This window comes from Pygocentrus nattereri, chromosome 18 (genome assembly GCF_015220715.1).
Source record: "Pygocentrus nattereri isolate fPygNat1 chromosome 18, fPygNat1.pri, whole genome shotgun sequence".
Taxonomy (NCBI): Eukaryota; Metazoa; Chordata; class Actinopteri; order Characiformes; family Serrasalmidae; genus Pygocentrus; species Pygocentrus nattereri.
Genome location: NC_051228.1, coordinates 16,721,366 through 16,865,544, shown reverse-complemented (window position 1 = coordinate 16,865,544; position 144,179 = coordinate 16,721,366). Strand labels below are relative to the sequence as shown.

The 144,179-nt window shown below is 39.8% G+C and overlaps 3 protein-coding genes and 2 long non-coding RNA genes across 9 annotated transcripts in view; 2 read left to right on the top strand and 3 right to left on the bottom strand.

The window, feature by feature from the left end:
• The window catches only part of ggt5b (gamma-glutamyltransferase 5b), a 45,852-nt gene extending 4,997 nt beyond the window's left edge, over positions 1-40,855 (top strand). Inside the window, exons 2-12 of one of the 2 annotated variants that reach the window (XM_017693612.1) lie at positions 16,372-16,499; positions 21,324-21,419; positions 26,777-26,969; positions 27,682-27,842; positions 28,213-28,359; positions 29,470-29,600; positions 30,929-31,110; positions 32,232-32,323; positions 34,195-34,307; positions 37,622-37,732; positions 40,451-40,855. In XM_017693612.1, coding sequence (XP_017549101.1) covers positions 16,372-16,499; positions 21,324-21,419; positions 26,777-26,969; positions 27,682-27,842; positions 28,213-28,359; positions 29,470-29,600; positions 30,929-31,110; positions 32,232-32,323; positions 34,195-34,307; positions 37,622-37,732; positions 40,451-40,597 — 1,501 coding nt within the window. In that variant the 3' untranslated portion in view covers positions 40,598-40,855. Of the gene's footprint in view, positions 1-16,371; positions 16,566-21,323; positions 21,420-26,776; positions 26,970-27,681; positions 27,843-28,212; positions 28,360-29,469; positions 29,601-30,928; positions 31,111-32,231; positions 32,324-34,194; positions 34,308-37,621; positions 37,733-40,450 lie in introns of both variants that reach the window. The other variant, XM_017693611.1, reaches the window with a different exon arrangement.
• Positions 31,889-34,265, bottom strand: LOC108425163. The gene is made up of 3 exons (XR_001857685.2): positions 34,180-34,265; positions 32,738-32,834; positions 31,889-32,429 (listed from the first exon to the last, which is right to left on the bottom strand). It is a non-coding gene; the product is annotated as an uncharacterized LOC108425163 (long non-coding RNA).
• A 1,645-nt stretch (positions 40,856-42,500) lies between the features above and the next one.
• LOC108425132 lies at positions 42,501-51,601 on the bottom strand. The gene is made up of 3 exons (XR_001857684.2): positions 51,474-51,601; positions 44,625-44,756; positions 42,501-44,403 (listed from the first exon to the last, which is right to left on the bottom strand). It is a non-coding gene; the product is annotated as an uncharacterized LOC108425132 (long non-coding RNA).
• Positions 51,602-61,435: 9,834 nt separating this feature from the next.
• ggt1b (gamma-glutamyltransferase 1b) lies at positions 61,436-92,781 on the bottom strand. Of its 4 annotated transcripts, none has more exons than XM_017693613.2 (14): positions 92,643-92,745; positions 91,524-91,569; positions 83,390-83,563; positions 82,353-82,483; positions 80,841-80,930; positions 78,767-78,959; positions 76,487-76,647; positions 76,076-76,225; positions 68,116-68,252; positions 67,350-67,537; positions 66,186-66,313; positions 65,214-65,326; positions 64,359-64,472; positions 61,436-62,289 (listed from the first exon to the last, which is right to left on the bottom strand). In XM_017693613.2, exons 3-14 carry the CDS (start codon positions 83,560-83,562, stop codon positions 62,143-62,145), a joined length of 1,725 nt encoding a protein of 574 aa, XP_017549102.1. In that variant the 5' UTR covers position 83,563; positions 91,524-91,569; positions 92,643-92,745; the 3' UTR covers positions 61,436-62,142. The 4 variants fall into 4 exon arrangements, with proteins under 4 accessions (XP_017549102.1, XP_037403447.1, XP_017549103.1 ...); XM_037547550.1 differs by having other exon boundaries at positions 91,524-91,587; positions 92,643-92,706; XM_017693614.2 differs by lacking the exon at positions 91,524-91,569 and having other exon boundaries at positions 92,643-92,781.
• A 4,793-nt stretch (positions 92,782-97,574) lies between these two features.
• On the top strand, positions 97,575-143,903 carry lrrc75bb (leucine rich repeat containing 75Bb). Its single transcript, XM_017693616.2, has 4 exons — positions 97,575-98,272; positions 118,401-118,529; positions 121,226-121,338; positions 141,060-143,903. Exons 1-4 carry the CDS (start codon positions 97,946-97,948, stop codon positions 141,592-141,594), a joined length of 1,104 nt encoding a protein of 367 aa, XP_017549105.1. The 5' UTR covers positions 97,575-97,945; the 3' UTR covers positions 141,595-143,903.
• Positions 143,904-144,179: the final 276 nt, after the last annotated feature.

Below are 144,179 nucleotides of genomic sequence, written 5' to 3'. Positions count from 1 at the left end.
CAGCATTTCCTTGTCCCATCAGGTGTCTCTAGGCTCCACTTTGCACCTTTCAGAGCCCTTTGCATTGAAAAATAAACATAAGGAGGCAGCAAGGATGCTGCTATGTAGTCTCTGACTGAATAAATCAGCCTGAATGCAACGTTACTGCACACAGCTGCTCACTGCAGGAAAAGAAATGTTATTCCAGCTTTAAAAAGAAGCAAACAGTCAACATTCTGTGTTTGAACATATTGTGGAATAACTGGTGGTGTCTTAACTTGATGTAAACATGCTGAAATTAAACTCATTGAGCTCATTGAAAAAATAAATAAACAATACATGACAGATTTTTGTTTTGTTAAGTTCCTAATACAAGATCAGTGAACTTAACACAAGAGTGCATTCAAGTGAACAAAAGCTTTATATTGGACCCTCCACAAATATTGGCACCCCTGGTAAACATGAGCAAAACAGGCTGTGCAAAAAACATTCTTTGTTACATTTTTTATATTAACAGAAATCTAACCTAGAAACCTTTTTTGAAGCATAACAATTTAAGAAAATGTAAACTGTATCAGGAAATTATCAGGAAAATATTTTTCTCAAATCTATGTGTGCCACAATTGTTACTGCTTCATTTAATCCCTTCTGAGTTTCTCTAATAAAACTTGGGGTGTCCATGGAAAAAGCTTGATTCTGTGGTCAGTGAACCATTTTTGTGTTGATTTTGAGGGGTGTTTTGGATCATTGTCCTGCTGGAAGATCCACACTATGACCCAGTTTGAGCTTCCCGGCTGAGACAATCAGGTTTACATTTACTATTTGCTGGTACTTCATGGAGTCTGTGACACCATGTATCTGAATAAACCATCCATTGGAAGCAAAACAGCCTTCACAGTATCACGGATCCACCACCATACTTCACAGTGGGGATGAGGTACTTTCCTGCATGGCTGTCTTCGTGTCCATGATAAACTCTGGTACTCCTCGCCAAAAACCTCTATTTTGATCTCATTTTTCCATAGAACATGATCTTACAGAACGTTCTAGTAACATAACTGTAGGAGCTTGAGTTTGTCGAATGTAAGAACACACAGTGATTTTGTACAGAAGGAACGAGTGTTTGCAATGCGGTCGGGTATTTGCCTTGAGTTTGTTTCTGGCCTAAAATATGCTACATCAACACAATTTCGGTTCACTTTCAGCAGTAGTTGTACTGATGTCATATTTTATTCATGTGGAAATCATGCACAGATTAAGTTATGTACAGAGAAAAACCATGCCATTTCAATGCACTAAACCACAGGATTAATTATAATAACAAGAAGCCTTTTAGTCTAAGCTGAAACATTTTAACCACATAGCACTGTGTCTGTTAGTTTAAGACACAGCAGGTCATTGACAATTAAAGTTTACCACACTTCAGTGGTTTCATGTTAGAAATTCTACTGTTCAGCCAACATTGGCAACCATGCTGTCTCAGCAACCAGAAACAAACCTGGAGGGAGTGTTTGTCCCCTGTTTTGTCTTGTGTGGAGCTGCATGTCCAAAATCAGCTCAGACTGAGTATTGGAAACCAGAGCTGTGAGTGAAAGAGTTCATTCAGTTCCAGCTCTCCTACAGCTTTTACAGAATGTAGAGACATAACATCACTGTCTACCTATTTCAGCAGGATTTGTTTTTGCACCTGAACAGTTTAAGACAGACGGTTCATTTGTTCATGGTGCAGTGTGAATTTGAAATAAAGACTCATTCAGAGCGGTTTGATGTGAAATGCTCTGTTCTAGAGAAACTTACAGAGTCAGAATTGTTCACAGCGGTGATGTCCACCCCTAAAAGCTCCCTCACAGAAAGTTATTACATGAAATGGTTATGTATTTTACTGCCTGATGACTGAGACACTGTTTTATGACAGTTTTGTTTTAGCCTCAAAATCCACTCATGGTGGAGAGATACATAATGTGCAGGGTGTGGTGAGGTAAAATAATCCCCAAAGAAAACGTTTCCATCAACAACATTCCATATGAAACTCAGAAGACTTGCGTAGGTTCACTGGTGGTTTTGGATGGTAAATGTCTATATTTGTATTGTAGTCATGACAACCCCTGGTTCCCATCACCACCACTGTGAAGAAATCTGAACCATTTCATACCAAACTACTCTGAATCACTCTGTTTATACCTCGCATGCTCAATCACACAGGACATTTTGGGTGGAATTCCTCTTCTTCTAATAGGCTAAAGGTAATATAAGCTAATGTTCAGGAATCTAACAGGCAGCAGGACTTTCACTAACGACATTATTAATTATGTAATCCAGCTGTCATTTTGACTCAAATAATAAACTTTGCAGAGTCTTTCATGGATTTCAAACTTTAAAATTGGAAACAGAAACTAGGAAGTCTTTTAGACTCATCTAACCATGAAATACATGTTAATTACTGTAAACATTGTTCTTTATACAGCACACAAAGAGTGGAAATGTGTGCGAGTGGACTGTATACTGTGATCACTCTGGTCTTTCTTTCTCTTTCTGGCCTTTTTTTCCTTCTCTGTTTTTCTTTGCGGTCTTTTTTATTTTTCTTTCTGTGTTTTAAAATTTCTTTCCGGTCTTTTTTCTTTCTGGTCTTCTTTTCCTTCTCTGTGTAAAGCATCCTTTGGTTTGTGAAAACTGAAGTCAGTACTTTCAAGTGTGATAGCAGATATATGAAAAAGAAACTTGATAACTCCATTAAGTTTTCGATTATCTACTTGTTAAATCCTAATGTATACATACAGTGTATACTCCTGATCAATGCACAACCCTGAGTTTGTGACTAGTGGCCTCAGCTCATTTTTGTGCATCCATATGGTTAGTTGTAACTCATAGTGACTCATAGGACTCTCAGAAGGACGGAGGGCATCTGGCTAAGTTCATGGCTTTGGTATTGAGGTCTAACCATAGAACCTAAAACCATCATCAAATGGTTCTAACACTACTTACTTTTACTTGTACTCATTAAAGTAACAGTACTTTTACTTAAATAGGAATAATCAGAGCTTTTCACTTCTGACACCACTGTTACCATCATCTCTACACTCCATCAATTTACACCAAACCACTCTGAATCACTCTGTTTACATCTCACACACTCAATTCTGCACATAAGTGTATGTTACATAGACAGACTGCAGCATTAGATTATAGCCTTTATTTTGGGCTCCTATCAGACAGACAGTGAGATTAAAGCAGAGACACTAGTAACTCTCTGTTTACTTTTTTAGATTATGAGGATAGTTTTCATTTAAGAGAATTCTGTATTTGATCCTCAGGTGTTACTGTGTTTTCTTGCAAAACAAGATGAGACACAACAATAACATATCATCAAATTTTAATTGTAATATATGCTAACAAACAATTGTGTGGATTTAAAGTTCAAAATCTTAATACTGAGTGTGTTCTTAATAATCTGATTAATAATTTAATTGATTCAATGTGTTTGCACTTAATAATCTAAGAACTGCAGAAAATCAGATTGTGTCAGTAACTGATTCAGAGCGTTTTTTGTGATGTGCGACCAGAAAGCAGACACTCGTGGTTAAAACACAAAAGTAAAGTTTTACTTGGGAAGAGGTAGAGAGGAGTCAGAAAACAGGCATGGGTCAAGGCCAGTACAATCAGGGCAGGGCAAAATCCACAAAAACAGGACAGAACCAAAACAGCAAACCAACCAGGCAACGGTACAAAAGAGAGAGTCCAAAAACGGTCGTGAGAATAAACAGGCAGGAAGTCATACCTGATCAAAATCAGTACAGGAAGGAAAGCTCAGTAAGTCTCACAGGGAAAACAATACTTCGCAAAGAGCTAAACTAAAGCCCGGGCTTATATATATCCTGTGGTCAGGTGATCTTGCAAAGGATTTTGGGGAATGGAGTCTGAAAACAAGAGAGAAGGGAACAGCTCCTCCTCATGAGTCCACAACGGATTCTGGGAATTGTAGTTCTGGTCCATATGCGGACTGGTTGCAGGTGTGACAGTTTTCATGATCTTGGGTGAACAGATAAATTCCAGGTCTACATGCGTCAGGCAGAAATTGGATTTCTGCTTTACAACCAGCCAATAAACTCACAGAATAAGACGTAATGTGAACATAACGAAAACTCCAATATATTTTTAACATCAACTTACTTTAGCGAAAAATATGCAAACATCCTCTAGTTCCCATAGTTCAAACACGAGGACCAGCACAGTCCTAGAAATTATCCTACTATTTATTTTCTGTTAACCCTGTGGGGTCCACAAGCTCACAGATTCAGACTGCTGCTAACTGAATAAAGGGTTTTGATCATGTGAACTAATCATTGGCAGATCCATGTAAGTTTATGATGGGAATGTATCACAAAACTATCAAAGAAAGATGTTGATTTGTTGAAATATTTGGGTCACACATTTTGTGTAAATAATGGAAAGCAGATTCCTAAAGGAGTGCACTGAGTGTTTAGTTCTCATTAAAGTCTTCATGGGAGTCAGAAAAAGTTGTTAATTCAGAGCCCCCCCCCAAAATCAAACCCCCTTAGCCAGTTCCCTGCACACTATAAGCATTCAGTCATTCCCAGCAAATATAAAAAATAACTGGAGCTCCACCAAGTTAAACATCTGCTCCATCTAGAACAGGCCTGGAGTCGAACAGGAGTAATGACAAAGAAGAATGCATTCAGTGCCAAACACTGAAGCAGTGTAATATTCCTGCCTTCAGGTTCTCGCTGAAGAAACGTGACACGACACATTACTTGCTGTTGTTCTGAAGTCATGGCTGTTAACCAATTACTTCATAAAGTGAGGAACCAAAAATCACAAGTAGGAACACATCAACACCACAGAAAAGCTCACATCAGCCAGCTTAAAGGAAAGCATCAACACTCTGTGTCTGTATATAGAATTTGTGTCTTTAGTATTTATAGCGCTTATAGTGTTTATAGCATCAATGGCATTTATAGAAATGATGATGTCTATAGTATCTATAGTGTTTATAGTGGTTCCACTGCAGCAGAATCACAGCTAATGTGTTTGCTGAGGTGATCGATGTGATAGAATTGTGGTGTAACTGCTGTGCCATAGACTGCTGTTGAGGGATGGGGAACAGGGGAGGGGGGAACAGGCAGCTGTAGGGGCATGGTGGGAGTCATTATACATTGCAATGCATGCTCATGATTGTAGTGCAGCGCATTGTGAAGCATTAACTGGCAACTAGTGAACCTGTGTCTCCTACCACAAATTATTTGTTCTCTACTGTCTCTACTGTCTCTTTACTGTTGCAGCTTAGCAAATATCTGAGTTTTTGCATAGTTTTTTGCAGCCTGTCATCCTGTCTGTGAGAATGACATAAGAATTTGCCTTCATATCCTCATCATACCCTACCAAACCCCAAAGCCACTTCAGCTTAGAACACCCAGAGTTCTCTGGCCTTTAGGACTGTTAGTTAACTGTTCTATGTCAAAATAGTCCTTGTGGAGAAGCTATAGGAACAGTTACTCTTTGTGCTCAGACCTTCAACACAAAGGTCCCATTTCCATTGTAAGTGAAATAGTTCTCAGGGCCATACTGCTGCTCTGGTTTGGACTCATGAGAGTGAGGCACAGTTATAAGTAATCATGGCATTAACTTTCATTGTTACGCAGACGATACGCAACTGTACATATCAGCCAAGCCTCATGACAAATACAGATTAAAGAAAATAGAGTCCAGTTCTATCATAACTTCATTGGCCTGTTAAATTCCATATTGATTATAAAATTCTTTTATTGACGTATAAAGTCCTACATGGGCTCGTTCCTGAGTACTTACAAGACCTTATTTCCTATTATGAGCAATCACAACTACTCAGATCACAGAGTTCTGGCTTATTAATAGTTCCCAGAATTCATAAGGCTACAGCTGGGGGAAGAGCTTTTTCTTATAAAGCCCCCAAACTCTGGAATGATCTTCCAGAAAATCTTTAAAACTAGGCTGAAAACTCACTTGTTCAGTTTAGCTTTTGGTAGGTAATGTTCCCCCTTAGATAAAGGCAGCAGATCCAGGGGTCCATGGACACAGGGAATTAGAGTAAACTGAGACGCTGGTGCTGTCACCCCGCTGCTCGCATGCGGTCATTCAGGTTTGTGGACGGTGGAGTGGAGGGATGCCAAACTGTTTCAGAGTGCTGCCGTGTCTGTGTGTCCTTCTGGTTCTCTGGAGTCAATAGCCACACTCTGGAAATGTTTACATCCCCTGTTTTACGTACAAACAGACAGAATAAAACTAATTTCCTCTCCCTGCCGTTTTTCCGAGTATACAACCACCCACATGTCCGGCTGGACACTAAAGGACGACTGACTGTCGAGCCCTCCTGCTAGCCACTTCAGACCAGCTGCCCACACCCAAGCTACCACCACTTCCCTTGGACTAGCTGCCCACCCTACACTGATGTTTTCATACACTCCTAGCTATTACTACTACTAACACTACTGCTATTAATATTAGTAGTATAATCACTTGTAGGTAGTTTGACCAGAGGAGGATGGCCCCCCCCCTGCTGACCCAAGGTTTCTTCCTCAGTTCTGAGGGAGTTTTTCCTGGGCACTGTTGCCCCAGGCTTGCCCACCGGGGGGTTTTTACATTCTTGTTAAAACTTTGTCTTTTATGGAATTCTGTGAAACTTCTTTGTGACAACATCTATTGTAAAAAGCGCTATACAAATAAATTTGATTTGATTTAATTTGATAACAATTTTTTTTTTCCATCTGCTGAGCTGCTAAATCAGACCCAGAAATTTAAGAAAACTACACAAAACAGTGGATTCTGCAGCAGAATCGCAGCTAATGTGTTTGCTGAGGTGATCAGTGTGATAGAATTGTGGTGTAACTGCTGTGCCATAGACTGCTGTTCGGGGATGGGGAACAGGGGAGGGGGGGAACAGGCAGGGGCAGGGGCAGGGGCAGGGGCACGGTGGGAGTCCATATTACATTGCAATGCATGCTCATGATTGTAGTGCAGCGCATTGTGAAGCATTAACTGGCAACTAGTGAACCTGTGTCTCCTACCACAAATTATTTGTTCTCTACTATTTGAATGCAGCTTAGCAAATATCTGAGTTTTTGCATAGTTTTTACAGCCTGTCATCCTGTCTGTGAGAATGACATACACATTTGCCTTCATATCCTCATCATACCCTACCAAATCCCAAAGCCACTTCAGCTTAGAACACCCAGAGTTCTCTGGCCTTTAGGACTGTTAGTTAACTGTTCTATGTCAAAATAGTCCTTGTGGAGAAGCTATAGGAACAGTTACTCTTTGTGCTCAGACCTTCAACACAAAGGTCCCATTTCCATTGTAAGTGAAATAGTTCTCAGGGCCATACTGCTGCTCTGGTTTGGACTCATGAGAGTGAGGCACAGTTATAAGTAATCATGGCATTAACTTTCATTGTTACGCAGACGATACGCAACTGTACATATCAGCCAAGCCTCATGACAAATACAGATTAAAGAAAATAGAGGACTGTGTAAAAGACGTGAAATGCTGGATGTTACGGAACTTTCTTCTACTAAACAGTAACAAAACAGAGGTTCTCCTTCTGGGTCCTAAATTGGCAAGAAATAAACTACCAGATTTAATTTTAAATCTCGCCGACTTTCCAGTCACACCTGGCTCAGCAGCAAAAAATCTTGGCGTCATAATTGATTCAGATTTATCATTCAATCAACACGTTTCTGCAGTATGCGGAACCTTTGTTCCAATGTTACACTAGTAACAGTACCTACTGTACCAAACAGCATTGATATCTACATTTATAACAGCCAAGCAGGTGGAACCAAACCTGTACTGCTGTATTTGAATGTGTAGGCCACTTTATAAGATAACTAGGATTAGGATTACAGGATTAATTTTACCAGCCGCTCAACTCTGCTTTCTCAGATATGAGTCTTTATAATCAAACTGGCTCCAGCAGCTTCTGTTGGTCAGAACTGAACCTGTTCTGTGGTGAGAACAGCTGGTAGCACATAGCTGACTTTTAGTACCGTTTAACATTTAGCAGTTTTTTGCTAGATTGATGGTTTGACATTAATTGAGTAGTGGGTTTAAAATCACTCACTGCTTATATATATTTGGCAACTGTGTGAGCAAAACTGAACACATTTAATTATTTTTTGGTTTTGGGCAAGAATAAATGTATGACCAATCAGCAAATTGTTATATCACCCCGAATAAACAGTTCTGCAGCCTTGAGTGCAGTTAGGCCCCATTTCTATTGTGAAGCCAAATGGTTTTCAGGACCTTACTGCACAGTTCCATGCTGGTGCAGACTAGCGAGACCAGTTGCATGTGTATTTGTCCATATGCAGTGCCACTAAATCAGAACCAGGAAATTCTGAAAAAACTGCAGAAAAACTGGCTAACTGCTAACAGGCTAATAGTTACACACCCATTACCCACCACAACCCACATTCGATTCCACCTGTCATTCCCTGCTCCAGTCTCTCAGGGTGCTCTCAAATTCTTTATTGTCTAAACTGGTGGTATTTGAGCACGAGTTACTGAAACAGCCTGTACAGCCTGTGGGTTGCATCTGTTTTCTACTAGCTACATGAGCATTTGCATTGCCCAGCAGGCCAGCTACAGCTCAAAGCACTAAAGAACAATAGCTATTTTTTTATTGTCTTGTCACTTAAACACCAGATATTTTTATTTTCAGATGATTTCAGTGATTTTAGGCATCACTTAGCTGAGTCCAAGCCTGTACTGCAGTAGGAGGCACCGTACTTTCGCGTTAGTTCAGACTATACAGCTTAAAGCTCTACAGAACAGGTTTCAGCTTTCTGTTTCTTCATAGTCAGTTGACTTCACTCTCTGCTATAAGTTTTTATCATCCATGCTTGTGATAGCAGAGCAGGTACTCAAATTGAATACACCAGACAGCAGGTTTAATTTCAGATTTCTGTCCCTCTAACACCAGCCACTCGTCAATAAACATCGTTTGATGTTTATTGAATTGTGGGTTTAAAATGCATTGCTTTTATTTAACTGGCACCTGTGAGAGTGAACTGAACTTATTTCATTGTTTTTGGGTGTGAAATAATGCAGCAGAATGCTGTAGCAGAATACCGATATAAACAGAGAACCAATCAGCGAATCACTATGTTCTGTGGCCCTGAGCATGGTTAGATATTTTAAGGCAGAATTTGTGAATACTTCTCTCAAACTCAACCTGCAGTAAACTTAACTATTTGTAAATCTGAAATAAAATTAACCTTGACATCAATTTGATATAATTAAACGGTTATATCGTATAGGAATATGTATCCTTTTCGGAAGTAGTCTGCAGTTTATTTCCATTTTTTGCTGAACACCTTTGCAAGGGTTTTGTTATCTAGTTCATTAGCGTCTATTACAAAAAATCTAATCAGAGTATCTCTGAAATACTTTTTAGGTAAATAAGCTCCAGTAATCAAGTCAAGAGGCTTTTATTGTCATTCCATCTATGTACAAGTACACAGTGGAGTGAAATTATGTTCCTCCAGGAACAACACGGTGCAACAAGGAACAAAAAGTATAAAGTGCGAACGTGCAGACACAGTGTACAAACAAAAATTAAGCTAGAAACAATATAATAAATATGATACATTTTTATGGATAGAATTTCTAGGCACAGTCAGGGGATGGAGGGTGTCTGGTTTGGTGACCTCAGGGTCACATCGCTGCTGTTTGCAGATGATGTGGTCCTATTGGGGACATCAGGCCGCGAACTTCAGCTTTCGCTGGATCGATTTGCAGCCGAGTGTGAAGCGGCCGGGATGAGAATCAGTACCTCCAAATCCGAGACCATGGTTCTCAGGCGGAAAAGGGTGGAGAGCCCTCTCTGGGTCGGGGATAAGCTGTTGCCTCAAGTGGAGGAGTTCAAGTATCTCGGGGTCTTGTTCACGAGTGATGGTACAAGGGAGCGGGAGATTGACAGGCGGATTGGTGCTGGGTCAGCAGTGATGCGGGCTCTTTACCGGTCTGTTGTGGTAAAGAAAGAGCTGAGCCATAAGGCAAGGCTCTCGATTTACTGGTCGATCTACGTTCCCACCCTCACCTATCGTCATGAGCTTTGGGTAATGACTGAAAGAATAAGATCGCGAATACAAGCGGCCGAAATGAGTTTCCTCCGCAGGGTGTCTGGACTCTCCCTTAGAGATAGGGTGAGAAGTTTGGTCATCCGGGAGTAGAGCCGCTGCTTCTTCACATCGAGAGGAGTCAGCTGATGTGGTTCGGGCATCTGCTTAGGATGCCTCCTGGACGCCTCCCTCGGGAGGTGTCACAGGCAAGTCCACCTGGGAGGAGACCCCGGGGAAGACCCAGGAAACGCTGGCGTGACTATATCGCCCAGCTGGCCTGGGAGCGCCTCGGAATCCCCCTTGGAGAGCTAGTGGAAGTGGCTGGGGAAAGGGAGGTCTGGGCCTCATTGCTTAGGATGCTGCCCCCGCGACCCGAACCCCGGAGAAGTGGAAGATAATGGATAGATGGATAAACAGACATTAGACACAGTAAACAGACAGGACAGCGCAGCACTGACACAGCACTTATTTCTGGACATGAGGTAGTGAGAATAAGGTGCAGAGATATTTAACATGCTGTGATCTGTGTGTCACACAGTCAGATGACATACATAAACACAGCAGTTACTTAGGTAGTAAAACCTGAGTAAAACAGTGTAAACACAGTGTTAACAGTAGACACAGAGAAGTGGATGAAATAGGCTAGGAAGGAGAGATTAGGAATACCTAAACAGTGTTGCATACAAAATGTAATATATTCTAAGTATAATCAGTGTTGTGTAGGTTGCTGAAAATAATTATACTTAGTACATACTTCTTTTAAAAGTAACTGAATTACTTTACCAATTACTCCATATAAACATAATTAGTCACTAGGGAAACTTTCTAAATGTCGAAATTCTAACTGTTGATATATGCTGCATGTCTTCAATAACATCTCTAGCAAACATTCTGTTTAGTTCTGCCTGGCCTACAGACGGCAGACAGATTCCTGGGTTTGAAGTCGAGTCATAGCTGTTTGGATGGCTGGCTTGTTGGTCAGCATCACTAGCACTGGGGGTTTTCCTGTTTAGTGTTTTAGCCAGCTGCTTCAGAAGATAACAATTACTATTCTTTGATGTGTATAAAGGCACTAAATTTACAGCTCAGCAGAGCATTCCTGTCCTTGATCTTGAGGTTGGGAGGATAACGCCCAACTTTCCAGGACCGTGAGATCACACTGCCCAAACTGTTGGACAGTATGTGGGCTAACAATGATTGATTTATTCATTTATTTGGCAGCCATGAGGTCTTGTAACATTAGATCATAAATAGAAGCTGGGGAAACAGGCAGTGTTAGTCTACTAGAGTCTGCAGGTCATTAATATTTTCAAGCAAAACAAAAGTAACGAATAACAAGACAATTAAAATTTCAGTGATTGCAGTTGAAAAGGTAATTAGATATGTTACCTGCTACTATTAAAAGTAGCACAATTACAGTAACACAAATGTATAAATATTGCAATGTATTCCATTTTACTCTGAAGTTGAAGAGAGCTGTCGTCTCAGAGATTTGGAAGGTGAAATGTGAAAACGTTAGTAATTGTGTGGTACAATGGGACACATTCACAGAGTAGTTTACAGCACACTGTGGAATGGGGTCACTTTTCCTACATCCTTTTCAGTGCCTGAGGTTAGAGTTTCTCAGCCTCTGTGTTGTAAAGGACAGAGCGCTGCTATTGAGAGAGAACTGTGGATAACTGAAACTGATATTACATGTACTATTATTATGCTTGATGCAATAATACATGGAACATGCAATGCTTACTAGATAGGACACAACAAAGCATGCAATTGCTGATTGTCAAGTCTTTTTTGCATAAGTACAACACATATCATATGAAGTACTGAAGCCTAAATATAGTATTAATTATGATGGTGAGGTTATTCTCATCTCTCTTTTCTAAAAATTATTTAGAACTATCATCTAAAGCCAACTGAATATAAACCAGACCTCACACATATCGTTTTATTATTAATTATACAACAGTTAGTTCCGGCCATGCAAGCTGATTGGTTAACTGTGCTGATAGTTCACCATAAGGTCATGGGTTTTTCACAAACACTGTATCACTCCGATAAGACGGTGTAGCGAGTAAACGAAGCTGGTTACTGTGACATAGCAACGAGCTGCGTGCTAAGAAACTGTAGTTTGGTGGAAGGAATTGCTGACATTAAAACATAAGAAAAGACCCATATGAACATGAAGACATGTTCACAGCCCAATTTATTACTTTCTTATTTTATTTTTTTAACTGTATAAAAGCAATAGAACACTCGAAGATCACGGCAGTGATGTGATTTTGCATTTATACTCTCCCTCTCATGTTCTATTGCTGAAATGAAGACTTAATAATAACAATCTGATCTGCCCTCAGAGGATGACTGAACTTTGGAACCAATGAAGTGAACTTTTTTTAAACGTGTAGAAAATGGACTCTTTAATTTTGTTTGAAGGTTTTGTTCATATTCAATGATGAAAGAAAGAAAAACGTTAAGTATCGTGACCGAAACCAAATGATGTTGAGACCGAGACTAAATAATCAAATCAAATCAAATTTATTTGTATAGCGCTTTTTACAACGGATGTTGTCACAAAGCAGCTTTACAGAATTTCAGAAAAGACAAAGTTTCAACAGGACTGTAAGAATGTACAGAATGTACAGAAACCCCCCAGTGGGCAAGCCGGGGGCAACAGTGGCAAGGAAAAACTCCCTCAGAACTGAGGAAGAAACCTTGGGAGGAACCAGGCTCACCAGGGGGGACCCATCCTCCTCTGGTCAAACTACATACAAGTGATTATATTATTAATATTAATAGCAGTAATATTGATATTAGGAATATCTAGGAGTCTATGAGAACATCAGTGTAGGGTGGGCAGCTCATCCAAGGTAGTTGGTGGTAGCTGGGGCGTGGGCAGCTGGTCTGAAGTGGGTAGCAGGGGGGCTCGGCAGTCAGTCGTCCTTCAGTGTCCAGCCGGACATGTGGGCGGTTGTATACTCGGAAAAAAAGGAGGTAAATGGAATTAGTTTTGTTCTATCCGTTTGTACATAAACAGGGAATGTAAACATTTACAGAGTGTGGCTAACGACTCCGGCAGATCTGACCATGACAGCTTAACTAAAAGGAGAGAACCAGAAGGACACACAGACACGGCAGCACTCTGAAACAGTTCGGCATCCCTCCACTCCACCGTCCAAACTTGAGTGACCACGTGCGAGCAGCGGGACGACAGCACCAGCGTCTCAGTTTACTATAATTCCCTGTGTCCATGGACCCCTGGATCTGCTGCCTTTATCTAAGGGGGAACATTACCTACCAAAAGCTAAACTGAACAAGTGTGTTTTCAGCCTAGTCTTAAAGATTGAGACAGTGTCTGAGTCCCGAACAGTTTCTGGAAGATCATTCCAGAGTTTGGGGGCTTTATAAGAAAAAGCTCTTCCCCCAGCTGAAACCTTCTGAATTCTGGGGACTATTAATAAGCCAGCACTCTGTGATCTGAGTAGTCGTGATGGCTCATAATGAGAAATAAGGTCTTGCAGGTATTCAGGAGCAAGACCATGTAGGGCTTTAATGCATATGTGCATTAATAATAAATAATACGCAATAATGCAGAGACCAAGACAAGACAGAGTCTAAATTATGAAATGAAGATGAGACAGAGTCCAAATAATGTAGAGACTGAGATGGGACCAAGTACAAATGATGTTGAGACTGAGATGAGACCAAGTCTAAATCATATCGAGATTTAGATGGGACCAAGTACAAATGATTTTGAGACTGAGATGAGAACAAGTCTAAATGATGTTGAGACTGAGATGAGACAGAGTCCAAATAATGTCTAGGCCGAGATGAGACACAGTCTAAATTATGTCAAGACTGAGAGGAGAACGAGTCCAAATGTTGCGACCCAGATGAGACCAAGTCTAAATAAAGTCGAGACCGAGATGAGACCAAGTTCAATTAATGTTGAGGCTGGGCCGAGACCAAGTCCAAAAGATGTCAAGACTGAGTCAAGACCAAGTCCAAATTATGTCAAGATGAGTCCAAATGATGTGTAAACTGAGATGAGGCAGAATCCAAATAATGACAAGGCCGAGATGAGACCTAGTCTAAATGATGATGAGACAAATTCATATGATGCTTGAATTTTCCTCACTATTTTAAAAGTAGTGTTATGTGTTTTGAATTTTGTGACATCATAAAAAACAACACATTCACATATAAACTCACCAGCTACTTTATTAGGTAAACCTGTTAGAATGCAAACAGCTAATCAGCCAATCACATGGCCGCAACTCAATGCATTTAAACATGTAGAGGTGGTCAAGACAACTTGCTGAAGTGCAGGCCGAGCATCAGAATGGGGAAGAAAGGGGATTTAAGTGACTTTGAACGTGGCGTGGTTGTTGGTACCAGACGGGCTGGTCTGAGTATTTCAGAAACTGCTGATCTACTGGGATTTTCACGCACCAACATCTCTATGGTTTACAGAGAATGGTCAGAAAGAGAGAAAATATCCAGTGAGCGGCAGTTGTGTGGAAGAAAATGCCTTGTTGTTGTGAGAGTTTAGAGGAGAATGGGCAGACTGGTTTAAGATGATAGAAAGGCAACAGTAACTCAAATAACGACCAAAATCTCTGAGGAATGTTTCCAACACCTTGTTGTAGTTATGCCACAAAGAATTAAGGCAGTTCTGAAGGCAAAAGGGTGTCCAACCTTTTACTAGCAAGATGTACCTAATAAAGTGGCCAGTGAGTGAATATACACTTAATGATAGTTTCGAAAACTGTCAATCATTATTTAGACAAAACTCTTCATACCAAGGAAGATACTGGGATGAACATAAAGATGAGAAGGTAAAGATAGTAATCAGAATCTAACCTTACTCAGTCTTAGTAGACGAGGTCTTGATGGTGAGTGTGTCTAAAGCTTTTGTTCAAAACAAGAAAGAACAGCACAGAGATTCTTCAACTCTGTGAGGGTGAGCGATGGCAGGTGAACGGTGTCGGTGTTCCTCTGGATCTCACCTGTCCTCAAACTCATTCATCAGACTGGCATTCCTGCGTAACAGAAATGTGATATTCTGGCAGGAACTGATTCACAGTACACACTGCATGTATGTGAGGTTTGTTTTCATGAACCGATGAACAGTGAAGGTTTCTTCAGTATTGAAGGCCGTTGACTCTGTAGGCAAATGCCCCAGTTTTCTCACCATAAATCTCTGTCGTAGAGGTCTGCACCCCTGCAGCTGACCAGCTAAACTCCAAAAATATCCATTCTGTGGTTTAATTACTGCTTTGTGTTTACTGGGAATGAATGGTGTTTGGTGAAGTTACTCACAGTGATGACCATGTTTCTGTTATTTTAGTGGAAATAATGAGTTTGAGATCATAAGTCTTTGCTACTACTTACTTAAGGTGTGGGAATGAGATAATCAAAATATAAAAGTTAAATCATGAACATGACCTAAGGTGAAAGGAGTGGGAATAAAATAAGTAAATTGTGGCTAAGACTTACTAAGCTGTGATAACAAGATAATTAAGTTGTAAAATTGTGGCCACAACTTAGAAAGCTACTGTGTTTTATAACATAGTATTTGGTTGCTGGTTTATTAAAGCAGTACTCCATGGTTGTTCAGGTGCTCCAGTGATTTTAGCACCATTAAGGAGTGTTATTAGATACAGAATTGAAATACAAGTTTTGGTGGTTTTCCAGGTCTTCAAGGTGGTTGTTAGGAGTCTTATTTTCTTTGTAGTTTTTCAGTTTTTGAATTCAATCACTTATTTTTCTTTGACTTTCTCCTTCCTTATACAAACGGACAGATCTCATATCTGATCTCCTCACAAATATTTCCTGAAAAATGAGTAACTTGTACTTAATGGCTGTTTATACTACAAATAAAAGTAATAAATAGTGGACTTTGACTTTTGTACAGTACTGTGGGTGGGCAAAACATAATATTATTATTATTATTGTTGTTTTCTGCAGCCTGCTGGTGCTGGCCTTTAAGTTCTTTCTTAAAACCATTATAAAACTATCATAAAACAGTGTCACAGACATCAGGCAGTGAATTCATAACCATTTCATGTAATAACTTTCTGTGAGGGAGCTTTTAGAGGTGGACGTCTGGTTCCTATCACCACCACTGTGAATAATTCTAGAGAACGGAATGTTTCACATCAAACCACCCTGAATTACTCTGTTTACATCTCAACCATTTAATTCTGGAGAAGTTTTCAAATATGAATGGAATTCCCCTTTAATGCTGTTCTAACAAAATCTTGTTGAATGTATTCAGAGACATACTGCTGGAAGGAGGTTCTGCGGTAGACGCTGCGATCTCTGCACTTCTGTGCACAGCGCTGGTGAACCCTCAGAGCATGGGCCTGGGGGGCGGAGCCATCTTCACCATCATGGACAAGAGTGGTATGTCCAGGGAAACGAGGTGGAAAGGAAACGGGAAGCGACCTACAGCTCTGAGCACTTGCCCTAGTTAGCAAGTTTCCTTTCCACTAAATTCACAACAACCGGAATGTCAGGAAAAAATTATGAACTGAGATGAGTTACAGTAAAGAAGAAAATGTTTTTAATGGGGTGACTCGGTTGGACCAGGTATTTTTGGTGGAGGGGGAAATTACTCAGAGAAAACTAAATGAAACAGTATTTAATAGCATTAATTTGTGCTCTTATTGACTGAATCTCTTTAGTTTCCTACACCAAACCTGCAGCAAGTAACCTGAAGGCAATCTTAGACTCTGAGCTCTGTTTAATCCTGCATGAAAACACAGTCATGAAAGCAGCTTTTTGTCATGTGAGAAATATCAAGTTCAGCATTTTCTGTCTCAGAGCGGCACAGAGAAACTTGTTACTGTGTTTGTTGAGCAGAGTTGATCACTGTAATGATCTTCTTACTGGAGAAAACAGTCTATTCTCTACAACTTGAACAGAACGCAGCAGCATAGATCCACCCAACACAAACACACAAAGCTCATATCACTCTCATTTACACACTGCACTGACCGCCTGGATATTTTAGAGAGATTTTAAAGCTCTGCTACTGGTTTTTAAAGTTCTAAATGACCTTAAAGCTCCTGAGTGTCTGTCTGTTTATGACCTTTGATCTGCAGATACTGACCTTCTGCAAACACCGTCAGTAAAATGCAGAAAATGTGGAGAGACTCTTTCTGCTATTCTGCTTCTAAACTGTGGAGCTCAGTTCACCTTTTATTAGACAGTCAAGCTCGGAGCTCATTTTAATAAACATCTAAAAATGCAGCTCTTTAACTCAGTGCTTTATCAAAACTCTACATCTCTTTGATCTTTATCTCTTTAATTTGACTCTGAACTGTCACTGCTGTGAAAAGCACTCTATAAACAAAATTATTATTATAATATTTTATTATTATTATTAACTGGTTATCACCAGCTGAAACGAAGTGTTCTATGTAGCAGCAATAAGGGTTCTGCTATTGTTATGATGTTAAGCTTGTAACCAAAGAAGAACCCTTTTTGGATGCTATATAGAACCATCTACAGCACATTCTTCATCAATCTGAAGAACCATTTCACCATGCAAAGAACACATTTATCATGCAGAGAGCTCCTTGAGCGTTCATGTTTCTGTATAGAACTATTATCTTTGGAAAAGAACCCAGGACCCAGAAAAGATAAACATGATTCACAGAGTTTAATGAAATGCAAAGTTATAGAGATACATTTTTTAGATGCTTCTTGAAAGTGAGCTGTGAGCTTGACTGTCTAATAAAAGGTGAACTGAGTTTTGAAGCAGAATCACAGAGTCTCTTTGCATTTTCTGTATTTTACACAACGTGATTGCAGAAGGTCAGTATCTGCAGATCTAAGATCACCTGTAGGTACATAAACAGATAGACACTGTGTTGTATGCGGTGCTTTAAGGTCATTTATAGCTTTAAAAAATAGTAGCAGAAATTTAAAGTCTATTCTGAGCAATACAGGTAGCCAGTGCAGTTATTTTAAAATGGGTGATATGAGTGATATGATACTTTTGTCTTTATTAGGATGTGTGCTGCAAAATTTTTAACAAGATTTCTTAGAAAGTCCTGTAAGAAGATCACTACAGTGACCAACTCTGCTTAGAACAAATGCATGAACAAGCTTCTCTGCATCGCTCTGAGACACAAAAGGCTGAATTTTGAAATTTCTCGCATGATAAAAAGTTGCTTCACTCACTGTGTTGACTCAGATAAAACAGAGCTCAGAGTCTAAGATCAGACCCAGATTTCCTATTTCAGGTTTGCTATAAGAAGCTAAAGTTTCTCATTAAGCAGCTTTCTCTTAACCAACAATGTATGTCTGTTTTTTTGTGATATAATTGTAAAAAAAAATGTGACATCCACTGACAAATATCTGACACACAGATTGTTAGTCTGTCTACAGAGGCTTCATCATCAGAAAGAATGGAAATGTATAAATGGGTCATCGGCATAGCTATGAAAATGTAAATTATGTTTCCTACTGACATAACCTAGAGGTAGCATGTACAAAGAGAAAAGCAAAGGCTCTAAGACTGAACCTTGAGGAGCTCCACAAGAAATGTCAAATCTTTTCTGATTAATGATTTTCCATTGATACCATGAACTGCCTATTACCTAAATATTTAAACCATTCTAAAATGTGCCTGAGAGACCAACCCAGCATTCAAGATGCTGGATTAAAACCTTGTGGTCAATTGTGTCAAAAGCTGCACTAAGATTTAATAGAGAATGGAAAACTGAATGAAGCATCTGGATAAGAAACCAGCGAGTAAAAAGCCCATTTCAGCCTAATCAATCACATAAGCCCATTATTTATTCATTTAGTGTTCTGCAGATGTGTTCCCATTATAATTCACCACATTTTTTATCTGCCAAACATTTTACCACCCACAATGAGTGCACAAAATGTATGTGATTTTCTATTCTTTTTTATGACTTGCAGATGGAAGCTCCACTACAGTAGATGTGAAATGTAATAAAGATCAGCCATAACATATGACACCTGTGCAAGTTACTGGAAAGTATATTGAAAGTATAAACAGGTACTCTGGCCAACAAAAGCAAAGAGTCACAACTACTGCAGCAGTAAATCTGAGGAAGAACTGCTGAGGAAGGTGAATGGCTCTGTGGTCAAACAGGCCATTTCAGTCACTGACCTGGACTCTGTGTGACCATTTCCTGTGTCAGTGACCTTTAGCTGGAAATCTTTTGAGCAGGAGCTTTTTTATGTCTCTACATGACACCCCACCCCCCACCCCCCACCCCCCCCCGCCCACTCTAAAAATACTCACAGCTCACGTACTATAATAACCTGACATGTTTTTACAGCACTGAAAAATAGCCACACACATAAAGAGCTGCTGATGTTGATGCAAAAACCAAACATACCCCTTCAACACAAACTTTAATATTCAGTTATTAATTTTCACATGTATTATTCAGTAATGAATTCACATGAATTATTCAATATCTACTATGAATTCTTTAGTACTTACTATGAATTATTCAGTATCTACTATGAATTATTTAGTATCAATTATGAATTATTCCCTATCTAAAAATAATTATTCAGAAACTACTAGAAATGGTTCAGTGTATCCAGACAGTATGTATATTCAGTATATACAGAGTTTAAGCGGTTCAGTTTGACTGACTTACACGTTCAGCTAACAAAATCCTCACTTTCTGTCATTTATTTGTTCAAACAAATCTGAAATCAGACCTGTGTTTGCCTGGAAGTGAACAGGTTTTGTGTCCACTGTGGTATCAGTTGGAGTTTGTCAGGTGAATCTGAGCTCCAGTTTCTGTAATATTAGGACTGCAGTGCTATTTATTCAGCATCTGTGTCATTGTTGTAATAACTTAATACACACTCTCAGGTTTTACAGCAGCACCCAGAGGATACAAATATTCATAATCTGAGACACATACTCAGAGCTCCAGGCCAGTAACCTGCACTCGTATCAGGCCTGGGCACAGACTTATTAATCTCTGATCACATTTCTGAGGAGTTATTGCTGTTTTCATGTAGTTACATGTAAAAAACACTGAGGCTGTTATGGAAGCAAAGTTGGCCCAGTTTATCATTTTAAACACTTTTTTCTTTCAGGGTAGAAAGATTTAAGGATGTTAGATGAAACCTGAGCCTCTCCTTTTTCTAAAAAAAATGCACAATATGTAAGGAAATAGTAAATAAAATGTCTATATCTGTGTCATAGTCATGGCGACCTCTGATTCCTATCACCAGCACTGTAAAGAAATCTGAACCATTTCACACCAAACCAGTCTGAATGATTCTGTTTACATCATAAACACTGAATTATGCAGAAATATTAATGTGGGTGAAATAGGGGTTTAACCAGTATCAGTCATACTGCTCTGCTGCACAATCACTCTCAGCTCAAATTCAAAATTCATTGGAAACATATTGGCTCAGTGCAAGCTGGAGGTAACGCATAGCTGAAAAGTGCTTTCCTGAGAAAAAATGGTCCAGTTCTCATTAGTTCTGATCAACACAAGCGAAAGGTATTAACAGATGTATATATGCCATTTTAAGTTTGAAATTTAAATTCTTATTCCTTTATTGTGACAGCACAATATCTCTTGGCGTGGGACTTATTTTCAGTGCTGTCTTGCTTAATTGAAATGTTTACACTCCTGCACAAAAGATGTTCTAAGACCAAAATATAATGATTGTTACTGATGGTTCTGGCCAGTCAGAGTCCAGATTTAAACCCTATAAAGAACATCATGTTAAACACAAACTTTCTTCATTCTGTTACAGGGACAGAGATGCGTTTGTGTTGTTACAGCTGTATGCTTAAGTACGTTAAGACTTTTGGCCCGTGTTATTGTTTTGGATTGATGCAAGATAACATGGAGCTTAGTTTATAGTCAGGACTGTGTTTCCTGGGAAACAACAGCACCTAACAAGAATCTAGTGTAACCGCTGGAGCTTGCTAATTTATTTTTGATTGAGTCATTTGCATTGCTGTATTTAACAGCACACAGTGTATTTACTGTTAGTAATAACTTTTTTTGACACATCATTAACATACATGTCCTATTTGGGATGCATCTGTACATGCAATTAAATAAGTATTTCAGAGTGATTAAAGTATTGCATACTATTTGCTTTACATTTCTACTTGGCATGTACGGATTGTGAGTTCAGCTTTTCTGTGGAATTCCACACTGACCAGTCTGTCTCAGATCTGCTGCGTATCTTTTTCAGGAAAGGTGAAAGTAATCAGCTCCAGAGAGACGGTTCCAAAGAACTTCACGCAGGACCTCCTGAAGCGCTGTCCCAAAACCTTCCAACTTGCCGCAGGTTGGTCTCTAAACTCCTGGGCAAAAAAATTAGGTAGAGCTCAAAATGGCAAAATATTCATCTTTTAATTGTCTTAAAAATGCATCATTAAACAAACAACTGCAGTAAGTCATTGTGGAGAGATTTTCACATTTCTCTATAGACTCTTACTAGCCAAAACCATCAGTAACAATTATTATATTTTGGGCTTGGCCTATTTCTTTGCCCCGAAATGTAAACTCTTTAAGTGGGAGGGACACTTCATTGTATTAGTCCTATATAGCTGATCTCAAAATGCTCAAATGTTGATAAAATATTTGGTAAAGCATTTGACTCAGTAGCATTAGCATCAGGGTTATGCTGCTCAGGGCTGGAGTGGAACTTGTTTTCCAACCAGGAGGTTCACGATGCAGCCCAGCCCACCAACTCTACACACACACTCACCATTGTGTAAAGAGTCCACCTGTGCTGCCAGTCGCCAGCATGGGGTCGAGGCGGAGCAGTAGAAGAGCTAGTGGTTCTCGATCAAAGAACTCCAATTCCCAGAATCCCCAGTGTTAATTAGCACAGAGCAGACAGACTTGCAGGGCTTAAGCTAAAAGCCCACCTCAATAATAATTCTCTGTTGCACCTTTGTAGAAGGACAAATGATATAGTAGACAGAGGTTTGTATAGGAGAAAAAGACAGAAAAAGAGATGTCAAAAGAAAGGAAGAAAAAAAGAGAAGAGAAATCCAGTTAGAAGCAAAAGAGACCTGAAAGAAAAAGAGAAGAATGCTGAGCTGAATAGTTAGGAGCTTAGCTTTGTGCTGTGGTGAACTCTCAGGAACAAGAAGAAAGCTTTTCCCTTTGTGAACGAGGGAAGATTTTGTGCTTGTAATTTTGCATGTTGTTTCTTGGCTTCTTTTTTGTTTGCCCTTTCCTGCCATTGTTTTCATCCCACCACTTCTTGAAGTGCTTTCTCCACCTCTTCTTATACCTCACTGGTGGCACAGTGGTAAAATGCCGATACACAGAGCAGCGACTCGAATACGGGACAGGCTGATGCTTCAGAGTGTCAGAATAGCACTATCACTTGTCTCACACACACACCCTGTACCCTTATTAGGGCAAAATCCCTGGCTCCAAAGTAAACAAATTAATAAATAAAATAAATCACAACTCTGCACATCTCTGTCCATCACTGACATCATGTAACATATTCCATTTGTAATTATTTCTAAAATTGGTGTATTTTTATTTTAATTACTTATTCTTATCTACGCAGCCCTGCTGTTGACATCCTGTATAATTTAAAAGAAAGTGTGGCCACGACTTAGTAAAATATGAAAACAAGAACCTAATGTGTGGCCACCACTGACTTAGTAAGCATGATGTCATTCCCATGCCTTACTAAGTATATCTAATTAAGCGTACTTAACTTAACACTTAACTTACTAAGTGTACCTTACTAAACTTATCTATTATTTAGTATTTATGTGCTATACTGAGATAACCAAGGAATCCAATAGAGGCCGCTACTCCTGCTGTACCCACCCCAATATCCAATTTACAGTGCTGTGTAACCATCCCACGGCATGCAGGTGTGGGATGAAGCATGCATGAAGAGAAATCCCACAAATGAATGAACAGTAGATCAATCTCTAAATCGTATATAAAATGATAACATTAAAACAGTTTTAAAAAAGTAAATCTAAAGAGCTGTGAAGCTGTCGATCGTGTGAACAACACACAGATTCTCGTATCTTACAGAGACAGCAGAGCTTTCAGTCCATCAGCCACAGCTGCCCTGTAAAACACCCAGAATAACTGCTCGGTGGTTTAATTCCTGCTCGGTCTTTACTGGGAATAAATGGTGTTTGATGAAGTTACTCACAGTGAGCCTGATGACCATGACTGCCATGTTTTTGTAATGTATAATAATGTATTAGTAAAGAGACACATTATTGTCAGATACTGGAGGTCAGTTCACCTTGACGGAACTGTGTGGGCAGCAGCAGTACTGAAAGCATTTCTGTGCAGATCTCTAGTATCTGGCTAGTCATAAAATAAAAACTGATGAACACTTTTCTCTTAAATGTGACACGATTCTGACTTAAAATATGCTACAAATGAATGCTAGCTAAGTAAATTGAGATCCTGACCAGATGTCTCACTGCCCACCTGCTCGGTTGTGTCCTCATCCTCCTGAGGTCTTCTCTGTGCTTTTTTTTTTTTTTTTTTTGCTGCTGTCCATGATTCCCATATGAAATCTATGAAAAAAACCATTGAAAGCTGTAGATGAATTTTCTTTCATTTAGAAGCTGAATGTCAGCACCAGAGCGGAACTACTGTACACTTTAAGGTGGAACGGGAAAATTCGAACAACAAGTTGGTGAATCATAAGCTGTGAAAAAAACTGTGAAAAACTCTAAAAAAAAAAAAAAAAAAAAACTAATGAAAGCTGCTGATTAATTTTCGAATTTCTGGTCCACCTTAAATGGTGCAGCAGTTACATGCAAGCATTCACACAGGTGAAACGGGGAATGATAATGTGAAATTAACTTAAGCTCCAACGACAAGTTGAGCAATCACAGTATGTTCTCAAAAAATGTTATCAAGTCACGTTATCACTTCAGTCAGAGTGTCCCGAGTGCAGCGAGCCATGGTTTCTGGCCGATGTTGTTCTTCTGCAGTGTAATGTGAGTCTTTTCTGTGTAGGATGACAGATATCTGTAAGATAAACAGAAATTTATCACCGTGGAAAGCCTGTTTTACTCGTTCTTTGTTGTTCTGAGAGATGATTCTGACACCTGAGACCTGCAGCCGGTGTGTAAACGTGACATTCTGTTCAAAACCAAAAGGCGGAAATAAAACAAAGAAACACACATGCTTTTCTAAACTATGTGTGGGAGTTGCTTTGTAAACGATATGATTGTGAAACCAGACCACTGGCACTGCTCCAAAAAAAGCCATTAAAGCTATAACAGCGGTTATGCTGAAACGAAGAACAGCACATGTTTATTTATTTTTTTCCGGTCATGAGCACAAAGGCGTTTGTTGTAAAAATGAAAGAACGTCTACAGTTAAATTAAAAACGAATGTGGACTGATTTAAGACCAAACAAATAAATAAAGTCACTTTCTGATGCCAGCATATCAAGCACCCCGGGATAGTGGGATTTTCCCCCACTTTAAAGGTGCGGTGCGTGCGATTTCAGGGGATCTATTGGAAGAGATGGAATACGGTGTACATAACTACGATTTCATTAGTGTATAATCACCTGTAACTGAGTCGTTGGAATGAGCCCTTCAAATCTACATATGAGCAGCTTCTCATCCAACAGAGGCCTCCAGGCATGTTCCTACAGTAGCCCAGACAAGAGAATCCTTGTCGAAATGTTTGACTGCAGCACTTATTTATTGGTAGATCTGCAGAAAAAATCCAGGTGGGATGTTTTAGTTTAAACCCCCTTATCAAAAAGCATTTAAAAAAGGAGTCAGCTTCTTTTTTGTATTTTCCCATTCCACCTTAAATGGTACAGTACTTGTCAAGTACCAGAATATAACTGCAGAACAGTTTAAGGTGGAACGGGAAAATTCTAACAAGAAGCTGAAAATGTCCTTATCAGAAAATGTTACCATCATTAAAAGAATAATTAGGATATTCTGAGGGCCTAAATCAGCTCATCAGAGGAAAGTAGTGATATTAAGCTAAGTCTGAACTGAATTAACATTAATAACACATTAAAAAGTATGTGTTTCTCGTATCTTACAGGGACACTGATGCTTGGTAGGATAAATTATTAGAACCCAGTGTGGGCTAAATTTTTGTGTTGTGAGTAGTTTGAGAATCCAAATTTTGACAAATGGAGTATCAAACTTTATTTCACACAAGAAAAAAATGAAAGGAGGGTGAAGTCTCGCCATCAAAGAAGCAACATGTAGAAGTGATACGATATTGAGGCAACAGCAGAGAAAAGTACGGCCACCCTAGGCTTTTGGAAAGGGGGGGTAACATCTGCTCACTGTTAGAAGTTACACACAGCTCCTTTAAAGCAGCACTGTGTAATATGTTTTCTTAAAACCAAAAGAAGAATCATTACTGAGTGAGGAGAATAAACAACACATTGAAATACAGTGAGCGTCTGCTGCGGCGAGTCACCCTCTAAAGCCTGAAATAATCATTAAAAAGTCAGAGGCATCGAGTTCTTGACTCCACATTCTACGTCTTTATGCATTAACATCACACAAGTCAAAAAGAAGGTCCAGCATGATGTTTAGGTTTCAAATGATCTCAAAGTCAACATTATACCGGTGAAGATATGAAGACAATCGTAGATAATTCACTTACATCCTCAGAAGATGCATCCTTCAAAAAGTTTAGAGTTGTCTTTGACTTCTCTTTTAAGACACTCTTGAAAGATAGATTCATCCACTTGTGGGGGTCCAAAACACAACCAACTATAAAAGAAATTTATAGTTGCGTGCAATTCCATATGTCCACCAGAGAGGGCGCCAGGTCCCAAAAACTTACATGGTGCTACTTTAATTCACAGCTGGCTGCAGAGGACAAGATTAGACAGAAGTCATTAGAATTTTCACTGTGAACACAAAAAATGCTGCATCTTTGTAGATGTGCAGCCAAGAAATGGCACAAAACAAAGAGACATGAAAGAAAAGAGATGGATCAGCTCAAGTGGATGAATAATATATTTTATTTATTTCAGTTCTACCTGCCTGCAACTGAAATAAAGAAAATACATTCTTCATCCACTTAAGCTGATCCCTCTCTTTTCTTTCATGTCTCTTTGTTTTGTACCATTTCTTGGCTGCAAATCTGCAAAAGTGTGTTTTTTTGTGTGTTCTCAAGCTGAGTGCCATTAAGACAATGAGTCTGGAGCATTCTGGTAGTTGGAGTTTCTAGCTGCTCTGGACGAGCGCTGCTCTTGCTCTCTGCTGATAGTAGGTGGTGCGGAACAACTCCTTATAATTGCTGCATTAAATTTAGCCCAGAGAGAAACAACAGACATCAGTAGTAGGTAACATAGGTAACAACACAAAGACCAGTGTAAAGTCTTTATAATAAACAGACACATGTTAATCTGTTATAACCTTACTAGCCCAGCTGCATTATAACTTCACCTTAACTTATACCTTTTAGCTTATGAAGATACCAAATGTGATAAATTCACTAAATGATGTTTTTATTCCATTGAATCTGTATTAGTGTAAAATGAACTCAGTGGTATGGCTGCGCTTTGTACTTTCTGCCACGCGATGTGATGCTGCGCTACATGTCCAGTAGTAGCCTGTAACAAGCAACCCAAAAACCAAATAATTGGTGCCTTTTTTACTGAACTATCCCTTCAGTGCTCTCGTTGTTTTTTCTCTCCTGCAGGCCAGGAGTGGATTGGCGTTCCAGGGGAGTTGCGTGGTTATGCTATTGCTCACAATATGTATGGAAAGCTGCCATGGCCTCGACTGTTTGAGCCAATTATTAAACTGGCCCGAGATGGCTTCCCCATGCCAGCGTACCTTGCAAAATTCCTACAGCATAAATTCATCAAACCTGTGGTGGAAAAATTCCTATGGTACAGCAACACATTCATTGAGTTTTATAGCATGCATTTAAACTCAGAGGGTCTGTAACTCCACAGATAAGCTACTCACTCTTAGAACTACAAAACTTACACATACACTTCATAGTTTTACTGAGTAATTTAGATCAGTTGTTGAATAACTGTAAAAACTGAATCGAGATACTTAATACTAATTCTTAGTAATAGTAATGGCAGTGACTGAATAATGAATCAATTATTCAATGTTGAATAATTCATAGTTGCTACTAAATAATTAATAGCAGTTACTGAATAAGGCATTGATGTTACTGAATAATTCATACTAGATATTGATGAATTTGTAGTAGATATTGAATAATTCATATTAAATACTGAATAATAGTGGAAACTGAATAATTTATAGTGGATATGGAATAATTTGTAGTAAATACTGAACAATTAATAGCAGTCAATGAATAATGCATACACATTACTGAATACTTTACTACTACTACCAAATAATTCATAATATCTGCTGAATTATTCCTAGTAAATACTGAAACTTTACAGAGTACAGTAATTGATAGTTATTACTGAATAATTCATAGTAGTTTTATTGTGGTGGACTGAAATAGTTAAATATTTAGTGGATGATAAGCCTAAAATAATAACAAGAAGTATTAATGACAGTGTGGACTGTATAAATGAGGTTTATCATCCTGGGGTTTCTGTCTCTCATCTTTAGTCAAGTGTTCTGTCACAAGAATAAAACGGCTCTTGATGTTGGAGACACACTCAAGTACCCCAAACTCGCTGACACCCTGGAAATCATTGCCAAACAGGGGCCTGAAGCCTTCTACACCGGCCAAGTCGCACAGGATCTGGTCCAGGATGTGCAGGAAGCAGGTAAAGCAGGTGTAAAAATAAGTTTGAGTCGCTGTGCCTATTTTTGGGTGTATAAAAAGTGGCTGGGCACTACTAGATCTACTAGTGTACTGTGTGTGTGAATATTGAGATACATATCACATATTGTGAAAATGTCTTTTAAGTATCATGATTAAGTTTCATTACCGATAGATGGTGTTTATGTACATGGAGACACATCTGATGTTGTTTTTCTGTAAATAAACCTGATTAAGCTTTAATATGGTCAGTTATTATAAACCAAGAAAGAAAATATGAATATTTGGATTAAAAGCAGTTTGAAAAGTGAGGTGTTATCACTGTCCCTGCAGCATGAAGCAGCATCAGAATGGTTCCAAATTATGTTTCACAGGCGGAAAATTGTCTTTGGAGGATTTGGAGTCCTTTAAGGTCAGAGTGGACGAAGCGCATACGGTCTCGCTCGGAGAATACGAGATGCACATTCCTCCTCTGCCAGCAGGGGGCGCTATGATCAGCCTTATTCTCAACATCATGCACGGTTGGTCCCTTAGCTCTGGAGAAATATCTGAATAGCAGTGATATGCTTTAATCTAGAAGGTGTTGATTTAACTGTACTGATTTTGGAATCATATGATTGATTAAAATCAAGTGTGATCTATTTGTGTGAATTTTTAACCAAGGGCTCTTTTCAAACGTGAATGTTGTTTTTGTTTACTAAATTCCACACTGTGCTGTTATCAGCAACATTTACATAGATGATGAATCACACCAAAATAATCAATCTAAGTCATATTTCAATGAACTTCCTAAATTCCTTTGGGAAGAATCAAATAAGATATTTGTGAGATCAGAACATTACAGGTTCAAAGATTCATTTAGAAGCAAATCACTGAAATGATTCAAAACAAATGTTTTCAAACCACTTTTAGAGTCAATCTGAATCCAAACTGACCTGTTTTACCTTTTTAGTTCATGTTCCTTATCATCTTAAGCACTTTTTTTTCAAGGGTGCCATAGACGGCATTTATGTGTATTAAATTGTTCTCAGATTTACAGGTTTACAAAGAAGTTGTTGGGGTGAAAAATGTCCAGAAGTGGTTTTAAAAGCCCATATACAACCCTATGTACATAAAATGATTCTTTACTAAAGAAATTGGGTCTGTAGAGAACCCTGAACATTCAAAGAACCCTTTGCATGATTAAATGGTTCTTTGCATAATGGAAAGGTGCTTTAGATTGATGGAGAACATATTTGTGGATGGTTCTATCTAACACCAAAAAGGGTTCAATGTCAAGCTTGTATCAATAAAAGAATCCTTTGTGGTGCTATATAGAACCATCTACAGCACACTTTGCATCAATCTGAAAAACCACTTCATCATGCAAAGAACCATTTTTTTAATGCAAAAGGTTCTTTAAGTGTTCACGGTTCTATACAGAACCATTTTCTTTGCTAAAGAACCCTTGAAAAACCGTCATGTTTAAGTGTGTATTGCCATGTTCGGGCTGTACAGAAGATTATATTATGCCTAAATAATGATTTGCTTTGTAGTATATTGTTACATTTAGAACAGTTTAAACATTCTGAAGCTGATAAAGCTCATATTTCTGTAAAGAATCCTGACTCTGAGCTTTGTGTGATGTCCAGGCTTTGGCCTTTCGCCAGCATCCCTTCAGGGTAACCAGACAGCCCTGACCCTCCATCGCTACATAGAGGCAGCCAAGTTTGCAAATGGACAAAGGAGGAACATAAAGGACCCTTGGTATAGCCATCAGAATGTAAGAACAATCTCAGAACCCTATTAGTATTCCTCTGCAGTATGTTTGTTGTAACTAGAGCCGCTCTGTGACTCAGATCAGGATTTATTTCTGTTCTGTTTAGTTTGAGGACTCATCTGAAACTAAGCTCTCATGGCAGGTCTGCTTTCTGATGCTAAATCGTTGCTCAGGAAACTGTGTACGTGCTGATACTGTCGCTTGGAAAGAAGAATTTTGGCACCTAAATGTTCTCTCACTCATGAGAGAACCACAAATCAAACTCTTAATCAACCTATTAACCTTTATTTCAACGCAGAAGTGCATTGAGGGTCACTCATTTAGTGTAGCTGAGAAAATGAAACAAATTTTAAATGAAATGTTTCAACAAAAACAATTGAAAATCAGCCAGACAAGAAGATAAACAAGTTTTTTTTTAAGTCTTTTTATCTTTTTTATAAAGGATAAACAGTTAAAATGGAAACAGGCATAAAATATCAATAAAATATACAATGAAAACATTTCAGATGTGAACTTATTAATGTGTAATATTTTTTCATACATTTTTTTGTATTTAATTTTTTAATTTTTTTTTTTTTATTTAATGTATTTTAAAATATATATGGTTAATATAGCAGTATATTCTGAAATCCATTTTAGTGATTGAATTGTATTTCAGCATCAACTGCAATGCATTTTAAATGTATAAACTTAAAATGTATAAACTCCTTTTTTCAAGACAAAATGGTTCTATATTGAACCATTAAAAGGGTTAAATGGTCCTCTACATGGTGAAATGGTTCTTCAGATAGAGTAAGAATGTGCTGTAGATGGTTCTATACAGAACCTTTTTGAAAAGGGGTTCTGCTATTGCTACAAGCTCATATTGCAACAATAATTTAACCCTTTTTGGTTCTACACAGAGCCATTTTCTTTAGTGAAGAACCATATTTTTGGGGGTGTATTTAAAATGTATTTTATTCCATATAGGGATTTATGTGTGCACTTAGCATCATGCTAATTGCTGGGTATAAGCTTCCATTACTTGTTGCTCCAGTGCTAAAACTAAAGAAGCAAACTTCAGACACCACACAACACGTCTTGGCTAATCGACTAAATTTTATTTTTTATTTTTTTGCCAAATGATCGCTTTCAGCTCTTCTGGAAGCTGTGAAAGTTTCCTGTCCTGAGTTTTATCTCAGTTACAGTAAACGGCCATGAACTCAACAAACAGGATAAAGCTCTGAGAGGATAACAGGAAAGTGGTGTAATGTGTGAGATTAGTCACAATCTTCTATCAGACTGAATAAACCTGCTGCTCAGACTTCCTGCTGGGATGTTGCTTCTCTTAGGTGGACTACATGATGGAGTCCAGCTTTGCTGAAAAGGTCAGGGCAATGATCAGTGATCACTCCACACACTCAACCTCCTTCTACAACATCACACCGTTCTCAGACCGCTTCGGGACCACACACGTCTCCGTCCTTGCAGCTGACGGCTCTGCGGTGTCTGTCACTAGCACCATCAACCACATGTGGGTGTCCATTATAAATCACATAATTCATACTGGAGATATTACTGGGGTTTTATTGCTCCTGCTTTGCTGCCTGATGTTTTCTGATTTCTTGCATTCTTTCCAAATCAAAGGTTGGATTCATCAAAGGGCTTCTTAAATGTGTATTTTTTCATACTTTTATTATTAGGAAAATACTTACAAAAAATTGTTATTCTTCAAATAATCTCTTTTGGAAGGAGAAGTCCAAAGATTTTGACATTTGACAGAAACAAAGTCAATGGTTCACTGTAGAAAAAGTTACAAATTCAGATTTCTTTAAAGTAGTGGTGATAGGAACCAGGGGTTACGATATCTAGAACATGAAAATAGACTTTAGTAGATTTTATTTACGATCCGAAACCATCAGTGACTCATATGTGTCTTCTGAGTTTTATGTGGAATGTTGATGATGGGAAAATAGTGGAAAATCTCAAATAATATCTTTTCTTTGGTTACAATTTGGCCTAAAAGTCCTTGCATATTATGTATCCCGCCCCCATAAATGGATTAAAATAAATGAATTAACAAGATGTTTTGAGCCAGAACTTTCTGTAATCTACCACAGAATAATGTCTCAGACATCAGGCAGTGAATTCATAACCAATTCATGTAATACCTTTCTGTGAGGGAGCTTTTAGAGGTGGACGTCTGGTTCCTATCACCACCACTGTGAACAATTCTGACTTGGTAAGTTTCTCTAGAACAGAGAATTTCACACCAAACCACTCTGAACTACTCTGTTTACATCTTAACCACTTATTTATGCAGAATTTTGAAAAATCCGTGGGAGCCCCTTTAAGAATTCTCTTATTTTTTAATTCTTAAAACAAGTGCTATTCCTTAAAACATTCAGTTCTTGTGTTTTCTTAACTTAACAAGAACCTTACACTGGTCTCAGGCTGTGAGAGAGATCTGCACATCATTAATCTAACATAGACGTTTTCTTAGGAAACTTTCTCAAGAACACATTTAAGAGCAAACTTAGGAAGATATTAGAGAATGAGGCCCAGTGTTCTTCATCAGTCATATTTTCAGGTTTCAAGTGTTATTCTTGACAATATGTTTATTTGTTTGTTTGTGTTTCTTGTCTCTGTATGCAGTTTCGGATCATTTGTGTACTCTCCTAGAACAGGCATCATCCTGAATAATGAGCTGGCAGATTTCTGTGACAGGGCTGATTCCATATCAGCAGGTGAGAACCGTTGCATCTGTGCTCACTTTTACCCATCAGTGCCTGTGATAAAGGTTCTGGCTGATGCCGCTCTCTGGCCTCTTGTCCACCGCAGGGCCAGATGGTTCTGAGCGCAGAGGGAAACCATTTCAGTGACATTTCCACATGTACATGGTTCGATATGGAATGTTTAAAAACAGTCAGAACAGCCAGAGAGCTTGCACAGAGAAGAATTACCACTCTGTAATGTCTCTCAGGTTTCTCAAACACTAGAGGGCACTCCTGAGTGAGTCCAAAGTCAATGAGTTAAGATGGAAAATCAGTTTATAAATGCTAGCAAATAGAAAAAACTGTAACACTGCTGTTATTTTTAAACGCTTTTAAACTTTTATAAAAAAAGTTGTAGGAGTTTTAAACAATGCCTCATGTACTTACATCAGTGAATGAGAACAGACAATGAGCTGCTCTGCTCGCCAACCAATCAGCAATCAGTATCAGTAATCTTAGAATCCTGCTATCCAAAACCTGATTCCTGTAGAACAAAGGAAAAAACAAAGGTAAGTTTTCTTTGCTTTTTTAGTGGAATACCTACTTCTGTTTTTGTAAAATTAAAGGAAAGCAAGGGATCAGAAATTTTCCTTTTTTAGCTGTTTAGCTCCATTCACCCCCATTCATTGAGGACTCGCTCTCTGCTGTCTTGTAGTCATGTTTTTGATATAACAAGGGAAATAGGAAAAGGCCAGACTCCTTAGCCCTGTTTTTTTGGGGGGTTTTTTCACTGTGGTTAGCTAACTGTACTTGGGGCCACAGAACTGTTCAGTGGGATGATGGAACAACACAGCTATTCGCTGATTGGTTCTATGTTTATGTCGGTATTGTTCCACCACATCCTGTTGCATTATTTCAAACTTTTAAAAAAATCAATTATGTTCAGTTCACTCACACAAAAGGGAAATAAATGAAAGCAGTGCACGAATGTAAACCCACCAGTCAATAAACGTCAAAGCTTCAGTCTAACACCCATTTCTAGATGTTAGCTAAGCGATAATAACCAGGAGAGAGTAACCGGTTAGCATTAGCTTAGCCAGCATGCTGCCAACTCTGCTCACCATAGAAGAGGTTTGATTCTGACTAACAGTTTTACTGACGGACGTTTAGAGGATAATGACAAACATCTGAAGAAGCAAAGTCAAGCGGCTGGTGTTAGAGGGACAGAAAGCCGCAAATCAAAACTCTTCTGTGACGTCTAGAGTTGGAGCCGCTAAGCTAAGCTAATACTAACAGGCTCAACACAGAGTCTACACAACACTAAACCTGCTGAAAAAAAAAATTCAACTAACTAATGCTCTGCTATCACGAGTGTAGATGATCAATCAAAAGCACATTTGACTGATTGATTTTGGGTGATTCAGAAAGCCATTTAGAGTATAAAGAATCTGAGAGCAGCTGAGAGAGACTGGAGCTGGAGTAACAGACAGAATCAAACGTGTTTTGTGGTGGGTGGCGTGTGCGGAGCTATTACACTGTTAGTAGATAGCTGCACATTTGCATTGTTTTCTTGGGGATTTCCTCGTTCTGAGTTAGCGGTACAACAAATGGAAAAAGAAAACCTCACAAGAGCAGCATGAAATGGCCCAGCACAACCCTGAGAACCATTTGGCTCGACAGTGTAAAAACGGCCTCTGCGTTACTGTTACAGAGATAATTTGACTAAACTCTCCAGCCTTACTTCAAATATAGCCCACCAGACGAGACACACTTGGTATCTGAAGCTATGCTCTTAAAAAGATGGTTCTTCCAGGGTTTTGCAGTAAAGAAAACAGTCCTATATAGAACCACCTTTTCTATAGGACTAGAGTTACGCTTTAATAATGAACCTGCTGTTTTTGTAGGGGAGCAGCCTCCGTCCTCCATGGCCCCCACCATCCTGCAGTCCAAGGATCGAAAGAAGATACTGGTTATTGGTGGATCTGGGGGGAGCATGATCACCACTGCCATTGCACAGGTTAGCGCCACCTACAGGACATTCACTCTAACACGCTTAACACAGTTAGTTCTAGCATACATATACATGTTTACATATTGAAGCCACATCTCAGTAAGATAATAACAAAAATGCTTAATAGAACACAGATGAAGCTAATCCTGTTCACCAGCTTCTTCAGATTTTCGCTTTTTATAACAAACTTTATTAAGGAATATTATTTCAATACAAACACATTTTCAGATACAAAATACAAAATCCACATTCATCAACATTCCTACAGTATTAGTTACATTAGAAACACGCAACACTGATTAAAAATCCAGCAGAGTCCAGGGGAACTGTCTCTTTCCTCGAGTATCTATTGTCCTCAGTCTTTTGATCTCACACAGTATTTGTTTATAAACAGTTTCTGCAGGTATTTCGCACTGCTCTACAACCATTTTACAGCACGTCTTCCAGATCTTACAATTAACAACACAAACGATGAACCAATAAAACTCTAACACACTTTTGGAAAAAGTTTCATTAAAAATCCCGAACATTAATGTTAAAATTGTAATGTCCAACTTCAGCCCAATATGCCGTAATTTTCTCCAGATGTCTGTTGTTCTCGGACAGTGAATGAAAAGATGTTCAATCGTCTCGTCTTCACTACAGTCAGTCATCGGACACGTTTCAGTTGTGACGTAACAGCTCCATTTCACTACACATCTGACGGGTAGCCGGCCAACGGTCACCAGCCACATCACATCTCTGACGTTCTCAGAGAGGAATGTGGATGAGATGTTTTTCACACAAGCTCGTCCTTCGGTGGGAGTTAAATACTTATATTGGAACATTTCTCCATAATCTCTGTCCTGTATCTTATAGATCGATTTATTTGGGGAATTCCTCCAATCAATATTTAATTGTTCATATTTTGATATAAAATCACTATAAACTAATTTGAAAGATGGGATGTTTTGTCTCGCCCTGCCTTTTTTTTTCTCCCAAGAAGTTTTATTCCCTATCCACTCTGAGTTTCTGCTCATAGCCTGAGCTACATACATCTTCAGATTTTCCTGTTCCACCCTAAATGGAGCAGCATTTACAGCTGCACTATTCAACTCTCATTACTTTTTTTCCTTTTGTGACCTGAAGACGAGGCTAAACAACTAAATAGAGATCAATTCGACCCTTAATCGTCAAGTTCAGGACGAGATGGAAATCCACAATGCTTTTGGTGATGACTGAATGACAAGGAGAATGAAAATAAAATCATTAAGTGTGTTGTTATTGTTCAGATGTGATCCTCCTGCTGATAATCCTGACATATACATCCACATGACAGTGTTGTGATTGGGCTGTTTGAGGAGTTGCAGAGATCCTTTAGTCCAAATGAACCGGCCAGTCAAATGTTATTATTACTGGCCCTCCTCTGATAAAACTAATCCTCTCTAATATAAATGAAGTGTATAAAGTGGTTCTATTATGATTGTAGCACTTTATCTATAGAGCGATGGTATGATTTGTATATTGTGTATTTACATGTATGTTTAATATTTATTGTTCACTGTTCAAAATGTGTTTTCAAAAGTGCAAGAAGATAATAACGTGTCTGAAAGCTGTAGATCATGATGAAGCTCTAATCAAATTAAACTCACAGAATGAATATATTATAAAATGAATATCCTGAATGCTGTTTTCAGAACTGGTGATCAAATCTCTGTACACTCCTAAAAAGAGGAGTCATCAAGGGTTCTTTAGTGAAGACAATGATTCTATACAAAAGCACAAACAGCCTTAACACGATTAAATGGTTCTCCAGATTGATGAAAATATATAGCACCAAAAAATAGTCTTATAATGTTGTCAGGCCTGTAACAATAGCAGAACCCGTTTTGATGCTATATAGAACCATATAAAACACATTCTCTGGAGAACCATTTCACCATGTGAAGAACCACGCAAGCATGCACATGGTTCTTTAATGTAAAAAAAAAGTGTTTCACAAATGAGTCCTCACATCTAGAACCATGTAAAGAGAGCCCGAAGCTCATATTAAACAGTGCTTTCTGATTTCCTTGTAATAAATTGGATAATTCAACCCGCCACTGAAAGGCGCCAGAGTGCCATGACCAGATTCTTATCACTGTTGTATAGAAATATACTTATCAGCCTCTAGTGTGAGAAAAGGTCATTGTTAATAGGTGGCAAAAATACAAAATTATTTACAAAAAATTGCATATTTTATCATATTTTATCAGTATTTCTTTTTTGACACTTAAATGTTTATTGAGAAAAACAGGGGAAATAAGGTTTGAATACAAACTTCTTATTAAAGGAGTCTGTTTAAAGGTGTAGTATTGTGCAATGCATTCATCTTTAAATACTTTCCTTTGATAAGAGTTTTGTAACCACAGACAACCCTTTTGGCCTCTTTTTGATGTTTTCCCTTAATGTGAATTACTTATGTATATTTTGAGAAAGTCTCAATAAACATTTAAGTGTCAGAAAAAGAAATACTGATAAACACAGTGCAGGCCAAAAGTGAAAAAGCCAGCAGTGATTGTTTTTCTAAAGTGTAATTAAGCACTAAGCCACAAGAGGATGTGCACTACATCAATTTCATCACAGGGAGGGTGTTGTTAGGCATGATGCATAGTTAAATCCCCTTCCGTGTGATAAATTCACTATATTTCATGCCAGGGTTCAATCCCTGCTTGGGCAAACACCCTACACTATACCAATAAGAGTCCTTGGGCAAGACTCCTAACACTACCTTTGCCTTCCTGTGTAAAAAAAAAAGATCAAATTGTAATTTGCTCTGGATAAGTGCGTCATGTAAATGCAACCATGAACTGCTGAATGAGGAGAAAAATATTCACAACAAAACATATTTACAACAAAAACATTTTGTCAACTTCTTAACTTTTTGTTGTACAACAATAAAATCACAACACAGCACTGTTTGAATGCAAAAACCTTCACTTTGTAGGTACTTTTTGGTCACCAAATTACCACCACGAGTCTAATTTAGCACCAGTTCAGCGGTGACCCCTCTTCTCACAATGGGGCAGAATGTCAAATGGCTCCCTGCTCCCTACAAAGTTCCTTGGGATTCAGACACATTAATAGTCAACAAGTAGAACATTGTTTAGCTATAGAGGCTAGAATTTCTAAACTTCTCTAGAGCACTATTTAGGTAGTGCTGAGCCATTTGAGACGGTAGCTGAGCCTGGGTTTGACACGACCTCTGACTGAAACACGGACATTTGAAGTAAGACATTCAAGTGACATAGCAAAAACTCTCTGAACTTTATGTTCTCTTTCTCTTTTTATTTCTCTTTCAGTCAGTAATGAACCACCTGTGGCTTGGGAAGAGTCTGAAAGATGCCATCAGTGAAAAGGTGGTGTTTGTAGACGGCCAGAACTCGGTGAATTTTGAGCCTGGATTCCAGCAGGTACCAGTTCTGCCTTTTACACTCCACACACAGTCTAACATCACTGACACAGCTGGAACTCAGTGTTGATAGAACACACTGTCCTCTCATCAAATAATTTATTTTCTCTTCTTTTTTGGCTTTATGCTTCTGAATATTTTTTGCCTCATTATATTTACTGTATCAGTAATCAGCCAGTAAGGAGGCATGTACTCACAAGTCATTACTACAGACTCTGTGCAAACTGTGCAAATCAGCTTAGTGCAATCAGTGAAAATGGATGCAGCATAATAATAATGATAATCACTGTTACATAAAGCACTTATTTATATGTAATATGCATTTAGTTACATTTGAATGTGCATTGCTTTTAATATACCATTTTTGGCAAAAATTGAACTCTGTCTGAGCTCAGCAGCTGCTCTTTAGAATGTGTGAAAATTTCATGATGAATGGACCAATAGAAATGCCTACTACTTTAAATAAAAATACTTTAAATAAAATCTGTTTACAACCCAAATTCCAGTGAAGTTGGGACATTGTGTAAAACATAAATAAAAACAGAATACAATGATTTGCAAATCCTTTTCATCATATATTCAATTGAATACACTACAAAGACAAGATATTTAATGTTCTAACGGATAAACTTTATTGGTTTTTGCAAATATTCACTCATTTTGAATTTGATGCCTGCAACATGTTCAATGAAGTTTGGACACTGGCAACAAAAGACTGGAAAAGTTGAGGAATGCTCAAAAAACACCTGTTTGGAACATTCCACAGATGAACAGGTTAATTAGAAACAGATGAGTGTCATGATTGGGTATAAAGGGAGCATCCCTGAAAGTGAGCATCCACTTTGTGAACAACTGCATGAGCAAGTAGTCCAACAGTTTAAGAACAACGTTTCTCAATGTGCAATTGCAAGGAATTTATGGTTTTCATCATCTACAGTCCATAATATCATCAAAAGATTCAGAGAATCTGGAGAAATCTCGACCAACATTGAATGCCCGTGACCTTCAATTCCTCAGGCAGCACTGCATTAAAAACAAATATCATTCTGCAACGGACACTTCAGAAAACCACTGTCAGTGAACACAGGTCATCGCTCCATCTACAAGTGCAAGTTAAAACTCTGCCATGCAAAGCGGAAGCCAGATATCAACACCACCCAGAAACGCTGCCGGCTTCTCTGGGCCCGAGCTCATCTGAGATGGACTGACACAAAGTGGAAAAGTGTCCTGTGGTCTGACGAGTCCACATTTCAAATTGTTTTTGGAAATCATGGACATCGTGTCCTCCGGGCCAAAGAGGAAAAGGACTGTCTGGATTGTTATCAGCGCAAAGTTCAAAAGCCAGCATCTCTGATGGTGTGGGGGTGTGTTAGTGCCCATGGCATGGGTAACTTGCACATCTGTGAAGGCCCCATTAATGCTGAAAGGTACATACAGGTTTTGGAGCAACATATGCTGCCATCCAAGCAACGTCTTTTTCAGGGACGTCCCTGCTTATTTCAGCAAGACAATGCCAAGCCACATTCTGCACGTGTTACAGCAGTGTGGCTTCGTAGTAAAAGAGTGTGGGTACTAGACTGGCCTGCCTGCAGTCCAGACCTGTCTCCCATTGAAAATGTGTGGCGCATTATGATGTGCACAATATGACAACGGAGACCCCGGACAGTTGAGGAACTGAAGCTGTACATCAAGCAATAATGTGAAAGAATTCCACCTACAAAGCTTCAACAATTAGTGTCCTCAGTTCCCAAACACTTATTGAGTGTTGTTAAAAGGAAAGGTGATGTAACACAGTGGTAAACATGCCCCTGTCCCAACTTCTTTGGAACGTGTTGCAGGCATCAAATTAAAAAAGAGTGAATATTTGCAAAAAAACAATAAAGTTTATCCGTTTGAACATTAAATATCTCATCTTTGTAGTGTATTCAATTGAATATAGGTTGAGAAGAATTTGCAAATCATGGTATTCTGTTTTTATTTATGTTTTACACAACGTCCCAACAATTGGAATTGGGGTTGTACATTAACTGACAGTGAAAGTAGAGAATATCCTTGTGTTTTTTTTAGACCGCAATGGTACAGCAATGGAAATTTTTTCAAATGCCAATTACAGCTAATTAAACTGTGTGTCATTTAAGCAGAATTCAAATGCAAAATGTGCATTAGCATTTGCATTTCTGAGTATAAAGGCTGTTAAAGTTAATCCAGAGTTATGAGGCTATGAAGAGGGGCTGAGACACACATCATCTGCCTCTCACTGTGTGAAACTGGAAAAAATGGATTTGTGTGTATATCTACATTCTGTGTAGAACTGACAGTCAGGAAATCACTAAGCACTGACCATCCTCCCAGAAACCCTTCATTCTTCAGTCCGCGTCAGCGACATGTGTGAAATGGTGTGCAGAGAGTTTACAGTTGCTGAAGTTGTTGCAGTGGTTTTGGAAAGTATTGATGAAGAACAATGGAGCACTTTGATATGAAACATATGAGTATCATGTTATATGCAAGTGCACAAATGCTTTTCCACATTGACTTTAACAGCCATCATAAACACGCTACACGTGTTGCATTTGAATTTGAGTCTTATGTTCTCACATGGGAAATGCAATTGTGAATACACAGTTTAAATAGTGTTTTGTATTTGAAATGCAAAAACAAAGTCCAGGAAATGCTACCATAATACTAACCAATCTAAATATGTGTTGTGTTTGTCCTGCAGTCACTGATTGAAGAGATGAGAACTCGAGGCCACAGCATTAAGGATCGGGATATCTTCCTGAATGTGGTCAACGCTGTGGAGAAGGAGCATGGCTGCATCAGTGCCTTTTCTGATGAAAGGAAGAACGGGAAGGCAGCGGGTTACTGACCCACCCTCTGCCCCACCACACCCACCGCTGCACTGACTGAAGCCCAGACACGTCCCTCAGCAGCACCTGGACACCTAACCTGGCGATTGACGCTCCTGGTGTTTGGTTTTGCTTTAAGTGACTTCAGAGGATTTATAGTGACTTTCTTATGTGTATGTATTGTATATTACTTTTGCATCTTCACCAAATCAATGCTGAAAAGCCCAATAAGCTCACAGTGCATTAAAATGTTTGAGGACACGTTCCAAATGATTTTAGATTTGAATGGAAACCTTCATGTTTCAGCACTCAGACCTTTCAGGTGTTTAAAGCACTTTTGGGCCAAAAAAGTTTTAATGAGCTTTTGACAGTACACAGTAGTTTGAAAAAATCACCATTTAGACTAAGCCTGCTCTTCATACTAAGAAGATACTATGTTGAACCATAAATGATTGATTCATAATAAATAAACATCTACAGGGAGTTTTTAACAGTAACATAAGTAACCGTATGAAATTCAAACATCAGAGAAAAGTAAGTTGTCTAAATATTGGTGGTGAATCTTTAATATAGTCATCTAAATTTGTATCTACACTCTGAAAGATGGTTCATCAAAGGTTCTTTAGAAAAGACAATGATTAGAACGTGTTGTATATGGTTCTATATAGCACCAAAAAGGGTTCTTCTGTTGTTAAGATGTCAAGCTTGGGCACAACAGAACGCTTTTTGACACTATATAGAATCCTTTTCAAAAAGGTTCTATATAGAACCATATAACACATTACATGGTTCTTCAGTGTATATGGTTCTATGTAGAACTTTTTTAAAAATCATTCCCTATAGCACCAAGAAGAGTTTTGCTATTATTATGATGTCAAGCTTGCAACAATAGCAGGACCTTTTTGGGTGCTATATAGAACCTTCTACAGCTCATTCAATCTGAAGAACCATTTCATTATGCAAAAGAAAAATGTAATCATGCAGAGGGTTTTTTGAGTGTTCATGGTTCTATGTAGAACCACTGTCTTTACTAGACAACCCTTGAAGAACTGTGATGTGTGGAAAAGGTGGGTCTCACTGCTGTAGATGTTTTAGTGGAGTTGACAGTAACACGTTAAAGTGATAATTTGATAACAACGCTAATATTTAAACATTTTTAACTTTTAGATTTGGTTAAGGAGGCGTCCACAGTGCTGTTGCTATAATAAGTTCTGTGGCTACACAGACCTTCAAGGACCAGAATTTTTTCCTGTATAGAACCATGAACACTCAAAGAACCCTTTGCACTATTAAAGGGTTCTTTGCATCATCAAAGACTGATTAAGAATGTGCTGTTTATGGATTGTAACAAGAGAAGAACTCTTTTGGCTGCTATACAGAACCCTTGATATAAGGGTTCTATGTAGAAGTATTTATGCACATCTGTGCACATTTTCTATCAATCCATTCTTTTTTCTTAAGAACCGTTGAATGACCATATTTTTTAGAAGTGTATTAGCTCTTCTATAATCCTGTGAGTGTAGTCCTCTCATTCGGATACAGCTTTTAAAAGGTGAGCTCTGTTATGGTTCTCCTGATAACTGTTATTTCCAGCTTCTACTTATCTGTTTATCAATTTCAAGCAAAATATTGCACTAACATCAACATACTAAAGATGGTTCTTTAGTAAAGATAATGGTTCTACGTAGACAGTTATCAGGAGAACCATAACAGAGCTCACCTTTTAAAAGCTGTATCCGAATGAGAGGACTACACTCACAGGATTATAGAAGAGCTAATACACTTCTAAAAAATATGGTCATTCAACGGTTCTTAAGAAAAAAGAATCAATTTGCATGATAAAAGAGTTCTTTGCATCATGAACGTGTTCTTCAGATTGATGAAGAATGTGCCGTATATGGTTTGAACATTTTTTGAAAAGGGTTCTATATGGCACCAAAAAGCGTTCTGCTGTTGTTACAAGCCAAAGAACGGTAATGCTAGTTATGGTAATTACATCTGATTACTGTAGGAGTTGCTCTTATTGCCGACACAAATCAAGACATAGTTCGTTTTCTTGCTAGTTTTGCCTTCGATCAAAACCAGCAGAACTTGCACTATGTGTAAATTTTACGTTAACTTAAAGTTACGTTGAAACTATGTTACTTGGTGCAGCCAGTTCAATTGTACTAGCTAGTTTACTTTCAAACTAGGCTATGACTGAACTTACATTCAGCTGGTGCAACTAGCTGCTGGTGTAAAGAGGGTCCAGGATTAGCTAACGAAGGCCTTGTTACTTAGATGACAAGTTGAATGAGGTGATTAACAAGGCAAAATGCTGGACTCTGCATCATCCGTCCATTTTCCAAGCTGCTTCTCCCTCAGGGTCACTGGAGCCTATCCCAGCAGTCATCGGGTGGAAGGCAGGATACACCCTGGACAAGTCACCAGTCCATTGCAGGGCAGACAGACAGACACTCACACCTAGGGGCAATTTAGCATGTCCAATTGGCCTGACTGCATGTCTTTGGACTGTGGTAGGAAACCAGCAAACCCGGAGGAAACGCAGACACGTGGAGAACATGCAAACTCCACACAGAGAGGACCCCGGTCACCCGGCCGGCGAATCGAACCCAGGCCCCCCTCACTGGGAGGCAACAGTGCTACCCACCACGCCACCATGCCGCCCAACTCTGCATCAGTGCCTGTCTACAGATAAATCCAATAATACCAATCGTAGTGCAACAGAACGCTTAGAACGCACAAATCAGAGCCGAAGCTGGTTCTGCAAAGAGAAATTGGAAGAACATCAACAAAAATATCACAAAATGCAGCACAGTCAGCTCATCTGGACTGTATCCTCTAACACAAGTTACTCTGTAGCTCATGTGGTCAGTAAAGTGGACGCCTCAGGTGACTGTGAATTCAAATGTGACATTAATTAGAATGTTTGTCATGTAACTTTTATACTTCTGAGTATTTTTTTTTGCACTTGTTTTATGGTTTTAACCAATCATCATGTAACTGCATATGCTGTTGATTTCATTGTGTGTTTTATTTTTTTAGCACTATTCAACTTTAATAAAGTGGATGTACATGTTGACAACTTATAATTATTACTATTTTTGCTAGAATAATAATGCATGTTCCTAGTTTATTAGACTATACCACGTATGGAATTACTCCAGTCAAAAGTACTGACTCTCAGTAATGGACAAATGAGTAGGGCTATTTAGATAACTCTAAAATTATCACAAGGATACAGAAACAAATATAGAAACAGTGAGGGTATTTGCAGGAAGATCATTAAGAATACAGTTATAATTATCAAGTCAAGAGTTTTTTTTCCTTACCCAGGTCTGTTTACTCTGAGTTCAGTACATTTGGTTGAGTATGAGAGCTGTTCGGAGTCCAGGACAAGAACAGAGAATCGATCTCTGGTCCTCCTGTAATTAGTGGTCTGTGGTGCAGTCCGCTGATTGTGTGGAAGCTTCCTGTGTGTTAAAGCAAACCAGTAGTAATGAGCTCCTCCCCCAAACGAGCCCAGAATTGGTCCTTGTTGTGGTATTCTGGGCAAGCATGAAGGCGTCCTTAGTGAACTGGACTCATTGGCAATCAGCAGAAGTCTGCCTGCTCAGCTCGTAAGAAAAGTCGTGCATTATGGGAAATATAGCAGCTGTGATTTGGTGGCAGTAGATCAGGGATGTCCAGTCGTATCCGCAAAAGGCCGGTGTTGCTGCATGTTTTCATTCCAACAAATCAATCAATCAAACTTTATTTTCACTTTGAAGTACACTGAAGGTGACCCTCATTTTCACTGCAGTCGAGCACTTACAGCACAAAGGGACTGAAAATAAATTAAAATGGAATTCAGTCAGTTTAAAACATACCAAAGTAGATACAAAAAGTTAAGAGAACAATTAAGATTTAATTACGAATAGGAAGAAGAAAAATAAAATAATCCAAGATATAGTCATTAAAACCACTTAACTGCTTCACATTTTAGATTGTATTAAATAAAAAATAAAACAAACAGTAAAAGTATTAAAATTAAAAAGCCGGACTGACCAATTGATTAAAGAAGTAAAATCAGCTCCTGTTTGTTTGAAATGAAAACTGCAGCCAGTGTTTGATTATCTTCTCCACCCTGGTTCCTCCTCTGTAGCTGGCCTCTTCTCTCACTCCAGTCCTGCCGTGTGTCTTTATTCGGAGACATTATAAAGGAGAAGACGGTCACTGGTTAGAAGCTAAAAGGGAAAGCTCATAACACTCAACTGCTTACAGGAAAAGCCGCTGGGCCCCATTGATGGCCATGAGAGCCAGCAGGAAGGTGGGGCCTGAACTTTAATTTGCCTCATGTTCAATCCTGGTGGACAAGCCAGAGAGCAGGGATGCTGATGGAAATGGAGCAATGAGCTCTCATTCCCTCTCACTTCAGATGATCACCTGATGCTGATCTGGCTGGTAGCATGGACACCTTTAAAGATAGCAGAGAGGGAAAACTTGCGGTTGAGAAAAGGACTGAAGAGTGGCCAACATTGGTTTGGTTGTTGTTTTTGTTTCTTTTTTGTGAAAATGGCTGCTTTAAACCTTTAATAATAAAAAGATCCAATCAGTTTGCTGGTTACACTGCAAGTGGAGAAAGAACCCTGTGGAGATTTGCATAAATGCAGCAGCCAAAACAACTAAGAAAGATCACCATTAATTGAGTCAAACACTACACACTATTTAAGAGACTTTTTTTCAGATTTTATCAGGAATTTCAAACCTGTTTAAAGAGTAATTTGACTTTAGAGAATTTAGAGTATTTTTTTCTCTCCTCATTCAGTGAGAGATGAGTCTGATCTTGTATGCTTTATTTTAGGTCATCTAGCATCTGTTTATGACTCTTCCCCCTTTGTAATCTGTTCCAGCAGTGTCTCATGTTCTGTCTGTTATATATGTCCATATTCTGTGTTGTCTTGTAGCACTGTTTATTTGTTTGTTTGTTTGTATTTCTTGTAGTGATGCTAATTTTGAATCATTTGAAACCTTTGATCAAAATGAAAGGCTGTGTTGAAAATAGCCCACAACATGCTGCTCACATTTGATGATCACATGATTGTGCCTAAAATTACAACCCCAGTTCCAATGAAGTTGGGATGTTGTGTAAAACATAAATAAAAACAGAATATGATGATTTGCAAATGCTTTACAACCTATATTCAACTGAATACACTACAAAGACAAGATATTTAGTGTTGAAACGGATAAACTTTGCTGTTTTTTGCAAATATTCACTCTTTTTGCACCAAATTCAAAATGAGTGAATATTTGCAAAAAACAATAAAGTTTATCTGTTTGAACATTAAATGTCTTGTCTTTGTAGTGTATTCAATTGAATATAGGTTGAAAAGGATTTGCAAATCATCATATTCGGTTTTTATTTATGTTTTACACAACGTCCCAACTTCATTGGAATTGGGGTTGTAGTAAGAAGTATGCAGTGTTTGACTAACATGAATTTCTCCAGCACACTGAAGATACCCATGATGATGTTCTTCTCTGGCAATATATTCCAGTAAGTGAGCAGTTATTTTCATAGTATACTGCATCCCAAAATGCAACACGCCCAGTGTAGCAGGTCATAACCACTGAAATAACCACCTAGAAGTATTTAATAGCCCTCGATTTTGCCTTTTAGTACAATAATAACAGCAAAATGAAAGAAACTTGACCAAATGCTGATACGCTCATTCAGCGCTTTGGGTGAATGGGACAGCACTTTCTCATTAATTTAGGCTTTAATTCATACTATTCATACTACAATTTCACATGCACTTTTTTAATTTTCTAGTTAAAATTTATTACTGTAGGTTTAAAAATCCATCCACAATTCATGCAGTATTAAGCCGCTTTTCCTCACAGTCACAACAAGCCTCCTCTTCCTCTCCCTCCCTTTAATCTTCAACCCCCAAATTTCATTGAACACATTTAACTTAAGTAAAACAAAAACGCTTGAAGTCAGGCTTGAAATTAACACATTTACTCTAAGTAAAAATGACTCACAAATGGAGGAAGACAGGACACTAAACAGGTTTACCACACTGAACAATCCAAAGCTGACATATTTTAGTTTATTTTTGTCTGCTGAGCAGAAAGCACTGTCCTGCCCTCTGTTCCTGTATGGGGTGTTTTATAAAGTACACAGGTTCATCTCTCCATCAAAATACTAACATACATGCTGAGAAGAGGCTAGCAGTGGTTGCTAAGCAGTGATTGGAGGACTGAGGAGAATGGGACAGGTCTTGAGATGGTCTGATTGGCTCAGTTCCTGTACAGCAAACAACTTGTGTTACACGCTGGATACTGTACAGTACATTACAGATGACCAATCTGCAGTATATATAGTATATACTGGAGCAGTGTACAGCATACAGTACATAGTATACTATTTAGAACACAGCCAGCATTCTAATAGCTTAGCAACCAGTGGAATGGTACAGATATGATGAAAAAACAAAATAGATACAGCAACATGATTACGGCACTTCAACATTAATGGGGAATTCCTAAACAACAACCCATAAAAGCCCATTTTGAATTTATCATGGTTGTGATCTCAAAAAACATGAATTTTTCACCATTCAACCTACTTTAGCATTTTAGCCCTGCCCATATAGCCTACAGCACTTTAGCCCCACCCATTCAGCCTACAGCACTTTAGCCCCACCAATTCAGCCGACAGCCCTTTAGCCCCACCAATTCAGCCTACAGCACTTAAGCCCCACCCATTCAGCCTACAGCACTTTAGCCCCACCAATTCAGCCTACAGCATTTTAGCCCCAACAATTCAGCCTACAGCACTTTAGCCCCACCCATTCAGCCTACAGCACTTTAGCCCCACCCATTCAGCCTACAGCACTTTAGCCCCACCAATTCAGCCTGCATCACTTAAGCCCCACCCATTCAGCCTACAGCCCTTTAGCCCTGCCCATTTAGACTACAGTAACTTAACCTCACCCATTCAGCCTGCAGCAATTTAGCCACTCCTATTTAGCCTTCAGTAGCTTAGCCTCGCCCATTCAGCCTGCAGCACTTTAGTCCCACCCACTCACATTTAATATATAAATTTCATCCCAAGCTGCTTTTGAAAAGAAGCACAATAGAGAGCAAGCAGTCACAACAGAGCCAATTTACATAAATCAGTCTTAGAGGCACAGTAACAAACACAGCCTGCATAATTCTAAAGGATAAAGAGACGCTGGAAAATGAATTATGATTCTTTTTTAAGTCAACACACAGAAACAGCACAAACTGTAGAGAACGGTTGTATGTGGGCTCTGTAAACAGTGCCAGCATTCTTATTTTAAGATAAATGATGGTGTTTTGAATGTAGACAACCGCTTGTAAACTATAAAGTAAAGAAAACAAGTCTAAATGTGGGTCCAGTCTGACTCACTCCACTCTCTTCCGTGAAGGGCGGTGTGTTTGATGCAGTCTTGATGTGTGTGTGTGTCCAACTGTTGTCTGCCGCTACGAGAGCTAAGAGCAGTCAGAGCCTGACTGACCTTTTCCTCCCAGCATGATCCCTTCAGCCCCCTGGTAGCTTCAGACGCCTCCACCAGCCACATACACAATGAGGGAATATCGACAAACCAGTTCAGACATCAGGACAGAACCGCTTTAACACAACCTTCCACAGTCATCGCCCTACACTCGCCTTCTAACACACAGTTCAGGGGTTTCCTGCTCAAACACCCCACTATTAACTCTACAAAGGCCTTTTCAGCAAAACTTTGGCAAAAAAAATCCCCTCGATCAACCAAGGCATGTTTGATGTCTAAAATAGTTCTCTAAAAAAACGGTGGTGACTAAGACTTCAGTTTGGCCCATAAATGTCAAAACTCAAAAAATAATCTCATGTCAATGATATTTTCTGCTAGCACCCCTGGTGTTAATGCAAAGCTAATGCTTGTGCACATGAACATTTTTTGTCCATGCAAGATTAAGCACAGACGTCTGAAGCTTGTAAACATCATTCCATATGTTTTATCATGTATCTGATCTTGTATGTATCAGTGTTACAGTAACTCTTTCAGTAAAGAGTCCTGCATAGAGCTGCTGACACTGCTTTCTATTCCTAACAACTAACACTGCTTAGACTACGCCTCATATTCATATCATCAGTGCATCTAGAACTTCTGGAAGGACTAGAGTGATGTTGTTACTCACTAAAACAGTCCTGAATCAAAGTGTGATTGGAGTGATTCCTCTATCACTTCCTAGTTATTTTAGTAGTTGATCTAATTTGTGAAGAATTCAGCTCAGCTTCTGAAGTCCTTACTAATGAGAAACCAGCCAATTTCACCAAAACGTAACTGTAAAAAGAGTATTACAGAGTTTAAGAGTACTTACAGTGTTCAAATACAACAATAGTTATTATTCTATTAAACAAAATGAACTTAAAGTTACAGACATGCTATTTTTATTTCACAGAAATCATTAGGCATATCTTTGAAGGACCACACTTGTAATACATAATTACTGCAACAAAATGAGACTATGAGTAATGTTTTTATTGTCACATTAGCATCACAACATGTGCTTCTTGTATTTCTGTTTTGGCGTGTGATGATTTTAGCCTGCAGTACTGAATAACTGAAATACAGCCAGTTTATAAGTGGTCATTGTTTCTACTCTAAAATTTAGGGCTGCAAATGTTAGGTGGGCCAATCTGCATTTTAAAAAGATGGTTCTTCAAGGGTTCTTTAGTAAAGACAATGATTTAAATAGAAGCATGAACAGTCATAGAACCCTTTGACCATAAAATTCTCATAAATAGACCACAACTGGGTTGGGCTCAGGAACTGTCCTAAAATGGTTTAGTTCATAACTGCAAGAAAGGAACTACTTTGTGATAATCATATTTCTGAGAGAGTGCCAGTGACCTGTGGTGTCCCTCAGGGTTCAATTCTTGGGCCACTCTTACTCAATACATACATGCTTCCGTTTGGTCAAATACGTCAAGTATTGAAGGGATATCTTACCACAGCTATGCAGTTGATACTCAGATCTACTTTGTCGTCTGCCCAAACAACTACGGTCCCCTTGACAGAGTTTCTCACTCTATTTTTTCATTTGTAAAGCACTTTGAATGACAGCAGTGAATGAAATGTGCTCTATAAATAAACTTGTCTTGCATTTGCATGCTTGAATGGCTCTCTTCATGGTGAAATGGTTCTTCAGATTGATAGAGAATATGTTGTATAAGGTTCTATATCACACCAAAAAGTGTTCTTCTATTGTTAAGATGTTAAGCATGTAACAATAGAAGAACCTTTTTAGAATGACTAGAACCCTTTTTCATAGGTCTTGGATGAAGGATGAAGTTGGATGAACCTATGAAACCAACAACTGCTTCTTTTCAAACTGCCGCTTACGCATTGTCACTGGACAACTGAAGGCACTCGGAGGAAAGCGCCAACTACCAGATCTGCTATGTCAGCTGATAGACACCTGCAAGGCCAATTGTGCTGTCTTGGACTCCCGCCTACGCATGGCTGTAGCATCACCAGGGATCAAAAGCCATAAAACAGGATTAGGTTGCCAACAAGTTTTAGAACTTAAAAGGATGTTATCTTGGGAATATGGACAGAGTAGGAGGCTACCAACCCCGTTTTTACTCCATCTGGCATACCAGGCCAGCCATAAATTCTTGTCTGGAATCCAGCTGCAGGCCTCACCCAAACTTTTACCTTAACTTGTGAATTACTAGAAATCAAGTTACCGTATTTTCCGGATTATAAGTCGCACTTTTTTTCATAGGTTGGCCAGGGGTGCGACTTATACTCCGGAGCGACTTATAGTCCGGAAAATACGGTACGCATATTGAGAAACGGCCATGGTAATTTCACATGTTCGTTATTTTCACACTGAAAACCGCAAGAGGGCGGTCTAGGCTTGTGTACCTGCTACTTCTGTACCACTGAAAATTTAAAATTTCAACATTACCGGTAACTTATAAAGACAACTGATAAGGGCTGAAAAAATGCCATCAAAAAGAAAATCATATTCTGCAGATTACAAGCTGCAAGTAGTGAAATATGCAGCCGAAAACGGTAATCGAGCAGCAGAAAGAAAGTTCGGAGTGACCGAGAAACTTGTAAGGGACTGGCGAAAAGCGGAGGTTAGTCTTACTGCAATGAAGAAAACTAAAAAAGCTAATCGTGGGCTAAAAGCTAGGTGGCCACAGCTAGAGGAACGAGTTCGCACATGGGTACTTGAACAACGTGCAGCCGGGTGAGGCTTGTCAACAGTGCAGTTGCGTCTCCACGCCCAGGTAGTTGCCAAGGAAATGAATATAAATGACTTTGCGGGAGGACCTTCTTGGTGTTACCGCTTCATGCAACGCAACCGCCTCTCTATCAGAGCAAGGACAACAATGTCCCAAAAACTGCCAGCAGACTTCCAAGCCAAGGTCGACAGTTTCCGTGAGTTTGTTGAAAAGCATGTAACTGAGCACAACATGACACCGGATCATATTATTAACATGGATGAGGTCCCCCTCACATTTGACATTCCCATGGGCCGAAGTGTCGCGGAGAAAGGGCTAAAGAGTGTGAATATAGTAACAACTGGTAATGAGAAATCACACTTCACAGTGGTGCTGGCATGTTGTGGAGATGGATCAAAACTGCCACCAATGGTCATTTTCAAACGAAAAACCATGCCAAAAATCCAATCCCCCTCAGTTGCCGTCGCCGTGAATGAGAAAGGGTGGATGGATCAAGAAATGATGAACTTATGGCTTACGAAGTGCTACACTAAGCGTCCGGATGGCTTCTTTAGAACACAAAGCCCTGCTTGTGATGGACAGCATGCGAGCGCACATTACGCCACAGTTCAAAAATAAATTAAAAGTTTTCAACACCATACCTGCCATCATCCCTGGAGGCTTAACTAAAATACTCCAGCCACTTGACATCTCTGTGAACCGCAGCTTTAAGGCAGTATTGCGTCACCTGTGGGAGCAGTGGATGCTGGATGGAGAGCACAGCTTCACGGCAACCGGGAGAATGCGCCATGCTACGTTCTCGGAAGTCATTGAATGGATCAGCAAAGCATGGGCTTCCGTGAAAACCGAAAGCATCCTGCTGGGATTCAGAAAGGCTGGAATAATTGCAAATGTAACTGACGACGAGTCTGACAAAAGCGACGAAGAAGAGGAAGCGGCGCTTCGTCCACCTCCAGAGTTAGCGGAGTTGTTCATAAGTGACACTGAGGATGAAGAGTTCAATGGATTTGATGATTTGGAGTGATATAAACTTTGATAAAAATGGTTTGATAAACTTGTTAGCATGTTCTTTGTTATAGTTTGTCATTGTTATCTGAATAACTGTTCATGTTACGTTAACTTGGATTTTATTAAACCCCCCCCCCCCCAAAAATGCGACTTATACTCCGGTGCGACGTATATATGTTTTTTTTTCTTTACTGTGCATTTTTTTGGCTGGTGCGACTTATACTCCGGAGCGACGTATAATCCGGAAAATACGGTATATAGACTGCACCAATATAGAATTCCCACCATTCAACAGGATGAACAGGTTTGTTATGAGAATCTATAACAAAGTTAGCCGTTGTAGATTTTATTGACAATTTAGACAACACCCCCAAGTGGTGAAAAAGGTGCACCACACCACCACCATGTGCTTATAAAAGAATCCAAGGGACTTGTTGCATTGTCTGCTTGAGTATCAACATTTATATAATCTGTAAGCAATACCACTTGTTTTATTAATATTGTTACGTGTATTACCTAAATAGTACCTGTATCCCTTTCTACTATTGAGTGCTAGGAATACATAGTGCCTAACTTTAATAACCAACAGAGACAACCCTTGAATTGCAAAGAGTTAAACCAGTGACCAATATGTATCCCAAATATGGTTTTCTTTTCTTTCCTATGTTCCTTTTCTTTTGTTGTCAATTTTATTTCTTCAGGCATTCGATCATATTCAGATATTAATATTACCTGAGTTCTTTAACATGTGTTGTGTATCGGGTACCAAAACTCTCTCTTAAAATCATACCTGAATATTCTAGTTGTTCATTCCTTAATTTTGAAAGTTAAGCCAATTTGATGATATAAGAATGTTTCTTTTTCTATGTTTAAAACTAACTGAAACAAAGAAGGCAGTGAGCCTGGGTAAGGCAATCCTAAAAATTATTTACAACCCATGAGAGTGGGAAACAATGAATAGCTAATTAAGCATCAGGTTAGGAAAACCTATCAACACCTTTGCTCCACCCCAATGGGAAGGGCCAACAGTTGGAGCAAAATCCTAGTGCACAGGACCTTTAGTTAGTTGGAGTCTGCATTCTCAACCAGAAGATAGCTCAATTCTTATGTTTGTGCCAGCCTTTTGTGCCAGACAAGTCAGAATTATTAGAACGCTCCAAGATCAGATCTGAAACCTTTGTAGTTTTGTAACGTGCCTGTTCGCCTACCCACCTTAAGCTTAAATCACCCTCAGAGAAGGAAGATAGATATTTCCTGTCTGGCCAGGGAGAAGATATTCACAACTTTTAAATCTGCTAAAAAGAGGTAGTTAGTTAAGTTAGTGTCACCAGCCTCAGAACCCTGGTTGCAATCTGAACCTCATCAGCGGATTGGTAGCAGATTTCATGCCGTACAGACCCGGCATCACGCCCAGAGGCCTGCACAAATCAGTGAGCAGATTAACCATCGCAAGTCTGCCAAGCTCCACCCTCAGATGGCCACAACACGCCTTTGCCCAATCACTGATGGGAAAGCACAGGCCAGCACATTGATGCAGCATCTGCGACCAGCGAGGAAACGAACCAACGTGTAAGCTCCAGTCTCCGACCAAGCCAACCTTGAAGACAGACCCTCTGGAGGTCAACCTGACTCCCAAGTAAGCTGGTTCCATCAATTTTCAGTCAGGGCACTGATGCCAATTTATTTAATAAGAGATCTTTGAATAGGTACATCCAGCCATATAGTTACTCCTTTCCATGCTTAGGTTAATTCTCCAGAGTCTTTCAAGTCTAAGTTTTGAACGGCTTCCCAAGAACCACACTGCCGCGTGCCATTATTTTACGTGAAGTATTGGGTCCTTTTGACTTTTATTATCATTTTTGTTGTGTTTTTGTTTTATTTTCTCTCTATCATTGAATGTAGTCCAAAGGTAGTTTGATATGTAACCAATAAACCCCCTTTTATTGAAGCATCCTTGGTGCGAGCGTTTGTCTCTCTTACCTTGCTCTGTTACCCCACACCCTTGGTTGGGCTAAACTGCTGTATGACTGAATGGGTGGGGCTAAACTGCTGTAGGTTGAATGGTTGGGACTAAACTGCTGCAGGCAGAATGGGTGTAGCTAAACTGCTGTAGCCTGAATGTGTGAGGTTTAATCCCTGTAGGCTGAATGGGTGGGGCAAAGTGCTGTAAGTTGAATGGGTGGGGCTAGAGTGATGTAGGCTGAATGGGTGGGGCTAAACCACTGTAGGCTGAATGAGTGGGACTAAACCCACTCATTCTTTTTAGGTGGGGTGGGGCTAAACTGCTGTAGGTGATTGGTATGGGGAGTGTTTACAAAAGCATCACCCAATATTACAACCCCAGTTCTAATGAAGTTGGAACATTGTGCGAAACATAAATAAAAACAGAATACGATGATTTGCAAATGCTTTTCAACCTATATTCAATTGAATACACTACAAAGACAAGATATTTCATGTTCAAATGGATAAACTTTATTGTTTTTTTGCAAATATTCACTGATTTTGAATTTGATGCCTGCAACACGTTCCAAAGAAGTTGGGACAGGGGCATGTTTACCACTGTGTTACATCACCTTTCCTTTTAACAACACTCAATAAGCGTTTGGGAACTGAGGACACTAATTGTTGAAGCTTTGTAGGTGGAATTCTTTCCCATTCTTGCTTGATGTACAATGTCAGTTGCACAACAGTCCGGGGTCTCTGCTATCATATTTTGTGCTTCATAATGCGCCACACATTTTCAATGGGAGACAGGTCTGGACTGCAGGCAGGCCAGTCTAGTACCTGCTCTCTTTTACTACGAAGCCACGCTGTTGTAACACATGCAGAATGTGGCTTGGCATTGTCTTGCTGAAATAAGCAGGACGTCCCTAAAAATGACATTGCTTGGATGGCAGCACATGTTGCTCCAAAACCTGTATGTACCTTTCAGCATTAAGGGTTATTAAAGCCTTCACAGATGTGCAAGTCACCCATGCCATGGGCACTAACACACCCCCACACCATCAGAGATGCTGACTTTTGAACTTTGCACTGATAACAATCCGGACAGTCCTTTTCCTCTTTGGCCCGGAGGACACGACGTCCATGATTTCCAAAAACTATTTGAAATGTGGACTCGTCAGACCACAGGACACTTTTCCACTTTGCGTCAGTCCATCTCAGATGAGCTCAGGCCCAGAGAAGCCGGCGGCGTTTCTGGGTGTTGTTGATATGTGTCTTTCGGTTTGCATGGCAGAGTTTTAACTTGCACTTGTAGATGGAGCGACGAACTGTGTTCACTGACAGTGGTTTTCTGAAGTGTCCGTTGCAGAATGATATTTGTTTTTAATGCAGTGCTGCCTGAGGAATTGAAGGTCACGGGCATTCAATGTTGGCTTTCTGCCTTGCCGCTTACTTGCAGAGATTTCTCCAGATTCTCTGAATCTTTTGATGATATTATGGACTGTAGATGATGAAATCCCTAAATTCCTTGCAATTGCACATTGAGAAATATTGTTCTTAAACTGTTGGACTACTTGCTCACGCAGTTGTTCATAAAGTGGATGCTCCCTTTCAGGGATGCTCACTTTATACCCAATCATGACACTCATCTGTTTCTAATTAACCTGTTCACCTGTGGAATGTTCCAAACAGGTGTTTTTTGAGCATTCCTCAACTTTTCCAGTCTTTTGTTGCCAGTGTCCCAACTTCTTTGGAACGTGTTGCTGTAGATGATGAAATCCCTAAATTCCTTGAAGCTGCACGTTGAGAAACGTTGTTCTTAAACTGTTGGACTATTTGCTCATGCAGTTGTTTACAAAGTGGTGAACCTCGCCCCATCATTGCTTGTGAATGACTGAGCCTTTCAGGGTTGCTCCCTTTGTACCAGTCATGACACTCACCTGTTTCCAATTAACCTGTTCACCTGTGGAATGTTCCAAACAGGTGTTTTTTGAGCATTCCTCAACTTTCCCAGTGTTTTGTTGCCCCTGTCCCAACTTCTCTGGAATGTGTTGCAGGCATCAAATTCAAAATGAGTGAATATTTGCAAAAAACAATAAAGTTTATCCGTTTGAACATTAAATATCTTGTCTTTATAGTGTATTCAATTGAATATAGGTTGAAAAGGATTTGCAAATCAATGTATTCTGTTTTTATTTATTGTTTTACACAACATCCCAACTTCATTGGAATTGGGGTTGTAGATTAAAAATATTTATTTGTCACTGGAAAATTATTCAAATGGTTTAGCTAGAACATGTTTACTGTTTGCCTCCATTAATGTTAGCTTCTAAGGGTAGGGTGTCCTGATTCTTGTTGAGAGGTGTAGGGCAAAATGTTAGGGCTACATGGCACTCTAAACTGAGGTTTTTCAGAGACACACTCCAATCAGAGTGTTATTATTAAAAAAGAAAAACTGGCAAGATGGCTGTGCAAGAGACCAAAGAAACCCACAAATATAAGATTTTTTTCTGTTAAAAATTACAATAACCATTGTATTATCTTAGTTTAATGTTGTTGTAATGAGGTTGCAGTAGCTGATATCTCTGTAGCTAGCTAGCTAAGTTTCCTATTCCACCTAACACTTGATGCTGCATTTACACTGCTCCAGCACGTCAACTCACCACAATGTATCCCGTTTAGAGGTAAGCGTCAGTGTTTTTGGTGGGTTTTGAAAACTATAATACCTAATTTTATTAGAGAATTTTGCTCTCTATCTAGGTTATTTAATGTTATGAAGCTCACTCAAACAAAGACCAAAGTTACAGTGTACAAGAATGTTGGATGTAAATGTCCTACGAAATACATGAATATTTGTAGTTAAAATGTAATAAGATAAAATTTGACTTGGCAGGATGTGATTTAATTGGATAACTCAGTGATTGTCTTTCCCACATGCAGCCAGATAAGGAGGGGGAGTGCAGTCACGTCCATAGGTGCGCTGGAACAGTGTACATGCAGTTATTTAAGATGGAACAAACAAGAAGCAAACGTGAATAGTTGACTTCAGCTTCATATCACTGAAGAATTAGGGGTGGGCGATAATAAATAATTCCCGAATTCTTTGAAGGCATATGATGCCCTAAATGTAGCTAAGCAACAGTGAGGAGCTGAACTTTACCCTCCTCTCCTATCACTGCAGACTGGCAGGGTCGCCTACAGAGCAGCACTAGCAGCTGTTAATGAAGTAATGTACTTTTACTTGAGGGTCCCATTTCTTAATAATTTCAACCACTACCCTGTAACTCAGTTCTAACCGGCAAGGAGAAACTTGATTATAAGGGGTTTGGACCTTAAGTGATTTCACTTGCCGAGATGTGCATCCAGGGGCCTTATGCTGTCTTTTCCCCCAGAATCAATAAATTTGCCCCTGGTTATAAAAGTCAACAACAGCATGTACTAGAGTTACAGCATCACAGAGCTGGCCTTTAAATAGTAAAGCAATAAATATTTAATTACCTCTTGTTTCCTTCAGCACTGTAGTGACTAGATTTTACTAGAATTCTCACAGAAGGTCCTGTAAGTGTTGGTGTGTAGGCTGCAGCACCGCTTTGTTCTAATTCATGCCCTAAAACCCCAACAGTAATCTGAGCAGAAGCTCCACTGTGAGCTCTTTCAGGAGGTTCTGGAGTTTAAAAGTTGAAAGACAGTTTGTGCTAGTTTGTGCTGGTTTGTGATGTCTCCTGCAGCGGTGCTCCTGCAGATCTGATGCTGCGTGATGTTCCTCCTGTATTCCCTCATTAGCAGCTTTATTATTTCTCTGTCTCCTGAGGAACACCCATGCTGCAGCAGCCTGCTGTAACGTTAGCTGGATCAGCAGAGCATGGTCAGATCACACTGACCCCTGGACCTTCACACACACCACCGGACAACCTGGGTAAACAATTCTGCATCGGTTTCATTCAGCAGAGAGTACCTGCAGCACGCCTGTGTTGTGATGAGCTATATGAAAGTTTTAAGGTCTCATTTAGAACTAGACCATGTAAACTGCACAGCCGTGTTACATTTTAAATATCTGTGAACCACTGTATACAACAACAACAACAATAATAATAATAATAATAATAATCACCATCATCATCAAGAAGCAACATACAGAGGGTTCTGGGGGATCTGGGACTCCTTATTTAACCCCTTTGATCTCAAAATCAAAAGTCTGGGGCACTGCTGAAGCACTGCTCTGTTTCAGGGTGGCACTGTAGCAGACTGGTTCACCCAGTTGATCCTTCATATTCTAGAAACTGTAACTCTGCCCGGATTCTTTTGAAAAACTCTACAATGTGCTGTAGCAGATCTGTAAATCTGAAAACTCGCCCAGTTTCCTAAGAGTGGCTTTTCCTCATTTTTTACACTGAAGAGAGAAGAGGAGGCGAGAAAGATCTCAGTTAATGTAAAGTAAATGTGAAAACTTGCCCAGTTTCCCAACAGTTTGGTGTAAAGAGTGACTGTTCCTCATTTCTCAGACTAAAGACAGAAGAGGAGGCGAGTAAGATCTCAGTTAATGCGTTAAAGGAGCAGTGAGAGGAGGAGCAGTGAGAAAAGAAGTGAGAGGAGTACTGACGCTGCATTGTCAGATCTGTGAGATGCTGAAGCTCATTGTGAGTAAAAATCTCTGAATTAGAGCTCATATTCAGTGACTGCATTAAAGGAGTCATCAGACGATGTTATGTAATGATCAGAACAGGCCTGAGGGGCTGCAGCTCCGCATCGCAGCACTCACACATGCTTCATCATAGAAACACTTACTGGAACATCTACTTTCAACACAGTACTGAGAAATATTTAAATATGCCTCAATATTAGCTCAATGACTGCTCATAAACAGTATATCAAACTGTAATGATCAATAATTATTGAAATATTGCCCTATTTTAGATCAATGAATGCTCATATACAGTTTAGAAATCTCTAATGATCAATAAATGATCTGTGCTCTACTGATATGTATTCCATATTCACATCATTAAATGTTTATACACAGTAACTACTTCTCAATAAATACTGATAAATTAACAAATTTCAGATCATTAAATGCTACAGTATATCAAACTTGAATTATCATTAAAAACAGATATGTTGGCCAATTTCAGATCAACAAATGCTAATTTATAGTATACTAAACTCCAATGATCAATAGATATCGATACAAATGTCACAGATTATATCTCAAATTATAACATTCACTCACGGTGTGTACATTCAGTATCAGCCTAATGACACACACACACACACACACACATACACACACACACATCTTCCCCTTCTGGGTCACATGGGGGTGCTGGACCCTATCCCAGCAGTCATTGGCTGGAAGGCAGGATGCACCCTGGACAGGTCGCCAGTCCATCACAACGACAACTATTTGATCTTAAAAAAAAAAACATCTAAGTGAGCCGAAACAACACAAACACTCTGTGATGGAAAGGTGACATGATGACTTTCATAATCAAACTAAAACACCAGAATTCAGAGTCCAGTTCGAACTCTGATACTGATACTTCATATAATATGATATTCATATGTTTTCATATGCTCCTTATCATCATCACTACTTTCCAAAACAAATGGTGACCGAATGAAGAATGAAGGGTTTCTGGTGTGATGGTCAGTCCTTAGTGATTTCCTGAGTGTCCATTGGTCAGTTTCACACAGAATGTAGACAGACAAATCCACCAGTTCCACACGGTGAGAGGCAGATGATGTGTATCTCAGCCTGTCTTCATAGCCTCATAACTCTGGATGTGAGTCACATATGATCTGATAAGAGGGAATGGAAAGGGCGACTACACATGTTTGAATCTTTGAATTGTATTTCTGTGCTGGATCATCGCTAAGATACAGATACAGATAAAAGAAACAGAGAATTTGATGCATGGGTGAGTTTGTGGACATTTCAGTGTATGAGAATATTCCAGTAATATCAATAATATGAGAATGCGGCACAAACACAGTTCAGATGGAGCTGAAATTATTATGTAACTAGACAGAAAAAAAGCAAAAATAGCCTGACTACTGTATGAGAATCTGACATAGAGAATACACAAGATTAATACCAAATAGCATGTTTTCATTTAAATAGGAACTCCACCAAGTTTTCAAATTTTCTACATAATTAAAAACTTAAGATGTAAAAAGAGTTGTTCAGAGTGGTTTGGTTCTAGAGAAACGCAGAATAGTTCACAGTGATGGCGATCAGAACCAGATGTCCAGCTCCCTCAAAGTTACTACATGAAATGGTTATGAATTCATTGCCTGATGTCTGAGAAGCTGTTTTAATCCATTCATATTGGAGGAATACATGCAGAGTGTTGTGAGGCAAAATAGTCTTATTATTTTTATTAATGGTTCTTCAAATTGATGGAGAATGTTCTGTATAGGGTTCTATATAGCACCAAAAAGGGTTCTGCTATTGTTACAAGCTTGATATCATGAAAATAGCAGAGCCCTTTGTAATGCTATATAGAACAGTTTTCAAAATGGTTCTATATCGAACCCTCTTCAGCACATTCTCCATCAATCTGAAAAAAAACATTTCACCAAAAGGAACCATGTAAGCATGCAAATGGCTCTTTGAACCATTATAGAACCATTTTCTTTATTAAAAACCCTTGAAGAACCATCTTTGTGTAGAGACATTCAATTCCTTCACAAGATCAATCTAAACAAAACAGCAAATAATTTCCCAAATGTTTATATCCGTATTAAATAAAAGTTCATACTTGACAACTTTTTTTTACTATTTTGCCTCACAATGACCTTGATATTGTGTGTCCCTCCACCATGAATGGAGTGTAAGTTCTCAAAACTATCGTAAAACAATGTCTCAGACATCAGGCAATGAATTCATAACCACTCCATGTAATAACTTTCTGTGAGAGAGCTTTTAGAGGTGGATGTCTGGTTCCTATCACTACACCTGTAAACAATTCTGACTCAGTAAGTTTCTCTAGAACGGAGCATTTCACACCAAACCACTCTGAATGACCCTGGTTACATCTTAAGTTAATTATGCAGGAATTTTGAAACATCAGTGAAGTTCTACTTTAAGATTTCTAGGAATAGGCCTGTAAATTAGGTCTATATGTTCTCTGAGCACAAATCATTTTAAGAAAACAGAAAATCATATTTTGATTGTGAATAAACATAAAAAATCTGTATAAAATAATCTGGAAAAAAAAAAAAAAAAAAATATATATATATATATATATATATATATATATATATATATATATGTGTGTGTGTGTGTGTGTGTGTGTGTTAGACGTTTGAAGTTGTAACTACACACAATTTTATCATTTTAGACCAATCAGAACATTCTGTGGACGTTTTTCTTCATCACACTAGATTATGCTGTTAGACATGAAAGGGTTAAACTCTGCACTCTTTTTATGACTAATATGAGTTATTTCATCGCTTTACTGCAGTTGTGGTTCATGAAAAGCTGAACAAGTAGCAGCAGTGATCATGGTTAGATCTGCGGATCTTTGGAGCTCCTCACTCTGCTGCTGAAGACACTCTGGAGAAGTTCTTAAAGGATTTGTCTTTAGCTCCAGTAGAAGTTCTCATCAGCTCTCGGAGAAAGGCTGAGGTGTGAAAGGAGGCCAAGAGAAAAACAAGAGTTGTTTTTTATTATTTAGGCTTTACAGAAGCCTTTGAAACTGATCTAAAAATATATGAACGCAGAAGATATGAATTCCTCAGTTCACCCAGCAGTGCTCTAAAATTAGATCACATCCTGTGTACTAGATAAGAGAATGTGATATTGAAATTTCAGTGATGGTTAAAAATGATGCGCATCTGGCCTCAGCACATAACAGCATAACGCTTTACTGACTGCAGCTTAAAGCAGAATTTCAGCTGTAATTCAGATTTACCTTAGCAAAGACTGAAGTTAGCATCTTTAGCACTTTTAGCACTAGAGTCCAATGTAGAGGCTAATGTAGCTAACAAGTAATGGAAGTTTGTACCCCAACAATTACTCATAAACGTCTGAGTAAGTCAGAAACACTTACTGCAGGGTTTCTGACACCAAATGACACACTGTTGTTTACAAAAAAGTACAGACAATGCTAAGAATGCATGGCTGCTGCTACTGTTTAAAGCTATGCTAAAACTATTTGTCCGTGGTTAGGGTTAATGTGGAACAGAAATAACTGGAATAGAGTGAATCATCAGTGAAGCGTCAATTGCTGCTATGTTTCATCCTGTGGTCCAAGTGAGGGTGTGAGTCTCTGTCCGAAGCTTACGGATCTGGTACACAAGCTTGTTTGGTGACTTTGCAGACCTGTTGGTCATAGACATCAGCCAGTGGTTAGATCAGTACCCTGCTGTGTAACCACCCTTTCGGGGGTCAGACTTGGCCTCCAGGCGCTTTCCATGTCTACGTATGGCCTGGACTACAGCCCCAATCGGGTTTAGTTCCTCAATGGCATGGTTTTTCTGGGCCAGACCATCTGACACAGCCTGTGGGGGGGACACAGTCACATACACTGAATTATTGCATGTGTGAACAGGAGAACAAAAGGAAGGTAAGAGCATGTTCTCAACAAGAACATGGATTCTGAGTCAGCAACAGCTCTATAAGCCCTGTAAAGCCCTGAACAGATATGACCCATATCTTATCAGTATTGCAGTATGCAATATCTGTCCAAACATATCCAGACAGGTGTAAAGTCTGCTACTCCAAGGTCACTTGCTGAAATCAGCATTTTTAAAAATGTGAATTTCTGTACAAATAGAAGACCTTCTATTTGAGTGATATTTTACATGGGGTTTCTCTACTTTCACCCCAGTATACAAATGTACTTTGTGCACTTCTGGTTAGAACAGACCAATGACAAAATAAATAAAACGTTCTGAACATTTAAAGGTGCAGTATATGATTTCAGTCCAATGCACTTTTTATCAAATTCAGTGAATATTTCCTCATAATGCGCTAGCTCTCCGTTATGTTTGCATGCTGGAAAAAAACAATGTTTGCACACATCCCTGGCTCAGTAAATGGGAAATGAACAAAGTGGCTTGGAATGGGAAAATAACACTACTCCACTTAATCAGTAACAGGTGGAGGGGGAAGGGCTAAGAAGGAAAGATTGCCGAGAAACAGCCAAAGAGGAGAAGATCTGAAGAGCAAAGACTGAGAATGAAGAAAGATGCTAGCGAAAAAGAAGCCACTTCAGCTCATCGAGAGTTGAAAGGCATGAAAAGGGATGAGGAGGCTGCTCTGTTTCTGCTTGACAGGTGGGAACATTAACATAAACATATTCAGATTCAATAATGTTGTTTGGTTGGCATTTCATATTCATATTTGTGGTTTGGTGCATTCGTTGTGAATTACAGCCTTTTAAATTAGGCCAACCATCCCCATAACATGTGTCAACCAACCCATGTTGGGGCTGACCACTTATTTATTAGTCATGCACAAATTCAAGTTATTTTCTAATTGTAATCTAAGATGTTCAGCTTTGCTAATGTGTTGTATAAAGGTCTTAAAAAGGTATAGTTATACCTGTGATGAACATTTAACAGTAGAATACTGTTAAATGTTCATCACAGGTATAATTACACCTTTTTATCCTTTTAGATCAATCAGAACAATTGCTGTGGCTTTTCAACTGCACACCTAGAGCTTGTATAACCTTATAGAAATGCACCAACCAATCTGAATAGATACTCTGGAGGAGTTGCACATGAGCCTAAGGTCTTCATGCCCAATGCCAACATGGGCTAGAGCCCCCAGGATTGGGCTGTGGAGCAATGCATCTGTGTCCCCTGGAGTAATGGAGGTCCATCCATTGCTTTTGTGATGAGCCGGAGTGATCCAGAACTAACCATCCAACCTGACCTCACTTATGCTTAATCAAATGTTCCAACATCTAGAGCAAAGTACCCCCCATTTTAGAATAATCGTTGGAGTTTACAAACCTTTGGATAGTGTTTACCGCGCCGCGACCCTGATGGAGAAGCAGCTTAGAAAATGGATGGATGGATGGATGGATGGATGGGTGGATGGATAGTGTTTAGTGTTTTTCCTGGTTTTACTAGAATTCTTACAGAAGGTCCTGTAAGTGTTGGTTTGTAAGCTGCAGAAACACTTCATTCTAATTCATGCCCGAAAACCCCAACCGGAATCTGAGCAAATGCTCCACTGTGAGCTCTTTCAGGGGATTCCAGAGTTTAAAAGTTGAATTTAAAGATGGTTTATGTTAATATATGTTATTTCCCACAGCAGTGCTCCTGCAGAACTCATGCTGCTTGATGTTTTGGACGTGTAGTGCCTATAGTGCCATTTAAAATTGACTTAGATTGGGTCTGGAAAATTTGTCCATAGTTCTTGGTGAATTTCCTCTCCTACTTATATATTGTCATGCAACAAATTTGAAGTAATTTGTACCTTCTGAGTTGGCTAATTAGCCGATATTGTCAAAAAACTATTACTGCCTTTGCTACCTTAATTTAGTCCTGGGTCTAACACAATATGGTAAATGATGAAACTAAATGTTATATAAGTCCTGGTTCATACGTTCACCCACCGTATCGAAACCAGACTCCACCACAGTGACGTTAGGTTTGAGCTGATTGTGGATTCTGGGTTCCACCACTGCTTTTTTCAGATCATAGTTGAAGAACAGAGAGTTCAGGATCACCTACATCAACACAGAGCAGATTGTGTTACTGATCACATGGGACTGGATGCTTTATCTACAGACTGCTTAATATTATAAAGGAATAAAAATCTATTTCCACCTCCATTTCCCTCTGTTACTCCAGTCAATCAGCCAAGACATGTTTGGCATCAAGTTTCCTTCTTTACTTCTAGCTCTGTCTTGCTAATGTCAGTAGGAAGTAAGACGTAACATGTTTTATACAGCATTAGTTGAGCACTGCATTACATATTCATTGTAATGTAGTGTAGTGAACTTATTGAAAAGTATTGCAATGCACTGTGTTTAATTTTGTTCTTTTTTCTCTATGGGCTTTTGTTTCTAGCAGTATCTGAGCTCAGGACTAGCTTTCTCTCTAACCTATTTGTAACTAGCAAAGATACTTTCTATAGATAAACAAAGCACTTTTTGTACGTCACTCTGGAAAAGAGCGTCTGCTAAATGCTGTAAATGTAAACATAATGGAATTTTATACTGCACCTATTAGTATAGTGCTAATGCATACCTGAATCATTGCACACTGGCCATGAGAAGTTGTTCAGCATCTCTAACAGACTTGATGATTTGCGTGTGTGGTTTCTGACACTGTTGGACTGTTATATATAAACATGGACTAAATTCTAAATTCAAGATATTACAGCTAATCGACTACTTTTGAGATAATAGGGAAAACAGTGTTAGATTTTTCATTAAACTATTACATGGCTTCTTCACATAGCTCACCACAGCAACTGATGTTGTGATCTTTGTCCCACCTGAGGCACCCACCACCATTGCGACTCTATTGTTTTTATCAAAGAGGATAGCAGGACACATTGAGGACAGGGGCCTCTTATCTAAAACACACACAATAAAAAGAATCTAATCAAACCATATGGTCCTACACTATATTAATTTCATTTTTTAATTATCCTAATTTGATTTTTAATTGAACCATTTTCTCTTTTAAATTTACTGTTTTAATCAGATTTTCAATTTTTATTCTCCTTCACTTTTTAAAAATTCTCCTCTGTAAAGTATTTTAAATGACCACAGTGAATGAAAGAAATTCTAAAAATAAACTTGCCTTGCCTCTATGACTCTATACACTACATAACACTATACTATATTACTTTACACTATATTACTACACTATATTACCCCACACTATATGACTACACTAGATTACCCTACATCATATTACACTACGCTCTATAACACTACACACTATATGACTCTACACCATATGACTAAACTATATGACTATACACTATTTATCTATACTATATAACACTACACTACATGACTCTGTACTATATGACTCTACACCATATGACTACACTATATGATTCTACACTGTACGGCTACACTATCTACACTATATGACACTACACTATATAGCTCTACACTATGTTACTCCATTATGTGGTGCTATGCTGTATGGTTCTACATTATATGGCACTACACTAATGACAACATAATATACATAACATATACTGTATTTTACTTTACATTACATGATTCTATACATTTCTACACTACAAAACTAGACTAATAAGAATAGAGAATATATAAGAATAGGACATAAGGATAGAGCAAAAATGTCGACTGGCTTGGGGCCATGAGGAGTGGGTTGAAATCCACTGCTGTACAGCAAATGACTTCAGTACAGCACATCAAAAGCTTCCAGGAACAGACTAGATGAGAATTCCTCACAGGGTTTAATGAAGTTGTTCGGTGAAGGAGAAACACCAAAGCCATTGATGATCAGAGGGGAGCTGAAGTCATCCATCTCATTGTTGAACAGGATGCCCGTGGATGGGGACATGACCTTGGAGCCGAAGCTAAGGGAATGCAGAGGAATCACATCACACATAGCATTACAGCAGTTTAGTCCCGCCCATTTAGCCTACAGCAGTTTAGCCCCGATTATTCAGCCTACAACAGTTTAGCCCCGCCCATTCAGCCTACAGCAGTTTAGCCCTGCCCATACAGCCTACAGCAGTTTAGCCCTGCCTATACAGCCTACAGCAGTTTAGCCCCACCCATTCAGCCTACAGCAGTTATCCCGATCCATTCAGTCTACAACAGTTATCCCCATCCATTCAGTCTACAGCAGTTATCCCCATCCATTCAGCCTACAGCAGTTATCCCCATCCATTCAGCCTACAGCAGTTATCCCCATCCATTCAGTCTACAGCAGTTATCCCCATCCATTCAGTCTACAGCAGTTATCCCCATCCATTCAGACTACAGCAGTTATCCCCATACATTTAGACTACAGCAGTTATCCCCATCCATTCAGCCTACAGCAGTTATCCCCATCCATTCAGTCTACAGCAGTTATTCCCATCCATTCAGCCTACAGCAGTTATCCCCATCCATTCAGCCTACAGCAGTTATCCCCATCCATTCAGCCTACAGCAGTTATCCCCATCCATTCAGCCTGCAGCACTTTAGCCCCACCCGTTCAATCTACAGCAGTTTAGCAGCGCCCATTCACATCAAAGTTATAAGGAGTGTTTCAGTCCAAAATGGTTTTTGAATGAGGTATAGTACAGGACAGCCAATCAGAACTGAGCTCATTTACAATCATTCTTAAAGCGACAGTAAAAAAAAACAGCCTAATTCTAAGGAATAAAGAGAGGATGGAAAATGATTTTGGTTCATGAAAACAATTAAAAGCTGACTAAAATACAAGAAATCTGTATCTTAAGACCCTTAACATTATGAAAAATATACAGTCAGGTCCAAACTTTTGAGTGGAGCTGTAAACCGTCATTAACCTTATTGGACCTCATGCAGTTTAACTGAAAATAAACGCTGTCTGTTGGTTCATGTCTTTAATGAAATGAACTGACATTTGTATTGATCACTCACTAATGATTGATGGTGCTGGTGGCAGCCACTGCGCTGCCATCCTCTGCCACTACAGAAAGATGCGAGGTGCCGTGATCATCTGCAATGTAATATTCTGGCTCATAATAACTCTCCTGCTGCGTGGAGTCGTCTGTGATTTTCTGTCGGATGCCATCGGCGTAACTCTTTGAGGTGATGTTCTGGATGAACTGGGAATAAAGAGAAGCAGCTCATTACAGCAGCCTTATGAAGACAAAACAATAACACACAGCTGCTGACCAAAAACAATGACCACGCGGTGAGGCCTTACCATGACAACACAGGGTTTAGCAAGAAATATGATTATTCTCTTTTATTGCAGTCTGATGTTCAGTGGCTTGCAGCCTCAATTTTCTTTGCTAAAGAACCCTTAATAGTTACTGAAAAATTCATAGTAGATTTTGAATAACTCAAAAGAGATACTGTATAATTCATAGTGTATACTGAATAATTCATAGTAAAAATGGAATAATTAAGTAGTTACTGAATAATTCATAGTAGTTACTGAACAATTCATAGTGCATACTGAATAATTCATATGAGATACTGAATAATTCAAAGTAGATACTGAATAATTCATAGTGGTTACTCAATAATAATCTTAAGATTAATAAGTGAATAGTAAGCCTACAATTTAAGGAGTTTATGAGTAGCAGTGATGTGATTTCTTCTTGTTCTCCTGTGAAGGATTCATGTAGTTCTTCTTCCATGTAAAGACTAAATGTCAGCATGTTTTACTACAGTGTACCTCATCGATATTGAGGAATTTGGGGTCTCCCAGAAAGCTCCTCTTGGCATATGCGAATCTGAAAGCCTCTACTATGCGATGGTAGGTGAGGATCTTCTTCTCGGTGCTGGAGACGCTCTCTGCTGAGAAGCCATAACCTGCAGCAGGAGTCATACAGCAGTGGGAGTTTAAAGAGCCCATCTCATATGTTTTACTCTGATTTTGAGTTCCACTTATAATGTTTCTTTGATTTTATGTACCAAAAATAAACCTTTCTTATATATGTAATGAGCTCTGCTCTGATGGGCTGGTCTGGATTGTGCCACATTCAAAAAGCATTCCTTATAATGTCAGTGGCAGTGGGAGGGGTCAAACTGCAGTAGGCTAAATAGGTGGCTCTCTATTGCTATATAATGAATAGGTGGAAATGTAACTGTTGGTTTGTGTGACATTACAAAAGCAATTCATTCAACAAGGCTTGTTTTTTTTTCAGCTTAGCTTCCACATACAGACTGTGTGGACTGAGGAGTGAATGGTACATTTTAAAACTTTAACAACTTTCACATATTACTTAAAAAAGTGGTTTTCCATGATATTGACCCTTTAATCACTTCTTCTATCTACACCCAGAGACAGTGAGACATTAATAGGCTTAGCCAGTGAGATCAGGTCTGATTAGTGTTAATCAGAAAGAAAAACATTCCTTTTACTTCCATTTACTCCATTCCATTTACTTTAACTGCCACACAGTGTTTTAATATGTAAGTTTCTATTGTTTCAAAGAAAAGCATGTTTTATACTCCACTCTGTCCGCTGAGTCATAAATGAGGCTCTGTGGGTCGTTCTCTACTTATTATACTCTGCTGGCAAAACACAGAGAGAGAGAGAGAGAGAGAGAGAGAGATAAAGAGACCTTTGCTTTGCTGGGGTTTTATTCCCGTCCTCAGGGTGACAGTGGAGAACATTCAGTGCCAGATGTTAAAGCAATGAGAACAGAGAAAAATATTAGTGACAAGCTAAGAAGCAAACCCTTTATTACACTGCTCTGACATATCTGATTTCTTTGAAAAAGAATTTGTGAGGATTAAAGTTTTCCTTTGTAAAAATTAAATAGAGAATTCTTATCAGAGGTGAATGTAGTCCACTTTAAAAAGACTGGAAATGCACAATATTATTGGTAGCTTCTTCTTCTTCTTTCGGCTGCTCCCTTTAGGGGTCGCCACAGCGGATCATCTGCCTCCATCTTGCCCTATCCACTGCATCCTCTAATTTTACACCAACCAGCTCCATGTCCACCTTCACTACATCCATAAACCTTCTCTGAGGTCTACCTCTTCTCCTTCTACCCAGCAGCTCCATCTCCAACATTCTTTGCCCAATATATCCACTATTCCTCCTCAACACATGTCCAAACCATCTCAACCTGGCCTCTCTGGCTTTATTTCCAAACTGCTCCACCTTCACTGTCCCTCTGATCTGCTCATTTCTAATCTTGTCCAGCCTTGTCACTCCCAACGAAAATCTCAGCATCTTCATCTCCGCCACCTCCAGCTCAGCCTCCTGTCTTTTAGACAGAGCCACAGTCTCCAAACCATACATCATAGCATTGTTGGTAGCTTAGTCACAAATAAAGTACTCTAAACACACACTATAGAAAAAATAATCTCTTTAATAATATAAGGGTCAATGCCTATTTTAATACAAGAAAGGGCATCAAACGCAATGAATCATACACATACTGTAACCTCAACTTCACATAACTAGAATGTATATTTCACAGAAATTTGCATTTATATTATTATTGTCATTTATTATTATTATTATTATTGGAAAAAATTGTATGGTACTTGAACTAGTAAAACTGTTGAATTACAATAAAAAGTGGTACTTTCAAGAAAGTTAAACTGTAATTTTACAGATATTTACTATCAGTGACTTTTTTGTGTGACACTTTTATCGTTACTGATCAGGTTTTGTCTGCTGCCAGACTTAGTATACAGTATATACACTATATTGCCAAAAGTATTTGCTCATCTGCTTTCACACGCATATGAAATTAAGTGAGATTCCATTCTTAATCCATAGGGTTTAATATGATGCCCACCTTTTACAGCTATAACATCTTCAACTCTTCTGGGAAGACTTTCCACAAGGTTTATAGGAATTTTTGACCATTTTTCCAGAAGCGCATTTGTGAGGTCAGAAACTGATTTTGGACAAGAAGGCCTGGCTCACAGTTTCCGCTCTAATTCATCCCAAAGGTGTTCTATCGGGTTGAGGTCAGGACTCTGTGCAGGCCAGTCAAGTTCTTCCAAACCAAACTTGAAAACCAGATTCATCCATCAGATTGCCAGCCGAAGAAGCATGATTCATCAATCCAGAGAACAGGTCTCAACTGCTCTAGAGTCAAGTGGCAGCACTTTACACCACTGCCTTTGATGCTTTGCATTGCGTTTGGTGATGTAAGGCTTAAATGTAGCTACTTGGCTAAAAACCCATTTCATGAAGCTCTCTACACTGTCCTTGAGCTAATCTGAAGGCCACATGAAGCTTGGAGGTCTGTAGCAATTGACTTTGCAGAAAGTTGGCAATCACTATGCGCCTCAGCATCTGCTGACGCCGCACAGTCATTTTACATGGCTTACCACTTTGTGGATGAATCGCTTCCACTTTGTTATAATACCAGTTGACTGTGGAAAATTTAATAGCGAGGAAATTTCATGACTGGACAGGTGGCATCCTATCAGAGTACCAGCCCAATTACAATGAAGTTGGGTGTCAGGTGTAGTACCCGTTGTCGCCACCAGAGGCCAACTTCACCCGAATACTGACATTCTCCCTCGTTGCACCCTGACCCCTCACCTGCAGCTCATTTCAGCTGACTATTTAAGGACCTTCAGTGCACTGACTTGTGTGAAGTATTGCCAGTTTACCTGCATACCAAGCCTTGTCTCCTCATTGTTTATGTTTTTGGATTGCCTTGACCCTTTTCTGTACTCTTTGACTTTGCTTCTGGATCTCCCTTTGGTGCGTTTGCTGGTTTTGTGTTTTTAGATTAAACGGGGTTATGGATTCCAATCAGCCTGGAGAGTCTTCCTCACATTGGGATGTAAAACACAAATAAAAACAGAATACGATGATTTGCAAATCCTTTTCAACCTATATTCAAATGAATACACTTAAACAAATTCACCAATAAAAACACACACACACGCATTTTCTAAGCCGCTTCTCCCTCAGAGCTGCGGGGGGTGCTGGAGCCTATGCCAGCTGTCATTGGGTGGTCAGGACAGGTCGAGGGTCCATTGTAGGGCCAATAGGAGAACAGCATTGCTAAAAATCCACCAAATGGAGAATGGCATTGCTAAAAATCCACCAGTAAGAAAATGGCATTGCCAAAAATCGACCAATAAGAGGACAGAATTTCTAAATACCTACCAATAGGAGAACTGCACTGCTAAAAGTCAACCAATAGGAGAACAGTGCTGCTTATAATCGAGTAATAGCAGAATGGAATTACTAAAATCATCATGATTTAATTTAATGAAATATTGATTGTTGGATAAGTGTTGGATTTGGTATATTGATTCGGTATGAACGTTGATTCTGTAGGTATTGGATGGCAACTACAAATACTACTGGGCTTCCTCGAGGAGACAGAACTAAAAGGTTAAGTCAAAACATTGACAAACATAAAATCATCAATTACTGTAATATCATTGGTACTGTCTACAAATATTTAAGAGCAAATTAAACTCCCTGCTCACAGCCCAGATAAATGGCTTTTTAATATAGATTTTTATCAGGTGCCCAAAACTTTTACTTCTTGATGCTTTTCTGTGCTGAGCTTAAAGGTTTAAAGGCAAATCTGCCTGAAAGTGTCCAATTTGCAGGCATCAAATTCAAAATGAGTGAAAATTTGCGAAAAACAATAAAGTTTATCCGTTTGAACATTAAATATCTTGTCTTTGTAGTGTATTCAATTGAATATAGGTTGAAAAGAATTTGAAAATCATCGTATTCTGTTTTCATTTATGTTTTACACAATGTCCCAACTTCACTGGAATTGGGGTTGTACATATATATATATATATAGACACTAAAGACACTGAATTCTTAATGTTCATCTTGAGTCTTTATCTTTTTTTGCCATTTTGTTAGTTAATAGCTAGACAAGACTGTTGTCCGTGTTGCTATGTGACCACCAGAAACAGCAATAAATGGCAGCATTTAAGACCACTTACTGTTAAATCTGTTAGAACACTCAGCAAAACTTTATTTTACTGCAAAGTATTATTTTACTGCTACCTTAAATATCGTATTCTGCTCTGAAACTACAAGGGGGCAGTAAAAGAGACGTTTGCTGCTCACCTCTGGTCTAATAAGTACAGCTAGTGTACAGATCATCAGAATTAAACCAATTTAAAGAACTTGACGGTTTTCTAAATTTGTCAAGTGAAGGACGAACTCCTCAGAACAGGCCAGCAGTGAGAACACTGGTGACAGTAAATCAGTCAGAGTTATTAGAGTGATAAATGCTGAAAGGTGTTAGTGACTGTGAAAGTGGCTGTCCTGATCATCTGGAGGTGGAGCTATTTGTGTTTAATTCAAGCTGAAAATGTTTAAAGATCAGACTTACACCTCAATGACTTAATTATAACAGACAAAAGTTATCTGATTTACTGTACTTTACTAAGAAAAACAACATTTTAACACCTTAAATGGCGAAGGCCCACTGGTGGACCCAAAGTTTTATTACACATTTTTCAACCTAAGAATAACTCCAGTTTGCACTGAAGCCCCTGTAGTTACTGAAAAATAATGATTTGCAATAAGAAGTATAAAATAAGCCTTCAATGATATGTAACAATGTTAAGATCAGTAAGCTTACTATAGTAAGCTTTTCTTAGCTTAGCAGCTTACATGTATCTTGTTAAATAAACAGAAGCCTATGATCGGTCAGTTTGTGTGTTAGTGAAACGGCACATTCCTGTCAAAAATCTTACAGATTCTCTGACTATAGGCTTGTAAGACTAGCTAACATTAATCCAAACATTCACAGGCAACTTCCCCAAGGAGCTGCCTAGGCCTATGCCTTTATGACCCTTTGATAGTTGTGTACACCAAGCTGCAGCAGCCACAATTGTAGAGACTTCATTAGAATCCAGGGGGCAGGGTTTATATACAAGTCACTTCTGATAGGGCAACCCCTCTGACACACTTGTCAAATGAGAGAAAACATACCTCAGAGGCACACTACATACCATTTCACACAATTTCAACAAAACATGGAATCTGCAGCAAACCTGGAATCTGCAGCAAAATGGTGCACAATGTTTTGAGGTTGACCATGCTCCTGATCTTGACTCAGAACTGATGGGTTCTCCCAGGAGCCTCTAGGATACAGAATCTCCTTTGTAGTGGCCCCAGTGGTGCAGTGCAAGCGTCAGTGGAGAGAACTGGGAGCTGACGGGGTGTCTGAGGTTTTCTTTTTGAGGGTTTATAAGGGATCTGAGCTGACAGGCTGCTGAAGCGAATCTCCTGCTGCCAGATAGCCGTGAAAAAGGGTTTTGACGTGTGGGTTCGTTTTATTCTGAGCTCAGTTTGTGTCCAATTAGGGGATAGTGCCAGGCGCTGGTGAGAGAGACAGAGGGCAGTTGAGTGGGCGGAGAGTAAGCGGAGAGTTAGCAGAGCAGCGGGCAGACGGACTCTAATTACCCATCACATTAAAGTTTGGAGCCAGTCTCGTCCAACTGATCCACGCAGGACGCTTTCCGGCTGTACATGGAGCTAAAAACACAACACACTGCAGACCAACACTGGACCTCAGATCTGCTGACCACTCTCACATCAATTGGACACTTTCAGACAGATTTGCCTTTAAACCTTTAAGCTCAGTGCAAAAAAGCATCAACAAGTCTGTGCAAAAGTTTTGGGCACCTGATAAATCTATATTAAAAAGCCATTTATCTGGGCTGTGAACAGTACCTATGATATTACAGCAAGTGATGATTTTATGTTTGTCAATGTTTTGACTTAACCTTTTACTTCTGTCTCCTCGAGGAAGCCCAGTAGTATTTGTAGTTGCCATCCAATACTTACAGATTCAACATTCATACCAAATCAATATACCAAATCCAACACTTATTAAATCAATATTTCATTAAATTAAATCATGATGATTTTAGTAATTCCATTCTGCTATTATTCGATTATAAGCAGCGCTGTTCTCCTATTGGTTGACTTTTAACAATGCTGTTCTCCTATTGGTAGATTTTTAGCAATGCTGTTGTCCTATTGGTGGATTTTTAGCAATGCTGTTCTCCTATTGGCCCTACAATGGACCCTCAACCTGTCCTGACCGCCCAATGACAGCTGGCATAGGCTCCTGCACCATACCATGACCCAGAAAGATAAGCAGTTCAGCAGTGCTGTGTTTTATTGGTGAATTTTTAGCCATGTCATTTTGAGCTGATTGGCCTCTCCCACTCCTGTCCATGTGCTCCTGTTGTGTTTCAGTCTTCCATGTGCGTCTGTTTACATGTCCATGTGCTTCTTTGTTTGGGTTCCTTCCTAGTGCGGCCCCCTTGTTTTCTGACTCCTGTTCCACCTGTGTCTTGTGAACCCTTGTTAGCCTTTGTGTATTTAAGACCTGTGTTTGCCCCTTGTGTTTGCTTCTTTGGTCTTTGTTTGATGTATGCTTGTTTGTATGTGTTGTTTGATATGTGTCATGTTTGAAGTTTGATGTTGTAGATTGTTTGATCTTCTGGCCCTGTTTTTTGTTTGACCTGTTTATTTTCATTATGTCCGTCCCACCTTATCTTCGTGTTGGCTCTCTGACCACGGACTGTCTACACCCTGATTTTGGATTTGCCCTTAATAAAAGTCGCTTATCTCCGCATATGCGTCCGCCTCCTCGCTTCCCCACATTGCACATTTTCTTATTGGTAGATTTTTAGCAATGCCATTCTCCTATTGGTGGATTGTTAGCAATGAGGTTCTCCCTTTAGGGCATTATTAGCAATGCTGTTCTCCTATTAGTGGATTTTTAGCAAAGCTGTTGTCCTATTGGTGGATTATTAGCTGTGCCATTCTCTTATTGGTGGATTTTTAGCAATGCTGTTCAACTGTTGGTGAATTTTTAACAACGTTATTGGTTGATTTTTAGCAATGTTTTTTTTTGGGTGAATTTTTGGCTGTGCTGTTCTCCTATTAGTGGATCATTAGGAATGTTATTCTCCTATTAGTGGATTTTTAGTAATGCTCTTCTCCTATTAGTGGATTTGTAGCAATGTTGTTCTCCTATTACTGGATTTTTAGTAATGCTTTTCTCCTATTAGTGGATCTATAGCAATGTTGTTCTCCTTTTAGTTGATTTTTATTAATGCTTTTCTCCTATTAGTGGATTTGTAGCAATGTTGTTCTCCTATTAGTGGATTTCTAGTAATGCCATTCTCCTGTTGGTGGATTTTTAACAATGCAGTTCACAGAATAGTGAATTATTAGCAATGCTGTTCTCTTATTGGTGGATTTATAGCAATGTCGTTTTCTTACAGGTGAATTTTTAGCAATGCTGGTCACCTATTAGTGTAATTTTGGCAAGGCCACTTTCTTATTGGTGGATTGTTAGCAATGCTGTTGTCACAGTTGGCTCCTCCCACTACTCCATGTGCCCTTTTGTTTTAATCTTCCATATGCATTTGTTTTGGTTTTCTAGTCCTGCCCCTCATTTCAGGACTCCACCCCTGATTGTCTCCACCTGTGTTTGCACCTGTCCCTCTTATTACCCTTATGTATTTAAGCCCTGTGTTTGCCCCTTGTGTTGGCTGGTCTTTGTCATATGCACAGCTGTTCAACTATTGGTGGAATTTTGGCAAGGCTGTTTTCTCATTGGTGAATTTTTTTGCCATGCTGTTCGTCTGTTGCATGAGATATCTGTGTGAGGACAGCAATAATGAACAGTAATTGTTTATACTCTTACCTTTGAGTATATTGAGTATAAGAATGAGTACGGGGCCACTGGATGGCGCATTGGGCACAAACATGGTGAAATCACCCAGTGACACCTGAAGAGGGCTTTCATTCAGTACAGGAGTGTAACTCAGCAGATCCTCCAGAGTTATTATCCCACCTGAACACACACACACACACACACACCTGTTTCACACCTGCATCATATATTCATAGTCATAGTCTTATTTATTATAAAGTCCATTATTTTATCATCTTTGGCATAAAGTAATTCGGTAGATGAGCATCTCATAATTTTCCCTAAATTCATTTTACACCTTTCATAACCTGCATTAGCACTGAGGATTTTAGCATGCTATAAAACTATAAAATATCTTTTATAGTTGTCTATGGAAACGTTTAGAACAGAACAGAACCCAACCTGCATCTCTGATGTCATTGACAATGTTCTGAGCAATGGACCCGTTGTAGAAGGCATCAGGCCCTTTGTCTGCAATCTCTTGGTACGTGTCGGCCAGTTTGGTGAAGGTGATGGTATCATTTTCCTTCAGGATGGCTCCACTTTTGTCACAGAACACAGAGCTAAAACACAAGGTCCACCACCCTGTAAATTCTCACTGTTACTGTCTAACTACATTAGAGAAAGATTTATTGATCATAAAGCAGCTCTGTGCATCATCTTCATCAAACATCTTACTCAGTATGAACAGCAGGTTATCGTCTAAATAAAAATATTTTTTCCCAAACGGTTGTTAAATGCTCATATTAAAACTCTTTTGGCGAAAAGGTGCTTTAAACACCCAAAAGGTCGTGCGCTGACATCACAACAAAAAGAGAGAGTAGGCATTTTTTCCTTGCATAACACTTGTGACAGGCCTGTGTCATTACAGGTGGAGTTGTAATGGGTGGGGCTGAAGGCCTCATCAAGAACACTACTTACACCTGTGTGGTGTGCTTGTGAGGGAGCTTCTCTTTTGTTTTGTTGTTTGTGTCCCGTTCAGTTACATTTTTTGGGCCTTTTGCTTCAGTTTATTTTGGAGTTATTTTGGCCTACAATTTTTGTTCTTGAGATTTTTGCACCAGAACCTTTTTCTTATTAATTTTTTTTTTTCATTTATTCACTGTGTGATTCCCTTTTATTTGTAATGATGTTGAGCCAGTTATGACAAATGTGGGGGCTCGTTCGGGATTTTTTTTTCTTCCGTCATTTTTTGAGTAGTTGGGGCCATGCAGTGCTTTGTTTTGGGTTTTTGTGTTACATGATTTTTCTTGTTGTTTAGTTTGGTCTAGTGCAGGCTTTTGTTGGGGTGAGCCTGTTTTGGTCCTTTACGTGGCACAGAGGATCCTTTCAGCTTTACTTTGCCATTGTTTGGTGAGTACTCTGCATGGGTGGATCAGTTTTACCCAAGTCCAAAGCAGGAAGTATTTATCTTCTGACTGTGATGTGTCAAGCCACACGATATCCTGCAGCTTATCCACTACGTTCTATTACTGCAAAGTCTGTGGTTAAAGCTTTGACTTTCATTTCATTTGACTCCTCTCCGTTCATTTCGGTTTTTGGAGTCCCTCGAGTCATTCAGTCTGACCAAGGGTCTAACATCTTCATGTGAAACATAACCAGATTACTGCATACCATGCCCAGAGCCAGAGACCCTTAGAAAGGTTCTATCAGTCTTTACTGCGTGCTTACTGTGTTCAAATACAAGGGGACTGGGAATCAGGGTTGCCGCGGTTATTGTTGGCTGCTAGAGAGGCATCTCAGGAAAGTTTGGGATTTAGTCCTAATCAACTTGTGTTTGCTCATAATGTGAGGGGTCCATTGGCCCTAATTGCTAATGATTTGAAAATGTTGGGTCCACCTAAAAATGTTTTAGGTTATGTTAGTGACTTTCAAAGACTAAGAGAATTATGATTCTCTCTGAGGCTGGTCAGTTTGCTAAAGAATGTGGGTGATGCAGCCCCTATTCGGCAGTGGTACTACTGTGTCTCTCTGGATAAGAGAAGACCGTTGAAGAAGGAAGTTAATTACATGCTTAAAAACAAAACAGCTGAGTCTTCATTTTCCAGCTGGGCCTCTCCATGCCTTTTGGTAAACGAGCCTGATGATTCTTTGAGGTTTTGTACTGGTTATTGGAAGGTATTGGAAGGTTCTTATAACTTCAGTGCATAGGCTGGGCTAAATGGCTGTAAGCTGAAAAGGCGGCTATATACATACATGTAAACAAGTTGCTTTTCATGACATCACAATAACATTGATTTCAAACTCTTTTATTAAAAAAAGGAAGGAAAGATGTTGTGATTTTTAGCAATGCTGTTCTCCTTTTCATGAGTTTTCAGTAATGCTGTTCTCCAATTTGTGGATTTTAGCAATGCTGTTCTCCTATTAGTGGATTTGTAGCAGTGCTGTTTTCTTATTGGTAGATTTTCAGCAGTGCTGTTCTCTTATTATAGAGTTTTAGCAGTGCTGTTCTTTTATTGGTGAATTTTTGCAGTGCTGCTTACCGATTGGTGCATTTTTTCTCTTACTTCATTAGCAATGATATAGGCCCTTTTATATGGTATGTCATTGATGACCAGCAAAGAAAACATGCTGTTTTATATTGAAAGGTTTAGAAAAATCAGTATTATGGATGTATGATGGAGCTATATAAAGGTCCTGTTGCTCCTCTAATGGTAACAGCAGAAGTGCCCTAATACTCACCACAAGGTCTTGTCATTGAGGATAGTGTTTTGGTCGCTGTAGATGGCTTGTGCCAGTGCTTTGCCCACCGGGAAGCCCTCACGTGCCAGCTTTATACTAGGCAGGAACAGCTCTCTCCAGGGCAGCTTACCATGACGCCGATGAGCCAGTTCATAACCTCGGATCTCTCCAGGAACAGCAATGGACAGACCACCTACACAGAGACATGAAGGTTTTCAGAGTTTTTCAAAAAGCCCCCTTTAACCCTTTATACCATATATTATTAAGAAATGACCAGTGGTATCCAGTGCTGAGGTCCTTATTTAACAGTCAAAACAGCCATTAAGTAAAAAATTATATATTTTGCATGAGAGAGTCCGCTCTTCTGCCATGAGCAGATTACAAATGACAAAGTTCAGTCTTAGATGTTGGTTGATAATTTTCTAAAGTAATCCAAATACATTCAGTGATGTTGAGGTCTGGACTCTGGCACTGGTCAGTCCCTTGTTCTGTGAACACCAGCAGCTTCTCTGTATAAAAGGATGTCTTGATCTTCTCAGCGCTATGCTATGCTCAGGCTCGTTATCTTGCTGCAGATTTCTAATGTGCTACATGCTGCATTAAAATTAGTTTTTACTTATTAGCGTCCATGATGCCCTCAGTCAAGGACAAATCACCAACTCCAGATGTTGTTCTACATCCCCAAACTTGCATTGATCCTCTGCCATGCTCAACTGATGGCTGTAAAAGTCTTTCATTACTTCGGTGGAGTACATACCAGCTTCTGTTACTATCAGAGATCTCAACTTTAGATTCATCAGTCCATAAATTCTCATTCCACACCTTTTGCAGTTTCAGAGCTTTAGTGCAGACGTTCTTGTCTTTGTCCTTTTCTCAGTGAGACTTCTTGACAGCTACATATCCTTTCAGACCCATAAAGCTAACTTGTCTTCTAACAGTTGAAGGAGAGACAGAAACACCTGTGTATGTTTTCAGATCTGAAGCAGCTTGATTTTTATCTTCTCTCTCAAAGATGAAAGCTTTAAGTGCTATTTATCTCATGGAGGCACTTTTGGTGTATACCAGGTCTTCCAGTTGGTTATTAGAAGTCACATTTTTTCTATAGCTTCTAATCAGTTGTGGAAACTCTTTCATTAAGTAAGTGGATTATCTCATATCTAATCTCCACACAAATATCCCTTGAAAAATCAGTAATTTGTACTCAATGGCTGTTTTGACTGGCAATAAAATATATATTTTTTTCACAGTACTTTAAATCAACTCTGATTCAATTACCTTTAAAACACACTGAATATTCAACTGGAGAAACTCTTTACACAGCAGTGGAATATAAACAATAAAAGGAATAAAATAAGCTTATTTTCTATTTTTACATATGAAAACAGCCTTCACAAATTATTGGTTACTGTTATACCAGATAGCCAGCATCTAAAGGGGTCTGCTGGCTTTATAAAGTCGGCACCCCACTAAACGTATGCCACTGCTGGTCCACCCTTGGACTACCCAGATTCCTGTCCTACATAGAAGCTCTACTTAGTTTTAATCTCTTTAAACAGATTTTAAATGCACAGAGCCTGTACTTTTAGAAAATAAACTTGTATACTATAACTTTCATAAAAATCATTTTATAGAACATATTGTTGCTGACTAGATTAATATAATTCACATAACTAATTTACAAAGCATAACTAAAGAAAAGAAGGAAGGAGAGAAAAATAGGTGAACTGGACTGTGAGGGGGAAAAAAGTGATGAGAAACAGAAAACCCTGAGCAAAACACTAGTGGACTGCCAGCTTTGCCATCAGTGGGCCAACAGTGGTCCACTGTCCTCTTGAAATCAGGGTATGACTGATTATAGTAAATTCTAACATTCTAAACTAAATGCAGTTGATTCACCACCTTTAGACTGAGCTGCAGACATTACTTAGTAATCCAGAGGTGATAAAAACTTGCTTGATGTGAGGGGGCGGTGCATGTTTGCTGAGTAACTGTGAGTGTGCTAGATCTTATCTCCTTCCCCTGATCCTTGAGACCTTCATAAAACCCCACACTGTTTATAGTTAATGAATGATACCTTTCTGAGAAAGCTCTGTGCTGTTTCCAAACATGTCCTGGGTGGCATTCGAGGGGGCCGTCTCACGAGCATCGATGGTTTCCACTCTGCCTGATGAAGAGGCGACAACAAACAACACAATTATACAGCAAAACCAGCATTTTGTGAGTTCAGATCGCGCCTTCAACATGGTGGTGGTATTAAGAGGAAAGACAGATTGAGGGAGGGGGAGAACCCTGAGAACTTGGTCTGGAGTTCTGGGAAGCTCCTGCCTGTAGCTAGAAGGCCAGACCACCTCCACTGCTGTAGTAGGACTAATGTGGGGCTGAGGAACTGGGAGGAGACTGGGTGGCAGTGGGGATTGCGAGCACTTTGTCATGGACCAAGAGATGAGGATGTGAATTTATAGGGAGTTAGATTGGAAGATGGAAGGGTTTCAGGTATACCCCCACCCAAACTTTGGTTCTAACATAAATACATATCATCGCTGTCTAAAGAAAAACAAGCATCTCCACAACAGTAACTTTAAGGAAAGTACAATATAAAGAGCAGCTGCGGAGCTCAAATGATGTAAAATAAAAATCAACAAAAATGAAGATGTACGTTTTTCTTTGCACAGCATTGCTTTATGATGCTGGTATGCTTGTCAACCAGTATGACCATGCTGGGTGACCAGCTAAACCCGCAACAAACCAGCATAAATCAGCTTAGACCAGCATGGACTTCGGCTGAGTTGGACTTTTCACCATACATACACTATTAAAATGGGTGGAAGGTTCTCCAGGGGTTCTTTATTAAAGAAAGTGATCTTATATAGAACCATGAACACTTAAATAATTCTCTCCATTACCAAAGTGCTCCTTGCATGGTGACATGATTCTTCAGATTGATGGAAAATGTGCTGTATAAGCCTCTATATGGCACCAAAAAAGTTCTTGTATTGTGCTTGTAACAGTAGAAGAACCCTTCTACTTCTGTTATTTAGAATGCTACCATTTTCAGAAAGGTTCTATGTAGAACCATCTACAGCACATTCTCCATCCCTCTCAAGAACCATTTCATGATTCAAACTTTTTTGGTGCTAGATAGAACGCTTTTCAAAACACTTACATATAGTTCTATCTACAGCACCATTTCCTTCACTCTAAAGAACCATTTCATGATGTAACAAACTATTTTTGGTGGTATACAGAACCATTTTTAAAAATATTCTATGTAGAACTGTCTACAGCACATTCTCCATCAATCTGAAGAACCATTTCATGATGCAAAGAACCTTTTTTGGTGCTGTTTAGAACCATTTTTAAAAGGTTCTACATAAAACCAACTACAGAACATTCTCCATCAATATAAAGAACAATTTCACCATGCAGAGAATCATTTAACCGCACAAAGTGTTCTTTGAGTGTTCATGGTTCTATGGAGAATCATTTTCTTTACTAAAGAACCATTAATGAACCATCTTTTATAAGACTGTACTTCATTCACATTTGGCCTGCACTCTGAGCTGTTGGCCAGTGAGTGTGTCTGTACCTGTGCTGGAGTTGTAGATGGTGAGGAACAGGCCACCGCCAATGCCCATACTGTGAGCGTTCATCAGCCCCACGCACAGCAGCCCCGCTATCGTTCCATCTACAGCAGAACCCCCCCTCTGCAGGATATCCCTGAAAGAAGCACACAGAGAGACCCGCAACATGCAGAAGAAACACTACAGACAGGCTGGGTGGTGAAGAGTTAAGGAATCTCTAGTACACTAGAATGGGCCTCAATTCACATTCCCTTTTTCAGAAGAAATTTCTTCAACCCACTTATGCATTTTTCACAAAGATTCTGAGATTTACCAGTGTTTTCTTATTTGGGGTTTATTCTTGGGTAAGAACGGAAACTACACACACTCAAGAGCGAAAGGTGATAACAGTTCTGTGCTTTAAGGACATGTCATGAATTTGACATAGACTTTTTCTTAGAACATTTTAAGAAAGAACACATTTAAGAAAGAACTTAGGAGGACACTGGAGAATGAAGCCCAGTGTCTTTAACTAATCGCTGGCTGAGGTTTGAACACCAGTGTTTCTTCTGAAATTAAGAGTACTAACCAGGCCTTTGCTGCAGTAACAGCCTCTACTTTTCTGGAAGGGCTTTATACTCGATGTTGAACCATTGCTGTGAGGATTTGATTGAGCATTAGTGAGATCAAGTACTGATGTTGGATGGTCAGTTCTGGATCACTCCAACTCATCCCAAAAGTACTGGATGGAGCTCCATCACTCCAGAGAACACAGTTCCACTGCTCCACAACCCAATGCTGGGGCGCTTTATACTTCTAGCTCACACTTGGCATTGGACATGGTGACCTTAGGATCATGTGCAGCTGCTCCAGAGAGTCCCATTCTATTCTAAATCTAATTCACTAATTACAAAGGCTGCCTGGCCTGGCCCTTTTGGATAGATTTTGTATGATTTGCTGAGGAAATATCATCATCTTAAAACTCAAATGATTAAATGAAGTGATCACAATCACAGTATTTTAGTGATTTCTTGAAAGTGCATGTGCTGAAACTGTCTCTGACCTGCCGATCTCAGAGCATTGTCCAGCATCTGCGGCCACCGCAGCCCGTGCGTACGAACCCTCAGGGATAGTGGTGGGTTGATTACCCTTAACGCCGAAAAACACACCCAAAAATGTTCCCACTGCAGCCAACAGCAGCACCAACAGCCCCACCACCACCGACCTCTGCACCATCCTGATAACACAGTCAGCAATTACAGCACCGATACACACACACTCACCATTATCACTTCACAGACCTTTATAAGGTGATACATATGCTGCACACTTATACATGTAAAAATTAGGTTTTGACTTAAAAACATTATTTTTAAAACATTTGTCATGATTGGCCCCTCACAGTCCTGTCCATGTGCTTTTTGTTTGCTTTTTCATCCATGTGCATTTGTTTTGGTGCAGTCCAGCCCCCTTGTTGTCTGACTCCACACTTGATTGTTTCCCACCTGTCCCTCGTCTTGCCTCTGTTACATAAGCCCTGTGTTTTTCCTGGTCTGTGTTGGTCTTTGTATGTTTGATCTTGCTGATTGTTTGTTGATTGGGATATTGTTTATTGTTTGATTCTTGTTTGTTTGTCATGTCTGCCCCCCGATCAATCCGTGTTGGGTCAATGACCCTGGACCATTTTGACCATGACCCTGGATTTGTCCTCGCTCCCCACCGCTACAACATTCTATAAACACACAATTTTAAGGCTGCTGGAACACAAAATGTTTAAAGTTGAAACAATGTTTGATTTTTTTTGTTTACAGTGTTCTGTAAACCTTGAAACCTTCTGTTTCAATTGGACATTTTATTAGAAACACCTACCTTGTGCTTCTTGGTCCACAGACTCTAAGTGTAAAAGTTTTTTAAAAAGGTGTTTACAGGGTTGATGAGGGTTTTATTAAAGTTGCAGCACATCAGAAACATTTTAACAGAAGAAGATGCACAGAACTCCCATTGAAACAGCACACAAAGCAGAACAGCAGGTTCTGTTCAGTGAGAAGATCTCTGTGCATCAAAATGTTCGCAGTGTCTCAACCAGCAGAGCCGTGATATTTACAGAGCAGTCACACACTGTCTAATGAGCCAGAGAGGCTCACACATAGACCAGGGCACTGAGAGCAGCCCTGATGGAGACAGTAATGAAGTAAAATAAAAAAAACAACAATAAATAACAACAGAAGCTGCAGCAGGTCTGCACTTCCTCATTCCAATCAGAATTTAAAGCCCAGACTACTGTCACTAATGATTCAAATGTGAACATATTGTATTGCTCCATCTGTCCTATTAAAAACAGTTGAATAGCCAATTTTCTACATTTTCTTTTGTTTTGTTTTTTCCACTAGTCCATTTATAATGTTTGGTTGTATGTACAAAAATAAGTGTGACGCATTCTACATGACTAACTGCTCTTTAATAGATACTGAATAATTCATAGTAGATGCTGAATAAATCATAGTATATACTGAATAATTCATAGTAGATGCTGAATAAATCATAGTATATACTGAATAATTCATAGTAGATGCTGAATAAATTATAGTAGATAGTGAATAATTCATAGTAGATACTAAATAATTTATAATAGATGCTTGAACATTCTCTGCTGCTTCTCGTTTTCGGTCATCCACTGAGTAAATATGCACTATTTACTGTAAATCATAATATTTTATGATTTATAACATTGATTTGGTTTTATGATTTATACATTTTGTGATTTTTTTTAATGTAAAAATTAATCAAATATAGATATTTTCCACAGATCGAGTTCTGCAGAAAACCCGCGAAGTAGCGAAAATCCGCGATATATTTTTTCCATTAATATTTTTTGAAAACCCGCGATGCACCGAGTCCGCAAAAGGTGAACCGCGAAGAGGCGAGCGAACACAGTAGATGCTGAATAAATTATAGTAGATACTGAATCATTCATAATAAATACTGAATAATTCATAGTAGATGATGAATAAAATATAGTAGATACTGAATAATTCATAGTTGTAGCAGACACCCCCAATCTAGTCGAGCCAGAGTTACATTGCTTAGTTACACTCCACATTCCTGAACTTTGAGCTCAGGACTTTTTCAAAGTAGATGTAGGCACCCAAATCCTGTTTGGATGACAAGTTTTATGACTCAAAAGGATTTTATCTTGAAAATACAGACACAGTGGGAGGCCATCAACCCCCTTTGCTCCATGTGGCAGACCATACCAGGTCATAAATCCTGGTCTGGAATCCAGCTGCAGATCTTCCCAAACTTTAACTAAGCTATGAATTAACAGAAATCATTCTTTATACTGCACCAATACGGAATTTCCACCATACAATCCATAGATATCAAGAAAAGGGTTGCTTTGAGAATATATAACAAACCTAGCCTTTTTATATTCCATTTAGATTCCATTTTACATTCCATTCCAAAACCCCAGGGCACAGAACTTTTGTTAGACAGAGATGGAGACAGAAAGATAGACAGAGTGAGCAGGAGTCAGCGTTTCTCAACCAGAAGATAGCTGAACTCCTAAGTTTGTGCCGGCCTTAGTCAGAGAGACAGGCCAGAATTGGAACACTCCAGGATCAGATCTGCTTAGATCAGTCCGTCTACAGACCTTCGGTTTAGGCCACCCTCAGAGAAGGAAGGTAGATGTTTCTTGTCTGCTAAAGAGAGGTATTTAGTTAAGTTAGCATCACCAGCCTCAGAACTTTGACTGCAATCTAACCGGACAGAGGAAAATAACAAGCGGTCGGACGCCACGGAGACACAGCAGCACACTCAGAGCCACGCACTAATCTGTGAGCAGATTAACCAGTGAAAGGCTGCCAGACGTCAACCTGAGACAGCCACGAGACGCCACCCACGAGGCGCCACCCTGAGATGACCAAGAGACGCCATCCTCAGATGCCAACGAGACGCCTTCACCAATCCCTGACGGGAAGGCACGTGTCTGCACGGCAACACAGCCTCTGCGACCACCGAGGAGACAAAGCAACGCATGAGCTCTGGCCTCAAAGACAGCTCTTTGGAAGTCAGCTGATTCCCACGTAAGCCGGCTCCATCAATTGGCCATCAGGGCTCTGACGCCAATTTATTCAATAAGACAGTGTTTAATAGGTACTTAACTCTAACCCAGCCATATGTAGTTACTCCTATCCAGTTAGTTCTTTACAGAGACTCTCAAGTTTAAGTTTCCCACGTTAAGTTTCCACAAGAACCACCCTGCCTCATATCATTTAACTGAACCACTTCACGCGAGCTATGTTGTCCTTTTAACTTTTATCCTTTTGTTGTGTTTTGTTCTATTTTCTTTCATCCATCATTGAATGTAGTCCAATGTAGTTTCATATTTAGCCAATAAACTCTTTCATTTTATCGAAGCATCCTTGGTGCGAGCGTCTCTCTCTCTCTCTCTCTCTCTCTCTCTCTCTCTCTCTCTCGCTCTCTCTCTCTCTCTCTCTCTCTCTCTCTCTCGCTCTCTCTCGCTCTCTCTCTCGCTCTCTCTCTCTCTCTCTCGCTCTCTCTCTCTCTCGCTCTCTCTCTCTCTCTCTCTCGCTCTCTCTCGCTCTCTCGCTCTCTCTCTGTCTTGCTCTGTTCTGTGAACTTCGCATAAATCCAGGTTACCTCACATCCTCATCTATAGGTTTGAGCAATAATAAAATGAATACTGCATAGACCGCAACATAGTATATACTAAATAATTCATAGTAGATACTGAATAATTCATATATGTTGAATAAATTATAGCAGATACTGAATCATTCATAATAAATACTGAATAATTCATAGTAGATGCTGAATAAATCATAGTAGATACTGATTAATTCATAATGAATATTGATAGATACCAATAGATACAAAATAATTCATAGATTGTATAAAAAGATTACAGCCAAACTGTAACACAGAATGATTCTTAGCTACACACACATGTAGTATGTGTTGAAAAGTAACACACTCCATTTTGTGTTTCGAGAATATAAATTTTGGGTTTTTTTTTCTTAATTCCTTGCTGTGAAGTTTGTTGTGAACAGTCGGTGCTGTGTGGAGTTGAGTCCGTGTGAAAGAGTCGGCGCTGTCTGAGAGCAGAGCTGATAAATCCCTGCAGTGTGGGAGTGAGCTGCAGCCAAACTGAATTAAAGCCCACAACACAGGAGACCACAATTTCTCACACTGAGAGAATCAGAGTCTGAGATCTCCACAGCAACCTGCCCCACACTCACAACCCCTCATGTTAACCCAAACCCCCACACACAAGCCCTGCACACTGGAGAACAGCGAGATCTTCCACTGACCAAAAAAAAAAACACTCACAGCACATACGTCTGACTTTTTATTCGAATTTGATATAAAAAATAGTTGTATAATTCTGTATGTTCTACTGTTGGGACATCCCACAGTCGTTACTGTGCAAATTTTTAATTTCATCATTTGCTATTTTAAATCTATTGTTTTAATCATGCTTTAATCACATCTATTCTTGTTTATTTTTTTTTAAACAAGTCTGTATTATCTGATTCTGTATTTTCTCATTTGTAAAACACTTGGAATGACAGTAGTGAATGACAGGTGCTCTATAAATAAACTTGTTTGCCCACAACTTTGAAGCCATGAAAATGAGCTCAAAGCTAGAATAAATGACAAAAAAAGCTGATGTTCTATTCCAGAATTCACCAACGAAAACACTTTGTTCATATTTGTTATGTATTGTTTGTATTGTTATTGGGTGATATTGTGAATTATAAACAGCAAAGATGCAGAAGTATTATTTATGAAAAAAAAAAAACACAATTTGATGCTTAAACCTAATTTAAACTGTAAAACTTAGGTTGTGTATATGTTGAAATTATTTAACACTTTTTTTTCTCTAAATAAATGATTTACATTATTTTTTGCTTCATATTTAATGATTTTTCCTAATTAAATGTGGTAACTGAGTAAGTATAAAATTAGCATGATGATATGTTTTCAGTGTTCTGTACACATTTGTATGCATCAGTTTTCTTTGGGGAGCTGTATAAAAAATCACACACATTTGTTTTGGATGATATTTTGGTTACTATAAAATACAATGTTATAATCTTCAAAAAATTGCTCTCTGCTTTAGGGCCCTAACATAACATAACCAAATCTGTGGTACTGTGAGAATCACTGAATCACACAACACAGAGAAGGATAAAACATAATTCCCACAAGAACATTGCCATTTCCCATTTTGTGAGGTGAGGAAATATAGTTCCTGCAAGGACATTCATAGTTTACACAACAAAGGGCAACACCAAACATATTTTGGTGTCAGCTGTGGGTCATCCTACAATGGGAAGTTCAGGAGGTGTGGGTATACAAAGTAGCTCCTGGTAAGAAAAGCACAGTTCTTGTTCTGTTGTCGTTGTTGAAGTTGTTGCTGTTATTAGTGTAGCTTTGTGGCTTAGAGTAAACTGTGCCCAGAGCAGTGCCTGTTTAAAATAAAACAGCATTCCATATCTTATCTACGTTTTCTATATGTTTTTCTAAACTGACACCACAGTGGTGTCATAAGTGGGATATGAATGAACTCAAACTCAACCAACTCGAAATGATGAAAAAACACCAAACCCGGCAGAAGATGGCAAAGGAACTGTGAAGCTAGGCTCGGCAGCAGATCCCAGGTGGAGCCCAGCAGAGGAATATGACATGCATCCACCTGCTGTGCTTCGACTGCGAGGTTGTCTGGGAGCCAGACTCCACATAGCTGCAAAGTGATGCCCAATATTACAGCTGGATGGTGGCTTCCACCGCAATGCAACTGTGTTTTGCACTGGAGGGGAAAGCACTATGAATGTTTGTGAATTTGGTGCTGTAACAATATAACAACCTAGTAGCATTGACCTTAGCCCTCCAGCAATTCTTGAGGCAGCTGCTGGCAGCATGGATGGCCAGACAGTAGCTCCTGAAGAGTCAAAGCAAAAGGGAGAGCATCACACCTTCAATGCAGTTGACAATAGAGATAGGGAAAGTGATGGATAGGAGGGCCACTGTTGATGCCGTTACCCCAAGTAGCCCTGGATTTGACTGTAAGCAATGATATGTTTCACTGTACTCAGGAGGAGGATGCAACAATCAGCACAACAATAGATGGGACACTTGGGGAGCTGGTGTTTAGCCACTTGCGAGCAGCAGAGCAGGAAAGCACACCTGGGGTGGAGCATGCTGAAGAGCCACTGCACCAAGAATACAGCCTCAGGAGAGGACTGGGGGCGTGAATCTGGCACCCTGTGGCACGTACGGACTCTGTATGTCTCAGGAACTTTGTTTGGACTGTGTGGGTTGCCAGGCCAGCTGACCCTTGAGGGGGGAACTATGTTATGTAAAAGGTATTCTGGATGTATGGGAGGGGTGATATATTTTATTTAAAGGGCTATTTAGGTAGTCAACAAAGTATCAGCCTGGGTAACAATTTTAATTATAATCATTTTCAGGAGGTTTAAAGTAAATCTGAAGACAACAGGAGGGTTAAAAACATTTCTTATAATAAAAATATTTCTTGTATGGATATCTCAAAGGAAGAAAGAGTATTTCTGAGTCTGTTTCTTCTCCTGTTTCTGTGTCTGTGCCCTTGGCTCATGTTCTGCGATCTCCTCCTGTCTCTGCTCTGTTTCTGTGCCTGTGCCTTCAGCTCCTATTGTTCCATGTTCTGTGCCTGCCCTGTCCTGTGCCTGTTCCGTCTTCTGTACCTTGTATTTAGTGTTCTGTCCCTGTTTAGTTCTGGTTTTGGTCCCATGTGCCTGTGTTTGTTTTGTTTTTTGTTTGGCGTGCTTCGGTGCTGCACACCTTGGAGGGGGTACTGCCACAATTGGCCCCTTCCAGTCATCCATGTGCTTTTGTTTTGGTTTTGGTCTCATCCATGTGCTTTTGTTTTACTTCCTTCCCAGTCCTGCCCCCTTCTTTCCAGACCATGCCCTTGATTGTTTTCACCTGTTACCCTCTTGTTAACCACCTGTAATCTCGTTACCTGTCCCTGGGTTTAAGCCCTGTGTTTTCCCTAGTCTCTCACTGGTCTTTGTTTGAAGTTTGATATTGTTTGGTGTTTGTTTCTTCTGGCCTCCATTGTGTTGATACTATGTTCCTTGTCATGTCTGTCCCCCGATCTATCCGTGTTGGCTCCCTGACCCTGGACCATCTTGACCCCGAGTTTGGATTTGCCCATAATAAATCTCGCTTCTCTCAGCGTATGCGTCCGCCTCCTCATTGGTCCCATACGTTGCAGAAATAATCTATGTTTTACATTTCCATTTTATCAGTTCATATTTATTTACTATTTTCTTTTTAGAGATTGAATTTATTCTGATTTGTTAATATCTGGTCTTCTCTGTAACTGGTTACATCTGTGACTTTTGAGATCTAGCATTTTATTTTAGACCAAAACGTTCCTAGAAAGAGAAAAAAAGCTGTGTGCAAATTTTAGTTCCTGTGTTTAGACATGTTGGATGTATTAAGTTCCATTGCAGTTCTGTAAGGTACTCTGTTCATAAGTAACAACTCAAGTTTTTATTTTACAACACTTTTACTTTTACTCAGTGATCAGTATTTTTACTTGAGTACTGAATTAGGCTACACACTTAAAAATGGTTCTTCAAGGGTTCTTCAATAAAGAAAATGGTTCTATATAAAATCATGAACACAAAGAACTATCTGCATGATTAAAGCATAGTGAAATGGTTCTATACAGCATCTTTTTGGTGCTATAAAGAACCCTTTCAAAATGGTTCTATATAGAATCTGAACAATCTGAAAAACTAGTTCATTCATTTATTAAAACCACTTAATCATGCAAAGGGTACTTTGAGTGTTCATGGTTCTACATATAACAATTTTCTGTATTAAAGAACATTTGAAGAGCCTCATATGAACATAAATGCAGTAATTGTGAATTATGGTACAGTTTTGTCAGCATGTACAATGTTGTCAGCTTTACTGATGCTGTACAATAGTTTAAATAAAACTGTACAAAGTTTAAATAACCCTTGTATGCCATTTACATAAAAATGCTTTATGTATTGAATTTGTGCATTTATTACATTGTTCTATGTTCTATGTACCCTTACTGCACTGTATATTTATTGCCATTGTCATCTGTAATCTTATAAGTAAGAAAAGTAACCCATAAAGTTTTTTCCTACCTTTTGTTTGTCAGGCTGCTGATCGGGCTTCAGCTCTTTGTCTTTTCTACAGAAAAGTGACACACTGTAGACAAGGCTCACTTGTCAATCGATTATAGTGGCTTTAAACTTTAACCCAGCATCATAAAACAAAGTGTTTTTATTACACAGTGTAAGAATGACCTTTATTCATCCATAACCAGCTCTGTTTACTCAGTAACATACATAAGTACTGTTTTAAATAGATTTACCCTTCAAATAACTTTTTACTTCTACTCAAACACAGTCAAGTTCATATACATATATGTTATTGTTATGTTAGCTATCTTCCAGCATACTGGAGAATTGTAATTAAATAATCACACACACACATTTTGGGGGAGACTAATAATTGATCAAATTAACAGAGGTGGACGAAGTACACAAATCATTTACTTGAGTTAAAGTAGAGAGACCCAAGGTAAAATGTTACTCCACTAAAAGTAGAAGTCCTTACTCTAGACCTCAACTTGAGTAAAAGTACAAAAGTATTTGCTTAAATTGTAAATGTACTTAAGTATCGAAAGTAAAAGTACTAAAAGATTAATTATGGCTCTGACATCCTGTTATCATTTTTGTAACAAGACTCGCCTCCTGAACTCATTTTAGGTGAAAATCCTCCAGCGTCTCTCTTGGTAAACCAGTCTTTTAACAGAATGTCATTAATTAGTGACGCTGACGTCTATTAAAATGATCATTAGCACAAAACACTGAAGGCAAACAGTTTCCATCAGGGAAAACCGAGTGGCTCTAAAATCACTTTTACAAACAAGTAAAGTTTCAGTTTAAGATTATTTTGTAACTTAATCTTTTGTTTTGACATGTTACATTTTCATACACACAGAAACCAAATGGAACAACAGATTTCTCAAAATGTAGTGGAGTAAAAAGTCAGATATTAGACTTTGAAATGTAGTGGATAGAAAGTAAAAAGTAACCCAAAATGGAAATACTAGAGTAAAGTACAGATACACAAAAAAAACTTAAGTACAGTAACGAATTACATTTACTTAGTTACTGTCCACCACTGCAAATTAACAATCATAAATTAAATTGCAGTCAGTGATTGAAATAGTGATACAAGGGAAACAGCCATACTACCTCCACCATGCTGGACAAATGAGATGGTGTGCTTTGGATCATGAGCAGTTCCTTCACTGTAAAACCGAATAATTCAACCAACTTAATTTTCTTTATGTAACGTAGAGGGAGACAGCCACAGACAGAAACACAGAAATAAAAGCAGGGCAAGACAGGATGTTACTGTGACGAGGAGCGAGGAGGCGGACGCATACACTGAGATAAGTGAGATTTATTAGGAGCAAATCCAGGGTCATAGTCAAGACAGTCCAGGTTCCAATAATCGATACCAAGACAAGGGTGGACAGACATAAGTGAAAACTAAAACAAACCACAAAGACAGTCCAAACAGCGTCAAGACAAACCAATACAACAAACAGACCGACAAACAAGGGGCAGGGCTTAACACAGGGCTTAAGTACACAGGGAAAACGAGGGACAGGTGAAAACAATCAGGGGTGGAGTCACAAAACAAGGGGCATGAATCAAAACAAATGCAAATGGAAGACCAAAACAGAAAAAGCACATGGAGTAGACTGGGAGGGGCCAATCGTGACAGTTACAGTTTACTTATTTGTTAAAATGACTAATCCAAATCTAACAACACATTCATATTTACAGTTTACCCTCTATCTACGTAGATAAATCTAGTTAAGAAGGATGAGAATGTTCTTAATCTGGCCTACAGTGCCATTGCCCTTTGTGCTCATTCTCATTGTTTATTGTCAAATCTAATATGATGTGGTAAACTTGACTTTATAATGACTTATAAATATTTACTTATACATAAATAATATAATACTTATAAATAAATATTCCAGGACATCATCAAAATTAATCATTTTAACCATTATTGAAATTAGTTATATGTTTTATGTATGCATGTATGTATATGTATATATATATATATATATATATATATATATATATATATATGTGTGTGTGTGTGTGTGTGTGTGTGTGTGTGTGTGTGTGTGTGTGTGTGTGTGTGTGTATTATTATTATTATTATTATTATTATTGTTGTTGTTGTTATTATTATTATGCCAAAGACACTATCATGGACATGATGTGAAGCACAGCCCTTATAAAGCACCAAAAGCTTTTTCACTGCTAATGCTAGTGTAGAAATTTCAGCCTGCTAGACATGAGTGATTAAGTGAATTATAAATATTCACTGTGAATATGCAGTAAGATTTCATCCAATAACTTTTAGGCCATAAGAAAAACTTTTTGCCAAGTGGTGAAAAGTTTTGCTACGTGGTGCACAGAGGAGCTAATTTGTGCATGTTTGGAAGGTTAATATCTTAGCTTACCAGAAAACAGTTTCAATTGTGTTACTCCAACACCAGCTACTTGACTTCACTCGCACAAATGTGAGTCTGCAAACCCTAAAATTGCAGATATTTAGCTCATGTTATGTGTGAAGGTGTTTTAAGCTAACATTCACTTCTGATGCTATTGATGGCCCCATATACAAAAACATAGTTTTTGGCTAGAAAAAATAGGATTGTGTTTTTCCATGTGTTAATGAAGCTTCAGTGGGTGAATTGGGCCCATGCTGCGGTTTCTGAAGCTGTAGTAGTGAACTTGTAGAGATGAGAATTACCACTCTCTGCAATGTGTTCCGGTTTTCTCAAATGTTAGAGGGCGCTCCCGAGTGAGTCCAAAATTAATGGGTTGATATGGAGCATTTGAGCAAAATCATAGTTTATAAATGCTTAAACATTTGTAATGTAAAAGAATGCTATCATTTCCTGAACAGTGAATATCATAAAACATTTTAACACCAATGTTATATTTTAAGAGCTTTTAAATTCGAGTTATAGCAGTTTACAACAGGGCCTAATGTGTGTTTATGACGTCAGTGAGCGTGAACAGCCAATGTGCTGCTCCGCTCGCCAATCATCCCACTCTAGCAGTTTTCTAGGCAAGTTTTATTTGCTTTTTTAGTGAAATACAACCTTCTACTTTTTAAACTTAAAGAAAAGCTCTGGGCTCTTTCACTCCCATTCATTAAGAACTCACTGATGGATGTCCTCTGCTGTTTAGCAGTCCTGTTTTTGATATAACAGGGGGGGTAGGAAGTGGCCAGGCTTCTCATAAACCAGCTCTGGCTGTAGCATGCTCAGCTAGTGGTACCGGCTACTGGAACAGTTCTAGACCATATTTGACTGTTTATTGAACAAATCACTGTTACATCACAGCAGCAGAGAACTTACGTCTGGGTGGATAACAGCACAATCTTTGCACTGATACAACAGGATTTTATATTAATTCAGAAACTTATTTAGGCAAGATACTGGACAAATTAAAAGTTTCTAAACTTTCAGGTCAATAACTTTTTGTAACAAATAACAAATTTGTGTGGTTCATTTTTATCACATAAACATGAGCTTACAGCAGCCACACATTCACTGCAGTGTTTAATAAAGAAGTATTCATGTTCATAATGGTGTTTTCCTAAATAAAAATATACAGACATATATTAAAATACATTTCAAATACATTGTCTGTGAGAGCCTTACCGCATATGTACATGGTTAATATAAAGTATAATGCAGATCACAGAGATCAGTACCGTTTAGTTACATTTGTAATCTTTATTACAATTATTTACAGCTGAAATGTATACTAACAAATGCAAAGAAATGCATTTTAAACATTTATTTAACCTACTCGCTCGCTCATTTTAATGCTAGCCAGCTAGCCAGTGAGGACAAGCTAAGAGTGGCATATCTTGCTTGTTTACAACTTTGCAAAAAGAAGTAGCCACCAGTACTAAAAAAAAAACTTAGAGGACATACTGTAGCAGCTCTACCTGCTTTAGATAGCTGGGCAAACATAAGAATATGTTGAATACTTGGGTACATTTGACATTACAGCCTCAAACACAACACAATTTTACCATTATTACCAATGAATTGTCTGTTAGATTTTTGTTTACTGTAAATTAAGTTGTTTCCATGCTGATTGAATGTGAGTTATCCACTCAGATATACAGTCAACCATTCCACACTCAGATTTGGTCTGTTAGACAGATGTGCACATACCTCTCACTTTAGGGCTTTTAGCAATTAATTTAAGAAAAAGTTTTCAAAACGAGGAGAACAAAGTGTAACAACTTCATCTCATACAGTTATACAGTTTATGATTCACCAGCTCCTTTTCTGAATTTTCGTTCCCATAATGTAATTGCTGCACCAGAGTGAAGCATAAAATTGGTAGCTCCAATGCTGACAGAGGCTGGATGATTTACTAAGCTCCGTTGCTGGTCCACACTCATAAAAAAATGATTCTTCAAGGGTTCTTTACTAAAAAGAAAGTGGTTGCATGATTAAACACTTAAATGGCCAAGGCCCACCAGCAGGCCCAAAATTTTATTACACACATTTATAACCTAACAATAGCTCAACCACTTTTGCATCAAAATCCCTGCAGTTACTGAACAATAAGCCTGGGATTTTAATGAGTTAAGTGATGAAATGGAGAATGTGCTGTATATGGTTCTACATAAAACCTTTTTTAGAAAAGGATTCTATTAAGACCCATCTACAGCGCATTCTCCATCAATCTGAAGACCATTTCATCATCCAAAAAATCTTTGTGTTCATGGTTCTATATAGAACCACTTTCTTTACTAAAGAACACTTGAACAAACATCTTGTGATACTGTACACATTTCTGTGCGCATTTAACCAGAGCAGCACAGAGAGAAAGTTCCTGTTTAATGTGTTTAACCTTTAAACTCTTGCTATGCTTCAACGCCTTTCCACACTTCACAGGCCACAGCATGCTACATTAAATGTTTCAACAGCCTGAACAGCGTTCTCACTCTCCAGGTGCAACATTAACTGTTCAAGTGTGCTGCTGTAAAACAGATTTAATCCAATATAATACCAAAAAATCAGCACAAACATTAAACTAATAACTAATTACACTAGAACTGTGATTATTCCCTCAATACATTAAACCCAGTCAGTCTGCTAGTCAGTCTGAACTTACATATGCAGAGCTACGTATAGTGATGTACAGTTGCATATAGTTGTTTAAAGGTATATAGTTAAGCACTGTATCCCGTTACTGTCAGAATACAACTTTGTATCTCCAAAAAGTTCATGTGAAAAGGAACAGCGTTCATTCATTTACTCACTCACTCACTTATTCATTCACTCATGTGATCAATTCTTAAGTCACTCACTCATTCACTCATTTGTTCACTCATTCATTCAGCCACTCACTCACCCAATCATTCACTCATTCAGTCACTTACACATTCACTTGTTCACTCATTTGTTAATTCACTCACTCATTCAGTGATTTGTTCATTCATTCATTTATTCATTCATTCACTTACTAAATTATTAATTAATTCACTCATTCATTCATTTATTCCTGTTCATGGCCCTTGTTGAAACATAACCTCTAACTCTAAATGACGTGCACACAAAGGAACTTTTATACTTTACGCTTAATTTTTTTCACCTAGTTCCCAGTCTTTTCACGTCTTCAGCAGTTGTTTCCATTGTGTTTAGAATCAAATCTCTGAATTTACTTTTAATCGTTGCTTTTGACTTTAAGTGGCGTTGACCTTCTGATTTCATTTCACTTTTTTTGGTCTTTCAGGCAGTGAACGACTCAGAAAAAAACAGGGTAAACTAATCTTCTTTCTTTTTTCATATATTTCTTTCTTTCTTTATTGGTTTATTTTATGTACGTTTTTTTTTCAGCCACGCAGTGGGCGTCGCCCCAGATCTGTTATTAAACACACGTGGGGAAATCGCGCGATCTGACTGGCCGAAGAGAGCAGAGCACCAGTATTTTATTTCCCACCTATATTCCGACTAATCTCAGCTATGCTGCGCTGTGATTGGCCACAAGCGATCCTCCCCCTCGCTGCGAATGGCTAGGAGTATATTCAGGGCGGGCTGCTTGCGGGTCTGAACTACTGGCCAATGACAGCGCGGGGGGGCGTGGCTAACTGGAAAATGGGTGGAAAATTAAACAGCGCCACTCAGTCGTGCGTTGTAGCCAAACAGAGAGAGAGAGTGAGAGAGAGAGAGAGAGAGAGAGACGCCGAGAAAGGAAAGCAAACACAGCCACTCATCACCGGATCAACTCTCTGCGCTTTCAGGATTATTTGCAAATTGACGTACCATTGAAAAGAATATATATATATATATAAAACAGAAATGCATGTAGAGCGTGCGAGGAGCTCCTGCACGCCTCCTCCTCCACTCCGCTCTTCTTCCTCTGTCCACTTCTCCGCCTTCACTACTACTTTACTGATGTTGCCCGTCTGATCTCTGCACGTTGCTGCTGGACATGGGCTCCAAGCTGAGCAGGCAGAGCAGTCTGGATGGAGAAGCGGCGTTCTTCAGAAGACCTCGCCAGCATGGAGGGTGTGGAGACGAACAGAGGAGCGAGGTTGGAGGAGCTGGAGACGCAGGAGCTGGAACTGGAGCTGGAGGAGAGTTTTTGCTCACTTCCTTCATGCTCAGGTCAGAGAAGCTGCCCAGTGTCCTGCGCAGGTCCAGCAGGTCCAGCCCTAGCCCGTACCAGAGGAGGGTCGCCTGGGTCCGGCAGATCCAGAAGCTGCTGAAGGAGCAGAAAGTGGAGGAGGCTGCAGACGTGCTGAAACTACTTAGGAAGGTAAAGAAGAAGCGGGAACTTAAAGGGGAAGTCCACTGACTTTCCAAATTACCTACATAATTCAACATGTGAGATGTAAACAGAGTGATTCAGAGTGGTTTAGTGAGAGTTCAGATGTCTTTACAGCGGTGGTGATAGGAACCAGGCATCACCATGACTACAACACAAATATAGACGTTTTATTTACTATCCAAAATCACCAGTGAACCTACACGTGTCTTCTGGGTTTTATATGGAATGTTGATGATGGGGAAATAGTGGAAAATATGAAATTATACGTTTTCTGCATGTATCCCTCCACCATGAATGGATTTACATGAAGTTCTCAAAACTATCATAAAATAGTGTCTCAGTCATCAGGCAGTGAATTCATAACCATTTCATGTAATAAGTTTCTGTGAGGGAGCTTTTAGAGGTGGACGTCTGGTTCCTGTCACCACCACTGTGAACAATTCTGACTTGGTAAGTTTCTCTAAAACGGAGCATTTCACACCAAACCATCCTGAACGACTCTGTTTACATCTTAACTAGGAATGAGCGATTTATGGAAAATATCTGATTGTGATTTTCTGACTGCAATTTAAATTGAAACTGTTTAGTGTAAATTGAAGGTCAGACTTTTTTGTCCAGGAAGTTCAGAATATCCGCTTTTTCTGGCTTGAGGCTTGGCCCCTGAATGTAGTGTGCCAGACTGCCAGTTGTGATGTCACAAAAATTTAAGTTTGATTAAGTCTGATTTATCTACAGGCAGTACACAAGCTCTATGAAATTGCATTCAATTTCCACTCTTAAAACCTAAGACAGTGTTGTTGAAAATATAGACTATAATTTTTATAGTCATTTAATAACTTCTAAAAGTCACAGCTATTGCGATTTCAAAATCATGCTTCTTTAAATTGCAATTGTAAACATTTATTTTGCATAAATTTTGAGAAATTGGTAGAATTCCCCTTTGAGACAGTGGCTTCCTGAGCACATTTCTTAGTTAACTGGATAACTTAATTCAGAAGTGAGGATTGTCCCTCAGCTACTTTCCTACTGAAGAAACTTCTTGCATAAGTTTTCTGGCTTTTACTTCTGTCATTTATGTTATTTGTCATGTTCAGAAGGTAACACCTCTGCCTTCTACACTGTAGTCTAGGGTTCAATCCCCTGCCTGGGTAACCACCCTACACTATACCCTGTACTTAAGGTTTCAGTATCAATATCCAGCAATACTTAAGGTTTCTGTATCATTATCAGGTAGTACTTGAGGTTTCAGTATCAGTATCAGACAATACTTAAGGTTTCAGTATTAGTATTGGTATCAGACAATGCTCAAGGTATCAGTATCAGACAATACTTAAGCTTTAAGTATTGGTGTCACTATCAGCCGATACTCATGGTTTCAGTATTATATTTGCTTATACAGAAGGTTTCAGAATCGGTTTTGCTATCAGTCAGTGCTCTAGGCTGCAATGTCAATAACAGTATTGTCATTGCTATCAGCTGGCATTTACCGTTTTAATATCATCATCAGACAAAATCCATTTTCAATATCAGTATCGGCTTATACTTAAGGTTTCAGTATCAGAAAAGGAAAAAGTGATATTGCACCCTTCTTATTATCATTGTTAGAATGGCCCTGTCCATAGTTTGTTTTCGGCTCCAGATTTGATTAATCAGCTCATTAACAAGCCCTTCTGGATTTAGATCAGGTGAACTGGATCACCAGAAAAAGCTCAAATTTTCGAAACAGGGGGCTCGAGGCGCAGGATTAGGAAACACTAAAGCCCAGATTTAAGTTTCATCAGGAGAAGATGGAAAAGAAAGCGTCATTCCTACTGGACAGTTTGGGCCTGACAACATCACAGCCACAGTGAGGGTCCTGTATGGCCGGAGCTGTTTGCAGCCACACTTAGGAATCAATGACAAATGTATTATGCTGTCAGCAGAAAATAAGTCACAATAAATGTAAATCCTTTTTATTCAACACACCAGGAGAAAGGCACCTATGACCACCTGAAACCACAGGGGACGGCATAGACATTAGCCTGACGGTGCCCAACCCAAAACACCAATCGTACATTATAAGACCGACCTTTTAACTGACATAAACAACAAAAACAATCCCAAAAAAGAATCTGTCAGCCTTTGGGCGTGGTCATCTGCATAGCCATGGCTCAAGGGTCTGTTAGAGCCAGGACCAGCTGGTATAAATTAATTAAGAACAATTTTGCCAACTCTGTTTTGCACACAGAGGAATTAGACCTCCGCATTTAATCCATCCATGCAGTGAAACACCCACATACATGCACACCAGTGAACACACACACTAGGGGGCAGTCAGCACGCTTGCCCGGAGCAGTGGGCAGCCCTATCCATGGCGCCTGGGGAGCACTTGGGGGTTAGGGGCCTTGCTCAAGGGCACTTCAGTCATGTACTATCAGCCGAGGGGATTGAACCGGCAACCGTTCGGTCACAGGGCTGGTTCCCTAACCTCCTGTCCACGACTGGTAGCTGCCCATTGCAGTGCACTGTATGTAGTTCAGTTTTTTTTAAAGAGAAGAAATGTTTATGTTGGGCTGTTTTAGATTAATTTGTTCAAGGACTTTTATGTTGAAGAGCCTGAATGAGGTGGGTTTTCTGGAGTAGAGGAGAGGGCTGTGTTTTTAGCTGTTAGCATTAGAGAGGCTGTGTTTCTTATTGCTGTGTTTGCTGCTGTTCAAAGTAGCGCTATGGACGGGAACCTCAAGTTTTCTACGTTTCTCCTGAGAACCCCGAACAATGTTATTTTGCAGTTCATTTTTATTGATAGGCTACATTTAGCCAAAAAACTATTAAAACCCAAATACATAGCCAGTGAACACCTAGTCGAATGTTCGGGTTCAGACCTAATAATAATCCGGGATGCTGGGCGTTCATCCTCCAGCCCTCCTTCACCATAGTGGCGCTGAAATAAGTTTCAGTTCACGCTTTCCACCAGTTTCTTGGGAAACTGGGCAAGTTTTCAGATTTACAGATATGCTGCAGCACATTGTAAAGTATTTAAGAGGAATCCCAGCAGAGTTACAGTTTCTAGACTAAGAAGGACCAACTGGGTGAACCAGTCTAATACGGCGCACCCTGAGGCACTGCATTGCTGCAGCTTTAGTTATTTAAGAACACCAAAGAAAGAAGCTGATTGTGGGTGAAGCAGATAAACAATGCAGATAACAATTTAGATTATTTTAGAATTTAGATTAGGACCACAGGACCCCCTGTATTTTGCACCTTGACATTGATACAGATGTGTATATCAATAGGAACAGTGCTGTCTCACTTGTATCTGTGGTGCAGTGTTTGTTGTTTATTTGCATACACTTGCCTTGGATTATTTTAATATGATTCAGAATTATTAAAGAATAAACTAAAGAGTTTTTATTGTTATTATTCACATAGTTTAATACAGACCATAAAACAGTACTGTAAGATTTTTAAAGAAAGAAATGCTTTAAAAAAAAGACTGCCATTAAAGAGTGCACACAATCCTAATGTTGTTTTATTTGAATATTATAAGTAATATAACACTTTTTAAATTTACCTACAAAATCTGACAGTATATCATACAGAAAGGTAAAACAATGCAAAGCTAAAAAACATAGTTTAATTGAAATCAGCATGATTTAAATTATTATTAATAATAATAATCATATAATAAATATTAAGTGCAAAGAAGCTGAGTGTGTGTGTTTCTGCCAGACACTGACCAGGGTTCCCTTACAGGGTCAGTGTGGAGAACCCTAAAATAGTTCCTTGCAGCTTCTGCTTTTAGAAATGGCTGCAGTGAAGCTCTGTGAGCTGATTGCAGTCATACAACTCACAAAACCTCACTGCCAGAAAGCAGCGCTGGAGGCAAAATTAGTTTACAACAAACAGTAAACAGGATGATAAACAAGAAAGAACATGCAAATCAGAACAAAAAACATTACAAACTTAACATTTAAACACAAATAAGGACAGAGAAAAACAATATAATAATAAGTGGAAACTAATACAGTCTGAGCTGATGAGAGCTTTTTAAGCCATTTTCACTATGTACTTGATGTGCAGGGATTACAGTGATGGAATTCACATCTGATTACTGTGAGGCCTGTTGTGCTGTAGTGGTATTAAAGAGCTCATATAAGGGAAACTGAATGTTCCCTCTTTATTAATCTGATGGAGTTTGATTTAGTATATAAACATTCTTAAAGTATCAAAACAAACTCTATGTGAAAATCACAGCCTGTTTAAAATTAATTGTTTTTCTGAACTCAGTAAACATACATTATATGGACAAAAAAATGGGACACCTACAAGAGCTTTCATCATATCTCATTCTAAATCCCTATGCGTTATTATGGAGTGAGGTTAGACACTGGTGTTGGATAAGAGGGCCTGGCTCACAGTCTCCGTTCTAGTTCATTCTAAAGATGTTTGATGGGGTTGAGGTCAGGGCTCTGTGAGGGCCAGTTAAATTCTTCCACACCAAACTCATCCAGCCATGCCTTTATGGACTTTGCTTTGTGCACTGGGGGCACAATCATGCTGGAACAGGAAAGGGCCTTCCCCAAAGTGTTCCCACAGACTTCAATGGAACTGAGGGGCCTAGGTCAACCCCTGAAAAACAGCTCCATAGCATTATCCCTCCTGTACCAAACCCATTGCATGAAGCTCCTAACACAGTTCATTTGCTGATGTTGCTTCCAGAGGCAGTTTGGAACTCTTTAGTGACTGATGCAACAGAGGATGGGCACTGTGTGCACCCCCACTCTGTGAGTTTGTGTGGTCTATCACTTCGGACAAAAATCTCTTCAGTGCGACCCGTTCTACTGCCAGTGTTTGTCTATTGAGACTGCAAGACTATATGCTTAATTGTATGCACCTGTTAGCAATAGGTGTGACTGAAACACCTGAAAAATTAGGAGGAGTGCCCCAATACTTTTGTCTATATTTTATATTTTGTGTATATTCAGCCTACAGCAATTCAGGTCCGCCCTTTCACACTAAAGTTTTGAGGTGTATTTTCAGCCTGGGCTTCTTCTTTAATTAGGCACGATACAAGGCGGCCAATCAGATCAGAGTTCATTTTCGTACTTCAGGCTTAACTAAAACAGCTTGTGAGTCTTTTGCCTTTTTGGCTGTATTTAAATACATTTGATTTTTATATACAGCATTAACTATAACAATGTTTGGTATCTTTTATTTATCATCACTTGACAATTATTTTTAAATTTGACATACTATATCAACAAATTGGACCCAATGAAACACACAAAATACATACAATTGGATTTTTAAAAAATGTATATTTTTTCTGTTTCTTCATGAAGATATTAAGATAAATGATAAATGTAAGCCAGCTCAGTCCCATTCTGCATGCTTTACACCCACGGAAATATGATTTTGTATCAGATTTATATTGTCTATGCATTTTTAATTGGTCTTTTAATGTCATCCAAAAACTAGCATAGTGTTTCAAGCCAGCACTTTCAACAGACGTTGATGGCAGTGTTAAACATGACTGTTTTGATGCTGTGATTTCTTGAACAAGCTACATGATTTGATCACAACAGTACGTGACTTGAGGGTTAGGCTTGAGGCTAAAGAGAGATTGGGAAATGCCCTGCGGAAATGAATTGTGAATGTTTTGGTGGATAAAAGCATACAAACATTATAAGAGCAGCTCAGAAGGGACAACATAATACAAGAAAAATGTAGGACATTGGCCCTTTTAATTCTTTATTGGCAGACGAGTGCTGGAGGCATTTGGATTCAAAAGTAGTTCACAGAAAACAATAGACAATAACTTAAACCATAAAGAGTAAAATAAAAGACATGCACAGCAGGAAGGTATTAGAAACTTCTCATAAAAGTATAAGTAAGGCATTACAGAGAAAAACAATCTAATAATGACTAAACTAATACAGTCTGAGCTGAGTAGTTTTTAAGCCCTTTCACAATGTACTTGATGTGCAGGGATTACAGTGATGCATCTGATTATTTTTGAGGCCTGAATGGACAGACAAACAAAGCAAGTGTGTCACTCTGCAGTAGCATTAAAGAGCTTGTATCTGAATTGTTCTTACTTCTTGTATCTGATATTTTGATTTCGTGTGTAAACATTGTTGATGGAACAATGTGTAATATTTGCTGTATGAAATCATAAAAAGACCATCAGAGATTAGGGAAACATGCTAAATAGAAATTCTGGCTTCTCTGACAGCAGTGCTACAGCCAGTATGTTCTCCTTTAAAATCTCTGGAGCAGACAGCCTGTGTTTTGGCCTGTGACCCTGCCTACTGTCTATTTCCCAGGACTGTTTTGATAAACCGGGTTGCCAGATATGAAACAAACTGGCCACCAACCAAACACAGCGTGTGGCAGCCTTGGAAGCAAGCAAATGAATTGGATCTTCAGAGATGATGTTAGATTTTACCCACTTAAAAAGATGGTTCTTCAAGGGTTCTTTAGTAAAGTAAAGTGGTTGTACATAGAACCATGAACACTCAAAGAATACTTTGCATGATTAAATTGTTTTCTGCACTGTGAAATCGTTCTTCAGATTGATGGGGAATGTGCTGTAGATGGTTCAATACAGTACCGAAGGGGGTTCTACTATTGTAGCAAGCTTGACAAGCTTTTGGTGCTACATAGAACTCTTTTTAAAAAAGTTTTGGATAGAACCATCTACAACACATTCTTCATCAAGCTGAAGAACCACCATGCAGAGAAACCTTTAATTATGCAAAGGGTTCTTTGAGTGTTCGTGGTTCTGTTTAGAAAAATTTTCTTTGCTAAACAGCCCTTGAAAAACCATCGTTTTTCAAACATGAATGCAGGAGATGGAGGAGCATCTCCTCACCTTCCAAACTCTTCAAAACTCTCTTCATAATCATGAATCTTTGGAGCACTTTATCACTCTGGATTTGATATCGTTGTTGTTTATCGTGGTCTGAGTGACGCCAAAGACACTTTGAAATCCGATTTGGGCATCCAGACCATCAGACTGAGACGTGTCTGTAAAAATACGATTGAAAGCGCATTTCAAACCGCCTACAAATGTGGCTTGGATCTGATTAGCAGAAAATCTGATTTAATGTGTTTTTTTTGCTGTTCAGCCTATCAAAAATCAATCTGGATACAATCTGGTTATGACAAAAATCAGATTTGGGCTGGCAATCTGACCAAGGCCTAAGACAGATGCCGAGTTGGCTAGTGAGCAGTGAGTTTTAGCTAAGGTTATCCAGGTAGATAAGGCTGAAGTCAGCTCCCTTTTCAAATTTTCTGTTTCACCTTAAAAAGTGTGCCATTTAAGGTGGAAAAGGAATTCAAACAAAAACACTGACAAATGAAAAACTTCAGCTTTGTTCAAGATGTATATTCGGACCAGTGGGCTTTTGTTTTTGGGGTAACAAGCTGGTCTATAATTTGCGAGCAATAAAAACGTTGCAGACGTAAACATTAGCTGATCAGCCTAAATGGTAGGGCTCGTCGTCACTCTCCGCTGTCAAAGTATGTTTAGTATCCTCAACCTGGCAACCTACATATGTTCCTAGTCTGGGGAGGAGGGGGCGGAGCCAGACATCTCTCTGATATTTTTAATTTGGACTGCAGTACCTGTTTATACCGTTTGTGGAAACAAAGCTGTAAAAACAGCTTCTGTGATGTCACAAAAATGGTTCATTAGAGTATACTCCATTTACAGCAGTAAAGCCCAGATTGCTTTGTGAAAGAGGCACAAAAAGTCTTAAAGGTACAGTAACAGATTTACTCTCTGTTTTTCATACATAAAAGCACACAAACGTTGTAAGTGGAGCTCAGTGGGGAAAAATAAAATATGAAGAATGCAGGATATGGGCTCCATATCCATATCCTAATCCATTTCCTTTCAGCTCCTGAGGTGAATCATTCCATCCCATAATATTTAGAGGTGCATCTCTCCTTGAGGGGAGAAGAAGAAGAATATTTGTAACCGGATTGCCTGAAGAAGTCATGAAGTGACTCATTAAGAAGGCTGTCTGATTCATCTTATGAGCAAGCACACAGTAACAGAGAAATGTGGGACGTGGTCCCTTTAAAAGCTCAGAGTTTGTGATTAAGTGGTGCCGCGTGTCTGGTGATGGCGATGCAGGCTGGTTTGGGCTGGTACAGTCTGAGCTCTGAGCTTCAGTGAGTGAATAAGCCTTAGCTTCACTGCCTAAAGCCTCTAAAGGGATTTTCCCAAAGCCCCAAAACCCCACGCTCCAGCAGGTGCTGGTCTCTAACAGGGTTTACAGAGTCTCAGGATGCTCGCCACAGATCACCGCAGATCACACCCTCCACGTCACTGAGACTCAAATTCCACCTTGATTCACTTCAGTTTATTTTAGAACCATTCTGTTAACAACAGAAAACAAAACAACAGCTTTACTCCAACTTTTCTGCATAAAGAGCCAAGGCTCAAAAGAAGAACCTCTCTAAGAGCATGAAGAACCACTGAGAGGAATCAAGACTCAAAACTCTCTAAGAGCATGATGAAAAACCACTGTGTGGAACCAAGAATCAAACCTACCTAGAACTATGAAGAAGAACCACTGAGAGGAACCAAGACTCAAACCTACCTAAGAGTAGACCTAAAAAGAGACCTAAAAAGAACCATTGAGAAGAAAAACACGCAAAACTTCCTAAGATCATGAGGAAGAACCACTGAGAAGAACTAAGACTTAAATGTTCCTTACCTTGGCAAGTAGCTTGTGAGGTCTGTATGATTTAAATTAGCCTTTCTGCTCAAACCAAGTAAATTACATCCAATCAAATGTATTCCAACCAGATATTTTCATTAGTATTAAAACTGCAATGGATGCAGTGCAGCGAAAGAGAGCTGCTGTTCCTCTGCAGGCCAGTCCACCATTGGCAGATTAGTTACTTCATGAATTCAAATTTCATGAATTTCATTTTCATGAAGTTGAAATCTGCTGAACTTTTTCGCCGTGTGATGAGGCAGATTTCACTGCACCGCAAACCATTATGTATGATGCAGCAGAGCTCTCTATTGAAATAAATATGATAGTGCAATGCAAAGTTGCAAGTGGACACACCCTGTTACTCCAAGAGCTCCAGTCTCCAGCAGTGGAAAGCAGCACCAGTGTTAACGTTAACTTTTTCCTTCCATTTATGTCACTTCTTTTCTCTGCTGTCTAATGTGATTTCTTGCGGGGAGGTAGTGATAATGGATGCCTTCAAAGTGTTTCAGCCATCACTGCATTTACTCAATACTAAATTTGCTCATTATTGCCTCTTGAGGTGCAGAGAGGTATTACAAGACAGGATCGTTTGGGCTAGCCACTTAGCATGCTAACTAAAGTAGATATCTCTGCAACCCGAATTTCTTCACATTCGGTTAAAAAAATTTTTTGGAATGTTTTAATCTAGAAATCTGCTTAAATGTTCAAGTTTGCATACTGTGTCAGAAACCACAATCACATGTGTTAGGCTACATTTACACAGCAGGTAAAAGTGGCCCAAATCTGTTTTTATCACCAGATCAGATTTTTTTGTTTGGCTGTTCACATTATCTTTTAAATGTGATCTGTATGCGACATCACTCTGGACAGATCAGCTTCTTAACTGACCTGCATGCACAAAAGAATAATGCTTCACGAGGTGGCTCATCCAAAGGTAAACGGTCATGATGGCCAGAGAATGCTGGTCACTCCCAGAGCTTTCAGAGTCATCTTCAGAGTCAGCTGGGCTCATCACCCAGAATGTGTTCGAGTTTGCCGAAAAAAGGGCACGTTATTCGGCCAAAGCCACTTCTTTTCCTCCGGCCGTTTCGTTTGAAACCTCTTCAAACACGGAGCCGCTGTGATGAGTGTCTTCTAATTTTTGGTACAGAAACCTCAGCCTATTATGAGTCTGATGAATGTAGAGTTGGATTGACGTAAAAGTCACATGAATTCTGATCTGGCTGTTCAGACTGAGTCGCATTGCCACGTATCGGATACGTATTTGATTTCAGTACCGAAAGGTCAGATTCAGTGTGTTTTTTGCTGTTCACACTGACACGCAAATGATTTGGGCTTCTTTTACCTGCTGTGTAAACGTAGCCTTAAGGATTCACATAGTTTGAGCTGAGTCTGTGATGTTAGTCATGCAGTTAACATTAAAGATAATAGGTAAAGTATAGACTTCCACTTCTTGTTAGCCGCATTAGCCTCGTAGCTTTAGTGCTAAAACTAAAGAAGCAAACTTCAGACACCAAACATCTGCATCTTTTGACTGCATTTGGAGTAAGAACAGGAATTTGACTTTTCTCCAAACTATCGCTTTAATTGGTCACATATTGATCTTTCTCTGTTCAGAGTTCAGAGGAAAGTCTTAACAAAGCCGATGTGATAGCGCGGGACCCCCGGGGTTAATCCTGCTCCTCTCATTAATGCAGGAGAGAGCGCACAGTGAGATTTTCTCTGGATCTTCATTAAACTCACATCGTCACTATGAAGGATGAGTTTCAATTCGGTGATTCAATTAGCTTCAACATCTGCAGTTCAGATAAATGAACTGAAGCTGAGCGTATGGAGAGAAAAACAAGTTAATGAATGAGATCTTCACAGAGCTCCTCTAAAGGACAGAAGAGAAAACAGTAACAACATGTAAATTGGTGGTGTTTTTCTACGCAATCTGGTTTTGAAAAACAGAAAAATTATCACGCCTCAGTGTGTCCTGAGTGATTTGTTCAAATTAATGTTAAATGACTCCAGACGGAGGGAGCGGTTGCAGAGTGTGTTCAGTATTACTTTAGAGCAAGTTTGTATGAGTGGTTATGGTTGTGTATGATTATATTTATGCACAGAACACATTTATTATTTTAAATTGCTCTGTGATGTCTACATAGATGGTGTGTGACTTTGGGTGAAAAATGCCTGGATGTGGTTTTACACACCCATTTAATACTCATTAAATGAGCCGTTTTCTGGTGGGCTCATGAATAATCTGATGTGCTCTACTATTGGCTGGTTTACAGCAAGGCACCATGATGGCTCACACAGAAGCAACATGTGGAAATAGACACAGCAGGAAAATAAAATGAACCTCTGTGGAAATGAGCATAGTTAGCTAGGCTAGTCCTTTGGAGCTTGCTGGTAGCTAACATGAGCTATACTAGCTACTCGCTTTGATTTCAACAACACAAAGTAAAGTTATCTCACTATGAAGATATGAAGACTCTCAGTTTAATTTGATCTGCTTCAACCCTCAGAAGGTGGATAAAATCTCACAGCATGGCTGCTTACAGGCTGCTATTGGGGTTGTGATGCTAATAAAGGTGGAACTGCCCGTCTGTCTCTTCAGGGTCAAAAAATAAGCAAAGCTGCTCCATGTTGTCCAAGCTTTGAGAAGCTGTCCGGAGTGAAAAGTGCTTTGAATGAAAGCTGTACATAACCCTGTTAAAGATGTGGGAGCTAAAGCCGGTTTCCTGGACAGTTGTATGTATATTTTGGGGACATAAATATGAGATAGCAGTGTTTGAGGTTCATGGTGTATCAGTTCCATGTAATCTTATTCAACTGTGCCAGTGTAAATAGAATTTTTCAGTGTATGCCACCATTAGTGTGTATGAGCAAGGCTGAAAATGGCCTGTTCCAGCACAGATCTTGAAAACCTAATTAAATATATTTTTAGGAATAAATCAATGTGATAATCAGTTATTAATCTCAGTGTTACTGAGCTCTCACCAGCTACCATGTTTGTTTTTTATAACAAAATAATAAAGCAAACATACTAAATGGTCAATCAATGCAAATTCGAAGTTTGGTAGAAACATGTTAGAGTGTGATGGCGTACCTGCTTCTATAGAGCTGAAATACCTGGGAAAAAATGTCCAGTATGCTAGAAGTTTGGAATGATGGAGGATATTGACAGTCACGTGTATGGACAGTTATGTATATGAACAATTATACAGTTCATATAAACAGTTATATATATTATACAGTTATACAGTTCATATCCCAGTATCACATCCAGGCTGAAGCCCACTCACTTGGAAATCTCTCCAAATCCAAATGAGGAGCTCAGCAAGAGCAGGACACACAGATAAACCACAGCAACCAGGAGCAAATCAACTTTTCATCTGACAGATGAATCAGCAGGGCCTGATTACTTGATGATTCAGGCCTGATTGATTGACACATTTGTGAGTTTCCCTCAGATTAAAATATCAGCTTCTCAGATGTTTGACATTACTGATGAGTCTTCTGAGCCGTGCATGGACCCCATGTTTAGACTGAGCTTATTTGGTGCTGTTGACATGATGATCACATCTTATTTACAGTAGACGTCTGTAAATAAGCAGCAGCATGTAAATGTAAGTAGACTTTTGGTGGTCGAATTGCATCTGCTAACAAGGACACGCCCAAAACTAAACCCCACCCCCAAACTCCTCTAGTCTGACTCTTTAATGTCTGCAGTACAATCACTAACACATGCAGAACAAGCTAGCAATTGAAAAGCTATGGTAGCTTATTGTAGTTTATGTTCACTGTATGTAACGTGATCTACAGACAACCTTTCATCTGTGCTAACTTACACCACATCCATGTGCTGACGACAGGCTTGTTGTCCATCAGGCAATGTTAATTAGCACACTGGCACCCCCTACTGAGAACTCTTCCTTCAAGAGGTGTTGCACTGGTTTATAAATTTCACTCTCAGTTCACTCCCACCCTTATAAGTGTATGTTTCCCACATTTAGCCCAACATTTCTCATTGTTCTCACCAGATGCTCTTGTAAGGAGCCATTCTACGCAGACCTTCTCTCCTCCAGGGCCTTCACTGTGGACCACACTCTTATCAATAACACATTTAATAGTTTATTTATTCTACAACATCACCATGCAGTTTTATCACCTCTCATTAAACACATACCAGCCTTTTCTGTTATCCTGTGTCGTTTATTAAACCTCTATGGTCTGAGGTCTTTCTGGCTCAATCTGTTCATATCTTCTTAAACTCTTTTTAAGGGCTCTTCATATAACGTGATACTCATGTGTTTCATATCAAAATGTTCCCTTATCTTCATCACTACTTTCCAAAACCACTGCAGCAAATTCAGAAGCTGTAAACTCTCTGCATGCCATTTCACATGAGTCTCTGATGTGAACTGAATGAAGAATAAAGGATTTTCGGTGTGGTGGTCAGGCCTTAATGATTTCCTGAGTGTCCATTGGTCAGTTTCACATAGAATGTAGACAGACACACGAACCCACCAGTTCCACATGGTGCGAGGCAGATGACGTATATCTCCCCTCTTTATTGCCTTCTAACTCCAGGTGTGCTCTCTGATTTGTTATGTTTTTTTCAGAAGGGAATTTTAAGCCACATGTGCTTTAATTTAAAGTAGTAAAAATGCTGAGTGGCGCGCTGAAGAGGTTAATAGTGCTTGGAGTCATGGCGTATTACTTCAATGATAAATAAAATAAATGCAATGTCGGGGAACGGGCTCTGACTGTTGTCTGTGCTTATGCACACCGAATGGCAGTTCAGAGTACCCGGCCTTCTTAGAGACCCTGGAGGGGGTACTGGAAAGTGCCCCCTGTGGGGACTCCATTGTTTTGTTGGGTGACTTCAACGCTCACGTGGGCAATGACAGTGAGACCTGGAAGGACGTGATTGGGAGGAACGGCCTCCCCGATCTGAACCCGAGTGGTGTTTTGTTATTGGAGTTCTGTGCTCACCACAGTCTGTCCATAACGAACACCATGTTCGAACACAAAGGTCTGCATAAGTGCACATGGCATCAGGACCCCTTAGGCCGCAGTTCGTTGGTCAACTTCGTAGTTGTATCATCGGATTTGCAACCATGTGTTTTGGACACCCAAGTGAAGAGAGGAGTGGAGCTGTCAACCAATCACCACCTAGTGGTGAGTTGGATCAAATGGCGGGTGAAAATACCGGACAGACCTGGCAGACCCAAATGAGTTGTGAGGGTTTGTTGGCAAAGTCTGGCAGAGGAACCTTCCAGAAAGATCTTCAACTCCCACATCCGATAGAGCTTCAACTGCATACCGAGGGAGGCCAGTGACATTGAGTACGATTGGGCCCTGTTCCGTTCCTCCATTGTCGATGCAGCGGATTGGAGCTGTGGCCGCAAAGTTGTAGCTGCCTGTCGTGGCGGCAATCCCCGAACACGCTGGTGGACACCTTGGGTAAAGGAAGCCGTCAAGCTGAAGAAAGAGTCCTATCGGGACTGGTTGGCTCGTGGGACTCTGGAGGCAAAAGATGGGTACCGAAGGGCCAAGCGGGCCGTGGCTTTGGCGGTTGCTGAGGCAAAAACTCGGGTGTGGGAGGAGTTTGGCGAGGCCATGGAAATAGATTATGGATAGGCACTGAGAATGTTCTGGCAAACCGTCAGGTGCCTCAGGAGAGGAAAGTGGTTCCCGACCAACAATGTATACAGTGGAGTTGGGGGGCTGCTGACTTCAACTGGGGACGTCATTGGACAGTGGAAGGAATACTTCAAGGATCTCCTCAATCCCACCAACGATCCTTCCCCAGAGGAAGCAGAGCTTGGAGATCTGAGTGAGGGTCCGTCCATCACTCAGGCTGAGGTAGCCAAGGTGGTTGGGAAAACTCCTTGGTGGCAGAGCACTGGGGGTGGATGAGATCTGAATTCCTGAGGGCTCTGGATGTTGTAGAGCCTCTGCAACATCACATGGACATCTGGGGCAGTCCCCCTGGAATGGCAGACCAGGGTGGTGGTCCCGCTTTTTAAGAAAGGGGACCAGAGGGTGTGTTCCAACTACCGGGGGATCACACTTCTCAGCCTACCCGGTAAGGTCTATACGGGGTACTGGAGAAGAGAGTCCGACCGATAGTTGAATCTCAGCTACAGGAGGAAAAGTGCGGGTTTATCCTAGGTTGTGGAACACTGGACCAGCTTTTTATCCTCACTAGGGTCCTGGAGGGTGCGTGGGAGTTCGCCCAACCAGTCCACATGTGTTTTGTGGATTTGGAGAAGGCATTCGTTCGCGTCCCTCGGGGGATCCTGTGGGGAGTGCTCCGAGAGTACGGGATGAGGGGCTCATTGTCACGGGCCATTCTGTCCCTGTACAAACGGAGCAGGTTGGTTCGTATAGCCGGCAGTAAGTCGGATTGGTTTCCAGTCAGAGTTGGACACCAGGGCTGTCCATTGTCACTGATTCTGTTCAGAACTTTTATGGAGAGAATTTCAGCCAAGTGGCGGAGGGTGTCCAGTATGGTGGCCTCAGGATTTCACATCTGCTTTTCGCGGATGATGTGGTCCTGTTAGCGTCATCAGGCCGGGACCTCCAGCTCTCTCTGGATCAGTTTGCAGCCGTGTGTGAAGCGGCTGGGATGAAAATCAGCACATCTAAATCTGAGACCATGGTTCTCAGTCAGAAAAGGGTGGAATGGAATGTCGGGAGTGAATCCTTGCCCCAAGTGGAGGAGTTTAAATATCTTGGGAAGACCCAGGACACGTTGGAGGTATTATATCTCTTGACTTTCTCTTGGGAATGCCTCGGTATCTCTCCGGAAGAGCTGGAGGAGGTGGCGGGGGAGAGGGAGGCCTGGGCTGCTGCCCCCCCGACCCGGACCCAAGCGGTTGAGGATGGATGGATGGATAAATGCATTTTAAATCATAACAATTTTAACGTAAAGTCAAATACTTTGTATCCCACACTGTAATTAAATAAATCTGTGTGTCACATCCTCTTGAATTTATGGTCTAGTATTTTTCTGATCAGATATTTGGCAAATAGAATACTTGATGTATTAATTGTTAGGTTAACTGACTAATCATGAAAATAAAATCATCAATAGATTAATGGATAAAAAAAAATAATTGTTAGCTTCGGCTGTAGCCTAAATCCCTGTACTAGAGACTAAGTAATGACATTGAGCTGAATCTCTGTATAATATACTTACATTAAAAATACAATAAAACAGAAAAAACTAAGCTACTGTTTTATTTAATCTGAATGATGTACAGGTGATGGAATGTCAAAACATTTCTCTCAGTTTAACTTGCAAATGACTAAAGCAGACTTGAAGAAACTCTTCCACACCTTTATTTCTAGCAGGATTGATCACTGTAATGGTCTCCTAACTGAACCACCAAAAAAGTCAAACACCTTCAGCTAATTCATAATGAAGGTGCCAGAGTCTCACTAGGAGTAAAAGAAGGAACACATCCCCCCGATCTCACTCAGTGAATTATTTGTACACACACACACACACACACACACACACACTACTTGTATACACACACACTACTCAGACACAGCAGTGAAACACTTGCATATGTGAGTAGTGTGTTTGTGTGTACGTGTACAAGTCATTTGTGTGTGCACAAGTTGTGTGTGAGTGTGTACAAGTACTGTGTTCCAGTTTGTGTGTCTACAAGTTTCGTCTGTGTGACTAATTAGGTTCATAGAGCCATACAGACTCTGTGAGTGGACCTGAGTCGGGACAGTAAGCCCAGCAGAACTGTCTGAAGCTGAGGAATGCGGGTGCTCCAAGCTGTAAAGCGGCTCTAACGTTCTGCTCCCCTTTGGAGCCAGAAATAGTATCATGTGTAGAGATGGATGAGAGAGAGTCTGTTTACTGTCAGCTGTGATCAGAGCAGCGGCAGATACTCGGATTCCTCTTGTTCTCTCATCCCCCCCCCCCCCCCCCTCTCTCTCTCTCTCTCTCTCTCTGAATCTCTCTGAATCTCTCTCCGACTCAGTGTCTACACAGTTCACAATTGACAGGAATGGGGAGGAACCACATAGTCCCTGTAGTAAGAAACTTGCTAGTTTAGTCTGTGAATTTGGTTTAATGGATGTATGGAGAGAAAAAAATGAGGGAGTGAGGCAGTACACATAGTTAAAGGTAGGTGATTCCAGAGTGTGTGGAGCTAGGTTGGATAGGTTTTATGTTAGTAAAGGTTTTAACAACAGGGTGGTGAGAGCAGGGGTAATTCCTGTGGGGTTTTCCGATCATTATATGGTTACTGTGGACCTAAGCATAACAGCTACAACACATGCAAATTGTGACTGGCATTTTAATGTAATATTATTACAAGACAGTGTTTTTTGTGGTAAATTTGCACTTTTTGGATTAAGTGGAAAGCTCATAAGCACTCTTTTGAAAACTTAAATCAGTGGTGGGATGTAGGAAAGGTACATATCAGAATCTTCTGCCAAGGTTACTCAGCACATACTGCCTCATCAGCACGCTCTGCTGTAAAGAAACTGCAGCAAGACATTGAGTGCCTGGAGAAACAAATAATTGGAAACAATAGAACAGGCCTTCATAGAGAGCTAGCAGAAAATAAAAAGGCCAATTTACAAGAACAGGTGAAAAGGGCTTTAATACGGGTAAGGATTAGCTCAATTAAGGACATTGATGTGCCTAGTGCCTACTTTTTCAATCTGGAAAAAAGACTGTACAACAGAAGCAAATGACTTTTTTGAGGTGCATCAATGGGACCTTGATGTCTGACCCTGCTGAGATGAGGAGGCTGGCGGTGCAGTACTGTGCATAACTTTATGGTGCTAAGCACTATGACTCTGACAACATTGCAGACCTTCTTCAAGACCTTCCACAGTTGAGTCCAGGTCAGAGAAAAAAGCTGGATGCTGACATTATGGTTGACGAACTTACAGCGGCAGTGAAGCAACTTTCTGCTGGTCAATCCCTAGGAGTAGATGGATTACCAGCTGAATTTTATCAACATTTTTGGACAGATCTGGGACAGGATTTTTATGGCATTGGAATGCTTGCCGACTGGTTTGCTCCCTACTAGTTTGCAGAGGGCAGTTTTGTCCCTCCTTCCTAAGAAGGGAGATCTAGGTCTTTTAAAGAACTGGAGACCTGTTTCACTGCTCTGTGTGGACAATAAAATACTGTCAAAGTTTTTGGCTAATAGACTGAAATGTTATTTAGATACTGTGATCTGTAAAGATAATACCCATTGTGTACCAGAAAGAAAGATTATGAATAATCTGTTTTTATTGAGGGATGTAATTGATTTGAGTTTAAGGAATAATGATAGATTAGGGATTTTATCACTTGATCAAGAAAAAGTTTTTGATAGAGTCGATCATGGATATCTTTTTAAAACTTTGACAGCATTTGGATTTGGAGATAAGTTTGTATCTTGGCTTAAGCTTTTATACACTGATGCATCTGTCATGGTAAATGGTGATGGGGCTTTGAGTGTGAAGGTGCCAGTACAGAGAGGTATACGGCAGGACTGTCCCTTGTCGGGTCAGTTGTATAGTATTGTGATTGAACCCTTATTATGTAGGTTGAGATGAGATCTTAACGGGATACCTATAACAAAAGACCTCTTTGTTTCTTTCTCTGCTTATATAGACTATGCTACTGCTCAGGGAGATGTTGAGGTACTTAAGAGCAGTTTGGAGATTTATTAAAAAAAAGCATCTTCTGCAAGAGTGAATTGGGGTAAATGTGAAGGGTATTTGATTGGTCGTTGGGCAGACACAGCAGTTCCTCAACTTCCAGGATGGCTGCTATCGGGAAGAAAGGGTTTAAAGGTTTTGGGTGTGTTTTAAGGAAATAGTTTATTTCAACAGAAAAACTGGGAGGGTATGGTGAAGAAGGTATCGGCCCGGTTGTCTACATGGAATTGGCTATTACCATGGTTGTCATACAGGGGGAGAGTGCTGGTGGTGAATAACTTGGCTGCCTCTACCTTGTGGCATAGGATGATGGTTTTGGAGCCTCCTGATGAGCTGATTGTAAGGCTACAGAAGAAAGTGGCACATTTCTTTTGGAGTGGACAACATTGGACTGGGTAGCTGTGGTTTTTCTGCCAGTGGAGGAAGGAGGACAAGGCCTGCTGGATATACAGAGCTTGGTGAGGGCCTTTCGGCTGCTTTACCAGAGAGATTTACCATGGACTCAAACAGCCAGTAAAATCCTGCACAGGACAGGGAGTTTGGGATATGACCTTCAGCTGTTCTGGATATGTCTGACTTCAGCCAGTTTGTCTGCTCTCACCCATTTTTAACAATCTCTCTTCCTACTCTGGAAGATGGTTTTTGAGGTGTCCAGAGATGTTCAAAGTTCGACAGAGTGAATACTGGAATTACTGCATAACCCACTGATACAGACCAGACTGCTGTCCTTACCTAGCGTGAGAGCAAGCCTGTTGAGGAAGGAGTGCGTAAAGCTAGGGCACTGCATGGATGTTAATGGGTGGAAGTCACCCGTAGAACTCGGGGAGGTGACTGGACTACAGTCATGCAGAGTGGCCGCTAGACTGCTGGAAGAAGTAAAATCAGCCCTTCCTGGGTGTTATAGAGAGCTGATGGCAAGACGAGGGATACAGAGACAGCAAGCAGGAGCACTTTCTGCTCCTGGCTTGGAGGTCACATTGGCGAGTCAGGTGGATCCAGGGGAGGAGAGAGTTCCACCAGGAACATTGTTTCACATTCTGGACTTGAAACAGTTTCGAGTGCTTTCAAGGAAGGCTCTGTACAATGCCTGTGTCAAAGTTGCACACCAGACTGATCTGAGACATCAGAGAGTGGTAAGGTGGCTGAAGTTGTTTGGGCCATATGTCCTTCTGAGGGACAGGTGGAGATCCCTGTATAAACCCCCTATAGAGAAGTGTTTAATCCGATCTACAATGGAGGATTATTCATGGGGCGATAGCCACAGACAGACACGTGGCCCCACCGGAATCCATCAGTGGGGGGGGCAGTGTAGATTTTGTGGTCAGGATTTTATATTATATTGTAGGGACAGCAAAATTAGCTATATGGAAGATGAGGAAGAATAAGGCCACAGGTGCTGGCTGTGTGAATCCTGAGCTTATGTTAAAGTAGCTGATGGCAGTGCAGATTAGAGTGGAATATGCATATTATAGGCTGGTAGACCAGGTAGAGGTGTTCATTGATCTGTGAGGGCAGAGTGTTGTACTGTGCTGTGTTGATGATGATTCTCACCTAGTCTTCAAGTTTCAACTTCATATATCTGGATGGACCTATTGATAAAGGTGTAATAATATTGATGTAATAAAGATGTGTTAAATCTCTCTAAGTGTCTTTCTCTCTCTGACTCTCTCTCTCTCTCTCTCTCTCTCTCTCTCTCTCTCTCTCTCTCTCTCTCTGTGTAGGATCTGGGTCTGGAAGGTTCTTCTCTGAATGATATCCTCTATAAAAACACCGCCTTCCTCAACCTGGTGGATCCAATTTCGCATGAGCTGCTGCTGAGTCTGGCGCGAGACATGCAGTGTCCAAAGAGGGTAAGCGGTCCCGGCCAGGGGGGACGTCTCGCTCGGCTACACACAAAAGTAAATATAGATTCAAGGGGTAGATATAACCGCAGAGGCAGCAGGGGAACGCACGAGGGTCCAGCATGTCAGAGAGTTTCTGTTCGCAGAGCTGTCAGACCGACACAGTCCCACACTTACACTCAGACCACCTGGAGGCCACCTGCCAGGGGGTCTTCTACACAGAGGCAGGGGATACAGTTAAATATAGAATACCGACATATAGAGTTTTAACTATCTCAACGTCTTGATTAATGATGAAATCAGCTTCTTATCACATTCTGGCACTTCATGCGTTTAATTGTGGAGCAAAACATTTAAATGAGAGAGGAGGAAACTGCAGCATCACCACTCAAAAGAACCCACATCCCACATTCTCTGTTTTATTCTTTAACCTTTAGTGCTGATATTATGATATCTGGTTCTTTAATGCCTGATTTTTAGTATTAGTTTTGTAGTGCTGGTTCTGTTCTGCTAATTTTGTAGTGCTGGTTCTGTACTATTAGTTTTGTAACACAGGTTCTATACTGTTGTTCTGTAGCACCGGTTCAGTAGTATTCCTTTAGTAGAGCTGGTTCTATAGTGTTGGTTCTGTAGTGCTGGTGCTGTAATATCAGTTCTGTACTGCTGGGTCTATAGTGTTTGGAGGTTTGGTAGCAATGGTATTATAGCGTGTGTTCTATAATTTTGTTTCTCTAGCTCTGGTTCAGTAGTATCAGTTCTCCAGTTCTATGGCAGCACTGGTTCTATAGTGTGGGTACTCTAGCTCTGGTACTACATTGTTGGTTTGGTAACACTGGTTCAGTTAGTTTTCTGGTTCAATGTTTTAATAGTGTCAGTTCTCTAGTTCTGTAGTGTCAGATCTATAGTGTTGGTTCTATACTGTTGGTACTCTAGCTCTGGTTCTATAGTGTCGCTTCCGTAGCACTGGTTCTGTAGTTTCTGGTGCTCTAGCTCTGGTTCTGTAGTGTTGGTTCAGTAGTACTGACTCTATAGTGTAGCTTCGGTAGGGCTGCTGGTTTGGTATTATTGGTGCTATAGCATCACTTCTGTAGTGCTGTTCCGTAGTGTCTGTTCACTGGCACTGGTTCTATTCTGTCAGTTTGGTAGCACTGATTCTATAGTGTTGGTTCTCTAGATCAGGTTCTATAGTATAGTATCTGTTTTCTAGTGCTGGTTTTGTAGTATTAGTTCTCTTGCTCTGGTTCTACAGTGTTCTCTAGTGTTGATACTACAACGTTAGTTCTCTAGCTCTGATTCTAGAGTCTAGTTTAACTGGTTCTCTAGCTGTGGTTCTATAGTGCTAGTTATCTAGCTTTGGTACTGCAGTGTTGGTTCATTAGTGCTGGTTCTATGGTGTCAGTTCTCTAGTGTTAGTTTTATAGTGTTTGTTCTCTAGCTCAGGTTCTGTAGTGTCAGTTTTCTAGTGCTGGAACGATAGTGTTAGTTCTCTAGCACTGCTTCTATAGTGTTGGTTCTGAAATACTGGCTCTGTAGTGTCGGTTTCATAGTGCTGGTTCTGTAATATTGGTTCTCTAGTGCTGAATCTATAGCGTTAGTTCTTTAGCACTGGATCTATAGAGTTGGTTCTGTAACTCTGGTTTCACAATGTAAGTTGTGTAGCATTGGTTCTGTAGAGTCAGTTCTCTAGTGCTGGTTCTGTAGTGTTAGTTCCATAATGTTGGTTCTGTTGCACTGGTTCTGTAGTTTCAGTTCTGTAGTGCCAATTCATGTTGGTTCTCCCCACTGATGGTTCAGCTCCAGCCTGTTTGATGTGTGATATTTCGCTCTGCTGGTGTTTTTGTGCTGCAGCACTGATTAGATTAGTGGTGTTGAGTTGTGGGTGAATCTGGTTAAAGAGCTGCTTGGACTCAGACACACCTGCAGGCACGTCAGTTTAACACACAACTGAGACATGGTCAGAAAGAGAATAAGTGGACTTTAGAAAGACCAGCAAAGAGGACCGGAGCACATGCAGACACAGTAATTAGACCAGAAACATACTAGGATTAAATACAGCGAGCTGAACATGAACGAAAATGATGAATAACTTATTACAATTGCATAAGTTAGAATTAATTTACATGTTAAAATGTAAAAATAAAATTAATAATAGTAATAATAATAATAATAGTGGTAGTCAATTTAATAGTCAAAAATGCGACAAATGAGAATAAACTATTAAAATTGCAAAAATGAAATAACTTCAAAACAGATGAGGTAACGGTAAACTAATAAAAATAAAAGAATACAAAGTATAAAAAATATACCATGAAACATCTTAATATATACTGTGAGTACAGTTGTTTCAGCACAGTAATAAAGTAAAAGTATGACAGTTTGGACTGTTTATTTGGACTATATTCTAACTGCTGTTTTGTAGGTTGTGGAAATTGAGTGCAGAGATTAAAGTAATCCTGCTGTGCTTTTCAGCCTAATCTCTGCATCTGCCCACTGGCTTCTGTTATAAGTAGGTTTACAGTGGGCTTCTGTTCTTTTCTAGGTTCAGTGAAACGTGTTGACATTATTGTCTGTGGTGACAGACGTACGGTACAACAGAGAGAGAGGAGGCTGTTAAACAGCTCTTATATTCTTTAACTCTGAGAGCACAGACGTTCCTCCAGAGACAGGAGCTGAATAACTAAACAGTCTAATATTTTCTCCTGCAGGAGGCAAACGCCCTCAAATCTTCAGATAAAATCTGCCGGCAGTTGGTGTACCACCTGACCCCCCACTCCAAATGGGCCAGACAGAGCGTCCCCAAGAGGAAATCCCACGCATGGTCAGTCCTCAGTGTCCACCTGCCCATCACAATGGACAGCCTACAGCAGATTAGCCACTCCCACTCAGCCTACTGCAGTTTAGACCCACCCATTCAGCCTAAGGCAGTTTAGCCCTATCCATTCAGCCTACAACAGTGTTATCCCGCCCTTTCATCTTACAGCAGTGTAGTCCCACTTATTCAGCATACATCAGTTTAGCACTGCCCATTCAGCATACAGCAGTTAAAGAGTGTTTCAATCCGTGCTGCTTTTTGAGAGAAGTACAGCCAATCAGATCAGAGCTCATTTACATATGTCAGTCACAAAGGCACAGTTACAAAAACAGCCTGTTTAACTGTAAGGCATTGTACAATGATCATGTAGAAATTAATTTTGACTGTTTTTGGCTATAAAATTACACTAAAGTAATAAGTGGAGTTGTAATGATAGAGTAAGAATGTAGAGAATGTAATAACATGGGCTCTTTAACTGAAAAGTAACAGTGAGAATGAAACATTGGTGGGGACAATTAGACAAAATTTCCAGAACATCTGACAAGCAGTGCCTGGTGTTCGATCACCTCTTGATATCAGACTCAGCTTTAGCTTCAATCTCTCTATGAGTCTTTAATTAGCTGGAGTGGAATACTGCATGCTTGGTAATACTGCACTCTTCTGCACTGAGTTATTGATGTGATGGAATTAAATCATGAACTCATCACTGCAGTTCTTAGAGTTTTCTATTCATTAGTTTTAATTAAAGTAAAAACGACATGAAAACGTTGTCAAAACGTGAAAGCAGAACCATTTCTCCCTCTTAGGGACCACCAAGGGTCTGAGAATATGATTTGTTTTCCATGTTTGCATCTGTTATTCTTTCTGCTTTCAAAATTCAGGAAAGCAGAGATGCTGCACACACCATCTAAACACATACTTAATGTATTTGTTTTTCTGTCAACTTTAATTTCATGTGAATTATTTAGGTATTTCAATTATTGTTGTTTAGATTTGCACATCATATGTTTGCATTTATTTACCTTTTTGTATCTATTAATGAAGTATTAATATGAAAGCTAATATGACTAAAATAAGTAAGGGCCTTTAAATCAGAAGTCTCTCTAACCTTCAAAATGTTTACATAATGAAACAGTTAAGATGTAAACAGAGTCATTCAGAGCGGTTTGGTGTGATTGGTGGTGATGGGAACCAGACATTTACCTCTAAAAGCTCCCTCACAGAAAGTTATTACATGAAATGGTTATGAATTCACTGCCTGATGTCTGAGATGCTGTTCTATGATAGGTGAATTATGCGTAAAAATTGAAAAATTTGAAGCAGTTCTGAATTATAATAAAATCTGTGATTTAAGCTTTTCGTTCTGTATCTCGTGCAGCTTGACAAAGCTGAGAGCCTCCTTTATCCTCCTTGTGTGAGAGGGAGGTGCTGAAGTGTGTTTAGTCGTTTTGAAGGATACCCATTTTGCTGGATGGAGCGGCTGGACACTCTGAGATGTTTGAGGTTTTCCAAAAGTGCTGTTGAGCGGTCTCTCTCTGCAGTTGCAGCAGGTGCAGAGCGGGAAACCACTCTAACAGAGAAAAATCACTCCAACATTTCCACACACTCACTCTGTCCCTGAGCAATTAGCCCAGTTTGATTTTAGCTGCTGTGTCTCGGTTCCTCTGTGGTTCCTCGCTTCACCACCGCCATCTCAGCAACAACAACAAACAGCCACACAGTAGCTTCATTAGCATTTTTGTTTTTCCTCTCAGAGCCTCTGACTGCACTACGGTGCATGGATGGAGCGATTGCAGCTTTAAGTGGAAGAAATGTTGTGGAGATCTTGATAAACTGACTGAAATCAAGCTTCCATTCACAGCCACTCAGTCAGCATTCACATGCAGTGATCCACTATTGGAAGGTCACTGACCACACATTCTTCTGCATCTTCTGAGGTTGTTCTTTGTCTCTTTTATTTTTTTCTGTTTCTTCTATTTTTTTTCTTGTTGAAAGTTAAAGGGCCCATATTTTGTATTTTTCTTGTATTTCATATGTTCTACTTATAAGATTTATGTGGTTTTATGTATAAAAATGATCATAATATGTATTTACCCAACCATTTTCCAACCTCTCTCCCTCTTATCCCGGACTTGTTTACATTATGGCAGTAGGTGGACGACAGTAAACCTAATGGCAGTAAACCTTTTTTCATCAGTGACAGCAGAACATTTTGTAAAGATGTTTTACCAGCATTTAAACTGTCAGCCATAGCAGTGGAATAACCCAGATGTTGATTTTTTTTTTTTTTTTTTTTTAGTAAACATGGAACCTTAATGTCTGTGGCTGAATATAACATCACTGTTATACTATTATTGCTGTCACAATGGGTGGAACTAAATTGCTGCATGATTAATAGTTGGGGCTAAACGACAGGGGAAATGGGCAATCTTAAACCTTTATAGCCTGAATGGATGGGGCCAACATGCTATAGGATGAATAGGTTTAGCCAAACAATAGAATTAATGGATGGGGCTAAACTTATGTAGGTTGAATGGGCGGAGCCAAACAATAGGATGAATGGACAGGGCTAAGCTGTGGTATGCTTAATGGGTGGGCCTAACTGCATAGTTTTTTGTGAGATCACAAAAACAGTGAATTCCAAACGAGCTGTTTGGTTAGACAGAGGAGTGAATGGTTTTAAAACATTCAGGGAAATGTAGTTTTCTGTGATATAGGCCGTTTAAATCTAGAAAAAAGACAGAGAGAGAATGAGAGGTTGTGTGTGGTGTAGTGTCATTAGTTTTCAACTGTTTTGTTCAGTTTTGGTGTGTGTGCTATGTTCAGTGTATTTTAGTCTTTGTGCTGTGTTTGGTGTGTTTTGGTTTGTGTGCTGTATTCAGTGTGTTTTGGTGTGTGTGCTGTGTTCAGTGTGTTTTGGTGTGTGTGCTGTGTTCAGTGTGTTTTGGTGTGTGTGTGTGTGCTGTGTTCAGTGTGTCTTGGTGTGTGTGTGTGTGTGTGCTGTGTTCAGTGTGTCTTGGTGGGTGTGTGTGTGTGCTGTGTTCAGTATGTCTTGGTGTGTGTGTGTACTGTGTTCAGTATGTGTTGGTGTGTGTGTGTGCTGTGTTCAGTGTGTCTTTGTGTGTGTGTGTGCTGTGTTCAGTGTGTTTTGGTGTGTGTGTGTGTGTGCTGTGTTCAGTGTGTCTTGGTGTGTGTGTGTGCTGTGTTCAGTGTGTCTTGGTGTGTGTGTGTGTGCTGTGTTCAGTATGTCTTGGTGTGTGTGTGTGCTGTGTTCAGTGTGTCTTGGTGTGTGTGTGTGTGTGCTGTGTTCAGTATGTCTTGGTGTGTGTGTGTGCTGTGTTCAGTGTGTCTTGGTGTGTGTGTGTGTACTGTATTCAGTGTGCCTTGGTGTGTGTGTGTGTGCTGTGATCAGTGTGTCTTGGTGTGTGTGTGTGTGTGTGCTGTGTTCAGTGTGTCTTGGTGTGTGTGTGCTGTGTTCAGTGTGTCTTGGTGTGTGTGTGTGTGCTGTGATCAGTGTGTCTTGGTGTGTGTGTGTGTGTGTGTGCGCTGTGTTCAGTATGTCTTGGTGTGTGTGTGCTGTGTTCAGTGTGTCTTGGTGTGTGTGTGTGCTGTGTTCAGTGTGTCTTGGTGTGTGTGTGTGTGTGCTGTGTTCAGTATGTCTTGGTGTGTGTGTGCTGTGTTCAGTGTGTCTTGGTGTGTGTGTGTGTGTGTGCTGTGTTCAGTATGTCTTGGTGTGTGTGTGTGTGTGCTGTGTTCAGTGTGTTTTTGGTGTGTGCGCTGTGTTCAGTGTGTTTTTGGTGTGTGTGCTGTGTTCAGTGTGTCTTGGTGTGTGTGTGTGCTGTGTTCAGTGTGTCTTGGTGTGTGTGTGTGTGTGCTGTGTTCAGTATGTCTTGGTGTGTGTGTGTGCTGTGTTCAGTGTGTCTTGGTGTGTGTGTGTGTACTGTGTTCAGTGTGCCTTGGTGTGTGTGTGTGTGCTGTGATCAGTGTGTCTTGGTGTGTGTGTGTGTGTGTGCTGTGTTCAGTGTGTCTTGGTGTGTGTGTGCTGTGTTCAGTGTGTCTTGGTGTGTGTGTGTGCTGTGATCAGTGTGTCTTGGTGTGTGTGTGTGTGTGTGTGCGCTGTGTTCAGTATGTCTTGGTGTGTGTGTGCTGTGTTCAGTGTGTCTTGGTGTGTGTGTGTGCTGTGTTCAGTGTGTCTTGGTGTGTGTGTGTGTGTGTGCTGTGTTCAGTATGTCTTGGTGTGTGTGTGCTGTGTTCAGTGTGTCTTGGTGTGTGTGTGTGTGTGTGCTGTGTTCAGTATGTCTTGGTGTGTGTGTGTGTGTGCTGTGTTCAGTGTGTTTTTGGTGTGTGCGCTGTGTTCAGTGTGTTTTTGGTGTGTGTGCTGTGTTCAGTGTGTCTTGGTGTGTGTGTGTGTGCTGTGTTCAGTGTGTCTTGGTGTGTGTGTGTGTGTGCTGTGTTCAGTATGTCTTGGTGTGTGTGTGCTGTGTTCAGTGTGTCTTGGTGTGTGTGTGTGCTGTGTTCAGTATGTCTTGGTGTGTGTGTGTGTGTGCTGTGTTCAGTGTGTTTTTGGTGTGTGCGCTGTGTTCAGTGTGTTTTTGGTGTGTGTGCTGTGTTCAGTGTGTCTTGGTGTGTGTGTGTGCTGTGTTCAGTGTGTTTTTGGTGTGTGTGTGTGCTGTGTTCAGTGTGTTTTGGTGTGTGTGCTGTGTTCAGTGTGTCTTGGTGTGTGTGTGTGCTGTGTTCAGTGTGTTTTTGGTGTGTGTGTGTGTGCTGTGTTCAGTGTGTCTTGGTGTATGTGTGCTGTGTTCAGTGTGTTTTTGGTGTGTGTGTGCTGTGTTCAGTGTGTTTTTGGTGTGTGTGCTGTGTTCAGTGTGTCTTGGTGTGTGTGTGTGTGCTGTGTTCAGTGTGTTTTTGGTGTGTGTGTGTGTGTGCTGTGTTCAGTGTGTCTTGGTGTATGTGTGCTGTGTTCAGTGTGTTTTTGGTGTGTGTGTGTGTGTGTGTGCTGTGTTCAGTGTGTCTTGGTGTGTGTGTGTGCTGTGTTCAGTATGTCTTGGTGTGTGTGTGCTGTGTTCAGTATGTCTTGGTGTGTGTGTGTGTGTGTGCTGTGTTCAGTGTGTTTTTGGTGTGTGCGCTGTGTTCAGTGTGTTTTTGGTGTGTGTGCTGTGTTCAGTGTGTCTTGGTGTGTGTGTGTGCTGTGTTCAGTGTGTTTTTGGTGTGTGTGTGTGCTGTGTTCAGTGTGTTTTGGTGTGTGTGCTGTGTTCAGTGTGTCTTGGTGTGTGTGTGTGTGTGTGCTGTGTTCAGTGTGTTTTTGGTGTGTGTGTGTGTGCTGTGTTCAGTGTGTCTTGGTGTATGTGTGCTGTGTTCAGTGTGTTTTTGGTGTGTGTGTGTGCTGTGTTCAGTGTGTTTTTGGTGTGTGTGCTGTGTTCAGTGTGTCTTGGTGTGTGTGTGTGTGCTGTGTTCAGTGTGTTTTTGGTGTGTGTGTGTGCTGTGTTCAGTGTGTCTTGGTGTGTGTGTGCTGTGTTCAGTGTGTTTTTGGTGTGTGTGTGTGTGTGTGTGCTGTGTTCAGTGTGTCTTGGTGTATGTGTGCTGTGTTCAGTGTGTTTTTGGTGTGTGTGCTGTGTTCAGTGTGTTTTAGTGTGTGGGCTGAAACCGAGAACATTAAGCTGCAGGCCTGCAGAGCACTCGTGGCTTTCAACACAGGAAAATACATCAGCCTCCTTTATTCCTCTCTTTCATATGAGCCTTAAACTCTCCCAGAACTTTAAACAGGCCAGACAATATTATAGAAACATTGAGCTTCCCTCTTTCAGCAGTGTTTGCCCTTCAACACTTCTCCCCCTTAGGATTTCTACTCTGAATAATATCCATTGTTACTGTGCTCCTGCTCATAAGACGAATTACACAGCCTCCTTAATGAGTCATTTCATGACTTCTTCAGGCAATCCAGTTAGAAATATTATTATTTTTCTCCCCCACACCGACTGAAGAGAGACGCTCGTCTCCATATTGTGGAAGCTGTTAGGAGCAGAAAGGAAATGTTTCTCTTTTTTAAAGGCCTGCACTTTTAATACATTTCCCTTCTTACAATCCACTTTTGTACTAGAAAGAGTAATTTTTACTTGGATTGTTCCACCCTCTCTTCATCCACTGATCTATAAAAAAGAATGTGTTACCATGCCTTCAAAACGGATGCAATGTGCAAATTAGCTCTGTTTTGATTGGCTGATCCTAATTTAAAAAGCAGTCTGAGCTGAAACACTCCTTACAACTTCAGAGTGAAAGGACAGAGCTAAACATGTGCACAATATTTTCAAAAGTATTCAGTCACCCATCCATTGAATCATTGAATTCAGGTGTTCCGAACACTTCCACGGCCACAGATGTATAAAGCCAAGCACCAAGGCCTGCAGACTGCTTCTACAAACATTTGTGAAAGAATGGGTCGCTCAGTGAATTCCAGCATGGTACCGTGGTTTCGGTCATGAAATTTCCGGTGTAAAGCGCCACCACTGGACTCTAGAGCAGTGGAGACGTGTTCTCTGGAGTAACGAATCACGCTTCTCCGTCTGGCAACCCAATGGACGAGTCTGGGTTTGGCAGTGCCAGGAGTAAAGTTTGGTGGAGGTGGGATTATGGTGTGGGGTTGTTTTTCAGAGGAGTGAAAAGAACTCAATGTTTCAGCAGACCAAGATATTTTGGACAATTTTATGCTCCCAACTTAGTGGGAACAGTTTGGGGATGGCCCCTTGCTGTTCCAACATGACTGCGCACCAGTGAACAAAGCAGGTCCATAAAGACATGTATGAGCGAGTTTGGTGTGAAAGAACTTGACTGGCCTGCACAGAGTCCTGACCTCAACCAGGTAGAACACCTTTGGGATGAATTAGCCAGGCCTTCTTGTCCAACATCAGTGTCTGACCTCACAAATGTGTTTCTGGAAGAATGGTCAAAATTTCCATAAACTCTCTCCTAAACCTTGTTGCTGCAAAGAGTGGGCCGACATTATATTAAACCCTATGGATTAAGAATGGGATCTCACTCAATTTCATATGCAATTGAAGGCAGACGAGCAAATACTTTTGGCAATATAATGTATGTACATTTTTTTGTGACATCACAAAACAAAAACAGACTGTGGCTTGTTTTTCATATATGGAGTGTATGGACTGACATTTTGAAACATCAACAATGTTTACCAACAACATAGCTCTTATTTTAAATTAATATGTGCAAATTCAGTTCATTCTTATTTAAAGAATGACTAAAGCAGTTTTTATTAATTAAATACTAATAAATTACATCAACTTTGTTTTAAAAAAAATAACGTCATTATTGTGGTCAGTTAAGGCTATGCAGTGCCGCCATCTGGTTCAGCTCAGACGTAGGTGCTTATTCTGTCGCTTCCACCTAATTTATAATGACAAATGCCTGGGACAATAAATAAGAGTTTGAAATATGAGCAGTTGGCGCATCTGATGCGTAAGGTATCAGAGTTTTCTTCACAAGAAAGAATAAAATGCCCAAGCAAACCAAAAAAAAGCATATTAGTGTATTTTTTCAGATTTTTACCACCTGTTTACATCAGAAATTACCAGCCCAATAGTGCAATAGTGTTTGCTCAGTGTCTCAGCGTGACACAAAACCTGCTCTTCTCAACTGCAGAGATCATTATAATTGATCATAATTGATCAGAGATTATTAATGTAGCATATCTAGCTAACACACTTCATCTAAAGTCAGATAGATTTAATGATTTAATGGTTAAGATACATTGCACTAATTTATACCAACAACTACTTCATTTTAAGTAGGTACTCAGTGTGGTATCAGATGTCAGCGAGTACTAATATTCACCCATACTTGCTCTGAAAAAGTGGTGTGGATGCGTTCCTCGTATTGGTTCTTTATTCTGTGCTGAATCAGTGCTGTGTTGTTCTGGCTCCTGCAGCAGTGAGCACTCAGCCTAAGGCTTTCATCTCCACACACGCCACCGTTGTAGCCCTTCTAACAATGAATGTGTTTAATAAAGGCATGTTGGGAGTGTCTAGGCGGGGGGTGGGGGGGTGTTGTCCCTGCTCCACACTCACACAGTAATTACGCTCTTTCTCATCAGTACTAATGCAGTGTGGGCTTGTCCTGGGGGGCTGCTGTGGGTGGAATAAGTGTGTGTTTCAGAGCTGATCTCTCTACAGAGGGAGTGTGTGTGTGTGTGTGTGTGTGTGTGTGTGTGTGTGTGTGTGTGTGTGTGTGTGTGTGTGTGTGTGTGTGTGTGTGTGTGTGTGTTGTCAGCAAATGCAGTGTAGGATGTTAATTTCTAAGCTCAATTAGATTTGATTTGACTACAAAAATTACAATTCTTGCACTACAGTCTCATTGGTCAGTTATTAATGTAATTAATTACATTAGATGCTGAAAGCTAAAAATTATATGCTGAATAATTAAGATTTGATATTGAACAATTCATAGTGGATATTGAATAATTAATATTAGATACTAAATAGTTAATATTAGATGCTGAATAATTCATATTGGATGCTAAATAATTAATAGCAGGTATATTACACACATACAGTAAAGGTGTATTAACATTTGCATTTTTTAAAACTAGCTTGTAGAGGTTCATATAAAAAATTCATAATGTGGCGAGTGTGGTTCCTGTGTGTGTGTGTGTGTGTGTGTGTGTGTGTGTGTGTGTGTGTGTGTGTGTGTGTGTGTGTGTGCAAGGCATGCTGGTTAATGTAGTAAGAGAGTACTGATGGACTACATATTACAAAATCATGAATTCTGTTAAAATGCTGCGGCATAGTTCTACACAACTAATAACTTAATGATCACAGTATTTGTAGTTGACTGGTGTATTTATTAAGTGATTCTTTTAGGACTTTGCATTTTACCAAGGACAAAAACAGAACAGTAAATAAGGATTCCTTCATTTCTGTTCAAGATTAGGCCTCGGAAGCCATTTCACTGATCTTATTTGACCTCAGAAGATCAGAAAGCTTCTGGCACACACATTAAAATGTGGTCGCTCATGGAAAGTTGACACCAGCTGATGATTCCTGATTAACGTCACTGCCTCAGAGCTGCCCTACCGAACTCTACTCCTCAAACTGACCCCCCCGTCTCGCTCCCCTTTCCCTTCAGCTCTGCTTAAATCAGTTTGACCTGGTTTTGCCAGCTGATAAAGGTCATCAGCGGTTCTGACTCACTTCCCTTTACAGGTCACTGCTGACCTGGAGGGGGGCATAAGGAGAAAAGGACATCTCTCTGAACCCAATGGAAAGGGCCTGTATCGTGGAAAACTACATTTCCTTCCTCACTTTTTGAATGAAAAGAGTGTGATGTAGTATATAAAGACTAAAAACCCAGCTTTGCCTGAATTAAACCTGGATATGCCTGTACTAAACCTGGCTATATCTGAGCTAAACCTGGCTATGACTGAGCTAAACCTGGCTATGACTGAGCTAAGCCTGGCTATGGTTGAGCTAAACCTGGCTATGACTGAGCTAAACTCAGCTGTGATTGAGCTTGGCTATCACTGAGCTAAGCATGGCTATGACTGAGCAAAACCCAGCTCTGCCTGAGCTAAACTTGGCTATGACTGAGCAAAACCCAGCTCTGCCTGAGCTAAACTTGGCTATGACAGAACTAAACCCAGCTATGACTGAACTAAACTTGGCTGTGGCTGAGTGAAAGCCAGCAATGACTGAGCTAAACCAAATATGACTGAGCTAAAACTGGTTATGACTGAACTAAACTTGACTATGACTGAGCTAAAACCCAGGAATGACTGAACTAAACCTGGCTACGACTGAGCTAATCCCATCTATGTCTGAGCTAAATCCGGCTAGACTGAGCTAAACCTGGCTATGACTGAGTTAACCAACTGAACTACTCGGGTCTAGCCATTCTCCACTGACCTCTACCATCGTAAAGGCTCACTATATGTTTTTTGCACACCATTCTGTTTGAACTCCAGAGAGTAGGGGTGTCAATCCCAGATTGGCAGTTTCTGAAATAATTAAAGCTACTAACCACTGTGCTATGCTCAGTTAACACCCGATGGCACTGGATGAGTTTAATCCAGGGGGGCTGCTGTAATTAGAGTGATTACCGAAGATGATCTGCAGTGTGTAGTTTTTACAGTCTGCTCAGTAAAAACTCCAGAGTGAATTATCTTCTGTAACGGCCTGAATGCAGAGCTCCCTCTGTAACTGTTTTAAGCTGCACCATGGTAACGTATTAATAAAACTGGGTAACAGAAAACCACACATATTTTTCTACAGACAAGGCTAACAGCTAAATTGAGTTTGATTTGACCAGTTCCTTAAACCTCACATTTATGAGCAGACTGCTGAAATTCACAGAACAACAAGCAGACAGTAAGGAGAAGAAAATGAAATATCTCAAAAGTGTGTTTTCTGTCTCGTTAGGCAGCATTTTCTCCCTCACTCTCACAGCACTCTGACCAGCCACCAAAACTGACTGTTAATAACAGTTGTCCAGTGTGACTGCTCTTGATAGCTTTTATTTCTTTAATAACAGATTATGTTAATTAGCCATACAGTAGAAACACAATCTCACCCGCATCAGCAAATCCATCAATGTGTGAATCACTTCTTATAGTAATACACATAAAAAAATAAAATAAACCCCTTAAAACGCAGTAAGAAGGACGTAACTTAAAGTTGGCTTCTTATTCGTCAGTTTCTATTCAGTCACCTTCTGGTTCCTGAAGCTGCATAATTTAAGGTGGAACAGGAAAATTCTAACAAGAAGCTGGCAAATAAGAAGCTGACTTCAGGTTCATGTGAGAAGGTACCAACTTTATTCTATTATGAATATCTACACGGATTAAAGAATGCTATGACTACAAGCATTGTTCATCATTGTAAGTAAACAAAATACTACGTACAGTTAAGATCCCCTGAATAAACAATTAAATGAAATAAGCTTAATATAAAACCAGAAGAAAAACAAGCACATCAACAGGTTCTTTGTGCATTACCAACCACATAACTATATCTACACATAAACACCATACAAACAAAATGCATCACTTAAACAGGATTGCTGTGTTCCGTTATATAATCCTATTCTTTCGGAGTGCAATATTTGTGAAATGCTGTAATTCTGGGCAGTATGTTTCTTAAACTGCCACTCTGTAATGGTACTGAATGCAGTCCAGCAGTGATGCTGACCACCCCAAAGTGGTGATGCCATTGACATGCCTGGCTGGACCCAACATAATGTAGGTATTTATCTATGGTGATAGGAACCAGGAGTCACCATGACTGGAACATTAGAGTACCTACACATGTCTTCTGAGTTTTATATGAAATGTTGATGATGGGGAAAATAGTGAAACATCTCACATAATATGTTTCTTTGGCCACGTTTTTGCGCCACAACACCCTGCATGCATCCCTCCATTTGTAAAAATATGCATTAGACCAAAAACCCGTTTTAGGCTTAGTGCATTTGATTTCTGGTTGGACTGTCGCTTTGAGGAGAGTAGTTTTCAGTCTACTCCTGTCAGAGTGCTGCCTTTAATTGGCTAAAGAAGGCTCCTTCTGTAAAAGCAGTGATTTACATCAGAGCCTACAAGTTCTCCTAATGTAAAGATCCACAGCGCTTTGTAGCTTTGCATTAGCATTAGCATGCAGTGAGTTAAGGCTGGAGCTGATGGGGGTAATTATCATAATGATGATGATACATGATACAGGACATAATGGAGCATACTACACACTACACATCACTGCACATATACAGCATCTAGAACTTTTTAAAGGGATCTGGTTAATAGTGCTGTGAGATAGGATCAGAAATTGAATCAGAATTTTCTCTTTGATTAGCAGATAATTGAATGTATCTAATTTTTAAATACATTATTTTAAAAAGTAAATAAATAGAATAACCCAAAAATCACATTGAGTGTTGCTAATAGGTTGTGTCAAAAGTTGTGGCTTTAACAATATGCAAAGTTTTCTTTGATTTTGAAAGACCAAGTAAAAAAAAGAAAATTCAGTGAACTGAATTAAAACTTTACTGAATTATTATTCGTGAATTGACTGTGTCAAATATTGGATGTCACTTGACTGAGCTGTGCAGGCTGGAGCGGGACAAAGCAATTCGGTTGTGGGCGGAAGTGGGAGAAATGATTCTGATTTTCTGCAGGAGTGTGTGGGAGCAGGATGAAATCTTTTGGAAGCGGGCAGGAGTAGGTCTGAAACCTCTACTTTAGAGTTGACTCCCGATTCCTGAATGCCTGGAATCGAAGAATCAGTACTTTCTGGGATCGACTCCCAGCCCTACCTACACATCTCCTCTAGCCTTATTCTGAGCTGTTTTTACTGTTTTTCTTTCTTTGTGTGAGGTCTGATGGTTGAGTTATTGTCCAGGGATCCTGCAGAACACACACACACACACACACAGTTACGTAACACACACACATACACGCACACACACACAATCTTGTCTTACATTCCTATTAAGGACTTTCATAGGTTTCTATTGATTTTTGTATTACTGTAGCCAAGCAATACTACACCTAAACCTTAACCTAATCCTAACCTTAATCCCATTATCCAAAAGACATTTTTTCTGATCTGTCAATTTTCCAAAAAAAATAAGTAATTTATGGTGAAAACAGTACACACTCAAGTGAGGAGCAGCACAAATTTTGAGCAGAAATATCATGTTGTGCTATTATTGTGAGAACATGCATCATGTAGTCCTTACAAGGATAGCAAGACATGTACACACATTACACACAAACACACACACTGCACTTTTGTGTGTGTCCTGGCATCACACAATTGAATCCATGAATATCACACACACATAATCTGACATTTTAATCAAAGCTTCTGGAGGTTCTTGACGTTCCGGTGATTTACAGATTTAATAACGTTTTTCATTCTGATGTTTATTTTCCCACATCGTCACTGTAATAATCACGCCTCACTCTTCTATACACACACTTTCCACATTACAGGCATGCACACTTTAAAAAGATGGTTCTTCTAAGGTTCTTTAGTAAAGTCATGGTTCTATTTAGGAACATGAGTTGTATATAGAATCATTTGTATTTTTAAATGGTTCTCTGCATGTTGAAATGGCTCATCAGATTAATGGTTCTATACAGCAGCAGATGTTTCTCCTATTGTATACAAACTTGACACTTTAACAATAGCAGAAACCTGCTACTGGGCACTGGGCACTACGACAGTACATTTTTTATCATGATGATGATTATGTCACAATATGATACAGAATGCCTTTCTAAACAAATGGATATTGTCAGTGCTTGTAGACACCGACCAACCGCATGATTTACAATGAAGAGAGTAAAATTAGTCCTGTTTAACTGGATCTAGTGCCAAACACTGAATATTAATCATAGTATTTTCAAAATGTAGCTTTGCTGGTTCTATAAAATGTAATAATAAATATAACAGACTTTATTTATGATATTACTGTTAAATTATTTATTACATTTATGAAAATGATGATTAAAAGTGGCATTTTGTCCAACCTTATCTGCCAGTGGGCTGCACGGAAAACACTGTCCTCTCACTCTTTGATGTCATGCAGACTTTGTGCTTACATCATCACAGAGTATGTTGAAAAGCTAAAACCATCAGTTACAGTCATCCTAAAGCTTTTAGGCCTCCTTTACATGTTAGCTACATTAGCCTTGTAGCTAAAAAAAAAACTTTAGATACTAAACATGTCTCAAGCAGGTGGCTGTGCTAATCTCCCTCTCGGTCACATGATGTCTGTTTATATGAAAGTGTGTCAGTGGGTATTTTTAGCGTGTTTTAATGCAGTAGCGAGGGTCAGTCTGGGTCAGTACGGGACAATAATGGTGAGTTGATTCCAAATGAGACTGACCCTCATTTTCAGTGCAGCTGAGCACTTACAGCACAAAGTGACTGAAAATGAAATCCATTTAAACTAAAGTGAACAAATTGACAGTAAGATCAAACAAGACAAAATAAAAACTAAGAGAGCAATTAAGATTTAAGATGACAAACCATAAAATAAATGAAAGCAAGATACAAGGTACCTTTCCACATAACAGGATAAATAAGGCAAACTAAAACTCAGTCAAGTAACAGGATTGCTTGTAGTCGATTCTTTGACTTTGCAAACACACACTCTCAGCTTGAGCCTGACATGCACTGCCAGCCTGTTAATGACATCACTGCCACAGCAGTATTTTATTGGTTTGATAAGCAAAAAACATCCATCCATCCATCCATCCATCCATCCATCCATCCATCCATCCATCCATCCATCCATCCATCCATCCATCCTCTAAGCCGCTTCTCTGTCAGGGTCGCGGGGGGGAGCTGGAGCCTATCCCAGCAGTCTTCGGGCGGAAGGCAGGATACACCCTGGACAGGTCGCCAGTCCATCGCAGGGCAGACACACAGACACTCACACCTAGGGACAATTTAGCACATCCAATTGGCCTGACTGCATGTCTTTGGACTGTGGGAGGAAACCGGAGAACCCGGAGGAAACCCACGCAGACACAGGGAGAACATGCAAACTCCACACAGAGAGGACCCCGGTCACCCGGCCGGGGAATCGAACCCAGGCCCTCCTTGCTGTGAGGCGACAGCGCTACCCACCATGCCACCGTGCCACCCAAAGCACGGTATATAGTGTATATATATAGTGTGTGTGTATATGTATGTACATACATGTATATATATATATACACACTACAACGATAAGACATTATGTTGGGTTCATTAGCAGAAAAGGCAAACAGGCTACTGCTGAAACTCACAATGTGAAAAGCACATTAAATGGAATTTAATGTACAGTTGTGTTATGTATGATGAAGGATTTTTGTAAGATGATTATTGAGAACTGCTGCTATTGATAATACTGCTTTAATATTAATGTGCTGTTGAGGCACTTTTGCCATTGTAGGCACAGAATGTATGTATATGTGACGTGGGCTGAGAATGCACAGCTGTAGATTGACTCTACTGAAAAACTGGTAAACTGTGTTGAGGACAGTTTAGCTCTCTCTGAACACTGAATGTCTCCTAAGATTATTTATCTGTTTCTCCATGTTGTTAAGAGTCGTTGTTGTTAGCAGGGCTGGTAGCCATCCTTTGGTTTGAGTCTGTTGCCCAATCAGAGGCTGTGTTCCTGACTCGTCATCCAGTTAGAGACTGTGTTCCTGACTTGTCAACCAGTCAGAAACTGTGTGCCTGGCTTGTCGATCAATCAGAAGCCCTGTTCCTGACTTGTCGACCAATCAGAGACTGTATTCCTGACTCATCGATTAATCAAAGGCTGTGTTCCTGTGAGGGGTTGTAATCCTGACTTGCTGATTAATTAGAGATTATGTTCCTGACTTGTTGACTTATCAGAAAGTTAGTTTAGACAAATCACAGGCTGTGTTCCTCACTTGTCAACCAATTAGAGGCTGTGTTCCTGACTTGTCGCTCAGAGGTTGTATTCCTGACTTGTTGACTAATCAGAGACTGTGTTCCTGACTCGTCACTCAATCAGAATGTGTTCCTGACTCATCGACCAATCAGAGGCTGTGTTCCTGACTTGTTGATCAGACTGTTTTATATAGTCCTTTCTTTGTCTCTAACATTTAGTAATGGTTTCCTGGAGCAGAATTAAGCCTAATGTAGTCTCTCAGCATGGCTCGGGCAGCCTTTAGCTGGTTGCTGGTGGTCTCCTTGAAGACAAGCAGCAAGTTTGATTGTATTGCGCGGCCGTACAAACTACATTTTTAAAAGCATGTGAGCCTGTAACATCCACCATTCAGTCAGTGTAGGCTATATTTATTAACATCATGAGACACAAACATTTAAAAGTGGATATGAAAATAATAACATGACTATCTTTATCTCTTCGAGTGCACATCAAACTGAGGACCTTCAGGGCCAAAAGGCTGTGGAGATCAGTGTTTATCTTATATTATCGTTTATCTTACCTTACCTTATCTAATGCTCTGAATTCTATTCATGAATTCTGTTCATGAAGGCCTTGCTGATTAGCTACTGAACTGAATCAGGTGTGTTTAATGAGGCAGTGTGGCAGAGTACGGCAAGGACTGAAGCCTTAAACAGGCTTGTATGTTACTGAGCCTTTAAGACTGATCTTATTGGTTGTGCCTCATTCAAGTGCAGGCTGAAACACTCCTTATAACTTCAGTGTAAGCGGGTAGGGGCAAACTGCTGTAGGCTAAAAAGGTGCAACAGTGAATTCAAAACAGGCTGTTTTTGCATTTCACTTTCCATAATATGGATGGTATGTAATGGGCAGTGATTGATAAGTGTTGAAACGTTATTAATGTTTATGTACTACATTAAAATCAAGGGCGTTTTGATTTTCCATGATATGGGCACTTTCATTTATTAAAACATATTTGTGGGCTTTGTGACTCTGGAGAATTTCCACAGATGCTCCTCTAATAAAACTAATCCAGCTCCAATGAGAGCACAGCGCAGACCCTCAGTATGAAGAGAGACTGGAGCGGTTTTGCACTATATTTTTATCTGACTACGAGTCTGCTGTGAGGATATTTACAGTGTGACAGCGCTGGAGAAGCTGTCTACTCTGTAAACGCCTGATCTATGACAGACTCTGGAACGATTCCCCTGTAATTCAGTCAGAGAGGAGAGAGAGACAGAGTGCAGTGAGTTTAAATTGAAGTCTCTCTCTCTTTAATGCTCTCTCCTTAATGATGGATGGAATCAGATGTGTGGCCTGCAGTGCAGCTCCAGATTTCTGTAGTTTTGTTTTGCAGCTCATTTGTTTTCACCCATGTTGCTCTTTCTGATGCTGTGAGGCCATTTTTAAAGCGTGTGTCTTTCTGAGCAAACCTTTAACCCACAGATGGAACAGCCACATCAAAGGCCATTAAACAAAATCTAATATACTTTAAAGCCCAGGCACACTAGCAAAATTACCTTAATTTCAGTAGAATTTACTGAAATTAGTAGTTTTGTGCCCCAAAGCTATAATGCCAACAAATCAGCAGTCAGTATCAGTAATGCCAACCAATCAGCAATCAGTATCAGTAATGCTAACCAATTAGCATTAAGTAGCAGTCATACTAAACAATCAGCGTTCAGTAGCAGTAACTGTAATCAGTCAGCACTCAGTAACAGTGACGCTTATCAGTCTGCCCTTAATAGCAATAATGCTAAACAGTCAAATCAAATCAAATCAAATTTATTTGTATAGTGCTTTTTACAACTGATGCTGTCACAAAACGGTTTCACAGAATTCCAGAAAAGACAAAGTTTTAACATGAATGTAAAAACCCCCAGGTGAGCAAGCCAGGGGAGACAGTGGCAAGGAAAAACTCCCTCAGAGCTGAGGAAGAAACCTTAGGAGGAACCAAGGCTCACAAGGGAGGACCCATCCTCCTCTGGTCAAACTACCTACAAATGATTATACTACTAATATTAATAGTAGTAGTATTAGTAGTAGTAATAGCTAGGAGTCTATGAAATGTAGGGTGAGCTCTCAGTAGCAGTAATGCTAACCAATCAGCACTCAGTAGCAGTAATGCTAACACATTTGGGGCTTTTAACCAATCTTGCACTTTAGACTAAAATCCTTTTGGTCTGAGTGTTCCTAAATTTTATTTTATTAAATTATAATGCACATTCCAAAACAATCATAAATGTACCCAAGCTTTACTATTCAGTGCTGAAACATTTACCAAAAGTTTCAGCACTGATTGTTTCAGTAGTTGTAATTTTAGCTTATTTTGAGCAGAAATCAAGAACTCTTGCCAGTACTTGACTAGCAAACACAGTTTTGAACAGCTGTACACACATAAAATCATTACATTGTCCACACTCATTTTCAGACTTTGGGACACATTTACTTCATAACAATGGGATCTAATTGCTCACCATGTGGCTAAATAAGCATGGCTAAAATAAGGCCCTGTTTTTATCATTAAAAATTAAACTAATGATGAATGTAAATCATTTAACTTCAATTTAAAAGAAATTGAAAAGATCTTTAAAACATGAATAATTATTTTCATGTAAATTTAGAGATTAGGGTTTGGGACAGACACCTTCCTGCAGAAAGTATCCTATAAATGATTGTGTGTATATTTAACTTATTAGTGTCTCTTTTTATACCTTGGGTTTAAATAGATCAGAACAGAATCCTTATAAATATGTAGGATCTGAAGACCTGATGTGAGAGATATTTAGGTACGGTATTGTTGATGTGAAGGATGTTTTAACAGTCATGTGTATACATTGTCCTGAAAAGTCCTGGAAATTACTTCCTCAAAAAGAGTGGGAACCCCGGATTAGGGTTTATCCAAAGAGCGTGTTTATCCACTGCTCTGCACACACAGTGCTGATTCGGCCCCCTCACTGCTGGCACTCGGCCTTGTCAACATCACCACTTCCCCCCACACCCCACCACCCCACCACCACCCGTAGAGGCGTGAGCTGTGTTGTTTCCGGGGCAGAATCTCTTCCCACACAGACGGAGAGCACGTGATGATCTCCTGGAGAAAAGCCCTCTGATCCGATCAGCCAATCAGAATGCAGAGTCATTGCAGGCACCTTAATCCTGCAGAGTCAGCACAACGCCCCCACCGCCCCAACTCCCCCTTACTGTAGTAACAACACAAAGAGAGGGACAGCAATCGAGGAAGAGAGAGGAGAGAGACACACAGAGAGTGAAGAGTGAGAAAGAGAGACAAAGGAAGAGATAGCCAGAGTAGAAAGTGAGAAATACACAAAGAAAGATAGTATAAAGAGAGAGAGATACACAAAGAGAGTAAAGAGAGAGAAAGAGAAAGTAAAGAAAGAGATACACAGTAAGAGAGTAGAGAGATAGAGATGCACGAAGAGAGAGTAAAGAGAGAAATAGAGAGAGACACAGAAAGAGAAAGGAAGAGATAGAACAGAGAGACAGAGTAGAAACTGAGAAATACACAAAGAAAGAGTATAAAGAGAAAGAGAGATACACATAGAGAGAGAGAGATACACAAAGAGAGTAAAGAGAGAGAGAGAGATACACAAAGCGAGTAAGGAGAGAGACATACACAAAGAGTGAAGAGAAAGAAAGTAAAGAGATAGAGAGATACACAGCAAGAGAGTAGAGAGAAAGAGATACACAAAGAGTAAAGAGAGAGAGAGACAGAAAGGAAGGGATGGAACGGAGACGAGAAAGAGAGTAAAGAGACAGAGTAAAGAGAGAGACAGACAAAGAGAGAGTAAAGAGACAAAGGGTGAAACGGAGAGAAAGAGAGACAGCGAGATATAGAGGCACACAAAGAGGAAGAGACAAAAAGAGAGTAAAGAGAGAGAGACACAGAAACAAATGAAGTGATGGAACAGAGACAAGAAAGAGTAAAGAGACAGAGTAAAGAGAGAGACAGACAAAGAGAGAGTAAAGAGACAAAGGGTGAAACGGAGAGAAAGAGAGACAGCGAAATATAGAGGCACACAAAGAGGAAGAGAGACAAAAAGAGAGGGAGTGATAACAGAGAGACAAATTATGTTACTTTAACATTTTAAAAGAGTGTTTTTCAAGCAAGATTGGTGTAATTTGTCATAAAAAATTAAACATTTAATATTTTAAGATAAAATTTTCTTTAGTGTGTATTAACTCTCTGAGTCTTCAGTCCATCTGCAGTGATTTGACTGTATAATGTGAAGGTAATTCTTACAGAATTCTGATGATTGTATGCTTCTGTTTTCCAGTCTGAAAACCACCCTAAGGAAGAAGTTTGCAGGCGATACAGTGGACCTCTCTGGCATCCCTCTGTCCAGCCGGGACCTCCAGCGTGTAATTTTTTACCTTCACAGCTACAGCTCCTCCGTGGTGGCGGTGGATCTGAGCTTCACTGAGCTGCAGGATGACGGCCTGCGCCTGCTTCTGCCCTCACTCAGCCTGATGCCCAAGCTCTCCACACTCGCTGTCAACGGTAACCGGCTGACCGCCTCTGTCGTGAAGGACCTGACCGAGGCGCTGAAGGACCCAAAGAAGTTCTCCAATCTGGCCTGGGTCGACTTGGGCAACAACGTGGACATCTTCACCATTCCTCAGCCACTGCTGGTGGCTCTGCGGAGGCGCTTCGGCATGAGGAGCAGCCTGCCCACCATCTACGAGTACCGAGAGACAAAAGACAGCCACTACAACCTGGAGGCGTCTACTGAGGAAGAGGAGGAGGAACTGGAGCCCTTGAACATGGAGGAGAACACCAAGAACATCATGCTGCACTTCACCGAGAGGTGATGAGACCTGGGTTCTGTATGGGTTGTAGTTTCATTGGCTCCTGGGAAACGATTCAGGGTGATCAGAACCAGATTCTCCCCCCGAGCTGCATCTCCTGTCAATCACAGCAAACTCTGGAGCCCTGGAACATAGAGGAAAAAAGCAGGAATATCATGCTGAACATCTCTGAGAGGTGATAGGAGTTTGGTTCTTCATGGTCTTCTTGGGTATTCCAAGGTTCTCCATGGGTCTCCCACTAGGGATCCCCAGAGTTCTCCAGGATTCTCAAAGGTTCCTTGGCATTCTCCAGGATTCTCCATGGGCTTCCCTGTGTGGATCACAGAGTTCTCCAAGATTCTCAAAGGTTCTTTGACATTCTCATGGTTTTCCAGGACTCTCCATTTGGATCACCAAAGTTCTCCGGGGTTCCCAAAGCTTACATGGGGTTTGACAGGATTTTCCAGGATTCTTCAGAGTTATCCAGAATTCTTAGTGGTTGCTCAGGGTGATCTATGGTTTTCCAGTCACCTGTCACCTTTGAGTTCTCCAGAATTCTCAGTGGTTTCCATGGGTTTTCTTCTGCCAGTGTTCTTGTTCTCCCCTGCCTCGGCATGTGCTACCAACGGAGCAGAAGGTCAGAACAGAGGAGAGCGGAATAGCGAGAGCGTAGGTGGCCAAGCAATCAGAGTTCATGCGGATCTGTAAGACCTCCAAACACAGACAGACCACAAACAGAGATGAACACACAGTACTGAGAGTGTTTATGTACACGCAGCACTGTAATTAGCGGTTAGCACGTATGGATGTTTTGGTTTTTGTTGTGCATCAAACATGCCAATGGTCAGTGGGTGGTCACAAACTGCTCACAGTTCTTTCCTCCCACGACCTGAACAGCTGAACTTCAATTACAGGAGCCGACCGTCTGCGTGTGCTGCCTCCGCTCATTAGCGCAGACCCATTGCAGACAACCGGGAGACTCAACAGCACCGACCAATCAGATTAATGCTTTATTAAATCAGCCTGCTGGGTTCAGAGGAATGAACGACGCAGTCCTGCATGAACTCTCAGACAATTTTTTTATTGAGAAATTTTGTTTCATATGCTTGCTTTGATTATTAATTTGATAATTAACTGTGCTTTTGGTGTTTTTCAAAGATTTTTAATAGTCAGTGCAGTGCACTTTATATGTTTAATTTCTGTCAAAACAACCATTAAGTACAAGATATTCACTTCACTTTCACTTAGTGAAAAAGCAGAAAAAGTAGTGTTAACAGAAAATTACTCAACAACTAAATTTCGTATTGTGTCACTCAAATTTTTATTGCAACTTTCAATTTTTTTCAGAAGACTCACTTTCAGTTTCTTAAAGAAATCTGCTGACACACCTTCAAAGTTCATTCTTAGAAGTTGCTTTAGCATTTACTCACATTTAGTGATGTTGAGGTCTGGGCTCTGGGGTTATCAGACCATTGTTTAGAGAACACCAGCAGCTTCATCTTGTTTGTCTATTAGTGTTAACTTACCAGTGTTTGCTTTGTTCAGTCTTTACTTTTATGCACCCCAACAACCACCTAAAAGACCTGGTAGATCTGGTAGACCACAACTGCCCCCATCAGATGAACAGCACTTAAAGCTTTCGTCTTTGAGAAAGAAGAGAAAATCAAGCTGCTTTAGATCTGGAAACATCCACAGATCAGGAAACATCCACCCTGGATTATGGGGATGCCCAGGTGGTTTAGTCCACATTAGTTATGTGGTATAAAAGGAGAGGAAGGCTGACCAGAGATGGACGACTATGTCGTGTTGACCAAACGGCAACAAGCTCGAAGGACTGTTATGGATTGAGGTCGAGAGAACCTCAAGGTCTAAATGGTGGTAGCTACCTTGCCACTTTAAAATTCGTCCATCTCCAAGCCAAAGTGAGATTGTCTGTTTATGTTTTTTTTTTGTTTTCCAAGTTATACAGTACGTACCAATAAAAACAAAAATGTTATTTTTTGCTATTTTACGAGGTACCTCCAGACTATCCGGTCCATGATACCACATCACAGGATTACTTCAAAAATGATCAACCACCTTCTAAGACTGAACTGTGGAGGTGTGTCTGCAGATTCTTTGGGAAACTGAAAGTGATTCTCCTGAAAATAATGGAAGCTGAAATAAAAGTACAGAGACACACTGAACACTCAAATAGCTGCACTGAAATATCAGTGACGTGTACTTAACAGCTGTTTTGACTGGAAGTAAAATACACTGCTCAAAAAAGGGAACACTCAAATAACACATCCTTGATCTGAATGAATGAAATATTCTCATTGAATACTTTGTTCTGTACAAAGTTGAATGTGCTGACAACAAAATCACAAAAATCATCAATGGAAATCAAATTTATTGACCAATGGAGGCCTGGAATTGGAGTAACACACAAAATTAAATAGGAAAAACACACTACAGGCTGATCCAACTTTGATGTAATGTCCTTAAAACAAGTCAAAATGAGGCTCAGTATTGTGTGTGGCCTCCACGTGCTTGTATGACCTCCCTACAACGCCTGGGCATGCCCTGATGAGGTGGCGGATGGTCTCCTGAAGGATCTCCTCCCAGAC

Coding starts and splice junctions, on each gene's coding strand:
- lrrc75bb (XM_017693616.2), top strand. CDS start 97,946: ATGGGCTCCAAGCTGAGCAGGCAGAGCAGTCTGGATGGAGAAGCGGCG. Junction 98,273..118,400: donor TGCTGAAACTACTTAGGAAG/GTAAAGAAGAAG, acceptor CTCTCTGTGTAG/GATCTGGGTCTGGAAGGTTC. Junction 121,339..141,059: donor AAGAGGAAATCCCACGCATG/GTCAGTCCTCAG, acceptor TCTGTTTTCCAG/TCTGAAAACCACCCTAAGGA.
- ggt1b (XM_017693614.2), bottom strand. CDS start 83,562: ATGGTGCAGAGGTCGGTGGTGGTGGGGCTGTTGGTGCTGCTGTTGGCT. Junction 82,484..83,389: donor CAATGCTCTGAGATCGGCAG/GTCAGAGACAGT, acceptor TGCTTCTTTCAG/GGATATCCTGCAGAGGGGGG. Junction 76,648..78,766: donor CTCAATGACAAGACCTTGTG/GTGAGTATTAGG, acceptor CTTGTGTTTTAG/CTCTGTGTTCTGTGACAAAA.